The sequence below is a fragment of the Microtus pennsylvanicus genome, chromosome 6 (genome assembly GCF_037038515.1).
Source record: "Microtus pennsylvanicus isolate mMicPen1 chromosome 6, mMicPen1.hap1, whole genome shotgun sequence".
Lineage (NCBI taxonomy): Eukaryota > Metazoa > Chordata > Mammalia > Rodentia > Cricetidae > Microtus > Microtus pennsylvanicus.
Window position 1 is genome coordinate 120,126,561 of NC_134584.1, and position 141,577 is coordinate 120,268,137.

At 51.5% G+C, this 141,577-nt stretch overlaps 4 protein-coding genes and 1 long non-coding RNA gene across 6 annotated transcripts; 3 read left to right on the forward strand and 2 right to left on the reverse strand.

Annotated features, from left to right (window-relative positions):
* Positions 1 to 18,813: 18,813 nt before the first annotated feature.
* On the reverse strand, positions 18,814 to 49,898 carry LOC142852993 (uncharacterized). The gene is made up of 3 exons (XR_012911046.1): positions 49,587 to 49,898; positions 28,523 to 28,705; positions 18,814 to 19,688 (listed from the first exon to the last, which is right to left on the reverse strand). It is a non-coding gene; the product is annotated as an uncharacterized LOC142852993 (long non-coding RNA).
* Positions 49,899 to 50,792: 894 nt separating this feature from the next.
* Positions 50,793 to 54,708, forward strand: Foxf1 (forkhead box F1). The gene is made up of 2 exons (XM_075977477.1): positions 50,793 to 51,991; positions 53,282 to 54,708. Exons 1-2 carry the CDS (start codon positions 51,016 to 51,018, stop codon positions 53,440 to 53,442), a joined length of 1,137 nt encoding a protein of 378 aa, XP_075833592.1. The 5' UTR covers positions 50,793 to 51,015; the 3' UTR covers positions 53,443 to 54,708.
* An 8,675-nt stretch (positions 54,709 to 63,383) lies between these two features.
* Mthfsd (methenyltetrahydrofolate synthetase domain containing) lies at positions 63,384 to 74,354 on the reverse strand. 2 transcript variants are annotated; one of them, XM_075977478.1, is made up of 8 exons: positions 74,286 to 74,354; positions 73,025 to 73,128; positions 71,788 to 71,901; positions 70,617 to 70,730; positions 68,803 to 68,893; positions 67,820 to 67,932; positions 66,881 to 67,006; positions 63,384 to 64,466 (listed from the first exon to the last, which is right to left on the reverse strand). In XM_075977478.1, the coding sequence occupies exons 1-8, from the start codon at positions 74,299 to 74,301 to the stop codon at positions 64,020 to 64,022; spliced, it is 1,125 nt and encodes a 374-aa protein (XP_075833593.1). In that variant the 5' UTR covers positions 74,302 to 74,354; the 3' UTR covers positions 63,384 to 64,019. The 2 variants fall into 2 exon arrangements, with proteins under 2 accessions (XP_075833593.1, XP_075833594.1); XM_075977479.1 differs by lacking the exon at positions 71,788 to 71,901 and adding an exon at positions 71,932 to 72,045 and having other exon boundaries at positions 63,886 to 64,466.
* A 10,529-nt stretch (positions 74,355 to 84,883) lies between these two features.
* Positions 84,884 to 87,588, forward strand: Foxc2 (forkhead box C2). The gene has a single exon (XM_075977481.1). It carries the CDS (start codon positions 85,311 to 85,313, stop codon positions 86,793 to 86,795), a length of 1,485 nt encoding a protein of 494 aa, XP_075833596.1. The 5' UTR covers positions 84,884 to 85,310; the 3' UTR covers positions 86,796 to 87,588.
* An 8,603-nt stretch (positions 87,589 to 96,191) lies between these two features.
* Positions 96,192 to 99,086, forward strand: Foxl1 (forkhead box L1). Its single transcript, XM_075977966.1, has one exon. It carries the CDS (start codon positions 96,301 to 96,303, stop codon positions 97,318 to 97,320), a length of 1,020 nt encoding a protein of 339 aa, XP_075834081.1. The 5' UTR covers positions 96,192 to 96,300; the 3' UTR covers positions 97,321 to 99,086.
* Positions 99,087 to 141,577: the final 42,491 nt, after the last annotated feature.

The following is a 141,577-nucleotide window of genomic DNA, read 5'->3' on the forward strand; positions in this document are numbered from 1 at the left end:
ATTGCTCCAAAAATAGTCTGGGGAAGGATGGGGTGGGGGAGTGACCTTGGAAGATCTGGGGGAACTACCTTGTGCATGCCAGAGTTTTGAAGACATTTGAGGCACCTTACTTTTGTTATTCTGAAATCCTTAGCATTAAAAAAATTATTTTGTAATTTGGCAGCAGAAGTGGGCATAGAATGGCTGCTGCGATGGCTCGAGATGGCTCCATGGTAAATGTGTTTGCAGCCAAGCCTAGGACCCAAGTTCAATCCTCAGAACCCGCCTGGTGGAAAGAGAGAACCAACTCATACAAGTTGTCCTCTGACCTCCACTCATGGGCCATGGCACATGTGTGCACACACAAGGCACACAAAACAAATAGAGTGTCATTTGTTATTTATTTGTTTATTTATTAGGTTTTTTTGAGACAGGGCTTCTCTGTGGATCTAGTTCTTGTAGATCAGGCTGGCGTCAAACTCACAGAGATCTGCCTGCTTCTGCCTCCAGAGTGCCGGGATTAAAGGCGTGCATCACCACCGCCCGGCAGAATGTGATTTTTCCAAAAGTGGACATGTAAGACAGGACTTGGAAACAAGAGATGGGGCCAGCCACCAACAGTGTTGAAGACCATTTTAAAAGCAGAGGGTGACGTGATTAGGATCTGCGTTTCCCTGAGACCCATGACTTTGATGAAGGCAGGACAGTTCCCAGCCAGGCCCACACCATCCTTCTCGCTGAGCCATCTCCTTCCTCCCTTCAAGGTTGACTGACCCTCTGGGTCTCGGATTCACTGAGAGATCCCGGTGCTGAGGTGGCACAGTGCCTTCTCTGCTGTTTCCATGGCGTGTGTCTGGTAGCTGAACATCCTCTATGTCCTTGCTCAGCTAGACACAGTCACCAATATTCATCATTTCAGCTGTCCCAATGAGTGTGACTTAATTTCACTGTGGCCTCTTTCCTTTTATTTCTTCAGGGATATGTATGTTTGCATGTGTGGGGAACATGTGTGCACTTGTGTGTGGAGGTCAGAGGTTGATGTCATGAGGCAGGATCTTTTACTTGACCCCAGAGTTCACTAACTCCGTTGCTAGCCAGCTTGCCCTGAGGATCTCCATCTCCCCTTTCCAAGTGCTGGGATTAGGGGCAGGCTACCGCAGCTGCTCAGCCTTTGCATGGGTGCTTTGTTCCAAACTCCATTCCTCGGGTCTGCTTGCCAAGTGTTTACCTGCTGGCCTTCGCTAGGGTTTCAGTGAGCTCCTCTCCGCATGAGGTGAGGTTTGCTGTCCCCACCTTTGACTCAGGATGCCTTTGGTGGGGGAACCCATCAAAGCCAGCTGTTGCACACCGCTGAGATACCTTACAGCTCTTCTTCCCCAGGGTTTGGTGCTCCACCGCGGAGACTTGGCTCTGGTGGCTGGGAAGAGGCTGGAGAACAAACATACAGATTCAAGGGATGGCTCATCAGAGGTAAATGGAAATGCCTGCCAGGGTGTGAGCCTGTGTTTATCTGATGCCCAAAACCACACTGAAATCCGAGTGCCCCCACCGACCCTCCTATGCTGCAGGCACCAGATGTTTGGTGTGGGGTAGCTGCATCTGCTTGCTGAGCTGAGTATTCCAGTTGTCGGTCTCTTCCGGTCTTAAGAGACCCCTTACACCTCACACGCCCACCAGGAAAGACCAACCTCATGGGAGCCAGATCAGTCTAGAAAAGACTACAGATAGCAACAGGCTTGCTGGGCAATGGAGTCCAAGGTCACATCATCATCTACTCTTCCTCCACTGAGTGGGAACTTTGAATGACACCATTAAAGGGACTCCCCCTAGGAGTATGGACTTTGAATGACAGTATTAAAGGGTCAGTGTGACACGTGATCAAAGCAGGCCAGGCGCAGGGGGAGCAGTGCAGAGCTGGCCCGGGCTACGCATGGTTTCTCAACGTGGCCTGTGCAGGGAGGACGGGATTTCACCGACCTGCTTTACGGCTCCCCTAAGTAACATTATCTTGTTAAAGACATTAACCTCAGGCCTTGGCTGTTACATATTTAGTTTTATTGTTTTTTCATCCTGGGGAGAGACCTGTAGGAGACACTCCTTGGCGAGAAAAGGGTCGCGGGTCAAGAAAACATTGAATGTCAAGGTGGCCAAACGGCTGCTTGGGGAACTCGGGCCAAGTGCAAAGAACAGGCAGTGCTGCTCCTCATGGTCTGTTTTATGATCTAAAAGAAATCTATGAAATACCAAACGTTAATAACCCTTTCATAGCCCTGCCCAACGCGACACAGCTGTGAGAGAAGGCTCCTGAGCTCCATCGCGGGCGAGGCAGGGAAAGGCTGTCATCCTGTCCCGTGGGGTTGACGCCACCCTAGCTGGAGCAGGTCTTCAGAATGGGGAAACCCATCTGCCTTGGCACCCCACAATCCCCACAAAACAGCGCAGGACCTGCCACTCCAACCACCCGGGAAATGACTTTCATTCTGACTGGGTCTGCGGGGCGGGGTTGCGGGAAGCTCACCTCTGTTGACAGAGCCTGGGCTATGGTCTCAGCTTGTCTAAGATGTGGGATCTCTCTATCTGGAGAGAAGACTCCAGGTAACGCAGCCACAGTTGGAGTTACGGATGGTTATGGGTCACCTGACATGGGTGCAGGGAACCAAAGCTTGGCTCCTGCGCTCTTAGCTCTTGACCGTCGCATCATTCTAGCCCATGGATCTCCTGTCTAGATCTCACCCATTCCTCGCTTGATAAAAATCACCACCAAGCAGGACTTAGGAAGACCCCATGCTTCTTGTTCCCAGTTCTCTCTCATCTTCAGGGCCCAATTGCATGGGTGTCAGGATCTACAAGAGGAAACTGGACTGGCCAGGAACCTTGGACATCAGTACCATACCAGACCCACGTTCTTTCCACGTACCACATTGTTTTGGCTTGTTCACCCTCGAGATTGGCCCACAGACTCTGAGACCAGAAATGAGTGACAGAAAGGAGGTGTGGCTCATGGTGGGGCCAGGACTCCTCTCTGAGGTTCCTGAGTGGTTGATCCCAGACCTGCCCTTGGATGTCCGAACATCATTAGCCTGGGAACGGATGAGATCTAGAAAGAATGAGATTTCTTACTACTCCCTGCACTAATAATTCAGAAGTGCAAACATGTAGCAAGCTGATCCTGGGGAAGTTTTCCTGAGAGGTCTGCACAGAATCCAGCTTCTCCATCTTTCCCCTCCTCCTCCTTCCTTCCTTTGTAGGCACAGTGGACCATGGGCTCAGCTTCCTAAAATAACCAGAATATTCCAACTTGGGATATCATCTGTGTTTTAGTGGCTAAAAAGCCTCTGAAACACCAGAGTCTTAATTCAGAAGGTCTTTTCAAAACCCTGTCTACCCTGAACCCTGCTCTTCAAAGTATAGATTTGTTCCACGAGCATTTCTGGAAGTCTATGTAGTAATATCTACTAAGTTTGAATAAACAGCAACTTGGCTTCCCTGAGGTTAGGGATTACGGAGAGGAAATAATTAAGGATGTGTGTGGACTTGACGATGAGATGTTCACTGCAGTGATGTTTATCTAGATGTCGGTCAGTAAGCCATGCCAGCAGCTCTGAGGCAGGGCCCTAAACTGCAGGGGGATTCCATTCAGAGAGTGGAAATGCAGCCAGTTCATGAGCATCTGGGAAAGGGTGGGGGTTTGGGGTGGAGCTCAGCAGCAAGGTTTTGGTTCAGTTCAATCCCAGTGCCACAATAGGGGAGGGAGAGAAGGAGGGAGGGAAGGAAGTAAGGAGGGAAAGAGGGAGGGAGGGAGGGAGGGAGGGAGGGAGAGAAAGGAAGGGAGAGGGGGAGAGAAAGGAGGGAGAGAGGGAAGAGGGAGGGAGAGAAAGAAGGGAGGTAGGGAGAGGGAGGAAGAGAAAGAGGGAGGAAAGAGGGAGGGAGAGGAAGGAGAGAAAGGATTGTTCCCCAATTCCTTCCTGGACAAGCTGCCTTTGTTCATTTGTTTTTGTTTGTTGTTGGCTTTGCTTTTTATCTTTCTGCTCTGCCTCTCAGTGTAATGTTAACTAAGAGCAGTGGACAGTAACCATGCCACACCCTGGATGCCCCTGCTACCCCACCCATCTTGACATTTCCTGCACCAAAGAAATGAGCTATCACTTTAGAAATTCAGGATTGATCAAATGTTGAGGACACAGGTAGAATGTAGCCAGGTTCTTTACAGGAAGGGGACCTGCATGACCTCTAACTCAGTTCCCTTGTTCCACTCGGAAACCTCACCAGCCAGGTCTCTACTGCCCACAGTATAGTTTTCCAGGATCCCACCAGCATGTCCCACGAGGTTCTGCTGGGTTCCTTTAACCCATAGCTCCAGACACTGCACACTCCTCCAGCCTGCTCTCTTCAGAGGTCCAAGGACCCAGACACAGATTTATAGTGGCAACAGTCCACTCCTTGGTGCCAATTGATTTTCTAGTTGTGACTCATCCTGCAGAAGTACTGCACAGCAGGGGCAGGTGCACCTACGCAGCTAGCCACACGGTGTCTGCAGTCATGCAGCAGAGAGGTGACTGCCAGGGCTCAGCTGGCTTTCTTCTTATCCTTGAACGAAGTGTGGGCACTGGTCCATAAGACTGTGCCACTCACACTCAGGGAGGGTCCTTCCTCCCCAGTGAAGCTTCCATGGCAACATCCTCACCTGTACCTAGAGGTGTGTCTCTCAGGTGAATTTAAAGATTGGCAAGTTAACAGTGAAGACAAATCAACACATTATATTTTCTTACAAGGACTTAAAGTATTCTAGATAGTGTCGAGGCCTAGCAGTGGTCACCAATGGGACAGCGCACAGGGGTGGGGCAAGGGACATGACGTGAGTGGACAGATGGAGGGTTTTTGTGTTTTTCTTTTTTTAATCATTTTATTTTGCTAAGAGCAGCAAAACTCCTATGAGGGATTCAAGACAGGTTGTGTCTCTGGCCATGTCTTCATGTGGATTAAGTGTGTGTTTCCCTGCAGTCAATTTGGCTTGCAAACCTTCTTTCCCCATCTATCAGAAAGCACCAGGCTTTCTGTCCTATGTTACTTTCAGCACCACCGTCCTCTGTGGGTCCTGTTCCTCACCCGGACAGGTTTCCGCCTAGACAAGAGCTGCATCCCCTCCCTCCAGGACAGCTTAAGCCATCTTTCTTTGGGGAAGTTAGGAGCTGAGAAGTCCCAGCCTCAGCAGAGCATGAACTGTAGCAGGGCAAGATAGGGAGGGTGCTGACCCCAGATGCTACAGAGGAACCCACAGCGGGCAAATCCCACCCCCCCACCACCACCACCTCCACTCCCCCCCCCACTATTACCTCCCCCCCACCATCACCTCCTCCACCACCATCACCACCACCACCATCACCATCACAACCATCACCTCCGTCATCACCACCATCACCACCACCCACTACCACCACCCACTACCACCACCCCATTTCACCCCCTGCCTTGGACTCTAGGCTCAGGACCCAGAACACACGGGGACTCCAGTGGGCTACTGCAGCCCATGTGACAAGATGGGGTTGTAACTCCAAGTGGCCTTCTGAACAGGCAGGTAGAGAGAGACACAGGGTCCCTTGTCCTGGGCTTCAGCTGGATGGTTCTGAGCTAACTCAGGCACCAGAACTTGTAGAGATGGCAGAGGAGACAGGGCCAGTGACAGGAGCACCCAGTGACAAGGGGCACAATGGTCAGCCTTCTGTCCCCTGCAGGGTAGATGTGCACTCACAGCTGAGGGGTTCCCGAGAGCAGGACTTGACTCTAGAAAGTTCCACAGATGTGTTTCTCTTTTTCCAGTTGACTCGGAAAGCTGCCTCAGCAACTTGACCAGCTCCTGGACTCCTGCACAGGAACCCTCCTCCACCACAGGCCGCTGATGCCACGGTTGATTTTCCTGTATGTAGCTGTAAGAGAAGATGCTCTCCCACACAGGTGAGCTCAATGACCACCTGGGGACCAGGCTCCCTGAGTGTGACCCATGATGGAGCCAGAGGTCAGCCAGGTACCTCAGAGGGACATGAAAACTCACAATATCAGGCAAATAAGAGTGACTGCAAACACTTAACCCATCGGGTTAACACTGACTTTGGTTTGGCTGGGCAAGTTGTTCCAGCCTCTTACCCATCCCATGCTGCCAAAGTTCCCCGGTGCTAGCTCCTGGCAGTGACGTATGGCCACCACTACCAGCTCCAGGGCAGGGGGAGGAGGAAGTTCCCCAAACCAACAGAAACACTGTAAGCCAGGCCAGGAAGGTGGGGGTAAGAACTAGAGTGGGGTGAGGGGTAGTAGTAACGTCAAAGCCACCAAGACGGAGCGACTCAGGTCAGGCTGAGCAGTGTTGGGCAAGGCACTGAGGTCCTAAGCCTCTGAGGGCCCTCTTTAAAATGAGTTCTGGACTAGGTACAAAGAGGTGATGTAACTTAGCGCAACACTATGAGTAAGGAGCAGTGTGGGTGACAGAAAGTCCCCAAGAAACAGTGGCTTCAATGATCTAGACCCTTCTCCCTGTGTCGTAACTGAAGATGGACATCTGAGGCCAGTTGTGCAGCTCCACAAAGCCCCCAGAGACCTGGGCTCCTTCCTGCCTTGCCCTCCGTGCTCTGCTTTCTCACCACCGTGACAACCTAGCCACCGCTCCCATATGTGATTGGATCGGGACAAAGGTAGGGACTATGACAGAGAGTTGTGTGTGGGATCTGGCATTAGGGCCCGCTCATGGGTGTTGAGGAGATGGTCTAGACAGAGGGAGGAGAGCCAGGTATGACTGCAGCAGGGACCTGAGTGTACCTCTGTTCCCCAGGTATCTGTAGAGTGGGGCCGTCTCCAGAGTCATCTTGAATTGAGGCAGGAAGGAGCCCATGTCACATGGATACTGCCTAGACTCAGAGCAGGCAGGCCTCCAGTTTAGGGCACGTTCCTAATAGGATCCTGGGCTACCAATCCATCACCTATCAGCCGTCCTGGAACTCAGTCACCGATCCTGGATGAAGGTCCTGAAAGAGTTCCCAGGACCCTCACAAAGCCTTACCTCACTGCCAGAGAAGCTGGACTATCATCAACTTTGTTCCCCTAAGTGTTGTAGAAACTAGAGAGTAGAAACACGGTCCCACTGCAAAGAAAGGCAGAGAGAACAGCCAGCAGTCTGTCCACGGCAATCCATGTGAGCTGGCACTGCCAACACTGAGACACAGGCACACGGCTCGATTCTGCTGTCAACAGAAGAAATAAAGAACTCTCAGGGCCCAGGGCCCCAAAGAGACACCGGCCAGGCAGAGAGGAGACCAAGTGACACCTGGTGAGACCTTGGGCAATTAAAATCAGAGTGGTCCACACACAAGACACCATCTGGAGTCTTTTCCCATCCTGTAGCGCTATGAGAAGACACCCACCCTCAGCATCAAGAGGTGCGTCAAAAACCTGTTGGGCTGTGGTCTGCAAAATGGCCTTGTTGGGTCAGTGTTTTCTGTGAAGCCTGAGGATACTGTAGAACTGGGAGGTTGGTGTCAGGCTGAGCAGTCCCAGGGGTTATCTCAGGGTAGACTTCATTGGATATAGAATCTTCTGGGAGACACATCATGTCCTCAAGGTTGCTTCCGGGGAGGTTTAACTGGTGAAGCAAGGAGCCATCCCCAATGTGGGTGGCTCCATCCCCGACTGAATACAAAGCAACTTAAGAAGGACTTTGCTTTGGTTTATAGTTTGAGGTTTCTGTCCAGCATGGTGGGGAAAGTGAGGTGGGAGGAGTGGGAGGCGGCCAGCTATGTGGCAGCCACAGTCAGGAAGCTCAGCTCCTCTTCCCCTTTTTAATTCAGTCAAGGACCCCGTCCGGGGAATGGTGCCACCCCCTCTCATCTCATTAACTTCATCGCCATAATCCCTCCCAGGCCTGGCCAGAGGCTAAACTAATCTAAATAATCCCTCACAGCTATGCCTGGAGGCCTGCCTCCTGGGTGACTCCAGATCTGGTCTGCTAACGACCTGTGTTGGTTGACCATCACCATAACCCTGAGGTCACCAGTTCTGTGGTTGGTTACAGACCCAGCTTCTCCACTCCCTGGCTACAGGCCTTGAGGAAAAATGGAGTAGGGTTTTGGAGCCCTGGTTTCCACCCATGTAAGACAGAGGACAGCAGTGCTTGCTCTGGCCGGGGGTGGGGTGGGGGGGTATGAGGTGTTGAGGAGACCAGGTAGGCCAAGATCCTGTCAATCCTGTCACCATGATGGGTCAGACAGGGCTCCCTCCCTGATCGACATCTTTCACTTTAAGTGGATATATGGTGTGTAACAAGCCTCCCCCGGTTCAGTGGGTACAGCATCAACCATTTAAATCCATATAAAAACACAGTAGCAATGCCGGAGAGAGACTCTAGATTGGGGTCAGTGCTTGACGAAGGTGTCCTTCCTTCTTTCTGATCTGATGCTGTTAAGCCAGGGTTCACAATCACCATCACCATCACTTGTCTTCCTGAGGGTGAATGGTAGACACAGAAGCACATACCCACCCTCTGCCAAGTGGGGCTAAGTCACACAGCAACTCATTTGTGGGATCAGCTTGCCAACCCCACAGACCATCCGGACACCTAGTGCTGTGATTTAATACATCCCCCAAATTCACAGGTGGGAACCATGGGACAGTATGAAGAGGTGGGGTCCCAAGGAGGAGACTAGGTCATAAAAGAGGTGTCCTTGTGGGTGGGATTAGGGCTTGAGGGGGAGTCCAGTCTATTCCTGTCCTTCCTTCTGCCGCCCAAGGACATAGCACGTAAGGTGCCATTTTGGAAGCAAAAGACCAAGCCCCCACTAGACATAGAACCAGCCAGGCACTTCCCAGAATCCGGAACTACGAGAGAAAGAGAAGCAATTGTTTATTTATTGTTTATAGATTATTCAGTTGTAGCAAGACAGAAGAGTCACATGGGATGCTCACCTTGGGATACCACACTTGCTTATGAGGCAATCACAGCCAACCCTGAGATGGAAGTCCAGTCTTCAAGGAAACACCCTTGGAGGCCAAAACGTCCACCAAAGCCACCAAGCCTTGTGCAAAGTAGCACAGAAGCTCACAAGAGCTGGCCGTCTCCACTCTGTGTTCTGATTGAACCTCTTTCTTTCCTGGCCACTGTGTTCAGAAACACCGATGTCCCGTTTGCTCCATGCAAGGCAAACATAAACTTACAGAGTCATCTCGGGAAAATCTGAAATATAAGCTAGCTACAGGAGGTTGGGAGAGGGCTCCGTCTGTGCAGACATGAGGACCTGAAATTTGTATCCATCGTCCATATTAATAGCCCAGCATGGTGGCACACATCTATAATCCCAACAGTGGGGAGGCAGAAACAGGAAGATCTGTCTGGGACTCACTGGACTGTCAGTCTAGCTGAATGGATCAGCTCTGGAATTAGTGAAAGACCCTGTCTCAAGAGGAGAGTGACCAAAAAAAGAGTGGACATGGACCTCTGGCCTCCATGCAGAGGCATACACACACACACTCACGCACGCATGCACGCACACACACACACATACTACTGACAGCCGTTCGTCTGAGGCATCCAAGGCTGAGTTCTGATTTTGACCCGTGCCCAGGAGAGGGTGAAATGGGTCCTGGCCCCCTCACAGCAGCCCCGTCTAAGCTCCATGAAGAGTCACTGCCCTTCCCAGCCACTTCCTGGCTGAAGAGCAGCCTCACCATCGGGAACTTCATCATAAGTCAACCAGGGGGCACCGTCTCTCCTGGGCCCCCTCCGTTGGGCCCCTTGGAGCAGGTGTTCCCCGGGCGAGGTCTCAATGCTTACATAACCCTGGTTCCATTTGGAAGGATGAAAAATCACCCCGCGGTTCACTGTAAACAGGCTTAGGATCACCCAAACACACTGAGGAAAGGTCAGCAGATTATTCATGAGCCTCTCCTGCCCCTATGTCCCTCCACCCCACCCCAGCTGCAGACATCCTGGTACCCACCCTCTCAACCTGGCCATCCAGGGCCTGGTGATCGGGGTCTCAGGTCTCCTCAGCAGCACTGAAGGGCCCTGTCTTGGCAACCATTCCCATAAGAAGAGGCCGGGGGAGGGGTACAGGAAGTTACTAGAGAGACTGCAGTGAGTAGAAGCTTGCTCACGGAAAGGCCATCTTTCACCGTGACAGAAACGGAGCTAGGAACTCAGAGGGAGGGGCCAGAGAGTTTTGTTCAGGGGAACAAGGTCTCAGCTGTACACCAGCTAACGGCGCCCCATAAAACCTTCACACCATGCTTGGAGCGTCCGCAGGTATCTCCCTCAGGCTTGAGACACTGGTGCAGGCCTATCTTGCAGCTGAGAAACCGAGCTAGGCCTCTACCTTGTGGGTTCTGTGTGGGTGCAGTGGGTGCAGCTGGATCCCCTTCCAAGATGGTATGGGCAGAGGGCTGCAGTTATAACCAACCAGGTGAAACCTGAGACGTCTGAGTGTCCCATTCGGAAATGGAGATGTGGGGTCTGTTGTAATGACTGTAGGCCCACAGTGAGGCACACGTTCTGCTAATGCACAGAAATGCTCTGTGGATAGGATCCCATACAGACAGCAGAGTCATCTGGGAACTTGTTGGAATTAGTCTGGGTGCCACCCAGCCCTCCTGAAATGCCAGGGAAGGTGGGTGGGGAAGGCTCTGCCCATGCGCTTTCGTTTGCTCGTTTTTGTTTTGCTCCGTGTGGTGTGTGTGACAGGAGGGTGCACATCTGTTGCGAGCGCACATGCACAGGTGTGTAGGCTAGGCTTCCTGGCCAGCAAACCCAGGGATGCCCCATCTCTTGTCTCATAAAGCAGGGCTACAGGTGCGAGCAATCGTGTTGAGATTCTTGGGAATGGAACCCAGGTCCCATGCTTCCATGAGAAGCACTATCCTGACCGAGTCACCCGTGTTCTTTAAAGCTACCTGGTGCTGTTGATATTCCACCCCCTCTGCAAGCTAAGGCTTTCCACGGGGTCTCTTTGGCCTGACTCAGAGGGTTAAGATGGACAGAATCTGTGTAAGGAGGTTGGGCCAGTTTTTCATGCACCATTGTATCAACTCCAGTAACAAGCAGAGGGCTAGACAGAGGATTCCCCACCTCTTCCCCTGCCCATTGGGCACCTTGCCCAGAGAGTCATCAGGCCATATTCCGAGACCTCCCATGGACTCTGGCTGAAGTGGGAGACAGGTGGGTGGGATTCAGGATGCCCTGTGAGTGCCCAGAGAGCACAGTGTTGGCCCAGCGCTTATGCTTGGACAGCAGGTTGTGGCAGGAATGATGTACCGTGAGGGGAAGCGAACGTGAAGGACGGTCTGGGGGTTCTGACTAGAGATCCAGATTATGAGGAGAAATCAGAGAACACAAACAGGGCAGAGGTAGCTTGGGGTGAGTACAGCATCCTGGGCCACTGTCCCCCACCACAAAACAGGTTACGTAGCCTATGGGTCCAATAGTGTGATGGATTCTGCAGACCCAGAGTATCTATAGTCGTATCTGTTCTTATTTCTTCACCTATGGTGGTGAGACACTCTGACCTTCTGCTGGCTTTAGAAAACAACAACAAAAAGTGCAGCCCACCTGGAATGAGTCAGCAGTGGTCCAGGTTGTTACCATGAAGATGGAGCCAGGGAAAGCCTGGCACAATGGAGGCTGCGATGAAGGTAGGAACAGGAGCATAGCCGGGTCAGGGCACCTTCTGTGTGTGCTCCTTACTCTCATCTCATTGTTCCTACTACAGAACTGATGGCCACGCATCTCAGTCTGGCCCAGGTGAGGCTGGACACAAGCCTTACTGGGGGACTTGTTTAGGGACCCAAAGTTCATTGGCACCAGCTTTGGCTTGCACAGTCCCTCTAAGGCAGAAGAAAAGGGGTGCTCATGGGTGGGTACCTGCTAAAGAAAGCACACAAAGCACAAGGAGGTGGCTTAGGGCACTGTCTTAGCTCTTCCTCTCCGGGAAGAAAGAAAGGAAAGCAAGAAGCCATCCACATGGATGAGCAAGCCTCTGCCACCTACTCCAACATGGTTGTACAGACCACACCCACTCTCAGCCTTAGTTAGCAAGCCCTGCATACAGACACAGCTGACATGTTTAAATTCGGGCATGTAGGATTTGTTTACATCCAGTTTTACACCCTAGTTTACATCCAGACTTGGCTCTTCAACATCTGTGTGACTTAGGAAAAGTTATTCATTTCTTTAAGTCTGCCTTCCTGTCCACACAGCGGGATTGGTAGGACATGGTTTCTGGGAGACTGGAATCATGGCCTCCGAAAGTTACTCTAACGGCATCTGATGGTGATCCGAATAGCGGCGATGGTGATGAATGGTGAAGGTGGTAGTCATGGTGATGATAGCAATGTTAGTAACGATGATGACGGTGGTGATGGCTTTGAGGTTATGATAATGGTGAATGCTAGCCTTAGGCTTAATCCTACCGCAGGATCACCTCCTTGGAAGAAGAGGAGGAGAGAAAAGAGAAGAAAGAGAAGGAGTAGGAGGGGCATCATGGTTCTCTCCATACTTCCCCTCATCTTAGTTAGGCACAATGGATCCAAGAATGTCTCCTACCTGGTTCCCACACCAGCTTCACTAGATGCCTTTCAATGCCAGCTCTGATTTACTTTCTGAGCAGCTGGTCCCTTGCAATGTACCGTGGGGCATAGACGACCTGGGTCTTTTCTCATCCTACACAATGTTACTGTAAATACAGGACATGTGGATTTGTTCCCAGTTATGACTGTACAAAACACCGATGGATAGTGTATACTCGTTTTTGGGAGGGTTGTTTTGTTTTTCAAGACAGGGTTTCTCCATGTAGAATCCTGACTGTCCTGGAACTAGCTCTGTAGACCAGGCTGGCCTTGAACTCACAGAGATCAGCCTGCCTCTGCCTCCTGAGTGCTGGAATTAAAGGTGTGTGCTACCACTGCCTGTCTGCACACACTCCTTTTTTAACCACTCCAATCCAGTCTCAAAGCTGACCTTCCTACATTTCACATACAGATGGATTCCCTAGACTATTCCAAATCCAAACTTCAGCTCTTTGAGAAAAAAAAAAATTCCAGGCTGACTGGGTAGTTCTGTAAAACACCTTGAAAACATGGTGGCATCACCCACCTCACCCCTAAGCAATGGTTGCTCTAAGAGGAGAGCCCCAGGCTCTGGAATAGGGAGGCCTGCAAGCCTGAGATCAAGTCCTAGCACTGACCACTTGAGTCATGTGGCTTTGAATAAGTCACTCTGCCTCAGTTTCCCAACATGTCCAAAGAAGTAGTCATGATAATACTTGCCTGGGAGAACTGAAGCAATTAAATGAATAATAAATCTCTGTATGTTTATTTGAGAGATAATTAGAGGCCCAAAGAAATGCCAGCTGCAGACCCCTTAGCCAGGGTTGGTTGGAGTGGAAATAGATGCAGTCACTATGGAAGCCAGTTTGCAGGTTCCTAAAAAGCTAAGAATAGCCGGGCGATGGTGGCACACACCTTTAATCCCAGCACTAGGGAGACAAAAGCAGGCGATCTCTGCAAGTTCAAGAACAGCCTGGTCTACAAGAAAAAGTTCCAGAACAGGCTCCAAAGCTACAGAGAAACCCTGCCTCAAAAAACCAAAAAAAAAAACAGAAAAACTAAGAATGTGACCCAGCTCATCTATCACGGAGATATGACCACAACCATGTTCATCACGGCTCAACTGACACCAATAGCTAGAAATGCAAATGTCCAAGATGCCCATCAACTAATGAGAACGTGGGACATACACAGGACAGAATTTTATTCAGCTCTAAAGACAAATAAAATTGTGATGTTCTCAGTATGGAGCTGTGTGCTGGCTAGTTTTTTGTCAACTTGACACAGCTAGAGTCATCTGAAGGGAAGGAACCTCAATTGAGAAAACGCCTTCATGAGCTCCACCTGTAGACAGTTTCTTAGGGATTGACGTGGGAGTGCCCAGGCCATTGGGGGTGGGGATACCCTTGGGCTGGTAGTCCTTGATTCTCTAAGAAAGCAGGCTGAACTAGCCATGGAGAGCAAGTCTGTGGTAAGCAGCTCTCCTCCGTGGCCTCTGCATCAGCTCGTGTCTCCAGGTTCCTAATCTGTTTGAGTTCCTGTCCTGACTTTCTTCAGTGATGGATTACAACATGGAAGTGTCCACCAAATGAGCCCTTCCCTTCCCAGCTTGATTTTGGTCACAGTGTTTCATCAGAGCCATAGAAACCCTGACGGAAACACACCGGAACACATCAGGCTGTGAGATGATCCAGGCCCAGTGACACAAACACCACGTATCCTCACTTTTGTGGATCTTAACTTTGAGTTTTTAGATTTGTGTATCTAACCAAGAGTGTCTGGAGAGGTCAGAAAGAGCTCGTGAGTGTGGGTGGGGATAGTAAAATGTGATAATAAGCTAAGGGGGTGGGGTAGCAGAAGTTAAAGTGTTCCACCTGGGTGAGTGCTGGGAGATGGGAGAGAGGCAGAAGTGGATATGTTAACCAAAGTCTAAGGGTGCATGGGAGGCCTATGGCAAGCCATCATCACCATTTCGTCATTTATGCCCCGGCAATGCTGAAGTATGCATGGGCAGCCCGTTTATGGTGGCTCTTCAGTTGTTCCTATCCTGGGCAGTCCTGGATGCTTGTGTTATTGTCACACCCAAGCTTCCAGTCTTCCTTTATGCTGTCTCTCCAGCATCTTTTGGGCCTTCCTCTTCGCCTTATCCGGTGCACTCCTCCAAGCAGAGCTAACTTTGGGTATCTACTAGCATTCATTCTCATAACATAGCCGAAGCATCACTGTATCTTGTAGTTTACTTGCTTCTGTAGATGGAGATGTTTCTTAATGTCATTGTTATGCAGCCTATCTCTTCATGTGACACCTAGAATCCTCCTGAGACATGGCATCTCAGTCACATTCAGCCACTGTTCTGAGGAGCGTTTCATTGTCCAGGTTCCGGAGTTGTAAAGAAGGCGGCTCAAGACAAGTGTCTCATATACTCATAATTTTGTTGTTGTCGTTATGTCTCTTGCTGACCAAACCTTTCCTAGTGCCTGGAATGCAGCCCTTGCTATCCCTATCCTCCTCTTGACAAATGAAATAGTTCCCTCTTTTGAACTGAGATTTTCTCCCAAATAAACAAAATTGGTTGTTTGCTTGAGATTCTGATTCTTTATTAAATGATCAGCTTAAGACAATCGTAGGAGTGTTGCAGGGATGCGTCTTCTCATCGCTACTCTTTAACATATTCCTGAATTAATAATAGCAGCAGCCCTGGAGGATGAGGAGATAGGCGTGCAGATGGGTGGTGTGTGAATGAATAACTTGCATTTCCCCGACGATACAGCACTACTTGCTGAAAGTCGAAATGAGCTGCAGGCCGCGGTAAATAGAGTGGTGGAAGTCAGTGAAAACCTTGGTATGGGGCTGGAGAGATGGCTCAGAGGTTAAGAGCATTCATTGCCTGCTCTTCCAAAGGTCCCGAGTTCAATTCCCAGCAACCACATGGTGGCTCACAACCATTTGTAATGAGGTCTGGTGCCCTCTTCTGGCCTGCAAGCATACATGTAGACAAACTATTGTATACATAATAAATAGATAAATATTTTTAAAAAAAGAAAAGAAAACCTTGGTATGAAAGTAAACACATAATGACCTGGATTTCCCAGTGTATGAAGTGACTCGGTTTCCCCTCCTTCTCCACCCACCACAGAGCCAAGTAAATACTCTGAATCAAATCCTATGCAGGTTCAGCAGTCCTCTTCAATGCACATTCGCCACCAACTTGGGGCCAAGACTCTGAGTGACAATGATGGGAAGGCCCCCACCATGCCTGAGGAGAGCTCCGGCCACTCCAGGAGGTTCTGCAGTAACTCAGCTGTCAGTCCGTCCAAGGCTTCATTCAACCACGTCAACGGGAAGCTCCGGGAGGAGGGGCCGTGACGTGAGTCACCACAGCTCCTCCCCACCACAGTAGTAATGCCAGCCTCCACCATGCCAAACCAGGGGCGGGCGGGAGCTGCGAGTTCAGTTTATGGGTCTCTTGGGCCGCTTTCGGGTCTGTATCGTCAGCAGGCCGCGGGTCAAATCTATTATGACTGGGCCTTTTCCAGCCCTCAGTGGTTGGAGGCAAAACCAGCCTTACAGAGCCACTCGTCCCACGTCCCTGGCTACAACTTTCCTCGATGACACTCCTACCTCAGCACTTCCTGATGGTCATCTGCCCAGCGCAGGTGTGCCATGACCCCCAAACCTTCCCCTTCCTCTTTTCCTAACGGGATGGGTATGAACGGCTGCCAAGAGAGATGATGGGTCTTCCTGAACCCCATCCGCATACTGAGGGACAGCAAGAGTCAGTAATGACCAAGTACACCCCAGGAGCTCAGGCCTCAGGCGGACCCTCAGCTTCTACTTAAGAACCAATGCCTCCCAGACATTAGTGAGAGATTCCGGCGAGAGAGCTGTTTCCATGGCTGCTCACGGTTGTCAGAGGAGCCACATGAGAGGGATCAAAAATGAACTCTCCACGATCACCACGCTTCCTGTTCAGTAAATATGGGATGTGGCCAGGAATTGATGTTGTTCATAGTTATTTTTAATTAGCATGCAAGGTAACAGGTTCTGAGGGATGAAGTTCCATGCTAGATAGCTTTCTTAGTGCGTGTAGAGGTCAGAGTTTGATACCCAGTGCTGGAAAAAGAGCAGTGGGCTTTACTGTGGCATTTCTATACTAACTCTGTCTTGGTGGGCCTCCTCCCGACTCAGGGAGCCTCTACTAGGGAGGCTAAAGGGGGAGGGCACAGAGTTCAAGGCCAGCCTGAGCAACCGAGGCAGCCTGCGCCTGGATTGGGACATGGCTGCTACCCATCAGGTCAGGGACACCCTCCTCACCCTGCCTGTCAGCCTAAGTCATTCCCAAGGCCACTTCAGGTTTCCTAGGACCCCCCCATGTCAGGTGGAGATGTTTGGGGTCCCCCAAAGCCAGCTGCTGAGGGGCAGCACACAGGGTTCACTGCCTATGCCTGGGAGGAAGCCAAGAGCTGCCTTCGGCCCTTTTCACTCTAAAATACTGCCAGCTGCCAGCAATCTTCATAGCTGTCCACAGCCATGAATGTGGTTCAGGCCCAGATGCTTGAGCAGATGTCCGAGTGCAGGTGCTCTCTGGGATGGCATCTGAGGTCTCTACTCTAGCGGTGCATGATGGGACTTCCTGCCCCCTTCTTTCCTGACACCTGGAGACCCTGGCCGGGAGGTGCCAACTCCACATCCCACTCATGGACCTGCACCTTCTACCACCAACGGGAGAGGGGCTTCCAAGGCCAGCCGTGCCATTAGACTTACCATAAGCCCTGGGTGGCCTCCAAGTACCAGGCAGGGTTCTCACAGTGACAGTGAGAGAGCTGGAGACCCAGGAGAAACAAGACGACGTCAAACCTTTCCTGGCTGGGGCAGGGACTGCAGTAACCTAGCGGAAAGCATCTGATTTAAAGAATGAAACTTAGATGAAAAAAACCACAACTCTCGCCTCCCATGAGCCTATCATTAAAAAAAATGCAGTTGTTTATTAAAATCAAAATGTTAAGGATGGAGATGTGGCTCGGAGAGTGTAAGGCTTGCCCAGCATGCATGCAACACTTGGGTTCTATTCCCAGCACCACGAACAATACTGGATATGGTTGCAAGCGCCTGTGACTCCAGTACTTGGGAGGAGGAAGTAGAAGGATCAGAAATTCAAGGTCATCCTGTGTGCTCCTGGCCAGCCTGGGCTACATGAGATGCTGGCTCATGGCTAGCCTGGGCTACATGAGATCGTGCCTCAAAAGATAAGTCAAAACTGTAAAACTCTGTAAAAAGCAAATATCAAATTTTTTTCAAAGGACAAAATATGACCTAGACTTTATAAAACCCTTACTGGCTGGTCCATCCCTGATTCTAGTCCAGGGCCTTAGTAAAACTTTATTTATTAAAAAAGAAAGAAAAGAAAAGAAAAGAAAAGAAAAGAAAAGAAAGGAAAGGAAAGGAAAGGAAATCAGGCTGGTCAATCACAGCAGATAAGGGTTTAGCACCGTAATTTTTGCTCCTATGCTAAAATACCATTTCTCTCGATGGCCCAGATTTCAGGTATACTTCTGTTCGTTTTACTTAAGCTGCTGGAGACAGGCCTCAGGGACTTGGTGCTCAGTAACACTCTGCCACCAGGCTGCACCCTCGGCTCTCTATTGCATTCTGCAGGTGGCCCTGCCCTGTGCCCCACTTCCTGAATCGGCCTGGGTCGATACATACCACATTTGGGGCTCATGAGCAGCAGGGCTTGGATTTGGGGGTACAGCCATTGTATTCTGGGTTCTGCCCTGCTTGATGAGCCTGCATATTTGCAGAGAACCTTCTGGGGTCCATTCTGCTGACGGGGCACAGCCTTTGCCAGGGTTACTGGCATCAAAGCCTTTCAACTTTAACGATGTATGACATTTTGGAGACAAAATACGTTTGGGCTAATCATATTTTAATAGCCCTACCTTTTTGCACAGCCCTCCTGACCAGTGCACAGTGACGTTCTAATTTCCCAGCTCTGATGAGCCTCATTCCAACTAGGCATTCAGTTTCCCCCACTTATAAATTTCTCTCCCAGATGTCGGATGCCAGGGAACTCTCCAGAACAACTCCACAAATATAGTATTTAATATAGGATGTCAGTTTGGGTGTTCCACTCAATTTCCTGGAAAGAGCTTGAACCGCCTCTCCTTTTGGGTGGGACATCCAATCAGCTCCGTACTCCCAGGCTAGGGGAGTGCCGTGTGATACCAGGCAACTGAGCGCTCTCGTTTCTGAAACACAAATTTGGAGCAGATGTGAGGACAGAGTGTCATTTATTTCCAAATGCAGCCATTATCAGGCAAACAAGGAAAAAGGACAGTCATCAGGGGCCAAGCTTGTGAGCCCCTTCCCTCCACCGCACAGCAGGCTTTCTGGGAAGCCCGCCCACCCACCTCCCTCAAAGGAAAGGCAGGCAAAGATTACTGGCATGGTATCCCACTCTCTGCTCCTGAGGAACAATGAAGGTAAGATGCAGAGGCTTGGAGCAGGTCTTCCACACGACTTGGGATTTCATTTTATTAAGGAAAAGGTCTCATATAGCCCAGGCTGACCCCAAGTTCACTATGTAGCCCGGGATAACCTTGAATTTATGCTTCAGCCTCTACCTCCCCAATGTTGGGATTACTGGCATGCTCCATCACACCGTTTATGCCATCTTAAGAATGGAACCCAGGGCTCCTTGCATGCCCCACAGGAACTCTGTCAAACGAGCCACATTCCCAGACTCCGACTTGGAGTTGGAGAGCTACATTATTGGGGTGCAGACACACGGAAGACGTCAGTAGTCTCCCGTCAGCCACCCCAGCTGGAACCCAGGCTCATGAATGTCCTCTGTTCAGCTGTCTCTTCATTTCTTGAGGTCACCCAGTTTTTTGAGCCTCGAAGTTTCTGTTCTTGGCAGAGGTTCCCTAGTAACTTGCTGCTGCAGTAAGCTGGACTTACCAGAGAGAGCCCCGGGGCGCTGACGCGGGTGGGTCAGAGAAGTCTGGGACCAGAGTGGACGGTTGTGCCACAGGCGGAAGCAAGATGCCAACAGGCAGTCAGTTGTACCATCCCATGAGAAAATAATGGGTCCTGAGTGGGGTCCTGAGTGGGGTCCTGAGTGGGGTCCTTCTCTGTAACAAACAAGAGAGACAGAATTAACAGAGCTTGGAACTAGAATTTCACAACAGGACAGTGAACTCCTGAGCCCTGCATGCTCATTCTGGGCCCAAGCATAATTGAGGCAAGAAGGCAACAGAGCCTTCCCAGGAATCTGATATGGAAGTAAGTGTCATGACATCAGAAGGTTGGGGTCTAGTCCTAACTCTTTCGGGCCTCTGAAAAACGCACTTGACCATCGAGGCCTCGGTTTCCCAGCGTCAAAACTAGAAGTGGGCCAGAGGAATTCCAAGTCCCTCCTAGAGCTCAGATTTCTCCCCTCTACGTTTGCCAAGGACAGAGGGTGAAGACAAGGCTCTTTGTCACCTTCTTGCCATGACAGAAGGCAACCTGAGTCCTTTGCATGTGGAGACCCCACGTGGGACTTTAGGAGCCGCAGCCGCAGTTCCGTCTGGTGGAAGTGTGTGGGCAATTCCTGACTGCCTCCTTGCCTCTTGGTCTGGCTGAGTGTTCAGGAGTAAGTCTGCCCCTCACAAGACTATGGAGCCATCCTCTGCACCCCCATAACAAGTGACTGGACCTCCCATCTGCTGAAGTTTTTTTGGGGGGCGTCTATTGCTAATTCAATCGTAGATGATCCCACCTCACAGCTGTCTGCCGTCACTGGAGTCACCTGGGACATTCTCTGCAAGGCCCAGCCTGGTGTTGGACAGGATGGTGGGATCTTGAAATGGCCCAGGCAAACTGGGGCAGAGTCAGAGAGCCCTTGGCTGCTGGGAAGGTCAAGTCCTCTGTGTAGATCACATGTCCTCACCCTTACCATGGTGAAATGAGTATTACCGAGCCATCCCGTTATACCCTGACCCATCACACACCATGGGACTGAGCAGTGAGTCCCAATTAGCCCTGTGTCCGACCTTCTGGTACACCATACACACATTTGTCCACTTATGGAAGCCCTTTCACAGCCCTGGCTGGGACACACGGGAACACAGAAATAGTCCCTGTAACCAGAAATATGGACAGCCCAAAATGAAACCACATTTCCCAGCTCCCTTGCTGGTAGCTGATGTTATCTGACCACAGTATAGCTAATAAGACCAAGGTAAGAATGTGGTCGCCTTATCCCTAAAACATCAAACAAACCCCTACAGCTGACTGGAGTCCCTACTCTTCCTTCTAGGCAGTGCTATTTCCTGCTGACTGGAATAGAGGATACACAGCACTAAAGTAGCCTTCTTGTGTGCTGAGGCGTAAGGTCCACACTGAAGAACAACCAAATAGAACTGTCTTGAAGGTGCCATGGAGGAGAAGTATCAGAGCCCTGTGGCCTTGGTGTGAGAGACAGGGGAGTCTTCGTTCTTGCTTCTGTTGGTTCTTTTGCTGTTTTCACCTGGAGACCACTGACATCCACCAGAGGCCACAGTGGGTGTAAGAGGCTCTGGCTACAGACAGAGTGCTGCTGCTGTAACTGCCCTGTGGGGACGCTCTGGACCCCTAGGGACCTGAGAGGTTCTGCTCTGCCTTATGAAACAGACCTGAGACACCTGTCCCGTGTCAGAGGGAAAGGTTGTGAGCCTCTGATAAGATGCATGTCATCCTGTACAGGATAGAGGAACCACCTGAGTGTGAGGGCAAGTCCTGACCACAGCTCCAAACCAGGGTGGGGGGGCACAGTGTCTGTGGTGCGGTGCTCATGGCACGGTGCCCAGTGTGGTGCTCACCGCACGGTGCCCACAGCATGGTGCTCAATGCACAATGCCCACAGCTTTGTGGTCACTGCACGGTGCCCAGCGTGAAGCTCACTGCACGGTGCTCACCGATCTCACCCTCATTCATAGGTCCTCAGCCCAGACCAGACCAGGGGCTAGTCCCAGAATATTGGACCCTGGGTCTCGCCTCCTCTCTCCTCAGTCCCCACTGTTCTCCAGATAACCTAGTGAAACCACAGAAACTATCTCAAAATTAATAATAATGATAATAATAATAATAATAAATAACAGGGTTTGCAGGGCGGTGGTGGCGCACACCTTTAATCCCAGCACTTGGGAGGCAGAGGCAGGCAGATCTCTGTGAGTTCGAGACCAGCCTGCTCTACAAGAGCTAATTCCAGGACAGGAACCAAAACCACAGAGAAACCCTGTCTCGAAAAAGCAAAAAAAATAAAAATAAAAAAATAACAGGGTTGGGCAGGGCTACTCAGTGGTGAGAGCCAACTCTTGCAAGTTGCCCTCTGACCTGGACACACATCACACACTCACAGTAATAAAATTTAAACTTCTACTTATCCATCTTATGTGCACGGGTGTTATGCCTGTCTGCATGCATGGGCACCATGTGCCTGCCTAGTGCCTATGGAGGCCAGAAGAGGGCATTATATATGCCCTAAGAATGGAGTTACAGATGGCTGTGAGCTGCCCTGTGGATGTTGGGAATCCAACCCGGGCCTCTACAAGCGCAGCCAGCATGCTTAACCTCTGAGCCATCTCCACCCCACCCCCATTTTTAGGGGTTTAAAACAAACAAACAAACAAACAAAGGCACGTACATTCTGGCACTCTACCCTGGAAGCTCCAGGGGGCACTGACTTGGGTTCTGGCTGTTTTTTAGTTAGCCATCAGGACCGTGTGTCTGATCTCGGCGAGCACGAGTCCAGCAGGCACTGGAGGTTGACAAGGGCTGCAGCTACTTCAGCATCCACAAAGGCTGGTACGGGAGACCCTCCACTGCAGACTTTGCAAAAGACCGCTTGGCGCAGCATTCCCACACTGTGAAGAACAAACTGTTTTCTCATTTGGGGGCAAAAGTGTCCTTTTATGGGAAACAGGCTCAGCCCTGGGTATGCTCCGCACATGAAAGCCACGCCGCTCTCATTTGTGGCCTCCTGACCACAAGACAAGATCTTTAATTAAAATCGGTTTGGTTGTATGTGTGTCTTTCAAAGAAAACCATGGAAATAGTGTTTGTGAGTCAAGACCTAGCAGATGCTACCCCAGTCACCCTCCTCTTCTAGCCAGTCCTCCATGAGACGCTGGAGGGCTGGGAGGTGGCACCACTGTGGCCCTGTGGCGAACCCCTCTGAGCACGCACACACGGCCTGGTCTTCACCAAGGGCAAGAGGACAGGGCAGAGGAGGGTGCCTAATGTATCCTAAGGGCACGCATAGCCCAGGGCTGGGGAATGCCTGGCTCTGGATGGCTAGAAGGCCAGGGCCAGCCCAAGCAGATTTGCTCATTATCTGCACATGGCCAGGGGGAATGTGGAATCACATGGCTTTGGGGAACTGTTTCCAGTCCAGGAATGAGCCTGCGGAGACCAGCGTGCCATCTAACATGTTAGCGAAATGAATGCTTAGCCATGTTTTTGGGAATCCTGTGGTTGGGCGTTCCATGTTTTTTCCTCTGCCAACAGCGCTCTGCGCTCTTGACCCCCCTCCTCTTGCTGCAAAGAAGAGCCAGGGCTGCACACGACAGCGCCCTGCTCAAGCAAGATCTAGAAGCTTCAGGCTTTGCTCACAGGCTTGCCTACCCTCTCAGGGCTTCCCTCCCACTCCCAGAGGTGGCTCCTCCTTGCCACAGACCTTTTTAAAGTCTGCAGCATGGACCTGGAGTCCGGCACCAGACGTGTGTGGCATTTTCCAGCTCTCACTCCCCCTCGGCTGTGCTGGACTAGCTATGCAAGCCCAGGTGACTGGGGAAGCTGCTTCCCAAAGGCAGTGAAGGAGCTCTGCGGCCTAGGGGTAAGGGCAGTGTCTGATCATGTGACAGGATACACAACACACTAATTTGGGAAGGGAGGTAACTGTACACAGACAGTCAATGACAGAATTTGCATTTTATCTTACGAACTCTAAAATAATCAAAGTGAGTTTCTAGAAAGGTGGCTAAGAATGAGACAGGCGAAGCCGGGAGGTGGTGGCGCATGCCTTTAATCCCAGCACTTGGGAGGCAGAGGCAGGCGGATCTCTGTGAGTTCAAAACTAGCCTGGTTTACAAGAGCTAGTTCCAGGACAGGCTCCAAAACCACAGAGAAACCCTGTCTCAAAAAAACCAAAAAAAAAAAAAGAGTGAGACAGGCGGGACGCGGGTGGGAGTGTGCACACCCCAAACACTACGCACAGGTATGCGACTCTACAGTGTATCTGTCAACGTCTCTTTGCTAGGACAAAAATACCTGACACACGCAACTTAAAGAAGGGTTTATTTCAGCTCACACTTTGAGGGTACACGGTCCATCCTGGTAGGAAGGGCATGGTGACATGAGCGCAAGGCTGCTGGTCACATGACATCCCCAGTCAGAGAGCAGGAAGAGATGAGCGCTGGTGTTCAACTCACTTCCTCCTTTATTCAGCCCACGATCCAAGACCATGAGATGGTGCTGCTGACATTCAGCGTGGACCTTCCCACTTCAGTGAACACAACCTAGAAACTTCTTGATAGGCAGACCCAGGGGCTTGTTTTCATGGTAATTGTGAATCCCATCATGCTGATCCTCAATTCAGATCATCCCAGTGACACAAACCTGTTACACTACTAGAGCGATTTAAATCCCATCCTCAGCTGATGGAATACATGAACAAGAGAAACGAGTACAATTAAAAGGCTGATCCAATTCTACCCATCATCTTGATCTCAGGGAATCCACACAGTAATCATCCAGGAGTCGTAGGTGCCTCATTTTTTTCTGAGTGCATAAGAAGCATATACCAGACTTAGTGCCTGCTGGATGGGTGGTAGGACATTGTTACATGTCACAGGGAGCTCAATGTACAGCTGGTTTTCTGGCTGCAAGGGGTGCTGTCTAGAGCATTTCAGGATAGCTGGACGGTAAGGAACAAAGCCGAAGACCTGCTGCCCGTGCCGACAGAGTATGACAGTTGTGGGGTAAACCAACTGCTTTCTGAGAGATATGGGGTCAGCTTCAGAGGAAGAAATTCAAGTCTAGGACACCTGGTCAAAAGCTGGAGGTCAGGCCACAGGCCCTAGGGGAGAAACCTCTACTGCTGCTTGGTTAAATAGGCATGTTAATCAAATTGCCTCCTAAATATTTCTGTTTACATCCTGCTCACCCTACACCAGCACCGCTCTCAACCTTGGTCAGAGGAGCTTCCCTTTGCAATGTAGTGGTTAGTGCTACAATAAGTGACTATGGACACTGAACCCTAAATGGGATATCTCTATCCATCCTTTCCCTGCAGAACTCAGGGAGCATTGTGGAAGGGGAATCAGGAAGAATGTAAAAGCTGGATGCTGGGGGAGGGCTATGACATGCTGTCTTCTGGACATGGCATCACCGCTGCCCTTACGAACTCACAGCAACCATGGTGACCTACAATCCAGTCAGCATTCTAGTGTGGATAAGAGAGGGGCTCATAAAATTCCATCCCTGGCTGAGAACCTACTGACAACTGATGGCTGCTAGAAATGGAGGAGCAATCTTTCTGAAAGGTGTGGCAGCTGGTAGGCTGCCCGTGCTCCTCGGATGGCCAATACCCGCATGCATCTGGGCAGCACTAACTGGACTCTGTTATCGTAAAGAAGGGGAGGAGAAGAAGGAAGAGGAGGAGGAGGAAAAGGTGGGAGAGGAAGAAGAGGAAGTATTGAGAAAACCCAGGGCAGTGAGAGGGCTGTTGACGTGGATGTGAGCAACATACATTGTGTACATGTATAGACCTGTCGAAGAAAAAAAAGCTCTTTAAAAAAGAAGGCAAAAATATTCACAGCTCACAGAAGCAAGCACAGGAGAGATATGATCCCCCAAGACCAGTGGCAGCAGAGAAGAGTGAATGCTAACTTACTGTGTGTGACTAACCGGATCCTTGGAGAGAGAGACATGGTTGACACCATGTCAGCTATGGACGACTTTCAAGCGGGTGGTGTGAGCATCTGTGTTAGGAAAGAGAAGAGAGAAGCAAGCCAGACGCGAGGTCAAAGGAAGGGAGGGCAAAGATGAGAAAACAGTAAAGGGCCAGCAAGATGGCGCAGCAGGGTAAAGGAGCTTGGTGCCAAGGCTGATGACCTGGGTTCAGTCCCTGGGACCTATGTGGTGAGAGAACTGACTCCACAAAGCTGACCTCTGACCCCCACATACATGTGCTGGCATGTGAACAGACAAACAAATATAATAAAGAGAACATTAAAAAAAAAAAGAAAATCAAGGAAATAGGGGAAAGAAGAAAAAGAAGGGAAGCCCAAAGCAGCACCTTTGAAGGAGCTAATACAGTTGACATAGATCTATACCTACCTCTAATCTACATATATGTCTGTATCTATATCAAATGACCAAAAAAGAAGCAAAAAGACACAAGTCACAGATCATGAGGACAAAGGATGACATATCACGTCAGATCTTACGGGGTTTGGTTTTTTCTTTTTTATGACCTGCAAATCATGGGGGCAGGTTGGCATGAATAAATTCAATGAGAGATAAAATCCATAAACTCTTCACACACACACACACACACACACACACACACACACACACACACACTTGTGTAAAACCACAAGAGACAGCGGTCTCCTCTGCTCAAGCTATACTCAGTGAGACAGTTCACTTCCTGTTGCCTACAGGTCAAGATGTTGGACTCTCAGCTCCTTCTCCATGTCTTTCTTTATAAGAGTTGCCATAGTCCTGCTGTCTCTTCAGAGCAATAGAAACCCTAAGTAAGGCAGCTTCTGCATGGCATCCGGGGTAGAACCACGAATCAGCTTCACTCTGGGCCAGTCCACAGGCGGCCAGTGCTCCAGAGGGAATATTCCACCTCTGCACTACTGCTTGAGAAGTTTGGATATTTGGAGTAATTTCTGTTCATCTTGCAGAGGCCAAAGTGGGCCAGACTGCAGGAATTATGTGCTACATCATGTTGCCCCTGGCCAGAGCATTTTTCCCAGGTGGTGAAGCCCACGATCTTAGTCACTGCACTTTGAAGACATCCCCTTCTCTCCCACCCTCCATATTTCCTTCCCAGAAGCCACCAGTCCTAGCAAGCATCTCACCAAGGCAGCAAGGAAGGCTGCCCTTCCCCTGGTCTTGGAGCCATTTTGTAGGGAAATGGAAGCAACATTTTAGTTCAAGGGAAGGGACGGAGTATTCGCCAAGAATGCCCCAAATCATTTCTGTGCTGGGAGCCATCAGCACTCAGCAGGCCACGCCCTGCAGAATGCAATCACACTGCAGAGCTACCCCAGAGCATGCGCGGGGACACACAGCATCCAAACTTGGGAGTCTCGAAGCCTATCTCATCCCAGATGCCTACCCCCCCTCCCTCAGGAGCATGTGTCTGGCTCTTTCCAGGGTGGAGAAGTATTCTGCTGGGCAACTTGTGTCGCAGCTGACCAATCCAGAGTCCTCAGGCCAGGGAGTCACATTTCTTAGCCCTACCTTGTCCTATCCACAACTGAGCTGGGAACTCGGAGGCTAACAGCCTCGCTTGTACCTTTCAGGAATCCAGTCACACCGTCTACCCCTTCTGCCATGTCTGGTCCAACAAGGAAATAACTTTCTACCACAGAAATCTTTTGGTATTCTGTTATATCTATTGTATTTACAGCAAATACACAAACCCACAGCTCCCTGTCCCCAGCATACATATGTGCACACACACACATATACACATGTGCAAACACACCCATTTACATGCATATGCACATACATGACTGCGCATGCAGACACACATGTACTCAATCATACACACATGTACACACAGACACATGCATGCATACATTTAGGTTTATGCATACACTTAGGCTTATGTACACACATGCGCACACATGCAGCTCCCAGTGCGCATGGAAGACAGGGCATGTCCCAAGGAGCCCAGGCCGCTGGGGTCCCGCCCCATCAGCGTCTCTGAAAGGCCCCTTTGTGACAGGAGGGCTTTGACCCTACACAATGCTCTCTTGTCCACTGGCCTCCAGAGAAGGAAGGGAGTAATTTCGCAGCGGTTTCCCCAGCGCTGAGTTCTGCTGGAGACTCACGTTTCCCAGACTGATCTGCAACGCAGACTCTGTCCCCAAGGAAATTCAGCCTGGGCCTGGAGAAGGCCAGCAGGGTGGAACACAGGAACTCAGGCCATCCTACCTGGGATGTTGCAAAGGCCGGCAGGGCTCTGGCCAAACCCTAGCGGGCCACTAGATAAAAGGTACTCAGAAGGAAAGCCCAGTCAGCAAGCCAGGCAGTGTACCTTTCTTCCTGTGATCTGAAAGAAAAGCTTTGCGTGCTGGAGAGGGCTGATTAAACACAGTGCTCGTGGTGGAGGTGGATTTTCTTATCACCTCAGCATCAGTCACAGAACCGTTGTCCAGGTTACCACCTGCAGGTGCACCTGGGGACAAACTGCACTCTCACTGTGGGGCTGCATACGGTTCATATCTCTAGAACTCCTACCTCTGCCCAGCATTCCCCCCAGAGGCTACTGGCCTGTGGTACCCAAAGCATGAGCCCCCCCCAACCCAACTGAGAGATGATTTGTGTTGGATCCGGCAGGAAGAAAGTTTGGGGTATTATGCCGTCTTTGGGTGAGCCCGAAGCCAACCTACAGCTGATTGAAATAAACAAAACTGGCATTTAGAAAATTCTTTCCATGCTTCTCCAGAGTAAGGAGCAGGGGTGACTTCTCAGAATGTTCCAGAAAGGGGAGCTTGGGATCCAACTCTCCACTTTAAGGAGATCTGCCCTCTTGATTGTACTCGAAGGTTTGGGAACCTTTCTGGCTGTCAGCACAGTGTGACATGGAGAAGTGGCATCCCAAGATGAAATAGAGAATCACCTGCCTGACTGTGACTTCTCCACCTAATGGCCCTGTAACTCTGAGCAATGTGTGTAACAACAGCCCCGAGTTAGTACTTACAGTGCTTGAAGGCTGTGGATGCATAATATGTCCTTGATGCTCAGCATGTTACTGTGGCTGTCTTCATTCTCCGCACACATGTGATGGCCCCATTATCATCCCACATGCGGGGTTCAGCTCTACCAGAAGGGCACAAAGGCCAGTGGTGAAGGCTGGGACTCTGTCACTATGCCAAGCTTGGTCCTAGAGAATGTCAAAATAAACTCTAATAAACAACACGTATAAGTACACTGACTGAGGAGCCAGGGGCCCGGCCTGATAGCTGACACAGGCCTCCCCAGTGGCTTAAGACTGGGCCTACAGGGAAGATGGATAGCAACCATGGCAGATGCGGTGCTGACACCTGATCAGAGTCACCCAGCAAGTACCAACTCTGGTAGAACAGTTCATCGTGCTCCCTCCAGCGCCTCCCGAACCCCCACCTCAATCCCTCTCCACCATCTGCAGAGACAGGTACTAAGCCTTTGCCAGGACACAAGCAAGTCTGCATTTTGCTCTTGGACTTTGGTGCCTGGACAGGTGAGAAGTCTTTCTGCGTGAAGGGATGGGATCCAAGGCATCCGCCTGTTACGAACCACCACCCCTTACATGTAGACATTGGCTCCATGCTTCTGCAGATCCAGGAAGGTCTAGCCAGAAAGTATCAATCACCATCATCTTCCAGCACCGTTTCCCCAACACTGCCCCTCATGTGTTATCTGGTCTGCTTCTGGTCACTCTGCATCCTGTCCGCCTGTTGGTCTATCTTGCTGTGTTCTTCCGTGTGTGATGTCTGGTACGCCAGACAGAAAGCTGCTGTGCATGGGCATGAATATTAGCGATGTACCCTGTGAATAGGTCTCAAGACTCCCAGAAGCCTGCGCTTGGATCGGTGTGTGCCTTATGCTTCCTGATTCTGCTTCTGCCCCTGAGCTCTGCCCTTAGGTGGACAGGAAGGTAGAGGTCCTGAAGTTGACACTGCCCTTCCTGCAGGCTCATGTGCTGGAGGCTGGGTCCTCTGTGTGGCAGAGCTGGGTCCTTTAAGAGACGGCTCCTAGGGAAAGGTGACTGTGTCAGGGGGAACACAGCGTGCAGAGGAGCCGTAGGAAAGCACACTGCCACCAAGTGAGGCTGCTCCTCTCAGTATCCCTGCTGCTATCTAACCTTGCCACCTCCCCGCCTCCCACCCACTGCCACCATCATGCCATTAGTCACAGCACGGCACAGCCAGGGCTTTAACCTCACCACATCCCGTGCTGGTTAGTGTTCATCTGTCAACTGACGATAGGCTGGCATCATCTGAGGAGAGGGAGCCTCAGCTGAGGACTTACCTCTCCCACACCGACTACAGACAAATCTGGGCAGCATTTTCTGGGTTGGTGATTGATGAGGAGGGCCCATCTCACTGTGGATGAGGCCCCCGCGTGGCTGCACGCCAAGGAGAGCAAGTCAGTAAGCAACACTCCTCCAGGTCCGCTTCAGGTCCTGCCTCCAGGTTTCTGCCTTGAGTTCCTGCCCTGATTTCCCTCCATGACTGACTCTGACCTGGGGTGCCTAGGCCAAATAATGCCTTTTTCTTCCCACACTGTTTCTGGTCATCGTGTTTATCAGAGAAACAGGAAGCAAACTAGAACACACGCACATACACACACACACATGCACACACACACTGCCATCAACCTCGCCTCCTGATAAAGCACCAAGCCTCGGGTGTTTCATCCTCCCAACAGAAGCACTAAAGCATATTGAAGGAGGGAAATCTGTCCCCAGACCCACAAGGAGACTCATGGGGGGCAAACTTTGCATGAACTCTCCTAGGCTAGCAATATCAGCCAGGGCAGGAACAACATGGTGGCTACGGCACACTACCGTAGGGCTCGTTTCTCGGAAAAGCTCCACACCCACGCCTCAAAGGAACGAAACCCCAAACCCCACAGACCCACCCCGTGAAGTTCTGCCTCATGCTGTCTCCACAGTGCCTGGAAGCTCATCACTGAAGTGGGTTGACTCCTTTCTGTTGGTTTGAAGAAAAATAACTTCTCTTGTTTGTTATAGCCACATTTGTTATTTAAAGGGATAAAATAATTAAAACAAGTGGCCCCACGCCGTGCCGGGTTTTATCTTTACCATCACATTTGACGTAATAATTGGACAATAACCGGGGTCTATGAACTTCATCTGTCACCCATGACTTACAATACTCATCTTTTATTTAACAATACATGGAAATTGGGTTCTTCGCTGTAGCCAGCTTCCTGGGACCAGCTTCTCCCTTTCTCTCTAAGGGTCTCAGACAGCCCAGCCTATTTTCTCTCTGCCCTGGAGGCCAGGAGATGGAAGGTGAGGGCACACACACCTAGTCCTTTTGGCGACTCTGGAACTGTTCTGCCTCACTCCAGCATCCCGTGTCCCCAGTTATCCTCGGCATTCCTCACTGAGATGACCTCACCCATGTCACCATGAGCCCTTTCTAGAAAAAGGAGGGGTGGGGGGCTCAGAAGTTAAATGTGCTTGATATCAAGCCTGAGTTTGATCCCTGGAACCCACATGGCACAAAGAGAGAACCAGCTGGGCATAGTAGCACACACCTCTAACCCCAGCACTCAGCAGGCAGGCAGATCTCTGTGGGCTTAAGGCCAGCCTGGTCTACATAGTGAGTTCTAGGATAGCTAGAGCTACACACTGAGACCCTGAAGAGAGAGAGGGAGATAGAGATAGAGAGAGAGAAAGAGAGACCAACTCCTGCAAGCTGGTCTCTGACCTCTACATATAAATAATTTGATTAATAAGCTTTTTGTGTCACCTTTTTACTAAACTGGCTAAAAAGCCAGGACCATAACCCTATCTGCGCTGGGACATGGTGACTCCAGCTGTGTGGATCCTGAAGGATGTGTCATAGATCTCCAGCCCGGCATACTCGGGGTCTGTCCTCCAGGCTCTTTGGGGACCACACAAGAAGATGCAGTCACATACCTGCCTCAATGTCTCTTTTTCAGTCATCTCAAACATCAAGTTTAAATGTTCACTTTATTTTAAAGAACACCACATGAGATCTTTATTTTCTTGCTTTCTTTTTTTTTTTTAAGTCAGAGTCTCATTCTGTAGCCCAGGCTGGCCTCAAACTTACAATGATCCTCCTGCCTCGGCCTCTTTCCTTCTTCCCCATAAACAGGCACCCCCCTCCTGTTTTTATGCCTCGTACATTCTAGAATGCAGAGAGCATGAAAAACTGCCCAAGATCCCAGGCAGCAGACTCTTGGCGCCGTATCTCTGAGGTGACTCCTCTGCCCTGGCTCCATGTTGGGGCATCTCTACACCTCACCCACTCCTGTTTGCGGCACTATGCCCTCCTCTGCTGGTATCTCACACACACAAGGTCCCTCTGCTTCCATTCCCTTAGCTGGGGACACCTGTGACCCTGGGTACCTGGCCAGGTGTGCCAACCTATGCTGGTGGCAGGACATTCACAGGAAAGCAGTTCACTGAGGCGACATTGCATGGAACAAAGGAACGCCCAGCTCAATCAGTCCAGAGAATCCTGACTTACAGAGGCGGTCTGTGCAACCCAACTCCATCCGCACAGAAATGTGCACAGATGGTCATCCAAGGCTCTGCTGCCCAATGGGGTACCACACGACAATGAAAATGAAGGAACTGTGTAGGGGCCTGGGGGATTCTTACTCCCGGTACAGGGGTCTGGCGTCAGCACACTGTCAGCTTTGACTTACACATGACAGCAGGCCTTTCTCTGGGTCTTCAAATCTGGAGAGGTCACCAGTGGGTGGCAGGACTTAGAAGGGTCTTTGGCCCTTAGAATTCGTTGACCTTGAGAAAATTGTCCAGCTCGGCTATGGACGCCTCTGTAGTATTTCAGTTTCAATACAACAACTAATGCTTTCTCTCAAGTCTGTGTTGGTACTGGCTAGACAAGGTGATAGCTGGCCTAAGAAGTGGGACAGCCAAAGCCACCCCTCCAGCAGACACAGGCTTCTGGGAGTGTGTTTGGGGGGGTCCTCTCTAGTCCCACTAGGCCTGTATCTGCTGTGACTGGAGGCCCCTTTGCAGATATAGCCTTGGTCTAGAATCTAAATAGAATTTAGATTTCCCAGAATCCTTTGCGATGTGCGCAAGCTGGAGAGGGTTAAATTCAGTGGTTGCCCCTTAGTGTTTTCTACACAGAATTCCAACCTCCAGGCTCCAGCTGGGTGGTGTACTGGTGTGCTTTGTAATTCAATCGTCCCGTGGTCACGTCCTGGTTCTCTTCAGAACTCTTTCTGGAGCCAGCAATGGGGTTTAGGCCTCTGGTCCTTCGGGTGACCCTGTATCAAATCCCATCTGGGCAAATGACCTGGGGTGCATCAGTCACAGAACCTCTCAGGACCCAAGTGTCAGGAAAGATAAAGAGGGAGCTGTGTGTGCATGAACTGGAGGCATTAAATGACCCAAGTACCTGGTTTGACATCCCAGGCTCTGGTCCCAGCTTGCAAATATCCAGACACTTTCATGTGAGGTGCAATTGGTACACAATTCTATTCAGGGTATTGCGAGTGGTGTATCCCTTGGGATGGTCACATGAGCCAGATGTCCCTGTTCCTCAACCCAAGTATCCACAAGGAAACCCTCAACCCCCAAAGATGGCCTGAGGTGGTAGGGCTTCTAGGAGGAGCCCTGCAGAGGCCTTAGAGTCTCCATGAAAAAGACAGGAAGCATCTTTGTCCCCTTCATGCCACGTGGGAAGGTGACAGAGCAACAGGACCCTGGAAGGGGGCCCTACCATGTAGTACCCGGGCCTGAACCTCCCACCCTTCCAGAACTACAGGGAATACGTCTGTTTTCAAGTCACCACCACTGATAATGGCACTGTGCTAAGGCAGTGCTGACTGATGCAGAAAGAGTAAGTAGGGTTAACACTGTCCTCTTCTGAGAGGCAGGATAATAATAATAATAATAATAATAATAATAATAATAATAATAATAATAATAATAATAGAAAACTGGGCATCTGCCTCAGCTGGTCAGCTGCAGGATCAGACAGAGCTCCAGGCCTTTCTGGTCTCTCCTTCTGGTCCCCTTACCCCTCATAACACACACACACATGCAAACGGACAAGTATTTGTTCACTTTTGTTCTGATGCATGTGGAGGGAAGAGGTTGACACTGGTGTCTTCCTCCATCCCTCGTCACCTTCTTCTGGTGACAGGGTCTCCCACTGAACCTGGGGGGAGTTCAGCTAGGCTGACTGGCCAGCAACTCAGACCCTCTGGTCTCCACCTCCCTCCTCAGTGCCAGGGCTGGAGGCAGATACCACATCTGGCTTTTTATGTGGGTGCTGGGGACCAGCCCGCAGGTCTTTAGGCTGGCACGTAACTCTGGAGCCATCTGTCTCCCCCCGCCCTTCTGGAAACTTTATGTGCCTGGGATTTCTTCACATGAAGGGTAGCTTTTTATTTTGTTTGTTTTGTTTTTTTCAAGGCAGGATTTCTCTGTGTAGCTTTGGAGCCCTTCCTGGAGCTCACTCTATAGATCAGGCTGGCCTCAGACTCACAGAGATCCACCTGCCTCTGCCTCCTGATTGCTGGAATTAAAGGTGTGCACCACCAACACCCAGCAGCTTTTTTGGTCAATAAACTCTGTAGTTCCCTGTTTTCTTCTGTGATGATTTGAATGAGAATGGCCCCTGCAGCCTCACAAATTTGAGTGTCTGGTATCCAGCTAGGGGGACTATTAAGAATTAGAAGGTGTGGTCTTGTTGGAGAAGGTGTGTCATTGTGGGGAGGGTAGAGATTTAAGGTTTTAAAAGAGTGCTTGCTGCTATGCCTTTGACTGGGTATCAGGGCTGAAACCACAAGCTCAATTAAATGCTTTCTTTTGTAAATTGCCTTGGTGTGTTGTCACAACAATAGAAAAGAAACTGAAGTCACACGTGGTGACTCAGGCCTTTAATTCCTGCATTCTGAAGGTGGAGGCAGGCAGATCTCTGAGTTCAAGGCCAGCCTTGTCTAAGGGGCGAGTTCCAGGATGGCCTGGGATTCTCAGAGAAACCCTGTCTCTGAAAACAAAAGCAAAGAAACTAAGACACCTCCCAGTTCACCCTGTGGGACCAGCTCAAGAAGACAACAATTTCTGGCTGTGCACAATGGTGCACACTTTTAATCCCAGGGCTCAGGAGACAGAGGCAGACAGATCTGTGTGAGGCCAGCCTGTAGCAAGTCCAGATGAGCTGGAACACTATATAATGAGACTGTTTCAAAAAGAGAGAAAGGAAGGAAGGAAAGGGAAAAGTCAAATGTATTCATTTCTAATCACCGAAAAATAAAATGTAACAATGTGGATACTATATTCAACCTCCATGCACTGAGCCCAGCATCAGACATACCAACTCAGGCCTGTCTTGCTCCTTTTTGCCTTGCCCACATTCCCAACCCTCCGATTAGGCTGGGATTCACCCTGAGTCTGTGGATGGGACTGGCTTCCCCCCATGTGGGTCACATTCTGACATATCCTGTTTGGAAGTGTCCTTATGAGGGACAGAGGCCCTACTTTCTCAGGGGAAAAAAAGCATGGGTAGGAACACACGCATTCACATGTGTATATACATGCATGCACACAGGCATGCAGAAAAGTCATGCCTGGGCATGCCACACACACTCATGCTGTGCACACACAGGCATTCACACATGCAAACAGGTGTGCAGAATTGGCGCACATGCACACTGTGACTCTAGGTGCTTGGAAGCCCTCAGTCACCATGAGCATAGATTAAGTACTCACCTTGGCACCCACACATCCTGAGCCCAACTCTTTCAGCTGTGGAAAGTGAACTCTGAGACTCAAGCTCAACCCCTGAAGGTCACGTGATAAAAAACACCAGACACACTAAGGACTTAGCCTCCAGTTCAGCCTCTGGTCTGGATTCTGGTTCCATCACTCCCCAGTGTGTGACCCTGGAGGAGGATTCTACCTCCCCCATGTTCTCATCTGGTGCCTCCCTCACCAACTAGCCTCTATGATGTTCAGGGATGACCCCTAGACATGCAGTTGCAGCAGCCAGATGCTCTCCTCCTCAGCCCCCTGTGTATCAGTTGTGATGATCCTGGAAAGCCAGGAGAATGGGCCAAATCCAATTCCAGTAGAGTACAGCCTGCGGGGGAAGCCTAATCCTGAGTGTTCTGAGTGTCCCTGGACCAGTCTCCCAGAAAAGTCTCACTACCAATCCCACTCTCAGAGGGAAGGATACACGGAAAACAAGAGCTCCTTTGGAACAGAAAACCCAGGCTCCTTCCTGAGGTCCTGGTACCCTTTCCATGGCACTGCCGTCCTGATGGAGGTAAAACAGTTCTGTAAACAGTCCAGGAAACAAAGTTGCCATCTCTGCCGTCCTGATGGAGGTAAAACAGTTCTGTAAACAGTCCAGGAAACAAAGTTGCCATCTCAGACCAAGAGAGCCCTTCCCAGCCACCAAACAGCCCAATATGTGGAGACACCAGCTTCTGGTACAAGGAGCAGGTGGCCCAAGTCCAGTGACGGGACTCAGAGCCTAGCACTAAGCTATGGAACTTGTCGGCGGAGCCGCCATCCATGCCTCACCCCTTGGAGGTCCTGAGCAATTCAGGACCAATTTGGTAATCCGGACCACTTCCTGCTCATGACTTCACAACAATAATTCCCATGACTACACCAACCACCAAAAAATGTGTCTGTAACTGACCTAGCACAAACTCTGGTGCCGATGAGCATGTGGAAGGACTCTGCACCCGCTTCTCCCAGGAAGCTGTTCTGCTGTTCTGATTCCTAACACCAACCAAGAGGAGCAACCTAGGCTGCCCAGCTGACAGAACAGACCTTCTCTCCGGGTGAGCCCTTCAGCTCTACCTCTCAAATCTGTACTCCTCACTTGTACCACCCAAAAAACAGAGAGAAAGGACGCGCACCTAGAAGGGCTGTGGGAACTGACCACCTGTGAGGAACCCAGCACTTACTTCCCAGGGTCACACAGTGTTGCCACGTCAGAGGTGCCAGTGACCCACCCTGGAAACGTGGGGTGTGTGTGTGTCTGTGTGTATGTCTGTGTGTGTGTGTGCACGCGCACGAGGTCAAGCACGTGCACTTGTCTACAAAGGTGGCAAAGCTGCCTCCACTCACCGAGGCTGAGGTTCGGGCCCAGCCCCATCTCTGGTTTAGAATGGGTGCTAAGGAGAGACTGCATGAGTATTCTGGAGGGCAAGAGGCTGTGTGCATGTGTACATGTGTGTACGCTATGTGTGTATGTGGTACGCATGTGTGGACTCCAGCAGGCAGGACCTAGAAGACCAACACAGTCCACACCACTGAGGCATTCAGGACCCCTGGGCAGGATGATGGTGTAATGGTAGAAGACCTGGGATCTTGTCTGACCCGGAAGTTGAAAGCTGAACCATGCATGGCTAGCTGGCTGGAGACCTAGCCTCAGATCGCAGCTGCTGTGTTGGGAGAGGGGGCTCAGCCTATGACTAATCTGACCTCCAGAGACCTCAGGCAAACATTTAGACTGGGGACTCCCTCCTTTCTTCTGATATGTCCAAATATTTGTACTTTGTGGGTCACCCAAGCCTCTTCCTGAGAGTCAGGATTTAGGATGCTCCTGCCCACACAATCCCAGTCCCTCAGAGTGAGGCTGAGAACCTTCAGTGTGTCACTTGGGCCACCTGTGCCCAGGATGGTGAGGAAGGAGGTGGTAGGCTGGCCGGAAGTGACTTAGAGCATCTTTTGCTGAGCCCAGTCTTAAACTGACAGAAACCTGGGGCCTGGACTGGGAGCCAAAGTCTAGCCCTCTACCCTAGACCCCAGTTCTCCTCCGCCTCTCAGGAGATTCTGCTCATTCATTCATTCCTCCCAGCAGTCCAAAGTTACCCTCTACTCCCTCCTCTTTCCTCCTTCCCCTTCTCCCTAGGGCTTCAGGCCTGCTCTCCCACTGAGCTGCACCCCCAAAATGACTTGCCTGTCTGCTTCTGGAGCTCCCTCCCTTACCTTCAGGGTTCACTGAGTTCTCTGACTTTCATTCCCCTCAGGGGACCTGGGAAGAGACTTGACTTCTCCCCCAAATCACAGATGAGACTGTTGCAGTAAAGAGAGGCTGGGTAAGCCACCCAAGGCAGCCCAGCATCAGGAGCCTGCAGACCTGGCTAACTCTCACACTGTTGCTGGAATCCCTGTGTACAGTCTTTTCAGGGCTCCCCACTGCAGGCCTAGGGGGCATCTGTCAGGATACCAGCTCCTGCTCCACAGTGGTACAGCAACTCACAGGCAGATGCCAGGCCTGTGGTGGGTACAGGCAATGCCAGAAAGGGCCTGGAAGCTGGCTGCTCCTGCCTGGGTCTCCTTGAAAGCCCAGCCTGTACTTAGCTCTCATGGTAAATAACAGTCCTGGTTTCTGCTAAAAGGATTCATTCCCAGAATGCAGTCATTTCCATCCCCTGCCCACTACAACCCCTATTTTATGGCTAAATATACGCCATAATGAGGCTCTGGCCTGATAGCGTCGTTAAGGAGATATTTGACCTTGGGTTTAATTGCAGGATGGAAGAAATGGCTGGGGCGCACACAAGGGACCCTGCCAGCGCATTCAGGACTCAGCATCTGGTGTCTCTGGCCCAGGAGAAAGTGGAGTCACAAGAAAGCTGTGCCTGAGGCCAGTGATGCTCAGCCAGGACCCATCCTGGAGTTTCCAGACTCGCCACATGAGGGCCACCCTAATCCTGAGGGACTTCAGTCTCTTAGCTCTTCCTTATGCCGGACTCTGGCCTCTCCAAAGTTCCGGTGGACACAGGAGCCACTGCACTCCAAGAGCAAAGGGAAAGGTTAGCCACCTCTTGGGACAGACCAAAATTATTTGAAGCAGAGTGCACCTGCCACGGGTCAGGCCGAGATGGACGCAGGACCTGCCCATTGAGTTAAGATCACAGCCTGGCTGGAAAGTGGGGGCGGAGCTGTAACCTAGCTAACCGAAAGGGAACTCAAGGCCTGCAGCCACACAGGGACTCCCCCCTTCCCGACCCCTTGCTCTGCACCTCTGCAGATTCTTCTCTAGGCTGCTCAGTGTCAGCGTTCCAGAGCCTGTCAAGCGGGTGTCAGTGAGTGCACGGGTTTGAAGAATGTCTTTGAAAGATGGCCGGCTGCCGATAGCTGTGACTTAACGCCCACTTTGTTCTGTTTTGGGGGATTAGGGACCATAAGTATCTGGGGAAGGTCAGGACGCTGCTGTTCCGCCAGTACAACCACACACCTACCTTGCCACCCAAGATCTTTTGATGACCAATTAAGAAAAAGCCAAGCGGAGCAGGGTATCAAAGACCTGTGAGTTCAAGGCCACCCTCATCTACAGAGCAAGTTCCAGTCTAGCTAGGGCCATACTGAGAACCCACCTCAGAAAGCAAAACAACAAGAAAAGGAAAGAAAGGGGAAGAAAGGAGAAAAAGAAAGAAAAGTCCAACGGTGTCACTGGCTCCATGACAGAGGTGGGAACACTGACGGGTCAGCCAGTCCCCTGGAGCTCAGCCCTCAGCCCTGAGGAGGCTGAGCAGAGGAGTGGGGCCAGGTCCGCAAGGGCTCCCCACGAGCGTGTGAACCTACTGGATGCCTAACCTTAGAGTGAGGGTTCCTTCCTTCAGAAACTGAGGCAGGGGAATATCAGTGAGTGTAAGGTCAGCGCTCAGTTCGACTCTAGAGGAAGAACCTGCCTCAAAAGTGAATACATTATTCCCCCTACACACACACACACACACACACACACACACACACACACACACACACCCTGACAGGGTTTGTCTGTGTAACAGCTCTGGCTGCCCTGGAACTTGCTTTGTAGGTCAGCCAAACTAGCCTTGAACTCACAGAGAGCTGCCTGCCTCTGCCTCCCAAGTGCTGGGATTAAAGGCATATATATTTTTAAACCTGACCCTCTCCTTCTGAACCCTCCATTCAAGCAGACGTCATTTGAGTCCCCTCTCTCCTTTGGAAGGTTATCTCCTGAACTCGTTGGGCTCCTTGGTGCTAAACTGGCTGAGCACCCAAGGCCTGCTGAAGTTATGTAGGTGTGTTTTACACATAGGAAGAAGCAAAGGCCCCAAAGGAGAAGATTGTAAAACCCCAAAATTGTCCTGAGGTCCAGCTCTCTAGGTGGGAAGCCAACTGGGCTCCCCCTTCCTGCAGGCATCAGCAGCAGAGATGAAATGAGGCCCTGCCTGTCTTGACTGCACAACACAGCCTCAAAAAGAGCAGAGGAAGTGTCAGATAACCAAAACTGCCCTCCGCTGTCTCGGATAACCAGAACGGCCCGGCCCGGTCCGCTGATCTGGAAAGGGGCTGGGGACACTTTTCCAAAAGCCGGTCAGTCCTCTGTCCTGGTTCTGGTAGACACCCCTTACCTACCTAGCTAAATAAACCACCACCACCCACTGCCCAGAGAAACCCTGAGGCTCCTGTTTTGATTTTTATTTTTTTTTATCCTGAGTTCTCCTTTGATAGAAGAAAATAAGGGGTGGGTAGCCTGCTCCACTGCCACTGGGCTTTTCCATAGGCAGCGCAGAGGTGGGCAGGGGTACAGCTGTCCGTAGGAAAAGTGGGGAAAGATTGTCTCAGGAAGGCGGACCCGGGTAAGCGTTTGGAAAGACCAACTGCTCTGGGGGAGGGAGGCGCCTGGGTGCGGAACAGGAGTCAAATCCCTGGTAAATTCTATTACAAAAGGAAAGGGAAAGTCGGGCAGGGAAGGATTAGCGCCCCTCCCAGGGCCGTTTTAAAGAGCCCTTTCTCCTCTGAAAATCCAGTTGTAGTGCAGCCTTGGACAGCACGGTTTTCCAGTCGGGAGGATTGGAGGGTGCCCGAGTTGGAGTGGGGGTTCCTACAGCAGCATCCCAGGCTGGGGTGGAGTTCCTGCTAAGTCTCCCAACACCAAGCGAGGGCCCTTTCAGCATAGAGTCCCCAGCGGCCCCTGACTCGGATCGTGTGCTGTTTGTAACCCCATCCTTTTTCCATTAACGTAAACACCACTTGAACAAAAATATACAGGGCCACCTACTTCGCCGGGAAGATGGTCCAGCGCCCACCGACCGGCTTCTGTCCGGGAGGCGCTCAGGGACGCCAGGTCCTCCTCGCCCTCCCCCCACCAAGTCACGCACCTCAGGTGGCTTTGAAGCCTAGGATTCCAGCCTCTCCAGTCTCACCCCCACATCAAACACCGGCTGGTCTGGGGGAGTCCGGAGTTGTCAGCTCAAATTCCTGATTAAGCCACTTGCTGATAAAGCTGGACAAGCCGGCTTCTCTCTACCTGCCCGCCGCCATGATGCTCCCTGCCCTGCTGCACAGGCCCTGTTGCCCACCACCACCTTGCAAGGAGCTGTTTGAGTTGGAGCCGCTGGGTCTTCCTTCAGCTGGAGGCCGCAGGGGGAAGGGGTGGGGATAAGGCCAGGCCTTGACCTCAGATAGGCATGGCCCCCTGGACCTTTTGGTGGCATCAGATCAGATGTGTGAAGGGATGAAGATGGTATCTGTAATCCTCAGTAACTGAGCACTGTGGCCATTCGGGGGCTCCCTGGCTTCACTTGGGCCCTGTGATCACGGAACCTGAAAACTGGGTACTGGAAAATAAGTCAGACCCCCACCAGCTTCCAAGGCAGGTCTCCAGAGGCCCAAGCAGGTGGAGTTTGAAGCTGACCTTGCCACCACCGTATGGAGTTAACTAAACCTCTATGTGACAACACCCCTTATTAGCCTGACTGCCCTGGAACCACTGTCCCCCAGTTTAAGGGCACCTCTTAGTTTTTCATAGGCAAAAATCAGATGGAAACACCCCCAATTCACAGTCACCTCGGAGGCAACCTGGGCTGCAGAGTCCAGCACGGAAGTCTTCATCCTGGCTCATTTCTCACCTCCTGGCCTGTACTCAGGGTTGGGCACTCAGACCACAGCCAAAGGGGCAGAAGATGCTGAACTGGGACCGCCCCCTTCCTCAGAAGGTAGCTGGTGTGTGTCCCTGTGCCCTGACTCCCTGGTACCCCTGTTGCCAGAACAGGAGGAAAGAACTGAAACCTATCCCAAGTCAGACGGGCAATGCCCTGCTGGTACGTGTAGAGACGGATGCATTAGGAGAGTGCCTAAGCCAGTTTCCCAGCAGAACGGTCAGATTTGGGGCCCGAGGGTCCTTCCCCAGCTTGCACTCCTCCCTCCCCCGACTGGTGGAGGGAAAATAAACACCGAGTTCACAAAATCAGGACCCGTCATTAGCCCAACCGCAGAAAAAGAGCTCTTCACAGAGCAACAGAAACCAGCCCGGACTGCCAGGGACCCTCCTGCTGCCTTGCCCCAGGGGACTCGGATCCCGCTGCAGCTGGGGCCACCAGGCCAGAAAGGAGCGGACTCAGTCAGCTACTAAGGGTACTTTCTCTGCCTCTTCCAGCATCCAGATCAACGAAGTACCGCCTCGGCCGAAGGCCAGTCAGAGATGGTTTTTTCTTCTCTCCCCCCCCCATTTCCCCAGGGACTACGATGGGGGGGAAAGGTTCCAGACAGACTCACAGAATCGAGGGAGTCTCCGCTGCTTAAAAAGGAGAGAGAAAACTTAGGAGCAGGTAGGAGGCAGCCAAGGGCAGCTCTGCTCTCACCTCCTAGGAAGAGACTTCAATAGCCGAAAACCCGCTAAGCTGGGAGGGAGGGAGGAGAGAGTGCTCGTTCAAGCCCACGATAGAGCCAATTCGATTCCTAATTAGGGTTGGTTTTCATGGTGAATTAAATAGGTCTCGGCCCAATTTGCAGGAAAAATAATGACCCCCTCGTCGGAGGGCAGCGGTGGAAGACTGTCTTCAGTTCTTCACAGAGAGAAGGGAGGCAAGAGGGAAGATGAAAAATGAAGCTGACCTAGGGATATAACGAAGTATTCGAAATATGTTTGGGTTTATATTTTCCCAAAACAGCTAATTGTGAACATCCTCCCATGCCAGGGACAGATTTTTTTTTTACAGGCAATTAATCGAGAGCGCGGGTGTGGGAGCTCCCTGGTGCTGGGGTAGAGACTGAAGTACGAGTGAAGCGGGATGCTCCTTTCCAAAAGAACAGGCACTCGGCTCCGTCAGGAACCAACTGGGAAGGGCTGGGGTACTTCTGAGCTTTGGGAAATTACATTTAAACATGAGAGGATGAGAAGGCTTGGGCGCTCTGTCCTCCTTTTGACTCCTTTTGTTTGGTTTGTCAATTTGCAGGGTAGAAAGTGGCTGGCTAGGCTGGGGATGTGGTGGTGGTTAAATATTGCTGGCTGGGAACAGGGTGAAAGTTGAATGGGTAGCAAAAAATAAAAAATAATAGCCCTAAACGAAGAGAAAGAGAGGAGGTGCAGGAGGAGAAGGAGGGGAGAGACAGAGACCAACAGAAGGGAGGGAGAGAATCATAAATTGCAAGGGTCTAAGGGGTTCTCTGGGCACTGGTGGGTTCCTGCAAAGGCCCTAGAAGAAGAATCTGGTTCATGAGCAACCCCTCCCGGGTCTGTTTATGAAGGGAGTGGGAGCTCTGGCCTCTAAGAAGCAAGCCCGGGTTTTGGCTCAAAAATCCTTGTCTTCCAAGCTCAAACCTCCAGAGCGGCCTCATAAGGACTCTCTTAACTCTTCAGAAACGAAGGTCAGAGGATGAGTCCCCCTACTCAGCAAGACCACTTTAGAACAATTCTGGGGACGCGGCACTGCTCCAGAGGTGGCCAGCCAGTCCCACTCCGCCCCCTCCCTGGCACTTCTCAGAAACGGGGCAGGAGAGCGTGGTGCCGGGAAAAGTTTGCTCCCCGGCTTGCTGGTTCTGCTCTCTTGCCAAATGAGGGAGGAGGAGGGGAAACCAGTGGATGGAGCTGGGGCGGGGAGGGGGGTGCTGGAGGTGCACTTTTGTTAAGAAAGTGGTGGAAAGCTAGAACACTCGCAGCAAGCTTGCCCTACACTCTGGTAGAGTTGGAGACCTTGTGTCTGGCAGCGATGAAGATATCTGTGCAGTTGCGGGTTCCATTCAGAAGGCAAGCTCCTTCAAACAGCTCTCAGAGTACTGGGGCCCTCCTGTTTACCCCTGGGTGAGCTGTGATATCCTGCCAGGGAACGGGGCTCAGAGCTGGCAGGTGCTCAGAGCTTCTCCAGGGTCCAGGCTGTCCTTCAGGAAAGCCCTAAGGGGAAGCCAAGCTAGTTGCTATCAATTACCTAGAAATCACAGCCTCTGAATGGGGAAGGAGCCTGCCCCAAGAGAACACCCCTGACCAGGTGGGAAGCTCCTTCAGCGATTCTGAGGACAACAGACTGAGACCAGGACTAGTTCTGTAGAAGAGGGCTCCCGTGTGGCCTAACTCCCCCTCCCCCCTTCCCATACCTCGCTCCCTTCCCTCAGAAACCAGGCAGGGATCCTTGCCCCTGAGAATCCCTCACCTGTCTCCCCACCTCCAATTCTCTTTCCTACTAGCCCTGTGCCCAGGCTAAGACTCCACAGACTCTGAAGAGTTGCTTCAAGGAGGTGTGTGTGTGGGGGGGGGGGGGGGTTAGCTCTCACCCTTGCCCTGTGAACAGCAAGGCTCCAGGGCTCTCTGCACCTTGGGAAGAACCACCCCACCCAGCAATGACCAGCCGACCTGCTCTCCTTGACCAGACAGAAGAGAGGTGGTAGCCTTATTCTTGCTTGCACAGAGAGGCAAGGCCACTGGCTCTGGGCCACAGAGCAGTGGAACCGAATCGTAACCATAAATCGTTACTACGGGGCCCAAGTGGTTATGTTTATTTGTTCGTCTAACAATCTGACATGGTTTGAGTTTACGCTGTCTTTCCTCCCTGACCCACCAGACTCCCTGAACACCACAGTTCTGATGTTTCTCTTCTTATCCATGGGTCAGCTCAGGGATGTGCACTGACATTATTCTGACGGCAAGATGAGGAAACTGAAGCCACAGGAGGCAGAAGGAAGCGCCTTGACAGGCCTGGAACAGAACGTCTGCCTCTGTGCACAACCGTGGATGCTCACAGCACAGCATTTTCACCAACACACACATGCGCGCGCACACACAGAGAGACGTGTACACCCACGCACAGGAATGTACACACATGCACAGGAGTCTTCGCACACACACATATGCATGGGCGTGTACACCCGCGCGCGAGCACACACAGGCACATTTCTTCTTCCTCCTAGGATCCTATCCGATCTTCCTGAGGTTCTCAGTCAGGCTGGGCTTCAAGCATCTCTATGGACATTTTACTCTTTGCTACTGCTCGAGGTGAGTCCTCCTGAAAGCCTCACCCCCCATCCCTGTCTAGAGCAAGCACCCCCATTCTTTCCAGGTGACTCCACTGACTTCACACTCCTAATTTATTTTGTTCATCACATTCATGGAGATCCTTCTGCCTCAGCCTTCTGGGGTTGCAGGTTCCAGGCATCACCCCCCACACACACACACACCCGCTTAAAACCTCATTTCTTCTCTGATTTCCTTGAAACTGCCACCTCCCCCAGGCCACTAGTTCACTCTTTTACCTGAGTGCCCAAAGCAGGCATGACCACAAGGCCAAATAGAAACAATTCTAACCCGGCTGGGACAAAAAAGGAAAGGAAGGAAAATAAAAAGAAAACAAAATTCATACTGTAGCTGGCAGGGGATATGAGAAAAGGGTGTCACCCCCACTTTCTCAGTCAAGCCTGGGGCTCTGCTGGGTGCTGGCAGGTGAGAGGCAGCTTCTCTCTGCAAAGGCAGTCCCCACCCTTTTCAGTGTCCTCCAATGGGACAGGCTGGTAAGTGTGCACAAATGTGCGGAGGCCACTGGCTGAAGGCAGCTTGGGAGTGAGACCTGCACACCAGCAGGTTCCTGGCAGCAAACAGTTTAAGAAACAAATCTGAGCCTGTTTCCCCGTCCCGACTATTTCAGCAAGAGTACAGCCTTGCTGCTGAACACTCTCTGCTTGGGGTGTTCACGCGGACTGTGTGTGTACTCGGGTGTGCTTGGTCTTTTAGCCTCCCTCTCAAACCTGAACAACATAAAAATAAAGATATCTGGTCCTTGACATTCAATGTGTGTTTTATTGTTGACTTGTTTTGGAAGCTCATTCTCATTTTCCTCCCCCTTTGCCCTCCACCTCAGTTGCCCTAGGGAACCTCAATCCCCACTCCACCCTCACTTCTGTGAGCCCTGATTCTCTGCTCAGACCTGTCCTGAGAAACCCCCGCTCTGGTGTGGTGGTCCATACACACACACACACACACAGACACAGACACACACACACACACACACACACAGAGAGAGAGAGAGAGAGAGAGAGAGAGAGAGAGAGAGAGAGAGAGAGAGCGCAACATTCTATCTTTCTAAGTCCAGATGCTCAAGCAGCTGGGATAAAAACGTTGGAGACACTTGGGGTGCCTCTGTGGAAGCAAAACGCTGCCTAGGAACCAGGCATCATCAGAAGTCAGCCTGCAAGAGGCTGAGTATCTCTGGAACCTTCTCTTTCTTGGAATGATACCATCTGATCATTCAGGAAAGCTCCTGACCATTACCCAGGGAAAAGCTGTGAATTCCGGAGCTGCGATGCCATCAAATATTTCACCGAAGGATGTCATGGAAAATGACGCTTTGGGGTAAAGTGCCAGTGGAGGAAGAAAGCTCAGACCTTAGAACTAACCTTATTTACTTGTTTAGACAGAGTTTTTGTAGCCCAGGCATTAACTCATTGTGTAGCTCAGGATGACCTTGAACTTACAATCCTCGCCTCTACTTCCCAAGTGATGGCACGTACCAAAGCCTGGTTTATCTGGTTCTGGGTATTGAATCCTGGGCAAGGCAAGTGTTTTTTTTTTTATACTACCAATTGAACTATATCCACAGCCTTATTTTTAAAAAAAAACCAAATTATTAACCCGTTTTCAAGGTAGAATGCACAGGGAAGCTATAGGTTCTAGAAGCCGCCGTGGTGGCACTTGGCAGGCCTCAGACACGAAGAGCCTTGAGCTCCTTTTCCTCACCTCCTTCCACCAAGAGCAAGTTCCTTCATGCTTGGCTACCAGAACACCCAACAGAATAGTAAGTATGAGGCGTACCCCAATACCAGCAGCAGCAGCAAGCCTTGTTTCAAAAGCAACACATGGTACCATCTGACAGAAACCACACACAGTACTCTGTACATCCCAGAGCCCCACTTCTGTGGTCTGCAGAGTTACAATACTCTGTCTCCTGGCACACGTTTAGAACACACTCCAGAACATTCCACCTGTAACATCTCACCACTGTGCTCGATGCAGTTATGTCTTGCAAGTTCTTTACAGCCCCTCATCTCACACTCCAGCATTCTCCACACACATCTGGGTGTGATGTCCACATAGTTATTTATTTGGGGCAGCGTCTCGGCTATCCCAGACTGATCCCCAACTTGCTAAATTCAAGGATGACCTTAAACTTCTCCTGCCTGCACAACCTGAGTGTTGGAATTACAGACACTGCTGTCCTGGTTTACCAGTGCCGGGGATGGAATTGAGTGTTTCTGTACACACTTTCGCTGGTCACTCTACCAAGTAAGCCGGTGGATAGATTAAAACGGAGCCCTGCCCAGTTAGAATCTTCAAATACTCTATTACATGTAAAACCATCACACCAGATCGAAGTCCTCCTCCAGTCGTGCGCAGGGCAGAATGGATGGAATTTGTTTGTTTGCCTTTTGCCCCTCTACATTCACCTCCCACTCTCAAGTTTTCAGGGCCGTCCTAGGTGCCTGCTCCACGCGCGCACTTTGCCCACGGGTCAGCCTCTGTAGGCAGGCAGCACTTTGGATCCTGGTGCCCACTGGCGATTTTCCACCCACGTTCCCTCCCGTCGCCACCCCTGCACTTCAGCCAGCGTCCCTCGTGCTCCCTCCTGATGCCCCGGGATGCGCAATCTCTCGTGGGGTCCTGGCCACGCTAATGCGCAGCAGGGCGGCCGGCCGCGCTGTGGGTGGTCGGCGGCGCCCGCGGCCCCACGGCCGAAGCAGGATCTGGTTCCGCGCTCGGGTTTCGCCGGGCGCGCTGTCGGCCGGCGTCTTCACTTAAGCAATTAGCCAATGCAGATACCTGGGGCCCCGAGAGTGGGGGGCGTCCTCCCCGAAACGGGGGCATTTGGGGGGCCAGCGCCAAGCGCGTAGGGTTTTGATTTGAGAAGGGGAGGACGTCTTGTGGATATTCAGCCAAGCGCAAGTATCTTCCTACAAACTCTCGGACCCTGCCTCCCTGGGGACTTTGACGTCGTCCTTTCCCGTAGTCCCAATTCATTGCTGCCGCAACCCTAAGAAATGGGTGCTGCAGTTGGGGCAGCGTAAGGAGGAAACTTGGTACAGTATAAAATGGCCAAGTTAGGAGCATTCAAAGTTGGGAATTCAAGTCCTACACTGGGAATATGGGGAGGAGGCTCCCACAGTCTCTCAGGAAGCATCGCAAGTCTGCTCCTGCAGTCAGACTCAATCCCAGTTACACAAAATGACCAAGGGCTTGGCATGGCCTCCCCCAAGGTCTGTCCAAAAAGGAACCGCTTGTGCGGTTGACACTTTATTTAAAAAAAAAAAAGGAACCACCGGTGTGGTTGACACACTTTGGCGGTAGCTTACTGGGACCCTGAGTACTCCAGCAAGGGGGGGGGGGGCATTGACAGACCCTACCGCTGAACCTCCGACTTCTCTCTTCAAACGAGTGAGATTTAGGAAGAGCAAGGAGTGTCTGAGAACTAACTTTTCTTGGAACTCATAGGCAAGCCCCCCATTGCTATAAATGTTGGTTAACTGTATAAGGGGTCCTTTACATTACAGGACCAGGCTCTCAGCCTGAAAGTAAGTATTGGCATGAGCCTCAGGATGCTGGGACCCCTTTCTTTCCTGCCACGGGGCTGGCGACTGCTATCAGCCCCCACCCTCACAGGCAGCTTGAGGGTTTAGGCCTGAGGACTGAAGGGCAAGTGGGGCAAGACTTCAGTTTCTTCCCTGAAAAAGGAAACTACCTCACCACAAAACCTAAGGTGCCCCCAAAGAGGGGCTCATCTGGGGTAGTTAATGAAGGGAAGGGACAGAGTTGGAGGTCACCTATAGAGTCTGTGCCTGTTTTTGGAGGCTCCCTTGGCCTGTCGACTGAGGCAAGGCTGCTACCATTTTCCTGGAGCACCCTCTGCCCCCCACTCCCAGTGCAAAATGCAGCCTGTGCTGGCTTGGAAGTTGGCCACCTCCCTCAGCTCACCTCTAGCTAAAGGCCAGATATGTAGCACCCTTCCAAACAGTTCAGAGACCGCGCGACTGGTGTTACCAGTGGAGAGCAAAATAGGAAGAAAAGGAAAAGAGGGAAAAGAAAAGGGGGGAGGGGAAAAAAGAAAAAAACTGGGAGTGTGGGAGAGAGTGGTTTGGGTTGGGGTGTGCCCTGGCGTATAGGGCCCATTCTTGTGATAGTGTGGTTATGTGTGGGCGAAGGCACAGTCCAGTAGCATGCAGGCTACACGCGGTGGTGTGCCCTCCCCAGGGTGGGGCCCCTGAACTGTACAGAAGTTCCCTGGGAAAGTTCAGGCCACTCGGTGGATGGTGCTGAGGGACGCTGGCTAGACCGTCTGAGTGAAGCAGAAGCCTTTCTCACAGGGCATCTATGAGGGCGAACATATAACCATATATAAGCGCTCACGTTCCCCTCCGTTCTTTTTCCCTGGTTTGGCCACAGAGTTCCCAAGCCCGTCCTGGAGAAAGTTCCGGGAAGGCGACTTTAGTCTCCTGCGAACCCGGCTCAACCAAAGGAGGCTCCGACAGAGCGGCAACCTAAATCAGCAAGCCCCCAGCCCCTCGCACAGACGCGCCAGGCGCCTAGAAGGCGACAAGGCGCCTTCCACCAAAGTTGAAGGCGTGGGGGTGGGGAGAAGATGGGGAACTAGGAATCCAAAGAAACTTGAGGCCAGCGGGCTTTAAAGGAGACCCGCACACACCTCTCCTTGCAGCTCGCGCCAGGACGCAGCCGCCTGGCTCCTCCGTGCCTCGCACTGACTCGCGAAAACGTCCTTCATCACCCTCCCTGCCAGCGGGACCCGCGTGCGCGTCTGTGCTGCGGGAGACCCGCACTCACCTGGTTTCGGGCGCGCAGAGTCCAGCCGGGTCTCGCGCGCGCCGTGCTGCATCCCGCACCAACTTCCCACGGCCGCGACCCCGCAGTCAGGGCCGCTCCCTGCCGTGCTCCCCGCCAGCGCCGCCCGCTTTCCGAAACCCGGCCTGGCGCGTAGTGTTGGAGGCCCCGCGGCGGCGGCAGGCCGAGCCCATAGGGGCATCAGGCCAACTCCCCCCGCGCCCGCAGGCTTCTCTACTCTTATTATTAAAGGATCCCCCGGAACGTGTTTACGTTGAGCCTTGTAAACTTCCTGCCCCGGACTTTGCCATCTCTCAGGAAATCAGAACCTGCGCTTGTAAAAGGGGACTCGGGGCCGCGGGGCCAACTGAGCGGATTTCAGAGTTGAGCGTGGGGGAGGGGGTCCGAGGAGACTTTGCTGTGTGCCGTTCTGATCTGAGAGTGGCATGTGTGTGTGAATGAAGGCAATGGCAATAGCAGCTCCCGTGGGACCCTGGGGTACGTGAGAGAGGCGCGCACTGGGTACAAGTTTGTACGTCTGAGTTGGTGATTTGAGGATTCGCTTGGGGCATCACTGCGTGTGCGCTCCGGGCGCGCGTTAATGCACGCGTGTGTGCGCTTTATGAATGAGTGAACCGGCCGTCCCGCTAGGGAACCTGTGCGGTTCGTGGCGCTGCAGGAACTAAAGCCACTCGCCGGGTCCTGCTTGCAGCGCCGGAGACAAAGCGCCCGCGAAGCGGCCTGCGGTTTCGTTTTCCGCCCGCGCTCGGCCGGGGCAGTGGCTGCAGCCCGGCTGGGCGAGTCCGAGGACCGCCGGGCGCCGGCGCAGCGCTTCCCGGGGCGGGGAGTGAGGGGAGGCGGTCCCTCTCGGGAACTTACGCCGTCCTGCCTCGAGGGCCGGGAACCCAGTCGCTTGCTCTGCCCGCGCAGGTCACGACCCAGGCCTCCGCCACCGCCGCAGCCCAGTGTGCTGGAAAGACCGGGGCCCCGGGATCGTGTCCAGCCCAGTCGTCCGGGCCTAGGAGGCGGGGGCCGGCGCACCGGGTCCAGGTCGGCAGAGGCGGGGCGGGCTGCTGAGCCCGGGTAGGGCGGGGGCCGAGGGGGTGCGCGGGGAGGGACCTTGGGGACTCGCGCCCGCTGAGTAGCAGCGGGGGATCGGACGCTGCAGGCTGCGGGGGCGCAAAGGCGTGCAACCGGGGGGGGGGCGGTGCCGGGCCCCCTAACGCGCGTGGCCTCCCGCAGGGAGGAGGAGGAGAATCGCGCGCCTGGGGAGGGCGGGCGCGCGGGGGAGGCGCGCTCGGGAGCCGCAGTGACGGCAGAGGTGCAGCCGCCCCGCGCAGCCCCCTCCCCTCCCTCCCCTCCTGCTCCTCCTCCTCCTCCCGGCTCGGCTGCGCAGAGCAGCGGCGGCAGCGGCGGCGGCAGCAGCCACCCGATGTCCGCGCCCGACAAGCAGCAGCCGCCGCACGGCGGTGGCACAGGAGGAGGCGGCGGTGCGGGCAGCCAGGCCATGGACCCCGCGGCGGCGGGCCCCACCAAGGCCAAGAAGACTAACGCCGGCGTGCGGCGGCCGGAGAAGCCGCCCTACTCGTACATCGCACTCATCGTCATGGCCATCCAGAGCTCGCCCAGCAAGCGCCTGACGCTCAGCGAGATCTATCAGTTCCTGCAGGCGCGCTTCCCCTTCTTCCGCGGCGCCTACCAGGGCTGGAAGAACTCCGTGCGCCACAACCTGTCGCTCAACGAGTGCTTCATCAAGCTGCCCAAGGGCCTCGGGCGGCCCGGCAAGGGCCACTACTGGACCATCGACCCGGCCAGCGAGTTCATGTTCGAGGAGGGTTCGTTCCGCCGGCGGCCGCGCGGCTTCCGAAGGAAATGCCAGGCGCTCAAGCCAGTATACAGTATGGTGAACGGGCTGGGCTTCAACCACCTCCCCGATACCTACGGCTTCCAGGGCTCCGGAGGCCTCTCATGCGCGCCCAACAGCCTGGCGTTGGAGGGCGGCTTGGGCATGATGAATGGCCACTTGGCGGGCAACGTGGACGGCATGGCTTTGCCCAGCCACTCGGTGCCACACCTGCCTTCAAACGGCGGCCACTCGTACATGGGCGGCTGCGGTGGTTCTGCGGCCGGAGAATACCCGCACCACGACAGCTCGGTGCCTGCTTCCCCGCTGCTGCCGGCCGGTGCTGGCGGGGTCATGGAGCCGCACGCCGTCTACTCTAGCTCCGCAGCAGCCTGGCCGCCCTCGGCCTCGGCAGCTCTCAACAGCGGGGCCTCCTACATCAAGCAACAGCCTCTGTCCCCTTGTAACCCAGCGGCCAACCCCCTGTCTGGCAGCCTCTCCACACACTCCCTGGACCAGCCGTACCTGCACCAAAACAGTCACAACGGGCCAGCGGAACTGCAAGGTGAGTGCAGGGGTCCCAGACCCCTGACAGCCTGTTAACCAGTCCTGCTTGCAGAGGCGTTACCCCCAACCCTGAGGGGAAGCAGCAACCCACCGGGGGTGTCTTTGAGTACCATTCCTCTTTGAGGAATGTGTGCGGTTTGATGCCCTCCCGGTTTAGGCTGGTTCAGTTTCTGTTCTGACTTCTCTTTGCTGGCTGCCCCATGCCAGATCAGGTAGGCCCCTGTCTTATCCAAAAGATTCAGAACCGAGCATTCTGAGTCCATTGGGGCATGCGGGTTTCTTCATATCTAGCAAAGGCTCTGTATCTAATCAGCGGCCTAACTTGGCCAGTAGGCCCACCTTTCTGATAGTCCCCAAGCAAGGAGTCTGTTTTAGGCAAGAGCTGAGTTAGGCCCAAAGCAAGAGTTAGGCCCAAAGCCGCCTGGGCCCAACACTGAGAGAGGCTCAGCCCAGGCTCTTCAGGAAACCTGGCCTGCTGCTCCAGGGGCATTTTGTACTGACAGAAGCTAGCCCGTGTGGTGATGGGGCCTGGAGTTGGGGGTCTGAGTTATAGACCCCAAAGCTTTTTGTCTTTCGGGATCCAGATTTCAAGGTCCTTCAGTGCCCACCCCAAACTCACCCCACTGAGAAAGAAAAGAGGCAACAGCTCACTTTACTCTTAGCCCTTCCTGGGTAGCTTTCTTCTTACCGCACCTTGTTCTGGAAGGGGAAATGGGTAGAGAGGTATTCACAAATTAGCGGTCAGAACCCCTGGGAAGCAGAACACTAGGCTAGACCTAGTGGGTCACCTCTGACCCCCGATTTATGCCAAGTTAAAATCCTCTACCCATCCTGGGCACCCTGCCTGTCCTTCAGGGGGACCATTCTGGATTGAAGCTCTGAAGTTTGTTGACCCCACGTTGGGCCTCTGACTTCACCAGAGTGGGAGTTGACAGCTGCAGAAATCTCAGTCTCCCAGGTTCTGGGGCATGAGGAGCTATAGCTACTTTCTCTGTCTTCCTTTGCGCCTTCCTCTTCTGCTTAAAGAAGCCCTCTGGCAGGCCCTGTGTCCAGGCTGGAGAGGCCCCAGGCATTGGAGCTACCCAAGCAGGACTTCTAGCCAGTGTTCTGGTAGGGGATGCACTAGGAGGGGCCAGTCCCCTTCCCCAGTTCCTTCCACACTTGAGTGGGGGGTGAGGTTGTGCCAGAAAATGCTAGGGCCAGGTTGGAGGGGTGCCTAGTCATCAGGGCTTCTTGGCTCAGAAACTGATGTTTTGCTCCCCACTCTTGCTGTGCCCTCACCCGACAGGCATCCCTCGGTATCACTCACAGTCACCCAGCATGTGTGACCGAAAGGAGTTTGTCTTCTCTTTCAACGCCATGGCGTCTTCCTCTATGCACTCTACTGGTGGAGGATCCTATTACCATCAGCAGGTCACCTACCAAGATATCAAACCGTGTGTGATGTGAAGCCGAGGCCGAGGCCACGGGCCCTCCAGCCCAGTCTGGCCGGCCCAGGGACCAGGAGCCCACCCCTACAAACTGCTTTACTCTGGAGGTATAACCGTCAGCAAGAAAAAGGGACCTGTCCCCTTCCCTAACGGATTATTTGGAAAGAAACCCCAACACAAACCTGGCACTGTGGTCGGAGATGCCACCCCCGCTGCTCCCTCATTAATTTCTAAAAAAAAAAAAACCGTGGCCGTGGGACGCCAGATCGACTGCAACTGACAGTAAAATAGATACTTGTTTTCAACCCCATTGAAAGCAGCCACGAAGGTGCTGTGTGTGTGTGGGGGGGAAGCAGCTAGCTACAAGGAAAGAATTCTGCCGAGGTCTCTCCACCCCTCCCACACCAAGGGACAGTTTTTAGAAGCACGAACACGTGAGACCAGTCATTATCAAATACTTTTATTTTTGATTGAGTATTTATCTTTTAATTTTTAACTTTTTGAAAGAATGTCTTGAAATGCACAGTTTCTCCCCCCTTCAGCCATCTTTTTTCCCCCTTCTGGGGAGGAGGAAAGGATCAGGCGGGCATCTCCCTCTCCTGACCTGGGGTCTCCTCCAGCAATCACAGGTGGATCTTCGTGGATACGACTCGGATACCTGGAGCCTCTGTCTGTCTTTTAAAAAAGAAAAGCGGCTGAGGAGCTGCCCCAGCCTCTGGCCCTTTCCGTTTTCTTCTTCCTCCAGCGTGTGTCTTTCACTTTGATTTGGAGTTGCATTGTGACTTCTTCAGTAGGTGTTTTTCTGTCTTCCAGTCTCTACTGTAACTCGAAAAGGAAACGAACACGGAAAGCTGCAGGGACACGGAGGCTCGATCAGGTGGTGTAGTTCAGGCTCCCTGACACCGGAGACAGGCTCAGCCTGTTATTTATTCTGCTTTCTTTTCCTAATCAAAACACCACGTAGCTCTGCCCTCCCAGTATTAATGGTGTGACTTGGTTGGCAATATTTGCCGTGTAGAGTTGTTGTTTTTTTTTATTTGATACCCATTGTAAATTTGAAACAAAGACCAATCTGTGTAAAAACAAATCCCCATATGTTTTATATAAATATATATAAAATGAAGGACTGTCCCCCTTTTTAGTATTTCGGCCGCAGAGGTGCGCCGTCTACAACACATATTTTAAACCTCCTTCTGCACTGTATAAAAGGATAATCCGAGGGTATGCTTTTGTGTATTTTTTTTTCCTACAAAAAGAACAAAAATAAAAATGTATAACATTTGTACATGGCCTCTAAAACTCTTGTCGCTAGAAAAACTCTAATGGCTACTTTGTTGGGGGTAATAGACATTGCCTATCCCTGGAGCTGGACGAAACAAAACTTTAAGTCTAGGTGAATCTCACCCCCACCCCCATCTTCCTCTCTTTTTCACTCTTCATTTCAGTAAAATCTGGGTAGGGGTAACTTTTTTTTCCTCCCTCTAATTTTTGAAGGTGAGCTTTCTGTCCCCCTAAATGTCATTTCTTGGTTTTAAGAAATAGTCAAACATTTAAAGAAAAACTGTAGTATTTTCATCCCTGAGGGAAAGTCGGTGGGTGCAGAAGCACACGGTTTTTATATGTATTTCTGTATATTTTTTTCCTTCTACCCTGAACCCAGTGTGCCGTTTTCTCCGGGCATGAGCCTTGCTTGGCCTGTCTTGCATTCTGTTGTAGATAATGAAGTAACTTCAAAGTTTTGTTTGTTTATTTTGTCTGTTTTTCAATTGCCTGATGTCTTCCCCGGTGGACTCTGTAAAACCCAGCCAGGAAGGTTCCGCCGTGGGTGCCCCGACCGCATCCATGTTCCCGCCACTAACATATTTCCCTTCTAAATCGTATTTTAACCCCCTCTTCTGGAGACAAGGAACAGCTAAACCCTGGGCTCCCCTGACCACCATCTCCATCACCAACCGCCCACCTAGGAAAACAAACACAATAAGCTGCATTGTTGGTACCATGGTCCTGACCCACCGCAGTGTCTGTGCACCGTGGGGTCGCGATTCAGAACCTGCTTCTTCTCAGATTTGACATTCTGGACGGGAGGGTAATTTCTCCGGTGCTCTGTTACATCAAAATTATCAATAAACTCGTCCGGGCAATTAATGTCCCAAACTAACAGCTGTCTATAAAACCCAGATAAAGAGGACAGGAAAAGGCCAGAGCAGCGGCGTCTGCAGCATCAGGCGGGGGCTGCGGCCTCCCTGCTCTCAGGGCCCTGCGGCCTGGAGCAGGTTCGAAGCCAGGGGGGAGGATCTGACCTTCTCTCGGGCGGTAAAGCAGGTCCAGGGAAAGCCCTCGGGGGCCCTAGAGCCGGGGCACCTTCCCAGCTCTGATTGAGTCCTTGAGGAAACTGAGGACAAGGGAAGCACGGAGGCGGCCCCCTGGTGCAGTGACTTCTGCGCCCAGGATCCCTGTGCCGGCGGCGGCGGTGAACCCCAGCTTCCGGCTCATCACCAGACTCCTGTGTGGTGGGTTTCGTGGGATTTCCCAGCTCCCACATATCAGGCCAAGCTGGGAAGGCACCCAGAGTCGCTCCTGCAGAACTGGTCAGGGCCGGGGGAATTGGAGCCCTGCTTTTGCCTGATCTGCCGCCCGAGGGTGAGAGGGAAAGTCCGGCTTTCCCCAGAGGAGGGCGGCTCCAGGCAAGCTGAGCTGGGCCGGATTCGGTCGGCAAGAACGCCTAGCCTCGGCCCGCCCGAGGTTTCCCGCCGCCGCTTTGATGGCGCCAGGCTTTTTCCCGGGCTCATTGGCTTAAGTTCGCACAGGGTGGGAAGGGCCCACCACCGCGTCCACGAAAGCACTCGGACACGTGCAAGTCACGGTCTTAAATTAGCACAGGGCCTCTGAGTGGCACGGAATACTGCGTGCGTGCTCACTTGCCTATCGTCAACGCAGTCTGTGCCCTGCTGTTCGTTATCTCCAAGCACCATAGCAGAGTGGTCCAGAGGCCCTGAGTGTGTGTAAGGCCTAAGGCTGAAGGCCCCGGCCCGGCCCTGGCCCCGGAGAGGGACAAACAGCGGGGAGGCACAAAGCTCGGCCCTGTAGGTGAATCACAGGGTCCCCTCCATAACCTCCTCCTCTTGCAGACCTAGGTGCACGGCCTCCTAGGCCTTGACTCTAGGTCCCACAGACCTTAGTCAGGAGGAACTTCCCTGGGTCACTGACCCTGAACCCAGACCCAAGGTGACCTCAGCACTCAGAGGCTAGAGAACAACAGGGTGTGAGCCGTGATGTGCAGGTGCTGTCTCTTGTCCTTTCTCTTTGGGAGTGAAGGGTCCAGGACAGGGAAGGGTTGGTGCTGCACCAAAACCTTACTCCGTGCCTGACAGACACCATCAGTGACTGTATTCCTAGGAGGGAGTAGAAATACCGACCAACCGGAGTACTTGTCCTGGGGCCATCTGGAAGTGTGCAGACCAAGCCACCTCTCTTTTGCTTTCCTCCTCTCTGACAATGTCCCAGTAAGATGGGGCAGTGACGTGCTGGGTGGAAAGGGACATAATGCCCTCACACCCAGAAGGAAGAGTGGTGGCCTTCAGACCCCTGGTGTTTCTCACCATAAGGATGGTGTGTGTGTGTGTGTGTGTGTGTGTGTGTGTGTGTGTGTGTGTAGAACCCGCCCACACTTTCCAGGAGCCGCCTCTTGCGTGCTTATAGCTCCGCCGTAGGTTTGGGCCTGAGACTCCCCCACACACTACCAGAATAGTCTGAAGGTCTCAGGTGGGGAGATGAAAGGGTCGCGTCACTTCTTCTGGTGGCTCTGAGCGACCCACCACATCGGGCTTTTCTGGAAGAGGGAGGACAGGGTTCCTGGTAAGGGCTGAAGTGTGTGCTCCTCCTCAGAGCCCTCAGCCCCAGCCAGCCCTGGTGAGGTGGTTTGGTCTGGCCTCTGCTGCCCTCTCCTGCCCGCCCTGGCTCCAGTGGCAGTTTGGGAAAACTAGGTGTCCTGGGAAAACAGGCGACATTCAGGAGACTCTGACATCCTGACAGCCCTCCCCTCAGTCCATCCTCACAACACCCTTTAAGTGACTTTCACGCCCCTGCCCCTCTTCCCCCCCCCCTAGGTATGGAAGCCCAACTCAAGAAAGGCCACACAAGTGCTGGTGTAAAATAGGAGGATGTGGGGTTGAGGCTCAGACCCTGGACTTTCTGCCGCCCAAAGCTGATGACCTGTTTTCTTGGATAACCCATCGTCAGTGGAGAGGGGGATGTTGAAGGGGGGTTCCTGACCCAACCCAGGCTGGCCTTCATGCTATACACAAGGGCTACCAGACCCTGCCCAGCGTTTCCACTGAGCCCAGGAAGGCCACAGACTCTCAGTGTCCTGTCAGACTGGAGACTCTCACGTCCCTCCTGGAGTTGCAGACCCGGCCTTTCCAGCTTTCACGATGGCTCCCTGCCTGCCCCCCTTTCTTCCTTCAACCTCTTGGTACAGTGGAAATAAACATCAAGCAAAAGTTGACACAAGACCAGAGACTGTGGGCGGCAGTCGGGTGCGGCTGCCTGATTCTGTTTCTCTGGGTAAGGAGAGGAAGGGCCTTTTTTCCTGCAAGCCCAGGTGGGGCCCTGCCAGTCACTGGATGGAGTTTGGGCTATTGTAAAGATGGACACATGGATCATGGACCTTTAATCGTGAGCTTCCCCCTCCCCCGCGCCTGCATTTCTTCACTTCGTCGTCCTTCTCCCCTGCTCCGAGTACCCCACTCAGTGTTTCCGCTAGGATGCTATCTACCCTAGATCTCTACTTCCACCCTCATAACATTTTCTGATGAGCTTTGAGGGCCCAGAGAGGAATACAGTCCGCGAGAAACAGCAGGCTGGGTAAAGAGTGAGCCCAGCTGTTCAACCACCCAGAGTGCCCTCAAGGGCCACACTGAGCTGCCATGAAAACTTGCCCTTAGACTTGTTCCCAGTAGACAGGTCAGCACAGCACAGCCATTACCATAGTCCACAGTCACCCGGCTGACCGTAAGAAAGAAGGCCACTTTGCAGAGAGCATGATGGGAAGATGAGGTTACCAAGGTGGGACTGCACACCTGTTCTATTCAGAACAGGTGTGCTGGGTCCTGCAGCGCTTTCTACTATAAGGAAGGCTCATTTGACTCCCCTGAAGGGATGTCACTGGGCCTGGCCCACCCAAGGGACAATTGGGTGGGGTAGTCTGAACAGAGCTGAAAGCTAGCCCCACTGAGCCCAACCATAGCGCCTGACCAATCCTTTTGGTGGGCCCTCCCTGACCCAGCCCATATTACTCCGGCACAGTTCTAGTGTTCAGTGCCCTCATGGTGACACAGCAGTGGTCTGGGGAAGGATCACGTGCTAAGCCTCTCTGAGCATCTTATTAAAACTAGTGACATCACGCCAGGGAGGTAGGGACCCCATGTTCCCCGACTCTCCCGGTCATGGCCACGTGGAAGAATGCCAGGTTCTTAGCTGTCCCTGAAAAAAAGGACCAGCTATCTGTCTTTGGGAATTTGTCCCGAAAGCAAGTTCTAGATAGGCACACGATGTCTCTGGGTTTCTGTGTGACAGGGGCCTGGCAGGAATGAGCTCTCACCGGACCCTCAGCATCAGCCCCCGTCGTCAGGCTGGGTCGGAGAGCTAGGCCTGTGTGAAGAAGGAAGAGGACCATAGGGGTAAACCCCAGAGGGCAGGGCAGCAAGGGGGGGCAGCAGGCTGTACTTCACCTTGACGCCAGTACAGGGAGACAGCTCAGGGTTAGGGACCCTTTGAAAAGAAGAGGGAATCCCTGAAGGCACCAGAAGCACCCGCCCTGGGATTTTGCCCCTGCTTATTTCTCACGAGGAGATGGCGCCACCTGCTGTTCATTTCTCACAGTTCATGTTAGAACTACAGAAAAACAGATTTCACCAGGCAACAAGCATCCAGGTCCGGATGAGTGGACCCTAGTCCAGACCCTTAGACCTCAGTTTAGGGGAGATGGGTTGTTCTCGTTGAGAGCTGAACTAATTATCCTTTCCTAGTTACACAAACAATAGGGCTTTAGGAAATGGACTTCAGAAAAGCGGAAGGTAAAGTCACTTCTAGCCCCATCCCAGGCAGCTTTGGGGCCTCTGAACACATTCCCTGTACACCAAGACCGTGTGGCCCCCAGAAAGCAGATAATGGACGTGCTGGTTTGGAGCTCCCAGCCCCCAGGGTGTGGTTCCAGTCCTGCCTCTGCCTCGTCCTAACTTTGCTTGCTTCCCTCCTGTGATGTGTGGGGAAATCCGCCGCAAGTCTCAAGAGTTAACTCTGGCCGGGCGGTGGTGGCGCACGTCTTTAATCCCAGCACTCGGGAGGTAGAAGCAGGTGGATCTTTGTGAGTTCGAGGCCAGCCTGGCCTACGAGAGCTAGTTCCAGGACAGGCTCCAAAGCTACAGAGAAACCCTGTCTCAAAAAACAAAAAAAGTTAACTCTGAAGAACCCAGGCACAGAGAGGGTGAGCCCTGCCTGAGGTAACATAGCTAGGACAACACACTGCACACACAATCCCCCACCACACACACACACAAGGTGGTGTGAGACTCTGACTCAGAATTCTTCAGCCACTCAATGTTCTCTGTGTTCTGACAAGTTGCCGTGGCTTCCAGTTGGCCTGCAGGCCCAGCTTGTGGTCAGGAGATGAGCAGGTCAGGGTTCCCCTGGGAACAGCCTTTTTCCATTCCACAGGGCCAGGATCCAGGGCTCCAGCCAGTTCTGGCCTGAGACCCTGATCCGGAAAGCTGCTCCTACCGGTGGGATTGTCCGACCTGCAGGTGGGAGCAATGTTGGAGTTACCCACAGCTCAGCGCCTCAAGACCGGTGCTTAGCGCTTCCAACCACCAATGTACGGTGCATCCACACCACACAGGCGCTTGTCAGCTCCTATTGCAACTGCCGTGATTTATGGCCCTGGAAAATAAAGGGCTCCATTCACAGGAGGCGGCCCTGCCTCTGTGAGGAAAAGAGCGCAGCTCCTCACTTAAGTCTGCTTGTCTGCACATCTCTGCGGTTCCCAGTAAAAGCCTTGGGTGACCCAGAAGATGGATGGAAGGATCCAGGATCCTTGGGACCTGCAGTGTTGCCCATAGGAGCACCAGAGCACCAGAGAGGCAGGGGCCACAATCTAGAGGTGAGAAGACTGAAGGATGCAGGATGGACCCAGCACGGTGGGTGACCCTGACACCCATGCCACAGACCCCAAGTCCATTTATCCTCTGCTGTGGAAAGAGCGAGGTCACCTCACAGGGGAGGGCTGATTTTCTCTCCTGACAAATGGCCCCGACTTGAGCCAACTCACTGGGGGTAAAGAGCAACTTGCCTGCGCTCCTGGAACCTCAGCTGGCTGAGGAACCCGTATCTGCAATGATGATCATGATGGTTATGGTAAACCCTCTATCTACTCTTAATTGCTGCTCTTCAGAGGAAGTATTGGTCTATACTTTAACATATGTGTCTATCATTATCTGTGACAATAAGTGAAACTGCGTGATTGGTTACTGAGGAAGCAAACACCTGCCCCAAGTTTAGTGGTTCAGAACATTAAAGTCACCTCACTCATGAAGTTACAGGGATGCTTCAGTGGGACCCCCTCCCCCAGCCTGGGATCCCTTCCAAAATGGCACACCATCCAAACAGTGCTGGGGTGTGTGGTCCTCTCCACAGGGCAGCCCAGCATCACCACTGCGTGGAGCTGGTCCTCAGGTGACTAGTCAAACGTGGTGTGACTTTAGCCGGTTTTTGGGGAAGGCTTCTGGTGGGGAGAGCTGAGGCACTTCCTGGGAAGATGCACCAAGCTCCCTGGGCACTTCCAGTCCTTGGGAGAATAGAAGAGAACTCTCCTCTATCCCCCAACTGCAGGAAAAGGGAGTTCAGAGTTTAAGAAAGGCCAAGGGGATAGACTAAAGAGTGCTGAGGACCACGGACTGGGTGTCACCTGCATGTCAGCCCTTATACATGGGTCCTATCAAAGATCTGCTTTTCAGAAAGGCTCTGATATTTTGAAATTTGAAGCTGAGTGTGGTGGGAGACAGAGGCAGGTAGATCTCTGAGTTTGAGGTTAGCCTGGTCTATATAGCAGTTCTAGGCCAGTCAGTGCTATGCAGAGAACCTGTCTCAAAACAAAACAAAACCAGAGCCAGGGGCAGTGACACGCCTTTAATCCCAGCATCCTGGAAGCAGAGGAAGATGGATCTCATGAGTTTGAGGCCTAAACTTAGGGAATGTACCCACCAGACTGGCCTGTGGGCAAGTTTCTGGTGCATTTTGATTGATGACTGATGAGGGGGGGGGTACTGTAGGCAGTGCCAGCCTAGATTGCTCGTTCTGGGTTCTACAAGCAGGTTTAGCAACCATGAGGGTAAGCCAGTGAGCAATCCTCCCCCATGGTTTCTGCACCAGCTCCTGAATTCCTTTGATGACAGACTATGACATGGAAGTGAGGTGAAATGCCCGAGCTGCTTTTGGCTATGGTGCCTTATTACAGCACAGAACCCCGAACTAAGATGACCCCTAGGCTCAGCTACCTCTTCTCTGGCATTCTATCCTTCAAGCCACCATCTCACTCCTCAAGATGATGACCATGACTGCTCTGGCCTCTCCTCTTGGGGCATCCTGGCTTCTGTATTAAGTGTGGCTTCACTATGCCTACAGGACAGCAGGGGATGCCACCAGCATCACCTGGAAATTTGGACCTCGTAACCTCAAACCTCATCTCCAAGGCAGGGCCTAGAATCACCTAGAAACCAGCACTGAGAGGTCTGTCACTGCCTTTTGGCTCCTCTGCCAGCCTCCATCCCGTTCCCACGTGTGTGCATGTGGAGCAGTTCAGAGGTCAACCTCTGCTGTTCTCTGCTCTTGCTGCTGACAGTTCCCAAGTATTTGCTGCTGCTCAGTTCCCTGAGGAGTTTCTGCTAGGATCTGGTTGGACATGCTGGAACTGAGGAATCTCTCTGGGATCTGCAACCGCTTTCTGTAAAACTCATTTCACCTACAGGGGTCTGAGCTGCCCATCAGTCATGGCCCCAACTACTTCTGAGTTTTGCTGCTGTGGTTGTGTGCTCAGTACCCAGAGGTCTGACAAGGTCTCAGATCCCCACAGCTGAAGCTACAGGTGCTTGTGAGCTTTGTGACATGGCAGCTGAACTCAGGTCTTTTGGAAGGCTCTTAACAACTGAGCATCTCTCTAGTCCCTTCTGTTACATTTCCAAAAGCCTAATTATAACAGGTGCTGGGAAAGGCACTTTCCTGCATTAGCTAGTTTCTCGGCACTGTGAAGATGCCCAGAAGGGTTTGGTTCAGCTTCAGGTATCAGTCCGAGCCATGGCAGGAGGCTGAGACTCTGTTCTCATCAGAACAGCCAGGTGCAGGGCAAGCACACATAGGAAGAGGCCAGTGTGCTGGCTAGTTTTATGTCAACTTGACACAGGCTAGCGTTATCTGAGCGGGAACCTCAACTGAGAAAACGGCTCCAGAATAGTGGGCTGCAGGCAAGTTTGTAGAGCATTTTCTTAGGGATTCATGTGGTAGGGCCCAGACCATTGCAGGTGGGGTCATCCCTGGGCTGGAGGTCCTGGATGCTATAAAGAAAGTAGGCTGAGCAAGCTGTGAGGAGCAAGCAAGCAGCACCCCTCATGACCTCTGCACCAGCTCCTGCCTCCAGGTTCCTGCCCTACTTGAGTTCCTACCCTCACTACTTTTGATGATCAAAAGGTCAGAGCAGCTCAAGGCCCGCTTCCCACAGCCACTCTTCATAGCACCTGGGACAACTTGGAAGGGGTGGTTACTGAACTAGCACTGAGTGACTACAGCTAGGTCCCTGCAAGGAGTTGTGTGTCACAGGATTGTTTTTCTAGGCCTGCCCTTCTGGGGCAAAGGACAATGTCAATGGACACTGTGGAAGACCCACTGGTAAAAAAGAGAAACTTCTCAAGCATGCACATTTGATAAATGCTTATTTTGACTTTTTGCCTAGGATCAATGGCACAAGTACTGCATCTTGGCAAGCATAGGCAGCTGCCACCCCCCTCTCATTCTCACTGACGGACAGTGAGGCCCTGAGCCTGTGGAGTTAAAGCTGTGCCGCCTGGGTAGACACTATCACACACGTGCACAAGTGGGGTTCCCATTCTCTGGGTGCAGAGCCCCTTACCCACTCCTGTTCTGCTGGACTGCGGCTCTGCTGCCTGCCCTGGATCCCTGCCCCGGCCTCTTCTCTGTGGGTCTGTGTTCACTTTTACATCTATCCTAAATCGGGTCTCCATTCTCCACCTTTTGTCCCTAGACCTTCTGCACCCAGAGGGCATATCACACAGACCTCACAACCAGGACCTCACAACCAGAACTGGAATGGGTCAGTTCTCCGACTTATTGTCGGAGTTTGTGGTATCCCGAGAGTTGTGATGTGCTGCTCACCACACATCCCTACGCATTAGGAAAGTGTGGCCTCTTCCCAGGAGGAGCGGAGCCTAGGCCTCACACAGCAGCAGGCTCCCATCAATAGCAAACTACCACACGTCAGAGGCATTCCAACAAGAGACGGCATAGCTCTTCCATTGGGGGCTGCTCACCAGGTCACATATCCCTCTGCTGCCCCAGTGCCACCCTCAAGGAGTTGGCACCTAGATGCAGGCCCTGAAGGCGGGAGGCAGCCTGCTGGGCAGCAGCTGAGTCAGCATAGTGTAGAATGGCCCTGTGCTGTGGCCCCTGCCAGGTAAGCCTCAGGGGCACTGCCCCCAGCTCCTGGAGGGCTCTCTTCAGTTCACGCACGCGAGCATTAGAGGGCAGGTTTCCCACGTACACAGTGGCAGCTGGTTGGGTGTCCACCCCGTGCAAGGGGCTATGAGACCCTCCTAGGGAAGCTGCTTGTGACTGCGGTATATCCCGGGGTCTCCTCATGGTGCTTGGAGCTGGGTGCTGGCTGCCAGGCTCAACTTGAAGAGCGACGTCTTTTCCGGCCCGCTTCTCTCGCTCACGGAGGATCCTGAGCACTGGGATTTTCGTAAGCATCTCACAACTGACCTGGAAAAGACAGTGACCTCAGTCGGAGTCTTGGGGTGACCAGGGGGTAGTCACACCAAGGCCACACCCACACACTCAGGAGGGACTCCGGTAACATACACACCATATGACTGAAAGGGTGCTGAAGGCCCCAGCTTTGGGGAGATAAGTAAGACTCCACTGCATGTTTAATTTTATTTATTTCTCTGATGCTAGGGGTGAAGCACAGGGCCTCACATGGGCTAGACAAGTCTTCTACCACTGCGCTACAGCCCAGCCATTTCTTTTTATTTGGAGAAAAGGCCTCATCATATTGCCCAAGTTTGCCTGGACATCAAACTTGCCATCCTCCTGCCTCAGCATCCAGAGTGCCCAGATGATAAGCCTGCAACATGAAGCCAGGCCTGGATTCCATTTCTTAATAGAAAGTCACCAGCCTGCAGCTGAGCTCCAACCCCACGGCAGCCTAAATGAAATCCTGACACTCTGACGTCCTTCAGACTGTCCCTTCGTGTGCCACAGCAAGGGTGGAATGGGCCTCTATCTTTCCAGAGGAAGCAGCTGGGGTTCCTTTGTGGGCCATTCACCCAGAAGAGCGCCTGCAGCCAGTGGTGTTAACATGGCCACAGAGGGCAAGTCCTTGCCTACCTCCAGGAAAGTGCCTGTGGCCGGGACGGGGTCCTTTACAAGCCCAGGAGCATCTCTCGGATCACACCGAGGCCTGGCCCTGCACACTGCCAGGCAGGTCTGACACTAAGCATGACTTGTGCAGCATTCCCTAGCAGTGGGCCACCAGGTTGTTAAATGACAGTTTGCGGAGCTCAGCATCAGCCTGTGGGGCTTTCGCACAGGCCACCTGTGGTCCTACCAAGTTGGTAAAGTTGCCTGCAAACATCCCAACAACCTGCAGAGGCAGTGGAAGGCAGATCACCATGTGAGCAGTGTGCCTTGGAGGAGGAGCCAGGTGCCTGATCCGTGTGCACAAACACGGCTGGAAGCGTGTGGACCATCAGCAGCCAGTTTGCCAGTGGGATGCCTGGACTGAGCTGGCAGATCAGCCTGAACAGCAGAGCCTGCAGTGGGCCAGGAAGCAGACTTGTTCAGTCCTTTCTGACACTTCTCATCCATCAGAGGCAAGCTTTTCTTTAACTTTGGAGGCAGAAAACTGGCAAACAAGCAGTTACTGAGAGAACAGCCACGGCTCCAAGACAGGGTTTCCTGTGTGTATGTGGGGGGGGGGAGGTGTTTTTTGTTTTTGTTTGTTTTTATAGTTGATGCTGCTGTTGGGTTTTTTTTTTTTTTTTTTTTAGAGTCTCACTATATAGCACTGGCTATCCTGGAACTCACTATGTAGTCCAGGCTGGCCTCGAACTCACAGAGATCCACCTGCTTCTTCTTCCCGAGTGCTGGGATTTAAGGCGTGCACCACTATGCCCAGCTCAAGGCAGGGTTTCTATAGTGCACACATCAGATCAGCACTCAGGCTCTGGGTTCCTTTCCTATGAAGTCCAGCAGCACAGGAGCTGAGCTGTTAGGATGGCATCTCCTGGTGTTCAGGCTACTATGGAGCCAGGCACTACTCCTCTTGGGAACAGCCTGTTTTGAGTAGGGAGTCATGCCACCCAGCATGGCTTGGCTCACTTCTCCACAAGTCCCAACCACATTGGCTCTGCCATTTCCCCACGGATTACATTTGGGCTAGCAGAATGGGTTGATGTCGCTGTCCATGCTTAGGGGATTCTGTTTTTACTAGCTGGCAATTAGGAATGGTCATTACGTTTTATCAACGTGCCACATGAAATGAGAGCTCTACTTGTTAATCAAACAGAAAACAACATCTTCATGCTCCATCCTCCAAAAATTCCAACTCAGATTTGGTATTCATGTGTCAATTACCTAGAAGTTTGCAATCTTTTGTGGAGGGTGGCAGTGTAGCTTGTAATCCTGGCTACTTGAGAGGCCTAGGCAGTGAACCCTGCCTCCAAAATAAAAATTAGCAAAGGACTGGGAGGCAGCTCATTAGCAGTGCTTGCCCGAGTCATAAGGCTGTAAGTCCAACCCCACAGAACTGCAAAACCAACAAACTATAAAAATGTTCAGGGTGTGTGCCACACCCTGAGGAATGATACCCAAGGCTCACCTCTGGTCTCCACACATGCACATATATGAACACAAATGCACGCAGGCGTGCACACACACACACACACACACGCGCACAAAAACACTAGCAAAGGCGCCAAAGTGAAGTGACCCTACCATGACTGCTTCCTAGGTAATTCTAGGCCTCAGCCTGAAGACATTACTTGGAGCTACACCACTCAAAGTTCCAGGTAGTGCTGATGTCCAGCCACACAGGACAGCAGACAATAGCCAGGCCATACAAGGAACTCTGATGGCCACTACAGTAGGCCATGTCAGCCACAGTAATAACTCACCTTGGACCAGATGATCCCTGTTGGCTTTGGGCGTGCACAGTCTGTAGCAATGACCCTGGTCGGAGTGATGATGTAGTCAACCGTGAGATCGTGGTCCTCTAGAAGAGCCTCAGGAATGTCAACGACCTGAACAAGGTAAGGCGCTGACTAGTCAGGTGACAGCAGGGCCCGGAAGGAACTGAGCAACTGGACGGATGATCTCCAGTGCGTGAGACCCAGGGTCTCGTCCGTCCGTCAACACTGCTCATCGCATGACCCAAGAACAGGTGCTGTGGAATACTGCTTTAACTACGGAAATATGTGTTACATTTGTTTATGTTGTGGAATATTACTTTAACTGGGCAAAGATGTGTTACATTTGTTTAAGCTACGTTTGTTTAATGATGTAAAGATGTGTTACATTTGTTTAAGCTACATTTGTTTAATTATGTAAAGATGTGTTACATTTATTTATGCTACATTTATTTAATCACGCAAAGATGTGTTACTGCTTTACCTTGTCTGCCTAAGGCACCTGATTAGTCTAATAAAAAGCTGAACGGCCAACAGCCAGGCAGTACAGGAATAGGCAGTGCTGGTGGGTGGAGAGAATAAGTAGGAGGAGGAATCTAGGCTCAAGAGGACAGAGGAAAGAGAGAATAAGGGAGAAAAAGAGAGAGATGCTGGGGCCAACCAACCAGGTAGCCACTAGGCAGACATGGAAGAAGCAGGAAAAATAGGACATAAAGAATGAAAGAAAGATAAAAAGTCCCGAGGCAAAACATAGATGAAGAGAAACATGTTAAATTAAATTATAAAAGCTAGTGGGACAAGCGTAAGATAAGGCTGAGCATTCGTAACTAATAAGTCTTCATGTGCCTGCTATGAATAGGTGTCTCTCTCACCCCTCCCTCTCCCGGAGCTGCTGAGGGGTACCAATGATAGATCTGCAGGACGTACCTGGCAGTCATGGACAATGGTAACGACCGGAGTCCCCTTGTGGACAGCTCCCATCGACACCATCATGGCATACTCAAGATCGGCATAGCCTTCTCCCTTCCCAATTCTCCAGCCTAAGAGACAAGGCAGGGGCACAGCAGAAGTGGGTTCCTATCAGGCCTCAGTGGAAAGGATGGGGTCTCAGTGTTCCTGTTGTCCCCAGCAATCCACGAGTGGCTCCGAACACTGAACGTGCACAGTGAGTGCATGGGGTGACCAAGTTTGCTCCTGTGAGCTGGCCATGTCAGCAAGACACAGTGAAAAGCAGTGACAGTGGCCAGGTGCGGTGGCGCAGCTGCATCAGCATGCAGAGGCTGAGGTGGGAGGGTGGAGAGCTAACGTCAAGTTCTGCAATCAAAACCCGAAAGCCATGAAAGGTCGGCAGGTGAGGACAGAGAACAACAGAGTTCTGCTTTGAAGGGCAGGTGTCTGATCTCCTGCCTTAGGAAGAGAAGCCAGAAGCAAAGGGGAGGTCAGGCTCAGCGGGGCTGCACGGTCACGGGCCTGAGAGAGGAAGACTAATCTGAGGTCAGCGTGGGATACACAACACTGACTTTAAAGGCGCGGGAGAAATTACGGCTCATTACCGCCTGCTCAAAGTTCAAGCTGGATAGTCCCAACATGGCAGAGGACAGGAAGAGGGGTGCTGGGGCTCCCGTGAGCCCCTGTGACTGTGTCACCTGTCAACTTGACAGAAGCTAGGGTCACCAGGGAGACAGGCCTCCGTGAAGGCCTGTGCAGACTATCCAGACTGCATTAGTTGAGGCGCAGGCCTCGTGCACTCTTCTGTGGTACCCGGGAGACTCTGGTCTGACTAAAACAGAACAAAGCCTATACAAGTGGCCAGTGAGTGGCTGGGGTCAGGCATGCAGGGCAGAACGACTGGCAGGGGAGAGTGGACAGGGAAGCCTTCACAACACCTGGACAGCCTGTCTCTAGCTTACCTTTCTCAGACACAGCAACAGATCCCACCACAACTAAATCCACGAGGACACTGGAGTCCAAGCCCACGGGGACGCTGAAGTTCCGCACGCCCTATAAAGGGAAACGGGGGCTGAGCTGTGGTCTTAGTGCATCAGAGTGGACGTGACTCCCACACTACCCTAGAGGAGGCAGTATCCCAGGACAGCCAGTCCAGAAACAATTTGAGAGCGTGTCTTCTACAGTTCTTACCCCAGGAAGAGGGACAGAGGGAACGAACCACACAAAGTCACAGAACACTAATGCCAAAACAACACCATAGGTAATCAGGTGGGAGCCACACACAACCGGGCCAGGCCCTGTTGAGTCTCAGAAGCTTCAGGTTCCTCATGGCACAGGACACCAAGACGAACATTAGAAATGGGGGCACAGGACATGGTCAGTACCCGCATGGCCATCGCTTCAGGCAGGGCACTCTCGCTTCTGGAAATGTCCCCCCAGTGGACCCACCCATCCTGACGATCAGAGGCCTGGATAGAAGGTGTGAGGGGACTGCCCCTGCAGAGCAGGTCAGAGACCTGGCAAGTCTCTTCTGGGATCAGTGTACGGCCTGGGTCTCCCTGGAGCATGCCACAGTGCATGCCCGAAGCACCCACTGTGCTGGAGCCTTATGCTGTCCCTCTCGGTGGCCATGAAAATAGGCTCCTCACTGCCTGAGTTGGGGCCCAGGACTGACCACTGCCCTGTCGCTGAGAATCCTGAGCTGCGGGCTTAGGATTGGCCAGAACTACGATTTTATCTTACTTTTCATCCTTTTTATTCTTTTCCATTTTCTTCAGTGCTAGGTAGAATCTGGGGTTTTGTACACGCTGGGGAGAGCTCTAATGAGCTACGTTCCACCCCCACCACAATTCCTTCTAATATTTCTTCTGAAGTGCAGTCTTGCTATAATGCAAGGCAGGCTCGGATCAGCAATCTCCTCTCCCCACCTTCCCCAGCAGCTGGTTTCAGATGTGTCCTCCCAACTTGCTCCTCTACACACACGTATTTTATCTTTATAGCATACTGTACACGTTTTTGTAAGCCATAGCCAATTTTTTCAATAAGTTATCAGAAAATAAAAAGTCATTCAACATTTACATATTAGACTCAAGGTAAAATCCCTTTAAAAGGGATAAGTAAAATCACATGGTGTTTATGGTTCTTTTTTTAAAAAAAATTATTTATTTATTATGTACAGTGTTCTGCCTACCTACACCCCAGAAGAGGGCACCAGATCTCATTATAAATGGTTGTGAGCCACTATGTGGTTGCTGGGAATTGAACTCAGGACCTCTGGAAGAACAGTCAGTATTTTAACTGCTGAGCCATCTCTCCAGCCCCGCGTTTATGGTTCTTTAAAAAGCTATCAAATGTGATTTAACGTAAGATGCAAATCCTGGCTCTCTAACACATCAATGAATTTACAGACTCTAGTCTAGCTGCGAAGTGTTTGATGACATGCAACCACGCTCCTGTCAGGAGTTTACAGCCTGCTCAGCAAAGAGGGTGCATCCTGCCCTCCACTGCTTCATCTAAACAGGCGGGAGCAAGCACAGGCGCAGACCAAATCTACCACAAGAGGGCACCAGAGTGCCCCGTGCTGTGTCTCCCCTGCTCTTGAACAAGCATTTCTAACCAACCAAACTATCTATCTGTTCAGGTATCTATGGCACAGGCAGAACTGGTGAATACTTTAACAGCGCTCTCGTGGCTCTGTGTAAACTCCATGGATTCTATTCCACGGTGCGATGACTCAGGAGGACAGTCCCCCAGGGTGGTCGCTTGTAGCACTCACCTGGGAGGTGGCACATTTCCTCAGTATGTCTTTAGTGGCTCCAGGAGGTGGTGTGATCTTATTAAACAGTCCTGTCCTCAGCCGTGGAGTTGGGACCAGCAATGTCTTTTTGCTCTTTGCGGGAAAAGACAATCAATTACACAGAGAGTGCATGTTTTTCCCCATGAACAAAGGGAATCTCTACAAAGGGACACCTGAGCATAGCTGGGCCGCTTCCCCTCTCATGCCTGTTTCCCGAGGGCCAGAGTGACCACCCCTAGTATCCTCCCCCACATCAGCAACAGCTCCCTCCGGCTGCTCCCTGCTGTGCTCCCTGCAGTGTGGGGTGTCAGTCTAGTTCAAATACCATCTCACTGCCTGGGAGGGGAGGTCAACACTCCTGCACTTCCACGAAGCCTCCTTGAGTCTCATGGGCCCAGAGTAGGAGCTGCATGTCACTGCTCTCCTCAGCACAGAGGCCTTGGGCCTCCCTTACCGCACAATGTCCTGCGCAGCTGAGGCTTCTGCCATGAAACGGGACAGCAATGGGGGACCAGCAAGTCACTCCATGGTCTTTGGCCATCCCAGGTTGATTTCCAAAGCTCTGTGCCTGACATTCAGTGCCAAAGCAGCAGCAGCCTTGGTTTGGCAGAGCTAGGTCAGTCGTCATCACATTGCCTATGCCACTCAGTGCATGCTGTGGCTCGGCCTGTTCACTTTGTCCGCACTGGTTATTATAACTGCTTAGAGCTATGTGCATTAAAATGCACACCAAGCTCTGGCCTCATACTACATGAGATGATAAAGTAGTTTGAATGAATGATGAGGGTGCTCTCTTTTCTTTGAGAAGTGGTCTACACATTTGTTTGTTTATGTCTTTTGAGACAGGATTTCTCTGAGTTGCTCTGGCTGGCCTGGAACTCACTCTGCTCTGTAGACCGGCTGGCCTTGGACTCACAGAGATCTGCCTGCCCCGGCCTCCCTTGTGCTGGGATTAAAGGTGTGCGCCACCATCACCTAACACAGACTCAGATTTCTAACTGAGGAGTTTTTGTTTCAAAGAATTCGAACATTAAAAACGAAGTGACAGACGGCTGCTGTGAGCTGCAGGTCACCTAGAGATGCATGCGCTCAGCAGTCACCTGGAGGGGGAGCGCTCCTGACGGAGGGAACCTTGGAAACATGGAGTTACCTGCAGTGCCAACAACCGGACACCTTCTAGGGGCTTATCAGGGTCCACTTTCACTTCCTGTGTCCCAGCAAAGACGTCCAGGTCTTTGATGCTTTGGCAAGCCAGGTAAGACCCCTAGGTAGGCAAAAACAGTGCTGCACTCACCTCCAGCACGAGGAAGCGGGCGTTTCTCTGAGGAGCATCGGGGTTGACTTTAATGGTTCTCGCCACCCTGAAAGCATGCAGGTGTGGGAAATGCTCCGCAGCACGAGAGGCACCCTGTGTAAACGTGGCTGCATGTCACCTTGGGGACGTGGGCCAAGTACGGCCTAGGCATCACAGCCCTGCATCCACCCAGATACAGGAGCCCACATTCCCCCAAGGAGACACTTCAGAAAGAACACAGGACAGAAAGGAACTAAGCCAGAATTCAAGTTTTTTTGGTTTGTTTTTTGTTTTTTAAAGAGATTTACTTTATGCTCTACTGACTTTATGCCAGAAGAGGGCACCAGATCTCATTACAGAGGGCTGTGAGTCACCATGCGGTTGCTGGGAATTGAACTCAGGACCTCCGGAAGAGCAGCCAGTGCTCTTAACCACTGAGCCTCTCTCCAACCCCAGAACTCAGTTTTTAAGGAAAGAAAACTCTAAAAAGAGTACAGAAGCTGAAGGGTTTCCACAGAAGAGCGGAGCTCACGTAAGCAGCATCATTTAAGGAGCGGGATGCCTGGAGAGGCCTCTCCTTCGCCTGCTCCCTTCACTCCAGACCTCATGAGCTCATCCTGTACCCTCTTCCTGTGCCCTCCTGCCTCTGCCTTTCCACTGCTGGGATGGCCAGCTTGAACCAGCTCCTGGCTCACACTGCCTCTTTCAGGCAAACTAATTTCCATGCAAACTATCAGCAATAGTCACCTTGGGTTAGGAAACAGGGCCAGGGCTTCTCTGGGCACTAAAGGCTGGGCTTCCCTCTGGGGGTTCCATAAGCTCCTCCATAAGTGGCTGAGGGAGGCCAGCTCTGTGAAAAGCCCTGGTAACAGCTACAGTGCAACCCTCCACCCCCACAGAAGCTGGGCCCCACTGGGTAACAGAAAGGAATGTGTCCAAACACAAAGAGCCCTCCAGGCCCTCCTGGATTCTGCCTCTGCTCACTGCGCCTCGAGGACCAATCCTACCAGAAAGCAGAGGAGCTGTGTTGCTGATGTGATTCTCCCAGGGATAACTTCATCCCCTTCTAACAAGCCCAGGAACACCTCCGTACCTTAAAGTTCGGAATCCTGTGATGCACAGGTCGGGGGAAGTCAGCTAAATCACGTGATTCCATATAGTCCCAAATGCGTTCACGGATGCCTTGCTTGGAGACACCTACGACGACAAAGGACTGTGACTTACTGATAAAAACCAATCCCACAGTGCATGTGGCCACTGTGCTCTTGTGACAATATCTGCACAGGAGTTTGGGTCCACGCCAGACCAGCTTAAGGTGCCAAGTCTTTCTTCGGGGCAATGGAAATATTAGTTTCCCCTCAAGCTCCCTCACCAGTTGGGAGAAGAGCTCCAAACTTGTGCTAGTGAAGTCATTTGCATTTTCTCTGCTGTGCCAGGGACGCCAGCAGACTTAGCCATCCTCTACTGATAAGCTACACAGGCCTTTTTTGAGGCAAGGTGACATTGTGTTGCACAGATGGGCCTTGAACCTCAAGCGCTCTTGCTTCACCCTCCCAAGCAGCAAGAGTTGCGAGTGTGGGCCACCAGGTTTGGCTAGAATGCAGTCTTGATTATTTAGGGGTGCAGAGGGTCAAACTCAGGGTTCTGTGTGTGTTAAGGAAGCACTCCATCACCGAGTCACACCCCCAACCTGCCTGGTGTATAGTATTTTTGTCTTTCTTTTTTAAAAGATTTATTACATACGTGTGTCCGCATTTGTTTACGTGTTTATGTGCACCACCAGCAACTGCGGGGGTGGGGTGGGGGAGCACGCAGGTGCCACCGGAGGCCAGGGATCAGAGGGCATTGGTCCTTTCTCTTGGAACTGAGTGTTGTGAGCTATCTCATATGCTTGCTGGGACTGATCTCCCGTTCTCTGTAAGAGCAACAAGCGCCCTTGACCACAGAGATCTCTCCAGCCCCAGCTTTGGTCCTTTGTAAATTTTGTGGCATTACAGAGTTTGCGAGGGCAGATCCCACCGACGGGCAAGTGGAAGCTTTCCAAACTTTCGCTGCTGGATGCGTACGTTTCCTCGTTTACAATGCTTTGTAGCGCAGGCTGTGAAGGCGCTGCGCGGTGTTCGAGGCTGAACGATCCCTTTGCACTCCCCCTACCCACCCACCCCGGCTCAGGCTATTTTAAATGCGTCGAGCCCGGCTGCGTGAGGGCCGGACTGACTCTTCCCTCGCGCTGTCAGCCTGGGCATCATAGCCGTAACAAGCCGGGTCGCATCCTCCACACGCCACGTTCGGACCATCAGGACTTTTGGGCAGGCCAAGCCTTGGTTTCCCCCATTGCCCACCGCGCTCCTCACCCGCCAGGGCCTCCATGGCCAACTCACGTCAGAGCGCGACGCCTTTCACGGTGACGTCAAACGCCTGCGCGTCACACTGCGCCTGCGCACTGAGGCTAGACTGCTGGCTACGCATGGGCGGGGTTCCTGCTTTGGGTCCCAGTTCTCCATCTTTTCGGCTTGCTGAACGCTGCAGATGCACCCAACACCTTTATTTGTTTATTTTACTATTTATTTGTATAAGTGCTATGTCTTCATGCAGGCTAGAAGAAGGAATCTGATTCCGTTACAGATAGATGGTTGTGAGCCACCATGTGGGTGCTTGGAATTGAACTTAGGGCCTTTGGAAGAGCAGTCATGTGCTCTTAACCGCTGAGCCATCTCTCCAGCCCGCCTCAGTGATTTTGAGTCAGCCGCTGGAGCCGCCTTAGAACGAAGGTGCCTGGGACACATACACACACACACACACACAACATGTATGCTTTTGTATTACGTGGAACATATATAACGCATATAGGGCTGACAAAATGACCTAGCCGGGAAAGGTGCTTGCTGCCAAGCCTAACAACTTACATTTCATTCCCAGGACCCACTGTAAGAGATGGGTTTGGGTTCAGGATCCCCAAGACCAAGTTCTCAGCACAAAGGAGGTTTATTTGCCACAGGCGGAAAGAATGCTGAGGGGTGGGGGGCACGGGGATTAAGAGGCAAAGACTGGAGATGAAGGGAGAAGGGGAAGGAAACAAGGGAGAGGGTAGGGATATTTGTGGAGGGGCAGGAGAAAAAAGGATTGCCACTGGATAGAAAGGAGACAGCTGGGGCACATAGGAAAATGGTGATTTGTAAGGTACAAGGGGGACTCCATGTTAGGATGAGGTGTTTAATTTTAATTGGGCATGTTAATTAGGTGAACTGAAGGCTAGACCTCTGTGGTCAGCCTTAGGAGGAGGAAGTATCCAAGTGAGGAAATAGACCTTGGCGGCTAGCTTTAGGAATGTATGCTCACACGTTTTTTTAGCAAGGCAGAGGGAACTGGGAAGATGGGCAAGCCTGCCAGAGCCATGTTTGCCTCACTTGAGCTAGCTAGAGTCCCTTCACACACATAGTTGAAGGAGAAAACCGACTCCCTAGAGTTGTCCTCTGACCTCCACAGACTGTGCTGTATCATGAGTCCATACACATATATCATTAGCGCACATACTAAATACGTGGGACATACATATACATGTATATGCAAGTATGTAGTATGTTTAGACCATCTTGTGTGTACATCTGTAGAGACATCGCTTGAAAGTCGAAGGAAACCTATGTACAGGAGTGGATCTGAGACTGAGGACACCCGTTGGGATTTCCAGCTCCCTGTGTCTCAGGACAAAGAACTGTCCTAGGGACATGTGGTTAGGCATAGAAATAAAGGCTGTTTATTAAAGAAAGGAAAGAAAACTCCTGAAATGGAGAGGGTGGTAAGGTGGAGACAGCCAGAAGCTCAAAAGTGTTGGGCCTGAAGGCTCCTGACTCTTCATGAGTCACTTACATAGACCCACTCCTGACTTTGTCCAGGAATCTTTTTTTGAGTGTGTGTGTGTGTGGGGGGGGTTCTCTGTGTAACAGCCCTGGCTGTCCGGGAACTCCCTCTGTATACCAGGTTGGCCTGGAACTCACAGAGTGATGGGATTAGAGGCAAATCAGGTGGCCTCTTTCATAGGATGTGTCTGTGTGTCCTTGGGCACACCTGTGTTTGTGGAAGTCAGGGGCAGCCTCAGGCTCTTTTCTGTTTTTTGTTTTTTTGTTTGTTTGTTTGTTTTTGAGATAGGATTTCTAGGCTTAACAGTCCTGACCTGGAGCTCACTCCGTAGACCAGGCTGCCTTCAAACTCACTGAGATCTGCCTACCTCTGCCTCCCTGAGTGCTGGGATTAAAGGCGTGTGTCACTACTACCTGGCACTTTTTCTTCTTTAGTTACTATAGCTATACCTGCTGGCTTCTTGCTGCGTGTTTAAAGGTGGCAAAAAAAAAATCCCCCAAATTGGCTGGTTCCCAATGCAGGGAGGAGTGGAGGGGCCTTAAGAGGTGACCAAAGCTGCCCTGGGTTTGTCTGTCCTCATGTACCCTGTGTTGGAGCATCTGAGTGGCTAGGGATGTCAGGTCAGGTTTGTGGTAGCTGCCCAACTTCCACCCCAGCCTCTGATGGAGGGTTCTGTTGTGGTTTTTTGTTCGTTTGTAGCTGAACTTCATTTGCACCTTGAAGAAATTAGACCCCTGTGAACCCTCTTTATGACATGTGACCTCAAGGCCGTCGTCTCCACTGATTCCCCAGCTAGTTAGAGTTTGTTAGCACTCTGCCCTTGCTGCCTACAGATCACCAGAACACAGAACAGTGCACTGTTTTTTGTTTGTTTGTTTGTTTTTAATTTTGGAGACAGGTACGTACTGTGCAGCCCAGGAAGCTGGCCTTTTTTAAAAAATTATTTATTTATCATTACACAGTGTTCGGTCTGCATGCCAGAAGAGGGAACCAGATCAAATTACAGATGGTTGTGAGCCACCATATAGTTGCTGGGAATTGAACTGAGGACCTCTGGAAGAGCAGCCAGTGCTCTTAACCTCTGAGCCATCTCTCCAGCCCTGGAAGCTGGCCTTGAAATCACAGATCCACTGTCTCTGTCTCCCGAGTGTGAGTGCCAGGATCAAAGGTGTGCACTGCTTCACCTGGCAGGATTCAATTTTTACTGGTTATTGTTTCTGAAGTTTTAGGTTCACAGAAGAAGTCACAGAGAGTCCCATACTCTCCTTCTCTCCTGGTAGCAGAGCCTTCCCCAAGGTCACAACTCTGCCCGAGTGGGAAAGCTGTCACGAGATTAGCACAGTCAACTCGCGGTCAGTTGTCACCCTGGTACACAGCATTCCTGGTGGGGTAATACAGTTTCCCGTGAAAGATGGGAGTGGGGGAGGGGACAGTATTTCAGGGATGGGAAATGGGAACAAATTTGGCTCCAGCAGAGAAGTGTTGTGGCTGAGAGCTGAGGGTGTGTCTGGACATTGGGATGAATCAGGGTCACCTTTGCTCAGGGAAGATCACCAATAGGGAAGCTGCTAAGTCACAGCTAGAAGGTGTACAGCAGTGTTCAGGCAGGTGGGGGGCAGGGAAGCAGAAAGTCAGGAGAAAGGAGGAGGAGAGTGGTGGAGTTAGAGGGCTATAGACTAAGGGGTGTCACTATGCAGCTTGGCTGATGGCAGCGAGAATGTCCAGGAATCTCCGAGGTGTCTCCGGATTCCTGGTCTTGCCAAAATGTACAGTCTCCCATGATGGCTGCTGAAGAGTCCAGAAGAAGAAAACCATGAAGAGCAGAACAGGGGGATGGAGAGCCCAAGAAAACATCCTAGTGTCTCACTCAGGAGCTTGGCTTGCTGTTAGAATTCCCCAAGACTTAGTGCTTTCTCTCCTCCTCCTCCTTCCTCCTCTTCTTCCTTTTCTTCCTTTATTGAGACAAGACCTCTCTACATAGTCCTTGCTATTCTGGAACTCACTAAGTAGACTAGGCTGGACTTAAACTCAGATCCATTGTACCAGGTTTTCTTTTGGGCCACCAATCAGCTCCCAAATCCTGATATGGAGACATATTAGTTATGAATGCCTGACTTTAGCTTAGACTTACTTCTTGCTGACTCTTATAACTTAACCTGTTTCTCTTCATCTACGTCTTGCCTTGGGGACTTTTACCTTCCTTTACTTCTGCATCTTACTTTCACTGCTTCTCCAGTCTGGCTAATAATGGCTGTCTGGCTACCCCCAGGAGTCTCCCTCTCCTCTCTGGAACCTAGATTCCTATCTATTCCTTCTGCCTGCCAGCCCGGCCTATTCCTCTCCTACCTAGCTGTTGGCTGGTCAGCTTTTTATTAGGCCATTAGGTGCCTTAGGCAGGGAAGGTGAAACAAATGCAGCACATCTTTACATAATTAAACAAAAGCAGCAGGAACAAATGTAACACACCTTACATTGTTAATGGAATGCAGCAGAAAGAAAAGTAACAAACCTTTATACAGTTAAGGTAATATTCCACAGCATAAACAAATGTAACACATCTTTTAAGTATTCCGTAACAATTCATCTGATTCTGCCTCCCAAGTACTGGAATTCAAGGTGTGTGCCATCATGCCTGGCTACTGTTTCCTTTTCTGCCCCTCCTCCTCTCAGTCTTCCTCTTTTTCCTCCTTCTTCTCCCTCTTTTTCTCCTTTCCTTCTGCCTCTTCCTGCTCCTTTAGATGTTTTAAGACAGGGTCTTACTGTCTGTTTCTGGCTTTGAATTCACAATGTTCCTGCCTCAGCCTCCCATGCTCCCAAGTGCTAGGATTGTTACAGGCCTGTGTTACCACACCTCAGCTGGTGTTTTCTTTTCCCGTGTGTGTGTGTGTGTGTGTGTGTGTTGGGATGGTGTTTACTATGTAAGCACACATGAGGACACTGTTGTCACCCTCATAAGTCATCCACCTTGTTTTTTGATCATCCAGAGGAATCTGCCTGTATTTCAAAATCTGCTGGATTTCCAAGGGCCCACTACCACACCCAGATATTTATTTTTATTCTTTAACATGGGTGCTGCTTACAAGGCTAACACTTTACTGACTGAGCCATTTCTTACTCCAAATGCCTTCTAACTTGGACATGTGGCATGAAGGAGGAAATGGTGCTGTCCTGTTTAGTGACCTCTGGTTTCTAGGATTGTCATTACTATGGGAGACAACACGGTCAGACTGAGCTCTGAGAAAGGACTGGGACCTGGACTGGGACCTGGACTGGAGACCAGCACCTCTCTGTGCAGACACTTGGTTACCGGCCTTCCAGGACCTGGCTCACTCTCCTGAAGCCCTCTTAGATAAAACATATTTCCCTGGAAGTGGGGGAGGATGCCTCTCCAGTAGATTTTAACAGTCATTCATTTATTTATTTTGGATTGGGAGGCAGGACCTCAGAGCCCAGGACCTACTTGGTGGAAGCACAGAATGGACTTCTGATGCCTGAAAGTTGCTCTTTGACCTCCACAGTCACCTTGGCCCACATTCCCTTGCCCCACATAAATAAATGCAAAACATTTTTAATTTAAAAAGGAAGAGATCTTAGCAGCAGGGTTCTAGTCTGCCCTGCCCCTACTTCCTTCTGCTGTGTGTGTGGCCTGGCAAGAAATGGAAGCAGATCGCGTCAGACTGACTGGTGTGGCTGAGAAATAGAACAGGGTCAGGAGTGTGTGTGTGTGTGCGTGTGTGTGTGTGTGTGTGTGTGTGTGTGTGTGTGTGTGTGTGTAGGGGGACATAGGTGAGGCATCAGAGGAGGAGGCTGGGGAGCAGGTACCTGAACTTGAGGGACAGCCGAAGGCTCAGCAGGTACAATGGGCCTGAAGAGGGCAACCCTAGTTTTGTCACCCCTAAAGGGGATCCCGTGGTATAGGACAGGGGTCCTGTTGTTCCTGTGAGGTCCCAGTGTCAGTCTTAATGGCCTCTTTGAGCCACCAGTCCAGATTGGGGGATCTGAGTCAGCTCGTGCTCAGAGCTGGGAATGTCAACCCTGCAGGCTGCAAATCCCACAAAGGCCAAGTGTCTACCTTCTTACCTCTTTCTCCCCTCGTTCCTTTCTGACCTCCTAGTGCAGGTTCTCAAAGGGAGGAGGGTGAGTCACAGTGTTCACAGCATCAATTCGGGGCTGGAGTTTGAGAAAATCCCGGAACAGTGGTAAAGGGGACACTTGGTGATTCTTGGCGAACGTCTCCATCCATTACTGTGGAAAGACCTTGGCTTTCTGTCATTTTTTTCTGTTTCCAGAGTTATGATGATATTTTGAGTTTTGAAAATTTCCAAATTTAACAGAAAACTTGCAAGAATGGTGCAGCGGAGGCCCTAATTTAAAAGCCATTTGTAGGACCCTCTTCCTGTTCCTGTCACCTGTGTTAGTGCTGATCGTCAACTTGGGAGAGGGGACTCGGGCATGACTGTGGGGATTACCTTGATGGCCTTAATGGAGGTGGGAGGATCCAACGCTGCAGACACGTCCACTCCCTGACTGGAGTCCTGCACTGTCTGAAAGAGAACGGAGTGGAACACTAGCATGGCGGCTGTCATGTGAGCAGCTGCCTCAAGCTCCTGCCCTGTGACAAGATTCCCCCCACCCCAAAGATGAGGAGCTGTGAGCTGAAATCACCTTTGTCAGAGTGGTTTATCATGGGCAGTGGTGCAGAAAGCCGGCTAAGGTGCCATCATTGATGAGTATTTACTCCCCCTCCCTCTGCTCCTTCCTCCTTTCTCTTCCCTTCCCTCCCTCTCCCCGCCTTCCTGTTCTTCCTCCCTGATTCCTCTATCCCTCCCTTCTTTTCCAGTGCTGGGATGGAACTCAGGGCCTTGTGTGCCAGGCAATCACTCTGCTCTGCAGCACATCTCCTTTCAAATCTTTTCGGATTTGCACAGACTGTGACATTAGCCCTAAATATTATGACACATGTCTGCTCCAGCAGAGCGTGTTCTTACCTGAGCACAGTCCCATCTCACTCAGGGATCTTGACCTGGGAGAGATGGCTATACTACACACACTCTGCATTCTGATTGCCTCAGACCTGCCTGCCCTTTATTTGTTCTGAACTTTATACCACCTAGCATCAAACACTGCATGTAGCCGCTGGGTCTCCTTAATGCCCTTTGACCCTCCCACCCTCACCCCTATCTTCACCATCTCAACTCCAGAAAAAGAAAAGTCATTCTCGGTAAAAATGAGTTTGGATCCATCAAGGGCTGAAACTTCTGTCCTGTAAAAGGTAATCTCTAGAAGCTGACTTGTGAGGGTTGTTTAAAAAGTAGTCCTGAGGCTGGACAGTGGTGTTCATACCTTTAATCCCAGCACTTTGGAGGCAGGGGCAAGCAGATCTCGGAGTTCATGGCTAGACTGGTCTACAGAGTGAGTTCCAGGATGACTAAGGCTACACAGAGAAACCCTGCCTGGAAAAACCCAAATAGATAGATAGATAGATAGATAGATAGATAGATAGATAGATAGATAGATAGATAGATGATAGATAGATAGATTGCGGTTCTGATGGGGTATGGTATCCACATAGCAAGACCCTGTCTCAAAAAGGGGGGATGCCTCTCTGTCCATGTCTAACTCACAGGTCAGTTGTTGTTTTGTTGTTTTTTTTTTTTGTTTTTTGAGACAGGGTTTCTTTGTAGCTTTGGTGCCTGTCCTGGAACTAGCTCTTGTAGGCCAGACTGGCCTCGAACTCACAGAGACCCGCCTGCCTCAGCCTCCCGAGTGCTGGGATTAGAGGCGTGTGCCATCACAACCCAGCACAGGTCAGTTCTTAAGTAGCCTGGGAACCTGAGACTCTTCTGCTATCTCATTCCTAAAACTGAAGGCATCTCCTGAGCCCAAAGGATGCTAATCAAAGAGCTGAGAACAAAATCGGCTTCCAGCTTTCTTGCATTGGTCCATGCATGGGCCTGAAAGACAGAAGTCTCGGGACCCTCCAGAAACGGTCTGTCATTTCACATCCTAATAGCTCTCTGCTTAACTTCCCAACCCTCCCACAACACACCTCCGCAGGTGTCAGGCAATTCTAGCCAGCGAGGATGTGCAGAACCTCCTTGCTGCTCTGGAAACTTCCAATAGTCTCAAAAGATGTTTCTGTCACTCAGCAGCCTTGACACATGGCAAAGCTATGGAAAACGACTTTTTGTAAGCTAACTGCCAGGCCCAGTTGACTTGACCTTCTTTCTAAGTTTTTGCACGTTTTATTCTTGCAGTGCAAAGCACGCTGGCGTCCACGAGGTGTCAGCACCTTCATTAGAACCAAACCTGTCTGGCATTCTTTGCTGTTCCCCCCCCCCTTTTTTCGATGTAGTTCCCCAGTTGGCCTCACGATGGCACCATCACCCACGGAGTGGTGTCTCCAGGTGCTGGAGTCGTGGCGTCTGCGGAGGAAGAAGGGTCGGGGAGGCAACTCTCTGCCCTTTTCATCGCTTATTATTTGACTAACACACAGAGCCCTCCGGGGTCTGATTTGCTTTCGTCTAGCTGACAATAAGACAAGGAAGAGAAGGAACAGGCAATAAGCAAGAATGTAGCAACTCTTAGACCGCTGAGGCCTCTGCAGGCTGCCGGAGCCGCGTGATGTGGTGCCTGCCAAGTTCAGGTGTGTGCGGTGTTGTTTTAGAAACCGGAACACACAGATCTCTCTTTGCTCTATAGAAGTTGGAGGAGCCCAGGTTCAGAGAGGGGGAACGTCCCTACCACCTCTCTGAGACCGGGTAGTAACTGTATGTGACGGCTAAACCAATGTTCTTCCTAGCAGACACTGGTCATTCCTGGGCATACGCAGGCAGAAAGTGGCCTTTGGGAATTTAGATTTCTTAGTCGGAGTTGTTTGGTTTCTGCCCTGTGCTTTGATAAAGCTATTTAAGCGGACACACAGACAGACAGACAAACAGACAGACACACATGGACACAGGCATATATGAACGCACAGAGACACATATGGGCACACACGGACGTGGACACATATGGACACGCACGCACACACACACACCCCTCATAAGAACAAAGTAAACAGTGTCCCTGCAGGAAGCCCACAGATGGGGGGAGTGTTTCTTGATCAGTGAGTGGAATTTCCAGTAAAATCGTGAGAAAAATTCAACACTGCCTGCCACGAGCTTCAGGGGTGAAAAGGCACTTTCTGTCATAGTCATAAAAGAAAAACCTCCCAAAAAACACATGAACGCAAATACACTAGGGACATTGGAACAATAAGGTCTTAGTGGGAGCTTGAGAGTAGGGGGAAAAGCTTAAACCAGAACTCGGACCCGGGAAGCATTATCTTCCTGCTTAAAGAGGAGAAGGTGAAACGTGTCAAAGAAGAATCCAGAACAGCCACAAAAAAAAAAAAATGTGTTTTCCAAGATACTTCAGGTCAGGGGGCCTTGTACCTCCCTTCCCTTTAAATCCTGAGTCAAAGATAGCACACACAAATATTTATTTGATTGTTTTGATGGTAATTCACACGATGCCACTATTGTCAGCTACTCAAGCATCAACGCTGAAAAAAGAAGTCTCTAATGTCTCACCGCCTTTTGCTGAAAATCTAATGCGGGGGGTGGGGGGGGCACGGAAAACTGAAACAAATGTTTTATCTGTCGCCTTCTTCCCTACCCAACCGGACCAACAACTTCCAGAAGGTTCGGCGGGGCATAGAGCCTTTCCGAAGGGATGATGACCCAGTGCTTCTGGGGAAGTGGGCGAGCAGGGATCCGATGACGACCTGAGGTGTTGAAGGAATAAATAAGCACTCCACAAATAAACAAACCGTCCCTGGGATTCCTAGATGGAAGGCGAAAGCCTGAATGTTGGAGACCTCGGTGTGGCTACACAGCAAGGCTGGCAGCGATAAAAAAATCCTTCAGTTGCCAGGCCCTCTGAGGAGCCCTTGGTCTCCAGCTCACCTTATCAAAACTCAGCAAAACAAACACACTGAAATATAGTCAATTTACAAATCCCAAAGATGCTGGCCGCAGAGTGTGATCCGGCGCGGGCCAGGAACTCCGGCCGGAGGCTACGCAGTGCGAGCACTCCAGTAAGTCTCCAGCGGCGAGGCCCCGGGTGGAAAGCAGGCCTGGAACTCCCCACGCGGGGTGGGGTACCATGGCCTGGACTGCACTGGGGACACCTTCGGGGCAGCACAGAAATTAAAAAATCGCCAAAGCAATTTTATAGTTGGAGAAGGGAAAGCGACCAGATGGATGACACTGGAAGCTAGCCCGCGTCTATGCGGGAGAGGAGAGGGAGAAAACAAGTGGCCGACTCACGCGCTCCCTGAGCCTCACAAAATGGGCTGGAGGACGCAGATCTGTCACAGCTAAGACTTAGGATCAATTGCTCCAGAGGTGTTCCCTCCCGGCTTGGCTTTCCCACCGAGCTTTCCTCCCCAGCCCGACCCCCAGGCGTGGGAGCGAGAGGAACCCAATTCTACCACCCGGCCTCCTTTGTGGGTTCTTCTTCAACACTCCGACCTCGAAGCGCCCAGTGGATTTATTCACCATTGTGTTCAGGAGGCCCGGCCGGCTCAATCGGTTTGCTCTGAACCCATTACAACTAGGCCCCGATAATTAAGAAATCTAATTATTCGCCTCTTCACTCATTAATAAGAAAAATCTTTAGAATCTTTGCTACTTACAAGGTCTTGGTCGGGGCAGACCTTTGCCCAACTTCATCAATTCGATTTTAAATTCCAAACTAAACCTCTTTTTTTCAATTTTGTAAAGGAACGGGTTTTTATTTTTTGCTGTGGACACGTGGTCTCGTTAAACAGAATGTGATAATAAAATAAAATTTAATAAGATGTAACTTATTTTTAAAAGTCCTCAAGTTAACTTGAGCTACAGGGGGTGGAGGGGAGAAAATTCTGGCTAAGAGCGGCTGGGTCTTAGAGCCGACGGGTTCCAGCGCTTCTCGCCCTGATTGGGTCCATCCTCCTCACAGCTGCCAGATGATTGGTTCAAACTTCCTGGAGGGGGCGCGGCCTGAGGAAAGTAAAAACTCCTTTGAGCCTGAAGACTTTTGAAACTTTTCCCAATCCCTAAAAGGGATTTTGCTTCTTTTTCCGGGCTCGGCCAGGCAGCTTCTCCTCCGGACCCTAGCTCGCTGAGGCTGCGGGCTGCCGTTCTACTGGCGGGGCCCCGAGAGCCGCGATCTCCTTTCCTAGCGTTCAGAAGGGTCGGTCTCGCTCCGTGGCGTCCCTGCCGCCAGTTCAGGGCAGCCACCCGCTGGGCCGAGAGCGCGCGGCCAGCGGGGCCGCCCCGGGCGCGCCCTCCAGGATGCTGACCCGCCCGGTCGGCTGAACCCGAGCGCTCCCGGTCGGCCCGAGCGCCGGCGCCTTCCGCGCGTGGCTCGCGAGGCTGCCCCGAGCAGGGGCTGCCCGCGCCGCCCGGTCCCCTCCTGCTCTCCTGCTCCGGGCCTCGCTCGCCGCGGGCCGCAGTCGGTGCGCACAGGCGGCAGCCAAGCGCCTGGGACGCAGCATGCAGGCGCGCTACTCGGTGTCGGACCCCAACGCTTTGGGAGTGGTGCCCTACTTGAGCGAGCAGAACTACTACCGGGCAGCGGGCAGCTACGGCGGCATGGCCAGCCCCATGGGCGTCTACTCGGGTCACCCGGAGCAGTACGGCGCCGGCATGGGCCGCTCCTACGCGCCCTACCACCACCAGCCCGCGGCGCCCAAGGACCTGGTGAAGCCGCCCTACAGCTACATCGCACTCATCACCATGGCGATCCAGAACGCCCCGGAGAAGAAGATCACCCTGAACGGTATCTACCAGTTCATCATGGACCGCTTCCCCTTCTACCGCGAGAACAAGCAGGGCTGGCAGAACAGCATCCGCCACAACCTGTCGCTCAACGAGTGCTTCGTGAAGGTGCCGCGCGACGACAAGAAGCCTGGCAAGGGCAGCTACTGGACGCTCGACCCAGACTCCTACAACATGTTTGAGAATGGCAGCTTTCTACGGCGGCGCCGGCGATTCAAGAAGAAGGACGTGCCCAAGGACAAGGAGGAGCGGGCCCACCTCAAGGAGCCACCCCCGGCTGCAGCCAAGGGCGCCCCGACGGGGACCCCGGTAGCGGACGCGCCCAAGGAGGCCGAGAAGAAAGTGGTGGTCAAGAGCGAGGCAGCGTCACCTGCACTGCCTGTCATCACTAAGGTGGAGACACTGAGTCCCGAGGGCGCGTTGCAGGCTAGTCCCCGCAGCGCAGCCTCCACTCCCGCTGGCTCCCCAGACGGCTCACTGCCTGAGCACCACACCGCGGCGCCCAACGGGCTGCCAGGCTTCAGCGTGGAGACCATCATGACGCTGCGCACGTCGCCTCCGGGCGGCGATCTGAGCCCGGCGGCCGCGCGCGCCGGCCTGGTGGTGCCGCCGCTGGCTCTGCCTTACGCCGCCGCGCCACCCGCCGCTTACGCGCAGCCTTGCGCGCAGGGCCTGGAGGCTGCGAGCTCGGCGGGCTACCAGTGCAGCATGCGGGCCATGAGTCTGTACACCGGGGCCGAGCGACCCGCGCACGTGTGCGTCCCGCCCGCTCTGGACGAGGCTCTGTCGGACCACCCGAGCGGCCCCGGCTCCCCACTCGGAGCCCTCAACCTCGCTGCGGGCCAGGAGGGCGCGCTGGGGGCCACGGGTCACCACCACCAGCATCATGGCCACCTCCATCCACAGGCGCCGCCGCCCGCCCCGCAGCCCCCTCCCGCTCCGCAGCCTGCCACCCAGGCCACCTCCTGGTATCTGAACCACAGCGGGGACCTGAGCCACCTCCCCGGCCACACGTTCGCCACCCAACAGCAAACTTTCCCCAATGTCCGGGAGATGTTCAACTCGCACCGGCTGGGACTGGAAAACTCAACCCTTGGGGAGTCCCAGGTGAGCAATGCGAGCTGTCAGCTGCCCTACCGAGCCGCTCCGTCCCTCTACCGCCACGCGGCCCCCTACTCCTACGACTGCACCAAATACTGACGCTCCCAGCCCGTCCTTGCCTCAGGCCCACACCGGCTTCGCCTCCCCGATGGACCCTCTTCGACGGAGCCGCAGAAAGCGACGGAACGCGCCCCTCTCTCAGACCCGGGAGCAGAGAGCTCCGCGCAACTCGCAGGTAACTTATCCGCAACTCGGTTTCCGAGATCCCAGCGAGTCCCTCTAACGGGGACACAGCCCACCGAAACGAAATACCGATTTTTTAAAAATTTCCTTCCCCTACCCGGATACTGCGCCTGCTCCCCTTGGGGCTTCACAGATTAGTTTGTGGACCAAATCCCACAGGGACCCCTAATGACTTTCTGTGGAGACTCCCCAGGGGCGCATGAGGTCTCTTTGGATAGGGTGCCTTCTGTAAACGAGTGCGGATTTGTAACCAGGCTATCTTGTTGTTGCCCAGAGCCTTTAATATAATATTTAAAGTTGTGTCCACTGGATAAGGCTTCATCTTGCCCAACCGTTTCTGCCAAATTGAATTAAGAAACCAATGTGGGTTTTTCTCCCCACAGTACCATGATAAAATAGAATTCTCCTCTCAACTGTAGGTCTTTTACAAAACAAGAAAATAATTTATTTATTTTTTTGTTGGTGGTGGATAACGAAGTCAAGTATCTGATACTTTTAATTAAGGAAATGTGGTGGCTTTGTACCCTAGACGCCATCTGGAGTATTCCTAACAGACACCAAAAGACTTAAAAATTTAACTTCATCTGTGTTTGTCTTATGTGGTCTCAATGTTGTATTTACCTTAAAATAAACCCATGTTGTTTTTCTGCCCAAAGTTCGGACAGTGTCTTTGTGTTCTTGAATTAAAAAGAAATAAGTTGTAGTAAACCCACTTGTGACTATTTTATGGTGCAGGTGGCCTGGTACGTAGGTGCACATACGCGCCATGGGACAATGGAGCTCTCCTTTAGTAAAGAGAGGGCTCTTGATTTGTTGACGTATCCCACCCTGGGATTTTTCTCTCAAGACAGTCTGAGAAACTGTCCTACCCGCAACACACGGACAGGGTTGCCTGAGCGCAGCTAGCTGGTCTCCGAACAAAATGCTTTTCGGGATGCAGAAAACGCTTGCCAATTGTCAAAACAAGATGGTGTCGCTCCTTCTCGGTGTCCAGCTGTCCCCTGTTTAAGGGGAGAAACAGAGAATAGACAAAGGGTCACAGCTCACCACTCTTAGCTGAGCCAGAGCCTGGGTGAGTCCTGTGTCCCCTGCGTTTCCTTAAATGCGGACTTGTTGCCCTGTTAGTGTTTGAACCCTGCCCACAAGAGCGAAAGAGGATTGATGTATTTAACGGCTGGGGATCAGATTAGAAGTGACTTTCGATCTGATTTATTTATCAATTTGGGCTTCAAATATTTACCTCCTGAGGTGAAAAGGGAAGCCATGGTGCCCCTTAAAAACTCCATATTTTAGCGCTGACTGAAATCGATCTGGTTTTCAGCTCACCAAAGAACAGGGAGATTATTTTTCTTTCTAAAAATTTTTTTTTTGATAGGGACGAACCTCGGATTACCCTGTGGGGTGGATGTCTTTCTTACCTTTCTGCTGGCTGACTTCATTGCAGGCCTGTGTGTTGGTCTTTAGGCGCTCAGCATCATGGAGTCCCGTCCCAGTTGGTAACCTGTATTGTGCCCAGGGATTTTCCTCCTGCATAGAACACGTGGACCAAGGAGGACTTTGCAGGAGGTCATCTGCTTGGTTCAGTGGTAGCCACTGAAGCACGTGTATTATCTTATTGTTAAAACTGCTGTTTATGCTATTTTGAGCTGGAATTAGGGAATGTTTGAATCCTGATGATTCCTCCCATATGCGTAAGACAGTCTTTCAACCTACAGCACCAGAAGATGGCCCATGCTTCACAACCTTCCATAAAGTGGGGACGCAGAGGGCTTGCCTGGGCTGGGGCAGGTAGCTTAGGAGGAATTCTGGAGACGCTGGTCCCTCCCGATGCTGGTTTCATTTTGCAGCGCATTCTTCAAACCACTTGCCCCAGGAGAAGCGAACTGCTGCCCAGCCGGCTGGCTCTCTCCTTTCCCAGATGTTTCAGGGGCCTCTCAGAAAGCGTGCCCTCCTTTTAAGATCTGGAACTTTCTGGAGCCTGGTGACTGACCCAGAGGGAAAGAAAGGAGGTGGTTGGGAGTGGGGGAGCTCTTAAAGAGAACCCTTCTGGGGTAGGTAGCCAGGGAAAAGCCCCCGAGCAGGCCCTATACCAAGTCTTTCCTTGGAACACAGGTAGCTGGCTTGTGTTGCCGGCTTTTTCCAGGCGGCCTGGAGCAGCAAGAGTGAAAAATAGGGCCCTGGGAAATGTTGGTCTGGGGTGTCACTTCCTCTGGGCAGTGGAGAAGGATAGGCTAGGCAGAGGAGAGGAGGATAGGCAGAGGATAATGATAGGCTAGGAAGGTTGGGTTTCTAACTCTTAGGCTCACGGCTGTTTGGCTTCGCTGCAGTCTCCTTACTACCAGGGACTTATCAGTCCAGATCGATCAGGACGCTCCCCAATGTTGCTAGCAACAAGGAGGCAAGGTCAGGCCCCAATATTGGGGTCATACCAGCCACTCTGAGAGCTGGATACTCCTTGCACTAGAACATCTATGGGAACGCAGATTGTCTTTAGCTCACTACCCCTAACTCTGGTCTTCCTTAGGCCTCCGCTCTGTCCCTGGCAAGTCCAGGACATTCCAGGAAAAGGGGGCAAAGAGTTCCAAGGTGGAAGGCCTGGAGTGCCTACCCCAGGTAGTCCAGCTCTCTGCCAGGGTGATTCTGCTGTCCATCCAAACACAACCTTGTCTGCTAACCATGCCTCAAGAAGACGGTGCGGCTTGGCAGATCACACAGATAGGGTGGATAAAGACGAAAGCAGGCCCCTGCAACACTGGCTGAGACATTCCTGTGGGTTTGCTCCCAAGAACCAGCCGGCCTTAACCAGGTGCACTGATCAACAGTGCTCAATTTTGACAGATCGGGGTCTGCAGAGAGCCCTCCATGCCTCACACTCCCAGCTCAGACCCCGTGGCCAGGAGGGAGCACTGTACAGCCACTGCCTTCGAGTCTGAAGTTACACCGCCACTGGCACACCTGCTGTTTTTCGGGAAGTGCCCACCAGCTTGGTCCCTGTTCACACCTCTCCCCAAACCAGCTTGGATCTGCAGCTAGAGGCCTGTCACATGTCACAGCAGATGAAAAACTGACAGTGACTTTGGTCCAGAGTGTGTCCCCCATCTCCACGCACTGTCGCCTGGGAGGTTGACTGGTCTTACTTCCTTCGTACTGAACTAAATGAAGATCAAAAGTTAGAAGGAGCTGATGAACGAAGGATCCAAGGAACACCAGCGCTTGCCTCATACCCTTCAGGGTCCTCTGCCCTCCAGCCCCGCTGTCTGGGCTCTGGGGAAGGCAGGTGAACTTCATTCACATTACAGAAGAAAGTTCTCAGCACTATGCAAATGAGGTCTGGTGACCAGTGACTAGTGTCTTCTTCATACTTGTCTCCACTCCCAAATCCAAAGGTGGAGGCAGGAATCTCCGACTTTGTTGTAAACCAAAACAGGTAGGTATGAATAAAAATGTCGGAAATTGCCTCACCCAGCCTTCAAGCTCCCCCAAAACTGCCTCGTCCTTCAGGGTCATCTGTCATTCTACATTCCTGATCCCCAGTTGTAGCCTGAAGATGGGTCTGCGGGTGGCTCAGCTAGGGAAGGAGACACCACACGTCCAATTCAGGTGGAGACGTGTTCTGGGTCAGAGCCTCAGAGTGCCCCTCCCCACCCCCCAGCCATCCAGCTCAGAATATTTGGAATGCTTTCCCAAACTTCGAGAAGCATTCCTTGCCCGCCTTTCTTGCTTGCCCTCCACTGCCAAGGCGTTTGAAATGTTTGCTTTCGGACACAACGCGAGGAAGGGGTAGCATGCTTCCAGGGTATCTAGGGGGCTGGCACCCACCAGCCTCATTGGGGACAGTGTCTGGGAAGGTGTCATGCACCTTTAACTTGCGTCAGCCTTCTTACTCGCCAACATCCCCGCTCTGCAGGGAGGACAGCAGACAGATGTGCACAGATGTGCCATGGGTACTGTTGGACGGTGAAGCCTGTCCCTTTGGGTGCTGTTGGCTTTCTAAGCATCCAAATGTGGGAATTCATCCTGGGGCCCTAAGTACGCAGAGCTGGGGTGGAGGGAGGGAGGGGCAGTGACATCCTAGGTGACTCAGAGCTGGGTAATGGGAGACTTCAACCTGCTCTGTTCTGCCATGGAGTATGGCCTTGTGTTTTTGGATCTCAGTGTCTGCCATTGGGGTGATAAGCCTGGATGGCCATTAGACAGCTGTGGCCTTCCAACCCTGACTCTGCTATTCCCTAGACACCCTGCCTCCCAGGGAGTCTGTCTACAGTCAAAGCCCCCCCCCCCCCCAGCATCATTCTGGCCCCATAATCGGTCTAACTTCATCCCATTCCTGTAAGCTTTGAGGCCAGTTTCTTAGGTGGTATTTCTTAGGACTGTGAAGTTTTATTTGTGTATGTTTGGGGCAGTTCCAGCTCTACCATCATGGTTAGGGAGAACTTTCTCAGAAGGCATTTCTGTGTCTATCTTGCCTATCTGGATGGCTGTGAGTGGGGTAGTGGACGTGCCCCCAGGGCCTCCTTGGGAGCCTTCCCATCCTTTCTGGGAACAAGGTGCTCTATAAATAAGTATGTCATTTGGAAAACCCTGCTCTGCTCTTTGGGCCCCACTTAGCATCAGCTGACCAGGCCCAGCCTCCCTTCTCTTCAGACACTACCCCCATCTGCCCCCCCTAGGGGAAACAGGGCTAGACTCTGCTAGGCTCTTTTCAAAGAGGGAGGGGAGAAGAAATAAAGCCTTCTGAGTTTGTGAGGATTCAGGGTACCCTGAGACTCCCAACCCTGGGGCTGCACACTTTCCAATCTTTCCTCTTTCTCCTGAGGACACCTGAGCATTCGGGCCCCCACTGAATCCACTTTTGAGGACAACCTGTGACTTGGGATTCCCGCTCTGCTGGTTACCCAAGTGGCAGTAACTGGGGAGTACTCTGTGACTTGGCCTCAGTTTCAGGCTCTGTAGAATGGGCGAATCCTTCAGGCTTGCCTTTCACTGGAGCAGCAAGGGCTTAAGAAGGAAGTTCTTCCTGCAGGGGTCTTGGGTGCCTCATACAGGGCGGTGGCTGTAATACAATTGTGTCCCTATCTTTGGACAGGTCTCTAAATGAGAACTGAGACTGTTAACTTCCTGAGCCTCAGCTTCTTGTGAGAATAACACAAAGATTTCTTCTTCCTTTAACGCGCGCGCGTGCGTGTGTGTGTGTGTGTGCGCGTGTGCGCGTGTGTGATTACTGGGAACTGAATCCTGCATTTCACACATGCTGGGCAAGTGTCACATCACTGTCCCTACAAAACCCTTTACTTAAAAACTATTTTATCATTTGATTATTCTGCCCCTGGAGCTGGAATTACAAGGTGGTTGTTAGTTAACCTGTGGGTGCTGAGAACCAAAGATGGTTCACGAGAACCATACATTCTTCTCCCAGAAGAAAAGTGCCCTTTTATTCATTTATTTATTATGTTTATTTGTTTGTTTTTAGTTTTTTCAAGACAGAGTTTCTTTGTGTAACAGCCCTAGCTGTCCTGGTCTAGCTCTTGTAGACCAGGCTGATCTCGAACTCTCAGAGATCCACCTGCCTCTGCCTCTCAAGTGCCGGGATTAAAGGCGCGTGCCTGTACCACCTGGCAATAGTGTTCTTAACTACCAGTAGTTAACCAGCTCTCAGCTTCTCCTTTTTTCCAGACAGGATTTCATGTAGCCCAGGCTGACCTCAAACTCACCAAGTAGCTGAAGATGACTTTGAACTTCTGAGTCTCCTGCTTCTACCCCTCGGTGCGGGGATTACTGGCACAGGCCACCATGCCTGATTTATGTGGGCTTCCTCATTGCCAGGCAAGCTTTCTACCAACTGAAGAATGCAACCATCCCTTTTTACTTTTTTTTGTATTTCATATTTTATGTTTTGAGACAGGGTCTCACTAAATTGCCCGACGGTGCTTTGAACCTGCTGTGCAGCCCAGATTGACCTTGAACTTGGGTTCCTCCTGCCTCAGCCTCCCCCTGCGGCTCTGATAAGATGCCCGAGGCTACTTTAAGCTTAGAGTTGCTGCAGACGTGAACTGACTTGTTGCTCACGTGAGCACTTGCGGTGCACGTCTTGCTCAATTCACTTTAGTAAAGAGGATTTGTCCACAGTGGTGTTTTGAGAGAGGTTTTCTTTGTATAGGCCTGGCTGTCCTGCAACTTGCTGTGTATACCAGGCTGACCTCGAACTTGCAGAGATCCGCCTGCTTTTGCCTCCAGAGTGCTGGGATTAAAAGTGGGCCCTAGCACCACTCTGTATCCACAGCGGTTTTAAGATGTCTTTATGGCGACCAGCCCGAGTCCCCACCCAAACATATTATTAGGTGAGATCAGAGGCCCAGTGCTACTTATGATACTGTCGCCTGAATAGGAAAAGAATTGCAGATACTGGGAGAACAACACAGATAGCCCTTCATTTGGAGGCCTACTTTGTTCTGGGTGTGCCTGGGAGAGAATCCTGGCTCTCATTCTTCGCGGTGCGGGCTTTTTGGGAGGCCTGTCTCCTCCCCACAACCTCCCGGAGGAGCTCACATCCGCTTTGTCCCAGTACTGGGAATGTGGCTGTCAGTCCTCATCCCACGCAGAAACCACTGCCCATTCTGCTCCCAGGCGTCTGGAGGAGCATGGGGCTCTCCTGGGAGGAAGGTATGTCTCCAACTGCCTGCGCGGTACTTACAAGGTTGTTTTCGTTATTGTTGTTGTTTTTGTTTTTCTGGATTTGAACACTCAAGGAACCTGGTTAGAACCCCTCTTTCTCTGGGGCACCCACTTCTCCCAGGCTCCCCCACCAGGCCAGGTCGGTCTTCAGAGGACTGAGCTTCCGCACGAGGGCGCATCCGCTCCTAGGCTTGTAGACTCCAGGACTTTGCGCCGCAGTCCCCGGAAAGGCGGGAATGTGCCCCTGAGCGAGGATCCTCCCACAGCTGGCCCTCCCGTGCTAAGGCTGCGAGTGTCACCTGGGAGCCCAGGATGCAGACCGCACCCGTACCGGACCGGGTGCTCCGGCTCCAGCCTCCTGCATACGCTGCCAATCGCAGGCCCTGAGCCTCCAAACTGCTGGTGCAATTCTGCGGGAAGTTTCTAAACTTTTCCCCCTTTCCTAGCCGTGCCCCGCCCACCTACCGGGCGTGTCTCCTCCAGCGACCAGCCCACGCCTAAAGTGGGCGGTGTTTATTATTGTTGGAATTCAAGCTCAGATTTGCCTTAGGGTTCAGAAGACTCGCCCGGACAGCACAGCGGGGCGCGCCTATCGGGAGGGTCGAGGGTGCTTGCTGGACTCGGGGTCCTGGAGAGCTCTGGGATTGGCGCGGGCTGTGGAGGTGAGGGCACGGTGACACTGACTTAGTTCTGGGTCTGAGTCTATTAAGGGAATTCAGAATCGAGAGAGGGGGTGGCACAGTTGAGGCTGCTCACTCACCTTTCACCCCAGAATTTAAAAGGGTATTCTGACGAAAGCCAGGGTTCCGAGAGAAACACACTCCGACCCTCCACCCCCCACCCTCTCACTAAGGCGGGTAGCCAGGGCTGCTTTCGGGACTCAGGTTAGAAGTGCTACTGTCACAGAGGGAGACTGAGTGGGCAAAGGCTAGCTGGACACTCCCTCAGACCCATTTTCATCAAAATCAGTTTTGTTTGTTTGTTGTTGTTGTTGTTTCCAACCTGTGGCAAAACTTCCATTTTCAATTTCCTTCCTCGCTTGTCTGTGGTGGCAGGACGCTAGGACATCTTAAACCCGAAGGCTATATTCTGAATTCCTCCCTTCCGAGTGGACCGATCATCACCCAGCTTCTCCACGTTCAGAGAGCATCTGAGTACCAGCCACTGCTCTAAACCCGGCACCCTCCCTGGCGCTCAGTGTGTCTCGTCCTCCATGGGTGGCAGAAGGCTATTTCTTTACCAAGTTGCACCTCCAAACATTTCCCCAGTAATTCTTCAGAAAATTACCCAGGGGGCAGCTACCAGCCCAGTTCTTCACACCGTTTCCACTTCCTTTCAAAAAACACTGGCAGGCAAAACATGGTGAATAGAGAGGGCCACACCAGGCTAACCTGCATCCCTACCCCACTGGAGGGGAGCCAATTGGGGAGATGCCCCCTTTGGAATGAGCATCATTCAGGAGTTTGGATTCAAAGTTTGACGTGGCTAAATGTAAAATGAGACGGGGGCGGGGGCGTGCTTACACCCCTGGGTGGGGTGGGGGGGGGACCAGCACGCAGGCTTCACAAATGCTTAATGTAATCACCAGCCAGCTGTGCACACTTGTAAAGCTGTTGTAACCCCCCTCCTTGTTATAAACAGGAAGGCACAGAGTATGGAGCTAAAGACCCACATTCACGAACACCAGCTCCCCACCAGCTGCCACCACCCCCCTTTATGGTGTGCCTTGCTAGCAAACTTAACCAGACCAGAAAGACCTTTTTTCCCTTACCCCCACTTTCCAGGGTGGGGGTTGTTTTGCAGTCTTTAATGGAGCTAGGGACCAGGTACTCTGTCCACCTACAGCTTCCCAGAGCTGTTCCTCTGCAAAAAAGGCTGGCTCCTGGGGCCCACTCCTTTTTCCCTAAGTCTCCCCACCCTGTTAGTTGGGACAGTAGTTCCCTAAAGAGTGCTTACCTCCAAAAGGTGTGTCTAGTGTCTTCCCATCTCCCCTAAATGCAGGGGAGAGCTCTATCTTTAAATTGCCTATTGAGCTTAGGGGAAGGAAATAAAAGTTCTTTTTGTGGGAGGGTCCCCCAGCCCAGCTTTAAAATGTACCCGTTTGCTCCCCCACCCCCATCCCCATCCCTCCTTCCTGGCCTAGCAGACCCAGCTCCGGGAGAGCCACCCGTCCCTCCACATCCTGCCTCGCTGACTGTGTGCTTACAGCGTCAAGGGGTGGACGTGGTATTTCAAACATCAGATCAGTGCGTTTATATATTGGGTGCCCGGAAATTTTTCCAAATAAACACAGCTTGATTCAACTTGGGTGGGCGGACTTATCAACAGACTAATTCTATAAACAAATGAGGAATAGCCCCGAAACCGATTGGCTGGTATCAAAAAGACACGTGGAGGGAAGAGCTGGGAGATTTTCAGCAATGAAATTTTAATTAATGTGGGTGGGCTGAGAACACAAGGACTGTTTATCATAGACAATTTATTTTCCAGCGCTAAGTCAACACATAATAGCAAACTTACAACAATTATTTAACATTTTTAAAGCCATGAAGAAGGGACAGAGCGCGCAGAGAGCTGGAGAGAGCGGCAGATCGCAAGGCAGACGCACGGAGGGCTCCCCAGGAGGGCCCTGGCGCGGGGCGAAGTCCCTAGGCTGCCCCGGTGGCGGAGCGCAGAGGCTGCTGTCACCATGAGCCACCTCTTCAGTCCCCCGCTGGCCGCTCTTACAGCCTCGCCGTTGCTGTATGTGTACAGCCCCGAGAGGCCCGGGCTGCCCCTGGCCTTCACCCCTGCCGCTGCGCTGGCCGGCCCTGGCCGCGCCGAGCCCCCGCAGAAGCCGCCCTACAGCTACATCGCGCTCATCGCCATGGCGATCCAGGACGCGCCCGAGCAGAGGGTTACACTGAATGGCATCTACCAGTTCATCATGGACCGTTTCCCCTTCTACCACGACAACCGCCAGGGTTGGCAGAACAGCATCCGCCACAACCTGTCGCTCAACGAGTGCTTCGTGAAGGTGCCGCGTGAGAAGGGGCGGCCCGGCAAGGGTAGCTACTGGACACTGGACCCTCGCTGTCTGGACATGTTCGAGAACGGCAACTACCGGCGCAGGAAAAGGAAGCCCAAACCCGCCGCGGGTTCCCCGGAGGCCAAGCGCACCCGAGCGGAGCAGCCGGAGCAGCCGGGGGCCGAAGTGGGCTGCAACTCAGGGTGTCCGGGCCTGGTTACTGCACGCCCTCCGCGTGCACCGGATCGTGCTCAGTCCCCGACGGGAGGCACCGCGCGGCCCGCGCTCCTTCCCTGGTCCCGCCCCGAGCCCTGGGACCCCGACGCGGACCGCACAGCCCAGGGCGCGGGGGCAGCGGCGGGTGGCCAGCGTGAGCGCACTGTGCACCGCCCGGGATCCCCTCTGCGCCCCGCCCCCAGCGGCTCCCCCAAGGGTTCCAAGTCTAAGAGCTTCAGCATCGACAGCATCTTGGCCGGGAGACCAAAGCCGGCCTCAGGGGCAGAGGCCTCGGGGGTCCCAAAGTCCGTGCCGGGCTTGCTGGGCGCCTCGCTGCTGGCCTCCTCCTCCAGCCTACCACCTCCCTTCAACGCTTCGCTAGTGTTCGACCCTCACGTCCAGGGCGGCTTTTCCCAGCTGGGAATCCCCTTCCTTTCCTATTTCCCTCTGCAGGTCCCCGAGGCCGCCGTGCTTCGCTTCCAATAAGGCGGATCAGCAGCTGCTTCCCCGCCCCGCGAACCCCCACCTCCAGCCAGCAAAGGCCCGGCTATCGGGCTACCGCTTGCCTGCGGGTGAACGGGTGTAGAAGTAACCTAGGTCTCTGCCCTGGCGACTGTGTGTTTAGAACAGCGTACCCACTCCGGCCACTGCGGGGTCGTGTTTGTCTGCCTTCTCCGAAGATGACTTAACCAGCGGTGGGAAGCTTTGCAGACTTAAAAGAGGACGTGATCACAGCCCACTCAACACTAACAATCACCAGCGGAAGCCCGTTGGCCCGTTGGGTCGCTGGTGTTTTTAAAATAGCCTGACCCTCTTTGCCCACCACAGGTCCTCATTAGGACCCGAGTCTCCTGCTGAACCCGAGGGCAGGACTTATAGGCATAGCATACATTTCTACACGGAAATTCCACTGGACCGTGGACAGCTCAGTGGATTCCTTGTGACCCAGGCCTTGGCTATGACCTCTTTGGATGATGGGAGCTTGCATCCAGAATGCAGGGATCCGTGGTTCCCAGGGTGTGGGAGAGATGTAGGCCTGGTTACCATTCACAACTAAGGCTAAGAGAAGCAGGCAGAGCAGCAACACTCAATACGAAGAGACAAACCTTCCTCTACACTAAAAGGATGTTTGTTCTTGGCTTATGAACCAGGCTCCTCTCACTTGGCTATTGGCTTCTTTCAAAGCACCCATATTTGGCCGGCACTCGTGGCTTAGAGTGGCACACCAGTACCTTCCGCAGCAGCATAGCCCTCTGTTAGCTTGTGCTTTTTCTTTTTAAGGAACCAAACGATTTCAGGGGACACAGGAGGGCGTGTGTGGAGTTAATACGCCTCAAGGTCAGAATTTTTATTTCTGTAGTTTTTCAAGATCTAACTTCCTTTTTTTTCTCTCTCTCTCTCCGTTTTCCAGACTCACATAGTAAAGGACACCATGTAATCAGAAAGGCTGGGGGAGCAAGCACACTCCTGTCTGATCTGGGACAGAAGTGCCTCTACATGGCACAGCCTCCAGGCGACTCAGCCTGAGGCACCCCAAGTCAGTGTTCCCTCCAGGAGACTCTAGATCCTGACATTAAATAAACACATAGGGGTGACCAGATGTTGGGAGGGTACCAACAATGATCTGACTAAGACAATTGAGCTGGTTACAGTTCAGTTCAGCTTCCAGCTTGGGGGGAAACTGGTAGACCTTCATGGTGCCTGTGTTTTAGCTCTCTGACGGGTTCTTGAAGTTTGACTTCCTGAGGAACTAAAGAACTATCTTTTATCTGGGGGTAAGAAAGGTACAAAAATGAAGGATTCTTGGGCATAGGCCCAGAGCGAAGTCTCACAACCACCACGGTGTGCCACGTCACATCTGTAATCTCAGTACTCGGGAGCCTGAGGCAAGAGGATTGCTGTGAGTTTCAGGCTAGCCTGTGCTACAGAGTTAGACCTGTTACTAACAGAAACCAAACAGACAACCACAGACAAGTCTCAGGACTTGTGCAAAAATGCCTAAGAACTCTCAAGTCCCCTGCTGGTCAGTGGTGGGAAAAGCATTTTGGGCAGAAGGGATACTGTCTGGTTGTCAAGAAAGTCGGATCTCTTACAACAATTCAGTCCTACAGTCCAATTTGGGTCCCACCAAGTCTGTGCGGAGATGGGGAGGGGTGTTCAGTGGCTCTAGCTGAAGGCCTTTGCTGGGACCTCACCGTGGATCCAGGTGGCTGGGACTGAACAGAACGCAGCAGGCAGGCTGCCATTGGATGTTTCCCATGTGCTCAGCCTCTGAATAAAGGTTGTTTTTTCATTAACCTCTCACTGGCTGGTTCAGTGGATTATGGGGACATAAACAAACAGTGGAGTAGGAACGAGAGAGCGGGATTATATCCGGGAACCCGGTCAGCCTCTTTGGCAGCCTTGACTTCAGAGGGTGAAGACAAGCTGCAGGAGAGGGACCAGAAACTCCTCTGAGCCCTGGAGGGGATTGAATAGCAGAAAGAGTGGGCAGTTCTGCTGTGCTGGGTGCTTTTAGTTTTTCTTTTCGTTCTTGTGTTTGACATGCTGTCTCATGTGTGTTTGTTGATTTGTGACAACCAACTTTTGGAGAAACAATTGATTTAATACTGCTGTTCATAGAAGGTGGTATTTTAGGGTTATAATTCAAAAGGCATTTGTAAGGACATCGTTGTTCAGGGACAGACAGATGCAAGGGCATGTATCTACTTTGTGTGTTTACACAGAAAGATTCCATCCAGTTTCAGCTTTCACCAGGCACAAAATCGCTGGAGAATTGGGCTGCGAAGATGTTGTCTATCCAGTCTGTGTTAGTCTCTGTGGGTTTCTTTTTCTGAGGAAAAGGAAGGGCGCTGGATCCTCACTAGCCAAACCTCTGCTCTAATGTCCCATGTGTATAACTGGCTATACGGTTGGATGATAATTATTACTATTACTACATTATTGTTGTTGTTGTTGCTGCTGCTGTTGTTATAGATCAGCTAGACCAAGAAATGGTTTCAGGCCAGGCATGGTGGAGCACACCAGTAATCCCAGCACTCAGGAAGCAGAGACAGTCAGAGTGATCTCTGAGTTCAAGGCCAGCCTGGTCTACTGATCTACAAAGGAGTTCCAGGCCGCCTAGGGTTACACAGTGAGATCCTGCCCAAAAAACAAAACAAAACAAAGGAAAAGTAGATCTCTGTTAGTAATTAAGACAGCACTCCGGTTATGTTTAGTGGGAAGCAGGGGCGAGACTATGGCTCCACTCTCACGCAATCAGAAGGTTGTCTCTTTTCACAGAACAAAGGGATGGAGGCAGCCTGCGTCTCTTCTGATAGCCGTGCGCTTCCTCTCTCTTTGTGCGTCTGTCTCTGTTTCTTACTGGATCTCTGTCTCTCTCTGTCCCTGCCTGCCAGCCTGCCTCTCTTTCACACATACAGGCGAGTCCACTGAATGTGATGACAGCTACGTTAATGATGAACGTGTGTACTTATGCCAACACGCATGCCTGTGTGTGCGTGCACATGTAAATATCTACATATCTGTGCAGTGTGCATGGGCACTCAGAGACTTTTGCATGTAGGTGGTATTTGGATCAAGTACTGAATTCTGAGGTTTTCCATAGGACTTCCTTTTTTAAACTGGCGCGCGTGTGTGATGTTCATCTATGGGAGTGTGGTTGTATGTGTGCTATGGCATGCATGTGGAGGTCAAAGGACATGCTCCAGTGTCAGTCTCCATCTTCCATCTTGTTTGAAGTAGCGTGTCTGTTGTTTGCTTTTGTATGTGTAGGGCTAGCTGACCCACCAGCTTCTGGAGTCCCCTGACCCCACCTCAAATCTTTCTGCAGAAGCCAGGAGATCAGAGTTTCCTACTCTATAGCACCTGGCTTTTTATGGGTTCTGAGGATCCGAACTCAGGTCCTCAAACTTTTACAACAAGCATTTACCCATTGAGCTGCCTCCCTAGGCCTGTATGCAGCTTTCCACAGTTCCATTTTCTGTATAGTTCTGACTAGGACAGATTATCCATGTTTCTGCATTACCACGATGAGGCTAACCCAGACTTTGTGTCTTAGAAGACACCCTAACGCTGAGGCCTTTGCTACTTTTATCAGTAGAGTGTTTTGTAGACCAGATGTTTTGGATACCAGGGAGCTGACACATTTTCAAGGACATGAACTAGACCTGACCAGGGCATTCAGGGGGTGGCTACTAACTCCAGCCCTTCTCAGAAGGACCCTGGGTCCGTGTGTTCTCCTCACCATTCCAAGGAGTGTTTAGTTACTGTTGATATGTGAGTTAAAGAAGGGGCCACAGATGGTGACTATTATAGCTAGAGCCAGGGCTGGCCTGCCCCAGTGCCAGCAGCCTCAAGTTCCCACCACGGAAACCTACGCGTGGGAATCAATGGAGAGCTGAAACCTTGTGCATGGCCCGGCCTCGTGGTGTTGGAAATAATGATTGCTTCACGGAGTATAAAAGATCAATGATAAAATCACCTGTTATTAAAGAGAAAGAACATGAACTTGTGGGGAAAGTAGAACTCATTTGCTATGCACTCAAAGTAGCTTAAAAATAGCGCAACAGAAAGTGGTCTGCCATGCCGCTCCTGCCTCAAGGTCCCAGGGCTAGGTTCTTCAGGACGAGGGAGATGCCAGGGTGCTTACAGTGACTTGGGAAGGGCCGCAGAAAGGGCTGAGACCTGAAGGGGGAAAATCCTGTCCCTTCAAATGGCATCCAAGTGCCAGTGACCCTGGGCAAGACGGATATGTGGCTCATAGGCCAGATTGGGGGTGAGCTGGCTATGTGCATCATGGGGACTGGGATCTTTGATCGTTGGGTGTCCTTGTTAATACTGGGTGAGAAGGAGGAAGGGGAGGCTGTGGGGGTAAACATTGACCTCAAGCCTCTTTTTCTAGCAAGTTTGAGAATCAGGGTCCTATAGGAAGTTAATGTCAACTCAGATCAATGTCTCGGATCATTTTTGTGGGGACTGAGGGTTCGGTGAGGACACTAGAGGCATCAGTAGGGTGAGGGCATGGTCTACCTTCCCCTCCCCTCCAGCCTCCAGCACCACCCCAGCAACTCCACCCCTCTCCCATTCCCCTTGACCTGCCTGCCTTATGCCACCAATACCTCTGATTGGCTATAACCTGCCCCAGTTCCAGCTGCAAGGAAGACCAGGTAACACGGCTTATAGAAGATAAGCTATATACTTGCTGCACACTTGGGCAGAGCGGGGCGAGGGCAAGGGTGTGGGGAGGCAAATGAAACATGAATGATGAACTGGAAGGTCCTTCTTGGACCAGTTAGTGGCCGCTGTCCTGACCACAGCTATGGCACTCAAGATAGATGATGCTCAGTTTTGACATCCTGGAGACCAGGTCCCATCTGGGCAAGCCTCCTAGAGGACACAGCATCTTTAAGCTCTAATCCAGAGCTCCTTAGGTGTACAAGATCTGGAACTGGACACAGTTCCCAGGGTCACACCTTGGGTCCTTTGGTCTCCACCCTTACACCTCAGAGCCCAAGAGGGGGCTGCTGAGTTGGGAAGGTTGTGTCCGACTGTGCTCGCCTTGTCTTAGTTTGTCACGAAGCACAAGATCACCCTTTTCCAGTGGCTCTCTGGATGTGACAGACTCCACACTGTCCTTCCAGAATGTGTGTCCAGGCTGGGCGGTGGTGGCGCACGCCTTTAATCCCAGCACTCGGGAGGCAGAGGCAGGCGGATCTCTGTGAGTTCGAGACCAGCCTGGTCTACAAGAGCTAGTTCCAGGACAGGCTCCAAAACCACAGAGAAACCCTGTCCCAAAAAACCAAAAAACAAACAAACAAAAAAAACCCCAAAAAACCAAAAACCAAAAAAAAAAAAAACAAACCAGAATGTGTGTCCACAGATTGCGGTGTCATCTACCAGTGTAGGGGAGGGAGGCCATGATGGTGTCTTTGCTGCAGGGCAGTGTCTCCCACAAGTCCTCTTGGAGGGGACAAGGCCACACCCTGTTGCTCATGGGTCAGGTGGACTGGGCTGGCTTTCAGTGGTGACTCATATCCTCATGATGTCCAGTGGTGCCTGATCCCCATATCCTTGCTCTGCAGCTGCCCACCGTCCACCACCCACCACCACATTCTTCGGGCATGTTCCCATCTCTGCACCCTCCCGCCACCAGCTTCCCACTAGCTTCTCACCCGTTGGGACTTGATGTTTGGGCAGGATGGGAAGGAGGCATTGACTGTGTCTAGAGAGGTCAGAGACCCAGCTCCACCTTGACTTTGGCAAGGCCACCAAACTCTCTAGCTCTTGCCTTTTGTCACACACCCAATGCAGGAAACATTTGCCACTGCTTCTGCCCCACAGAGCTGTCACAAGGAGTGACCCACCAGATAGGCATAAGTCCACTGTGCCTGGGTTGCTCACAGTTAAGTTGGCTGGTATGTGTGAGGGTCTCTAGTTCACCCTCTCTTGGAACACTCTCTGGGACAACTGTGCAAGGAGCTGCAATTCTGCAGGCTGCCCATCCTCTCCCCAGCCTGAGCAGACCCAGGCTAGCCCCTTGGCATCTTTTGCTGCATTTAGTTTATCTCTTGGGGATGGCCTGAGCATGTGAACTCAAGATACAAAGCAAAAGAAATTGCTGGCTCAGTGGGGAAGGACAGCAGGGGACATCAGGAAGAGCTTGGGGGCAGAGGGAATGGTTCCCAGGGACAGCAGAAAGAAAGCCCTGTGCACTTCCTTGCTGTGCCTAGGCAGCGCGAGGACTCCAAGGCCTCTTCCTGGGACCTGAGGTCCAGGCACATGAGTTCTCTGGCTAACAAAAGACCTCTGTTTCTGCTCTAGCACCGAGGCTCTCCGTGGGGCAAGGGAGAGCCCAGACCCCTCTCCTGTGATGACGGGGACCTGAAGAGGACTTTTGCTAAACCCTTCCATCTTGTGGCCCGCCTTAAAAAGAACGTGGCTTTTCAGTGCTGCGGCTAAATATAGCAAGGGCTTGATCAGCGAGAACGCTTTTAGAAAGCACATTACAAATCAGGAATGTTTGGGAGAAATAAACTTTCCCACATTTTTGGACTTGGCGTTGGCACTGTGCACAGGATGGAGGCAGTGATGATTACGCATGTGGGCACTGCCCAGGGTCTGCGCTGGTGCCTCAGGACACAGACGCTTCACAAGGACCCAGGTGGTGGGACGGGGGCTGGTGAGACATTCTCGGGGGAGGGCAGCATCACGTCTCTGTAAGGGTCACTTAACCAGCAAGGAAGTCAGATGCAAGAAACAAACCTAATCCTGGAGTTCTGTTTCTTGTCTCTGCTAGTTTTCTCTGAGGCGTTCATAGAGATGAGATCACAGCTACGAGCCATGGGCCGTCCGCTCTGACTAGAGATGGCTTCCTGGTGCCTGTGTCCTGTCCCCAGAGGCCAGAGTCAGCTGGTGGTGAGACCAGTTGACTGAATTTTTGTTTTTAATTTTTTTTAAAGATGTATTTTTATTTAAAGTGTGTGTTTTGACTGCATGCATGGTCTGTGCATCGTGTCTGTGGATTGCCCATAGAAGCCAGAAGAGGTCATTGGAGTCTCCAGAACTGGATTGACAGATGATTGTGAGGTGTTGGGAACTGAACCCAGGACCTCAGGAGAGCAGCCAGAGCCTTTTAATGCTGAGCCTTAAGCCCTGATGGGTGACCCTGCAGCTTCTGCAGCCAGCTCTGAGAGCCATTGCAGAGGCAGACAGATGGCAAGGCTGGGTTTTAGGGACAAGGAGTGAGAGAGTTGCCAACTACAGATCGCTTCTTGTTTTTCTATGCTATCACTTGTCTGTCCCTTATGGCTGATCTACCATTTGTATATAATTTACATTTGGCTCCAGTAGGCTCTGAGGATCTGTGAACTTGACTGTCCTTTTTTTTTTGCCTTTGCTGTCTCTGGTGATTATGTGACCTTCAAAAGGCACTGAAGAAAGAAACCTCTACTCTGTCACCTGGATGGTCCAGGAATGTGCTTAGTGCTCCCAATGTACCTTGCTGTTCTTTTCTATATATAGCTGCGTGTGTATCGTGGTTTGTTTTCTCTTTCTTTCTTTCTTTCTTTCTTTCTTTCTTTCTTTCTTTCTTTTATAATTTATTTAACTTTATTTTATGTGCATTGGTATAAAGGTATCATATCCCCTGGAACTGGAGTTACAGACAGTGGTGAGCTGCCATGTGGGTGCTGGGAATTGAACCCAGGTCCTCTGGAAGAACTGCCAGTGCTCTTAACCCACTGAGTCATCTCTCCAGCCCCCTCTTCCTTCCTTCCTTCCTTCCTTCCTTCCTTCCTTCCTTCCTTCCTCCTTCCCTCCCTCCCCCTCCCTCCCTCCCTCCCTCCTTCCCTCCCTCCCTCCCTCCCTCCCTCCCTCCTTCCTTCCTTCCTTCCTTCCTTCCTTCCTTCCTTCCTTTTTTTTTGTGGTACAAGGACTGGGTCCCAGGACCTTGCACATTGTAGGTGAGTATTCTACCATGGAGTTACACTCCCAGAATGTATATAAACATTCATATCATCACGGTACACTCATCATTGTCACCGTCTTTGTTATCAGCCTCACTGTCACCGCCATCATTATAACCCTTGCCATCATCAGCATCATCACCGCCATTGTCATTACCACCAGCAGTGGTACCATCACCATCCGCATTGCCACCATAAGCAAAATGCATTTGCTACTTCCTGTGAAGTGCACAGCATTTCTGGGTTTAACAGCCCTTTACGTATGCTGGCAGTCTAGTGGTAGAGAGACATGAAAGAGATGCATTTACTCAGTAACTTTTTTCCCTTTGATGTGGGATGTTATGAGGAAATATTCAGGGAGATGAGAGAATTACTTTGCTCGAGATTTTTTTTTTTTTGAGACAAGGTATCTCTATGTAACAACTTTGGCTGTCCCACTCACTTTGTAGACCAGGCTGGCTTCAAGATCCACCTTCTTCTGCCTCCCGAGTGCTGTGTGTGCCACCACTGCCTGATTTTTTATTTTATTTTAAGAATTTCTTCTTTAAAAAACTAGATCACAGGATTGTAGAGATGGCGCAGCAGTTAAGAGGAATTGCTGCTCATGCAGAGGACCTAGGTTCAGTTCCCAGCACTGACATGGGTGGCTCATAGCCATCTGTGACTCTAGTTCCAGAGGATCTGGAACCTTTTTCTGGCCTTTGCTGGCCCTAAGCATTCACATGGTGCACAAATATACCGATAAGTAAATGCTCGAATACATACAGCTTTTTAAAAATCTTCAAAAATTAAATTACAGGACACGATTCATATGTTTTCTTTCTCTGGTGTGTGTGTGTGTGTGTGTGTGTGTGTGTGTGTGTGTGTGTGTGTGTATGTGTGATATGTGGATGTATATGTGCTATGGGGCACGTGGAAGCCAGAGACACTTTTGTGGAGTTGTTCCTGTCCTTCCACCTTTACGTGGGTCCCAGGTATAGAACTCGGGTTGTCAGACTTGCACAGCAAGCATCTTAGCCCTCTGAGCCATCTGGTTGGCCCCTTGTTCAAGAACTCTCATATCCATTTTTCATTCATTTTAAACCATTCTTGCCTGAGGTTTCATATACACACACCCATGCACTCTGGTGGTCAGGTGGCATGTTTAACACACGTAGTCACTTAAAAAAAATCTTCCATAAAGGGTCAGGGAGATGGTTCAGTGGGTAAAGTGCTTGCCAGTCAAGACTGCTAACTAGAATTTAGATCCCTGAAACTCACATTCAAAGCCAGATGTGGTGATACACATCTGTAATCCAAACACTCCTGTGGCAAGATAGAAGGCAGGGATGGAGAACTGTCCAGTGGCTTAAGCTCCAGCTAGCCTGGAGTACAGCCCAGGAGCTTGAGACCTAGCTAGCCCAGCTGGGATACATAGACCTGTAGCAGAAACAAGAGAGACCCTGCTGCAGCAAGGCAGAAGGCAAGATCCAGCTCTTGAAAGTTGTCCTCTGACACACACACACACACACACACACACACACACACACACACCCTCCATAAAATGCCCTTTTGACTGTACAAGTTGTGTGTGGAATATGATTAGATTATGATTAATTTAATGTTCACACTTGAGACTCATTCTCAAGATAGCTCGCATGCAAACATGTAAGATCTTGTCAAAATCCCAAGTGAGAACCCTTCCTTCAGTTCTCAGCTCTTTGGATAAGGGTCCTCTTCCCATGATACTGGGGGCTGGCCAGCCATCTGAAATCCTCTTTATGAACTCTCAGCATCGAAGGGAACAAAGCCCATGGGTCAAGCTGCTCCTCTATCATCTTGTCTCCCCATTACAGGTCTGCAAAGCTGTGGAATTCTCTTTCTCTCTCCCTTTTCTTCTTGTGGTGCAGGGTATAGGAGGCAGGGGCTCGAAAGGCACAAGTAGTGTGCGTGGGGGTGTCATCTCACCTAGTCACTCTGCCCTCTCACTGCAGTTCCCAAGCTTGGGGTGAGCGGTCCCTCGGACTTGGCATTTGTTTTCCTTCTAGACCAGTGACCCAAGTGAGAGCAATTCAACAATGGGCAGTGGCCATATTTAAAGAGTAAAGCTAAGCAGGCAAAATTAATCCTCGTAATGTATTTGATTTAACCTCAAATATTCGACCTCATATATCAAAATATTATCATTTTGTTGGATAATTTAGTGTGAAGAATTACTGAGATTTTTGCATTGTGTGTGTGCGCGCGCTAAGTCTTTGAAATCCTGTCTGTACTGGTATTCACAGGAACTCTTAGCTTAGACAAATTGTGTTTTCCACATGTACATTTGGTGGCTGCTGGGGTGGATGGCATCAGTCTCGTGTTATCCCATCCAGGTGCTTTTGTAGAATTCAGAAGTTCTTTGTAGTCCTTATCCGTTATGGCAGTTTGGATGAGAAATAGCCCCCATAGGCTCAGATATTAGAATGATTGGTCTCCAGTTGGTGGTGCTGTTTTGCCAAACAAGTTATGGGGAAGTACAGCCTTGCTGAAGAAAGCACATCACTACGGGTGGGTTTTGAGAGCTTAAAGCCTCACACCACTTCTAGCTCACTGTCTCTGTTTGTACTTGTGGTAAACAATGCAATCACCCACATTCCTGCTTCTGCTGCCAAGCCAACTGTCTACTGCTTTCTGCCATGCTTCCCTGAAGACAATGGAGTCTTATCCCTCAGAATCATAAGCCTGAATAAGATATTTCTTTCTAAGCTGTTTGGCTGTGGTACTTTATCTCAGCAAGAGAAAAGCAGCTAAGACGCACATTACCACCACCACCATCATCACCTTTATCATTAGCATCACCATAATCACCACCATCAACATCATCATCACCACCACCATTACCATCATCACTAGCACCAACAGCATCACCTTCATCACAACAATCTTTATCATCAACATCATCACCACCAACACCATCATCATTATCATTAGCATCACCGCCATCACCACCACCAATATCACCACGAAAACCACCACCATCGGGCTGGAGAGATGGCTCAGAGGTTAAGAGCACTGACTTCTCTTCTAGACGTCCTGAGTTCAATTCCCAGCAACCACATGGTGGCTCACAACTATCTATAATGAGATCTGGTGCCCTCTTCTGGCATCCAGGCAGACATGGAAGGAATAGTAAATAAATAAATCTTTAAAAAAAACCTACCACCATCATCACCATTACCATCATCATCAACACCATCAACATCACCTTCATCACAACAATCCCCATTAACACCATCATCACCATCACCACCCTCATCAAATTAAGAAATGGCTCAGGGAACTTGATGGTAGTGTAAGCTTGCCTAGCATGTGTGAGATTCCAGGTTAAATCTCCTCTACCAAAAATAATAAAAAAAGAAATGGCTTGGCCTTAAGTTTACACCTTTCTCCTCAGCTGTTCCATAAATATCCCACTAGGATGGCTTCATCATTTTTACTGCTGCCCTGTTTGCCATTGTGGTGCCAGATGAGTTTGTCACAAGATGAAACTCTCCACCAGGATGCCTGTCCCCCCCCCCCCCCACCTGAGGGGAAGCTCATGTCTAGGATGTTTTCAGGATTAATGCTTCCCTTCATGGTCACCCCACACAATGACTCAGTGGGGGAGTGTATCTTCACTCTCAGAGAAGCCACAGTCTCCAGATGAAGCTTTTGTAGTCAGTGTTTGGTACCCTTGTGTTTTCTTGGGTCCCTGGTGATGACCTCAGAGCCTCTGAGGATGTGGAGTCACAGCGCTAAGACTGGAGGGATCTGAGCTCCAGTATGTGGACAGGATAGTGCCAACCCAGTGAAAACCAGACAGCACTTATCTACCCCGGGCATGGCTGGGGTGAGACCCTCCCTGAAGAATCAAAGAAGTAACCTTGCTGGCGACACCCCTTCCTGGAGGGACAGGGAATCTGGATGTTACCGCCTCTGGCTTTCTAGGCTTTCCAGTGGGTTTTATTGCCTGTGCTTGGCCAGAAGGACACTCCCTGAAGGCTGCTGTTGTAGCACTGGGGGACGAAGGTGTCAGCTGGGGAGTGTGAGAAATGACACATGTCCTTTGCATTCCAACAGGAGTGACTGGTCATTCCAGCAACTGGAATTCTCCGAGGGCCCCACAAGTCACCCCACTGAGCACAGCTTGGCTAGCCCAGAGAGGAGTTGCTGTCTGAATGCTCACGGGATGGTGATTTGATGTGTGTGTGTGTAGTGTATATGTATGTAAAAGTGGAGAGGCAAAAAATGACTTTGGCTGCAGTTGGGGGTGGGGGCTGGGGACATTAGCTATGAAGCCTCTCCTTGTTCTTCCTTGCTCTTCTGGTTGGTGGGGACAGTCCCTCCTGCTTGTAACCATCCCCTGAGCTCTGTCATTGTCCCAGTGCTTCCCAAGCCTTTGTTTTTGTTAGCAGAGCAATATGTGATCATAGTTGTTAAAATAATTGCATTTCTGTTTTAACATCTGTAAAGATTAAGTTAAACAGTGTGAAGCCCATTAAACCATTTCATGGCAAGATGCCATAAATCGCCCTCATTCCGGGCTTCTCCGTGGACGGCAGAGTCCACTTTGGAGATGGGTGCCTGCCACTGAGGGTTATTTATCGTAGCTCATTCATCAATGAAAAACTTCAAAAGGAATCTGTTTTTCTTCTATTGGGAAGAAGAAGAAAAAAAAGAAAAGAAAAGAAAACCCTCCCAGAAACGACCCCATTAAGAAACAAAGTGGAGACCACCAGACTCAGATTTCTAACGAATACCCATCCAGGGAGAGATGGCCCGCACACTCAAGTCCATCTGAGCAGGTCGCCTCCCAATTGGATGCTAAAATAAGCCGTTAAGCAGTTATATTTACCTTGGCTTCAAAGGGCTCAGGCCCCTCGCTGGGCTTTAAAAATGTAATATATTTGTGATTTTGACGTGGGGAAACAGTTCTTTCATCTTGTGTGTGTGCGTCCGTGTGTGTGTCCATGTGTGTCTGTGTTTGTGTGTCTGTGTGTGTCCATGTCCGTGTGTGTGTGTCCAGTTTGCTCACTGCTTGAAGCTCAAGCCTGCAGCGCTCCTGAATCATCCTAGATTCTTGGTGATCAGAAGAGGCTGGTGATGGGAGCCTCTTTATCTGTCACTCACTAGAATATTACAATAGCCTGAAGAAACAAGTGTGAATGGTCCCACTTAAAAGATGGAAAAACTGATGCCTATGTCAATCAGACTGGGCAGCAGCCTTGCTTTTGGTGGCACTGAGAATTATAGTGATTCTATGTCTTCCAGCAAGCAGAACCAGCTAATCTACACGGATATTTACAGACCTTATTAACGCGACCAACACCTGGTCATCCGTGAGACACATTGGGAAGATGCACAGAGAGGCACAGGGGGCAGGTTGTCCTGGCATGCAGGTTCTGGCATAGAAAGCTGGCTCTCTGGAAATGCTATGGTACTCTCTTGCATTTTGTTTTGCCCAGTCCTGTGGTACAAGGGCCACTGGGCTCATGCTACCATGAAGGTTTGAGATTAGCCACCCAGGAGGTTGGCAGTGCTGGGATTAGAGATTTCTCAGAGCAGGGCTCAGAAGAGAGATACCTCTCCCATCCCCGCTCACAGGGGTGGGGAGCTCAGCATCCGGAAAGTGTCCCGGCATGATGCTTCCTTGGTGTGCCAGGGTACCTTTAGAGAGACAGCTGACAGGTAACCAGTCTGGCTCCTGCTTGCCAACCTTGCAGCACCAGGCAGAGGCGCCTCCCAGGCTCGAGATGGTCCTGGAGCTGGGCCTATCAGACTGGGGATCTGGCTTTGCTGGTGGTTAGCCAGTCACTCCAGCAGCCTCCGGGAGCCTCCGATGTCTCATCCCACAAATGGGGCTCATAACGCCAAGGCCGTGGGGAGGATTAGTGGGATGAGGTCATTTATGTGTGGCGATTGGCACATCCTAAAGAGCAGTGGACACTGCCTGGGCACCACAGCCTCAGCATGTGTGGACTCATGCAAGCCAGCTGCCCACCCTCCGAGGCTGGATGCTCGATGGTGGGGAGGCTGGAGTGTTGCCAATGTCACACAGCTCTCCAGGGTGGGGCTGGGAGGCAGACCGAGGCATCTGGGTGTCAGAACTATTCTCCTGCCACTGCTGACATCTGTGTCTTCAGTGGGCTCTGGGTGCCTACCGATAGAATGGAGGCCGAGCTTTTAGAACATGGACAGGGCAGGAGCAACCTTGGTGTGTATTCCGGAAACTTCTGGGAGCTTTTTGTGCCGGTCCCGGGGAAGCATAGCTACACGAATTTTCAACCATGTTCTAGATTCTAGACATCTAGAATGTGGTCTTGGGCTGTGCTCAAGGATCTCGGGCTACAGCCTGCGTGCGTCCTGGGAACCGGGAAGCCCAGGTTCTATCTGTAGGCTGGAGCTGCTCGTTTCCATGTGTGGTACTTGCAGGACTGGCCATCTTCTGCTCCGTAAGTCGAGAGTTTCAAAGTTTTGCATATGCCAGGACTAGAAGCATCTCTTGCTGTCTTGCCTGGAGTGGACACCCAGAACTCTGCACTCACCCTGAGCGTGGGATGGGGCCCAGTCATCAGAGCATGACCATGTGACTCTCTGGGGGGAGCCATGTTGGTTTTTTGTTGATGGTTGAGGAGAGGACTTGGGCGTGTTTCTCGTGGGTGGCAACCAGAACAACCTGCAGTCTTTGCCAATTGCCATCCTCTTGAACTTCCTTCCTGTCCTTCCATCCTTCAAGAGGACAGGGGTAGCCACAAAGACCGGGAACTCAACGGCTCTGAGAGCTGCAGTTTGCAATGCCTGGCTTTTTGGGCCTGTTGGACAGAGACTGAGAAGCCAGTGGGTCCAAGGTGGTGTGCTCTCCTTGTGCTTGGAGGCACTTTCCCCTGAGCCCAGCACTTTGGACTTTCTGACCATCTCACACTGGGGTTTGATAATTCCGAGAAGCTGTTTGCCAGCGCATTTCCCTTTCGAGTCTCAGATCCTTGTGGATTTGGAGGGGAATTTGCTCCATATGTGTGGGGCTCGATTGCTCTCAACTCATCAAAACCTTGTTTCAGAAAAAGCTATTTGATGTCCGAGGAGCTTTTGTAGTTGGGTTTTAAATCTTTTAAAGTCTTCATTTCCCAGCTCTGAAAGGAGACGTCGCGTTTTGCCAAGCGTGAATGCGCTCCCACACGAGTAAAGGTTCACATTTGGTTCACAGTCAGAGAACTGGGAACTCCCAGCCGGCCACACAGCCCACAAAACCTGGAGGCCTTTGAAGACCTGTCAGAGCATGTTCCCCCAAGTCCAGAACCAGGGCCTCCGGCCTTTCAGAGAGAAGGCCTTCCCCCAGGCTGAGGCTGACAGAAAACAGGAGATCCCTGCACACAGAACAAAACCCATTCTTCCTGGAAAAGGGCCACTGTGGGACATTTTGAAAAGCACTTGACCCACATTTTAGGAGAACATTACTAAGGAGACTTCTAATGTTTTCATAGATTTTGAGTTATGGTAAACTTTTTTTTTTTTGAGACAGGGTTTCTCTGTGTAACAATCTAGGCTGTCCTGGAACTTGCTTTGTAGACCAGGCTGCCCTCGAACTCACAGAGATCCACTTGCCTCTGGCTCCCAAGTGTTGGAGTTTAAGGCGTGCACCACCACGGCCGTGCTATGTTACTTTTCTGATTGCAGACTAGGTAGGGGACGAGGGGTGAGCTGCTCTTGCAGAGAACTCAAATTCAATTCCTAGAATTCAAGTCAGACAGCTTGCAACTGCCTGCAACTCCAGCTCCAGAGGATTAGACATCATCTTCTGACCTCTAAGGGCACTTGCATGTGCACACAGCAGCAGCAGCAACAACAGCAGCAGCAGCCACAGCAGCAATAGCAACACCAGCAGCAGCAGCAGCAGCAGCAACAGCAATAGCAGCAACCTAAAACTTAAAAGTTTGGAACACAAGAGCTGAGGAGCTGAGAGCGCTTCTCAGCAGAGGCCAGCACAGGTGCCTCCTGCCCACTACATCTGCACTTGCAGAAGATGGAGCGGGTATGGGGCTCCACCTGTGGCCCAGGGCCTTAACCCTGGTTCTTGATTCAGAATGTTTGGTTCAGTATCAGGTTGGATGACTGTCAAGTGAATTCTGGACCTCCAACCATTTCATCATGAAATGTTTCAGCATCCCCTTTTAAAGGGAGGAGGAAAAGGAGACAAACACACACATGCACACACACCACTCACACACGCACACACACCATTAACACACACACCACTCACAAACACAAATATACACAGAGACACACAAATACACACATACTCACATACACATACAAATGCACACACGTGTGCACACGCACCCCCCCCTCACCCCGCCCCCAATTGGCCTCTTTGAATCAGAATCTAAACAATGGCTGTATGTTGCTTTCATTGTTTTAAACATATGGATCTCTCTTTTCCTGTTTCTCCTTCACCCTCTTCCCATCTCTTTTCTTCTCCTTCTACTTTTCTTCTTTATGTTTTACTATTTTTTATTTTCATAAAATAATATTTTAGTAAAAATCACACTTACATCTTGATATACAAAAATAAATTTAAAATACTTATTGTTTTTAACATAATTTTTATTGAATCCTTGGAAGTTTCATATAACACACCCTAACCCCAGTCCTTCTAAGTCTTCTGCCCTCCACCCGTATAGCCTCTCCTCCCCAAAAATAGAAATTAGAAAAGCAGATAAGAGAATAGAAAAAGAAAGAAAGGAAGGAAGGAAGGAAGGAAGGAAGGAAGAAAGAAAGAAAGAAAGAAAGAAAGAAAGAAAGAAAGAAAGAAAGAAAGAAAGAAAGAAAGAAAGAAAACTGTCTCACTGAGCCTCTGGGCAATACGACCTGCTCCTCTATCAACCACAGCGTTCTGTGCGTGTATCATTCAGCTCCTCTATCCTTCCCGCATCCCCATCACGTGTTTCTCTGTCATCGTGACATTGGAGTTTCTGTGTTACAAACAGCTTTACTTGTGAATGTTCAGTGGAATGAGGTGTTCATTTAGTTCAAGGCCCCTGGCTTCTGCCACACTGTCAACACTGGACCCTCATAGAGATTCTCCAGCATCCTGCTGTTGCCCTGAGTTGTGGAGGTCCTGTGGCCATGGGTCCCCCAGGAGTGGTCCCTTCATGTGCTCCAGCATTTCACAGATGGGGAAGATGCTGGAGTGAGCCAACTCAAAGTCCTGGTTCTGAGCCTGGGCGGTAGTTGAGTTGGTCAGTCTGCCAGCTCTCCTGCACCCAGGTGAGGGGTGGGACCAGCTCTCCTGCACTCATAACATGGGGCCAATTCTTCCATGTCCTCACCACCAGGCCCAGTGCTCCTGCGCCATCCAGACCAAGGGCAGGGCCAGTTCTCCTGTGTGCCCACATAACCGCTGGAGCCACCATACAGTGCCCGGTGGGTGCACAGCAGCTCCCTGGGACTCTCAAACATCAACTTGGCTTCAGACAGAAGTACAGACCTTCGGCAGTAAAATGGTCATCAACACAGACCCTGGCTGCAGTGGGACCCGGGACCCAGGCACGGCCCTCAGTGCCAGCATGGACTCAGGTGGCAGTGCAGGCACCTCACATCAGGTTGTTCCTTGCAGCCATCTCCAGCTCTGCCTCTCTTCAGAGTGCACAAACCACTCCGCTTCTCTTTCCCTCCCATCTCTCCACCACAATCTCGTGCACTTTTGGGTTCACCTGTCTGGCAAAGGCCGAGCGTGACTCAGTGTCTGGACCCTTCCGCTACTTACTTAATCTTTACAATTTCATGTATGTGCATGTGTTACAGGTGCCCGAAGAGACTAGAAGAGGGGTGTCAGATCCGCTTTTGAGCTCCCTGAGAACTGAACTTGGGTTCTCTGCAAGACCAGTCTTTCCAGCCTCCTAAAAAAATAAAAGATTTTTTTTTCAAGACATGGTTTCTCTGTATATCTCTTGCTGTTCTGGAACTCACTCTGTAGACCAGACTGGCCTCAAACTTATGGAGATCTGCCTGCCTCTGTCCCTTGAGTGCTGGGATTAAAGTTGAGTGCCACCACCTGGCCAAAAAAAAAAATCAATAAAAAAACCCCCAAAAGTCAAGATACCCACTAAGTCCAGGAAAACAGAAGTTAATCAAGAAGGGAAACAAAATAACACCTCACAGAGTGTCTCAGAATAGATCTCATTTGTGGTCTTAAGAGGAAACACTGCCAATTGTAGTAGACGATAGGCCGAGTCCTGTTTATTTGACTAGACTGGGAAATGGCTAGATTAGTGAAGTCCCCTTCTGGGCATGTCTGCAAGGGTGTTTCTAGAGATGATGGCATGTGCGAAGGCAACCAAGGGGGAAGTCCCAGTCCTGAATGTGGGTATCGCTGCCCAATAGCTGTAACAGAAGCCCAACGGTCTCTCCCTACCTTCCCTCCATCCATATGAGGTGAGCACCTTGCTCTTCCACACTCCTGTTGCCGTGAGGTTCATCCTGACTCAGACCCAAAATGATGGAGCCGTTCACGGACCCAAATCCCCCAAACCCTGAGCCCAAACCAACCTTCCTTTAAATGACATCTGTCTGGTATTTGCCACAAAAACGAATCTTTCCCAGCACCTGGGAGGCAGAGGCAGGCAGATCTTGGTGAGTTTGAAGCCAGCATGGTATAAACAGCACATTCTAAGACAGCCTGGACTATGTAGAGAGACCCTATCTCAAAGTAACACACACACACACACACACACACACACACACAAAACCCTAAAAGCAAAACCCGAATACAGGCTTCAGGGACCCTCTCTAAGTTTCTCTCCCATTTCCTTCTCTGTGCTGTTCACTCTCGGGCCTCCATGACTTCCTGGGAGAGTTTCCTCGACTTGATGTTTCAGCACCTACATAGAGCTCTCTTTATGAAGCCGTGATCCATGCCCTCAATGCTGGGTGGATTTTAGATGCAGCATGTGGTGTCTGACGCTCTTGCCTGATGTGCTGGGCGCTTCTTTAAGTGCTGACTTCCCTGTTTATGAGCTGGCCTGTACCTTTAAGGGCCTGCCTTACCTTATCATTGTGATGTGATTGTAGGTAAGTCTACGGCTGTATCTCTTCTCCAGACTTCATCACCAGGAAGTAGATAGTCATGATTTTTATGTGACAAAATGACCCTAAAATATCCCCAGCCCCCTGCCCTACAACCATCTAAAAACGCAGGAACAGGGAAAGCAGAGCTGGCTCAGGTGTCAAAGCTGAGTCTGATTTCCGGGACTCAAAGTAGGATGTGGTGAAGTATCATTATAATCCCAGAACTGGGGGGGGGGGGGGGGGGAAGAGCCAGGATGTCCCTGGGGCCTGCTGGCAGCCAGCCGACTTAGTGAGCCCTAGGACCAGTGAGAGACAATCTCAGAAAACAAGGTGGATGGCAGCTGACCTCTGACCTGCACACACAGGCTCTTAGCTCACAGGCCAGGCTGGTTTAAGATCAGGGCTGTGGTGTGGTGTGTGTGTGTGTGTGTGTGTGTGTGTGTGTGTGTATGTGTGTGTGTGTGTGTGTGTGTGTGAGAGAGAGAGAGAGAGAGAGAGAGAGAGAGAGAGAGAGAGAGAGAATTGGGGGTTTGGGTGGGGAGACACCATTTATCTGACACTCCCTCTAAGGTTAGTATTGGATTCCTCTCTTACCACCACCACCAAACTCTATCATGGCTCATGTTGAGGTGTGTGTGTGTGTGTGTGGTGTGTATGTGTGACGGTACCACGATGCATGTGCGGAGATCACAACTTGCAGGAGTCGGGGCTCTCTGCCATGTGGATCCTGGGGACTGCACTTCTGTCGTCAGGCTTGACAGCAAGTGCCTCTACCTGCGGAACCATCCTGTGGGTCCCTGGGATCTTTGTGTACTTTATCAGGAGGGGACCTCAAACTCCTGGGACCCTGGAGAAGGGGCATGTTGATGAGTCCAGCGTGCTTTGCGTGTTTGGTTTTAGGTGGTGCTCAGGTACCAGGGACAGGTACATGTGTTTACTTCACCTTGAGGTGGGAAAAACTCTTCCTTTTCCATACACTTCCACGTGGCCTGATTGCATCAGGGAGACTCGGCTCTGTGGCCAACTGCCTCTAACACCTGCCAATCTTGGCATTTAACAGCTCAAGCCACAGGCGAGGCAGCCCCAGCAGGGAACAATGTCTACCTAGACATTAATCATACCGCGTTGTTTTCTCTGTGTCCACTCAGTTACGTCCCACCTATCAGGACAATCGACGGCCACCGCACAGCGCCTCAGCCTTTTCCTGTCAAGATGAAGTAAAATAAAGACTGAGTCAACCTGAGGGAAATGTTTATCAGGTGGAGGTCAGTAGCCGGCTGCGAGGCCCTCCTCATGGCCTGAGGTCTAAGGAGGAGGTCACAGGCTGTGGGTCATCTTCTCTCAGGATCTGACAAGTGTATGCTCTTGGACAGCCACCCCACCCCATCTCCCAGATCTCCTTGTGTCATCCATAGAGAGGGCTGAGTGCTCTGCCTGGGCCCCACCACCCCCAGGGCTGCAGTTGGGAGCAGCCTTGATGAACGTGAAAGTGCCTTGTAAACCCTAATTACCGTGCAGCCCTAATGGGCTCCCCTGACCTGGCTAGCTGCCTTTTGCCTCAGCCATCTCCTCCCCTTCCTCCTCCTCCTGCTGATCCTCCTCCCGTTCTTCCTGTTCCTCCCCTCCCTCTCCATTCATTCTGCACTCCCTCCCCTTGAGCGCCCCCAGCCCCTTCAGTATTGTGCTGAAACCATAGCAGAATGAAGAGCTGGCCACTGGGAAGAGCCTATGGGGAAAACAAACTTTTTCTAGAAGGTACTGTTTCTGGTCAGACTCTGCCCTGGCTATGGTGATTGGCCCAACTTATACCTGTGACTAGCATTGGGCCAGTCAGGGTTGAGTCAGGACTTTTGCTATTGAGTTGGGAGGCCGCACCCCCTTCTCTGGGATGGCTGTGGCCCCCTGGGTGAGTAGAGAGGCCTAGAGCCCTTGTCTGCTCTGATTCCGTGGACTGCACCACAGGGTCTCATTGTGGGGCTCAGAAGGAAAAACTGGGGGAGAGAGGAGATGGAGGAGAGAAGGGTAAGTGCACGAGAAAGAACACATCTGACTCCCTGTGGCCCACTCTGCCCCTGGAATTTGATTTAAGGGGCTGGCAAATTCTGAAGCCAGCCTGGGTTCCTGTTGCCTTCGCTTATCCAGAGCACACATTTGGCTGCGTGTGGCATCTTGGACACAGACATCTGTCATAGACTTTGGATGTGTCTGTGACTCTGCCAGGTCCTCCTCGTAGTCCATCACCTTGCTGGCTTGCTATGGCAGCTCTTCCAGAGCCTTCTGTCCCCCCCTCCCCCGAACTCTTGAGCCTGCCATATGGCTTTTTGGGTAGCATTTATTTGATAGGTTCAGAATGATTTTCAAGAACCTGCCAGGATGGGGCCAGCCCTGTGGTGCGGCAGAGGTACCAGAGTTTCTGTGCCAGTGTGGCTGACACCGAAGAACCAGACAGAGGCTAAGAATTCACCCAGGCGTTCCGTGAAACCAGGAAGTGCTGTACCTTGGGCCCCTCTCCTCCCTCCTCAGTTTCTAGAAGATGGATACTCTCTCCTTCTGCCTCTTTTTGCAGAGCTGTGCTCAGGTGGTCGGGCCCCTCAGAGGCTCCCAGTACCTGTGCTGCCCCTGAGAGATTCTCACGCATCTAGAAGCAAGGCTGAAAATGCCTTCTCAGAGGGCAGAATCAGCTTCCTTTGCTCTTTACTTATTTGAAGCCTAGACTGCCCCGGAACTCATTGTGTGGCCAAGGCCGACCTCAAAATGCAGCGGTCCTCTTGCCTCAGCATCTTGAGTGCTGGAATACAGATGTGAACCACCATGCCCAACTTTCTTCCTTTTTCTCCTTTTCTTTGTTATAAGCAGGGTCTCATTCTGAAGCCCAGGCTGGCCCACACCCACTCTGAGTCCCAGGCTGTCTTCAGACAGCAGCTGTCCCTAGTGCTGGGATACAAATTCCTCTTCCCAGCCCAAATCACTGTGAGTCCCACCAGGAACTTTTATATCATCATAGGTGACAGGGGTGGACAGTGTCTCCTCGGGCTCTGTCATAGTTCCACAAGGCATGCCTGGTTCACAGATAGGAAGCCAAGGCCATCACAGACATCCCCCTGGTCACACATTGTTGGTGATGGAGTTGGGATCCAGGTTACCCACTGTGGTCCCATCTACTCCCAAGCCCCTGAAGTGCTCCATGGTGCCCATGGTAATCCCTAATGCCCATTACCCAGACATCCCCTGCAGTTTGTCTGTCCCACAGCATATAAGCATTTCTTCTAGACATCCCTGCTTCCCCGAACTCTCCAGGGGCTCTGTCTGTTTATAAAAGGCCCTGGGCCTTCTCCCTTCACTGGCCTCTATTGACAAATAAGTGGCTGACTCACTTGGGTAAAAATACACTTCTGGATCTGCGCCGGGCAGAGTTATTAAAAGTTTGTTGTGTCTACTCAGACGGGACAGCCCTGCCTGGGTTGAGGCAGTGACGCCACCATAGGCTGAATCCAGCCCTGCACCTCCTCTCCTGACTCAGTAGCTTCCATGTGTTCCAGCCACTGTGACAGGCTCACGGCGTTCCTGGTGACTGCTCCCCTCCAGGCAGATTGTAGCGTTACATCTGGAGCTGGGGGACACTGGGTGTCTCGGGGTGACTACTCCTCAGCAGTGAGTCACCTGCTCGCCGGGAGCTCTTCTCCCTCACCTGTAAAAAGAGAATCATGACTCTACCTCCCACGGTTTGGGATGCAGCAGCAGCAAAAGGTGGATGAATGCCTTCAGGTTAGAAGGCTGCTGGGGATCATGATCACGGGATGGGAAGAGGGATTCCTGTCCCAGCACAGAGGAGGCTGAGGCAGGAGGATTGAGGTCATTTTGCAAGTAGAGTTGTCTTGAAATGACACTGGAGGGCTGGGGGCCCGATGGGGTGGAGATGTTAAATTCCTAGCCAAGATCTACTACTTACCCCTCCTGTGTCCCTGCAGACAATTAGTGGATCACCGAGTTTCTCCTGCTGGGTCTGTAAATGCAATCAACTTCTCAGGATATGATCCTCAGTAATCGTATCCCTTAGTCATAACTGGTGATATTGAAACCTATTTTCAGCTCTTGCTGAAGCTCAGTATTCCCTAAGTTTTGAATCCATCCCATCAAGCAATTCCAAGATGATTGAGGCAGGGCCATCCCGCCTGAGGCTGAGGGCATTTGAGTTAGAAATTCAGGAATTAATTTCTTTTTGATTCCATGATGCAGAACTTCTCAGCGACCACTGAGTGTATTCATATAGAATAAGGATCCCACAAACACTGTCTATTAGATGCTCATACGTGTGAGTGTGTGTGTGGGGGGGGGGCTACATTCAGGCTTCACTCGTTCCTCAGCTGTTCTCACAGCTCCTCGCTGCCTCCCAAGGACTCCACTGTACCAGGCACACAGAGATGTCTTGTAAACAGAGTTAACAAGTGAGCCAAAGTGTTGGTGTCTGAGTGTGCGGCTGGAGCGGTGACCTGGGAAGTCTGGGGCAGTGTGCCAGGTCCTAGCCACACTGGTATTTTAAAGGCTGTGAGTGAGGTGGGGATGCTCAGAATGCTGGGTGGTGCTGTGGGTGGAAAGGGAGGGGGGGCTTGGGTGGGTGGCTTTGGGGGTGAAGACAGGAAGAGTGTGTGTGCCTTCAAGCCAGAAGAGGGCACCAGACCCCATTACAGACGGTTGTGAGCCACCATGTGGTTGCTGGGAATTGAACTCAGGACCCTTGGAAGAGCAGGCAATGCTCTTAACCTCTGAGCCATCTCTCCAGAGCAGGGAGCTTTTCCAGGGGATCTGAGATAGCCTTGTGACCCGACTCTTACCCCAAGACCACTCACTGGTTGCTTAGCCCGTTCAGTGGCCTCTTCCAGGAGACCCAAAGTTAAGGCTGCCCCATAGGCTGGGGGTGAGGATTCTGTGACTGTAGTGTGGTGGTATCTAACATTTAAGGTATAGAAATAGCCCCGAAAAGGCTAAAATCATGTGTTTAGCCTCTGGAGCCACACCCTGCTTCTGACAGTCATGTGCAGAGGGACTCTGATGTTGAAGGAACTTACACTGCTGTGTTTTCATGTTTGATTTGACGGACTTGCACTTGACACCCAGGGACCACAAGCATCCTGTCAACCATGGTCCATTGCTTCCTCCAAGACAGAGGAGGGAAGTGCAGGGGGAGGCACACGGAGGGTACATGGCTTCTCCAGGAGGCAATCACTCCTGCCTCAGAGAAAACACCTTCCAAAGAGATGCATGGTTCCTGACGGAAAGGACCTATCACCAAGAAAGGACCTTGTCCTCCAGATACCAGCTCACAGATGACAGGTGTGTCTTCTCATCTCAGAGTGCCCCTTCCCTGAACTTAAAGGACAACAGGGACACATCACAGCAGAAACCTGAGGCTCTTTACAATCTTGAATCTCAAGCAGGCGGGGGTGTGACTCAGAGTAAAGTATTTGCCTAGTGTGCCAGAGGCCTTGGGTTCTAACCCCAGAGCAGAGAGTAAAAGATAAAACATAGGTCTGTGTTATCATCCAGAGGTCAGAAAGTTAAAGGAGGCCATGGATCACAGCCATCTTGCAAGAGTGCCAAAGTGTGTGCCTGGCAACAGATTCCAGATGCCATCTAAGCATGCACCGTGGCTGATGCTCATGCCTGCACCATGTTTGCCAGGACATGGGAGACTTTTGTCCTCTAAACCTTCCTTAGACTGTCTCTTACAGCCTCTCCCAAGATTTCTACCTCCTGAAACCACTCACTTGTACCCAGTAGGCAGAGGAGGCCAGTGACATCAATTTCTCCTGTTGCTTAGGGAATGTTGCTCAGGTCTAGGAGGATGCCTGTCTTCCAGCTCTGGGATCTGAAGAGGAAGGTGGGTTCTGAGTATCCCAAACACATCTAGCAACTGTCCAAACACACAGCACAGTGGTGCCATCTCCATGGTCTCTGAGACAAGAGGATGAACACGGCCAAAATTACCCTTGTGGGAGACAGAATGAAGCTTGGCTTCAAGGGGACACGCCTAGTACAGACCCAGAACCCCTTTGGTGACATACATATGCTAAGTCAGAGGCTTGTGAGCTGGGGGCACTTCAGGCTAGAGGGACATTCCCTTCGCCTACGTGAATAAGTACAGTGGATTTGATATGCTGATCATCTGCTCCCTCCGCTGGGCACTGGGTGAGGACAGAGCTTTCTGCAGTCAGGGGAGAAGTCTCCCAGAAAACAAAACAAAACACCGGGAGGAGCCTTAGCTTGCCTTCCCTCCACACAGCCTAGCGAGACAGTCCTCGGCCATCGTCCACTCCCATCCTGCTGCCTGGTACCTGTAAGCTGTTGTTCCATGATCGCCAACTGCTTCTGTTCTCAGACTCCAACTCCCCAGAATGGCCATACCTTCCTGTGATGGCGGAAGGTTCTAGAACTGAACTTTCACAGTGTGCCATCTCCACAAGGCACACACAGCTGTTAACAGTGACTTGGAAGTGACTTTTTCTCCTGTCTGATTTTGACTCTCTGGGCCCAGAGATGGAGAGCAGGAGCTGAGATGGAGGCCCAGCGGGAGGCAGCTTTGCGCTAGGATGAGAGCCGGGCAGGTGATACACCCTCATGAAGGTGGCCTCATCATATTCTCTCTTTTATGCTGACTTTATGGGGTTGTAGAGGTGTGGAAGCTATGGTCTGGCTGGTGGCTGCACTGCAAGCTCCTGCATGGACTCTGTCTGGCCTGGCCATGCTGTTCTGCACACTCCCATACTGCTTAGAAGGACAGTTTCTCAAAATACACCAGATCCAGTCACTGTGCCGCACTGACTAGCATGTCTGCATCTTGCTCATTATCTCTTCCTATAGCTACCTACCTGTTTCTATGTAGTCTGTCTTCTAGCCATCCAACATTCATTCTCTGTCTCTCATTCAGCATCTGCCTCTCCATCCATTCATTCACACACCCATCATCTATCTACCCACCCACCAGGCCATCCACTCATGTATTCATACACCCACCCACCCACTTACTTATTGTCCTCCCACACACCTACCCACTTATGTGTACATTTATCCATCTATCTGCTTACCTACTTATCTATACACCACACAGCCATATACTAATCCATATGCCCAGCCATCCAGTCACTCACCCATCCATCAATCTACCTACATACCAATTCATCTATTCATTTATTCATTCTCTGATCTCTCCATCCATCCATCCACATCCACCCACCCACCTACCCATCCATCCATCCACCCATTCATCCATCTGTCCGTCCATCCATCCGTCCATCCACCCACCCACTCACTATCTCCCCATCCATGCATCCACCCTTCCATCTTTCCACCCTCCTATCCTCCACCCTCCATCTGTATCAGACAGGTGCAAACAGGACTGACATTGCACATGATGTCATTTAATGATGGCTCCACTCTTCACTGCTTGGCGTTGTTATCTCTCCTCCTCTGGCCAACAGCATGAACAGATTGAGTTCTTCTCCTGAGGCCCAGCTCTGCTCCCATCGCCCACACAGGCTCAGTCAGGGAGGGATGGCTCCCCAGTCCAGGGTGTGGCCAGTCAGCCCCGGGCTGTCTGCCTTATATCTCTTCATCCATAGTTGAGCATGTGCCTTCCACATTGGGAACCGTGAGCTGGCAGCCACACCATCTGATACTATGCCCAGCTAGGAAGACTTCCCCATGCTGTCATCCCTGCAGCCCTGGCGCCAATCACTCAGCCTGGGCTGCAGGGGAATGGGGCTGTCAGGCTCTGCAAGCCACCTTCTGCGTGCTTGGACATGGCTGGCTGGTCTAGACGTTCAGGGTACCCAAGAAAACACAACAGATCTGGCTGCACTGGAGCCCAGGGTCCCAGATCAAGAGTCTGTCTCACACCAACCGCTGGAGACTGTATTCTGGACTTCTGGCTGGAGAGTGGAGAGCAGATGGTGGTCAGGAGAAAGTGGGCCCTCGTGACTGGAAGGCAATCTCCTCCCAGGCATGTAAAATCAAAACTTTAAAATTTTGTAGATTAAAGAAGTCAGCATGGCTTTTCCTTCTAATTTCTCCATTGCCAGTCCCTGCTCCCCAGTTCAAACCATTTCACTGGAGTGAAAATAATTGATACCAGTGTTTACCACATCCACATATTATCTCCCATCCTCACAAAATCTTTAGGTGGTCCTTTGCACGGATGAAGAAGGAGTCCAGAAAGGTTAAAGCCCTGGAATGAGGCAAAACTGGGCTGGCCACCAATCAATAATTCATCCATTCTTTTATCCACCCAACCACCCATCCATCTATCCATCCATCCATCCATGGCACTCCCAGGAAGTCACTCAGAGGTAAGGATGTGAGAACATGGTTTCCTATAAAAAAAGGGCTCATTATTCTGAATTAATTAATAATTGAACCACTTATTTTTAAACTTTTTGAAACAAAGTCTCTGCATGTGTTCCAGGCTAGCTTCAAACCCACAGTCCTCCTGTCTCAGCCTTCCACGTGCCACAAAAGTTTAGACTTTGTCCCTTATTTCCTCTTTTATATGAATTTAGGGAGCTGTATCCTGTCAAGTTTTGTGAGAAACCCTCAGCTCACCTATCTTCCCTCCCTCCTTCCCTTTCTCCCTTTCTCCTTTCTTTCCTACCATATAGTCCAGACTGACCTAGAACTTACCATGTAGCCAAGGGTGACCCTGAACTTCTGATTCTCCTACCTCCACCTCTCAAGTGCAGGGATGACAGGCATGCACTGCTGGACCTGGTTTACATGGTGGTGGGGATTGAACCCAGTGCCTCATGGATGCTTGCCTCTTCAAGTACACATGTCAAGTGAGTGCCCTAGCTTGCTCTCTGTTACAGTAAACACCGTGCCCAAAAGCAACTTGCAGAGAAAAGGGTTTTTCAGCTTAGGAGTTGCAGTCCATCCCTGAGGGAGGCTGTGGCAGGAACTCAACCTGGGACCTGGAAGCAGGAGCTGAAGGAGAGACCACAGAGGATGGCTACTTATTGGCTCGCTGCCAGACTCACAGTCAGCTACTTTTTTACACAGCTCAGTTGGTGCTGCCCACAGTGGGCTGGACCCTCTCTTACTAATTAGCAATCATGGAAATGCCCACAGGTTAATCTGATGGAGGCAATCCCTCATTTGAGGTCTCCTCTTCCCAGGCTTGTCAAGTGGACAGCCAAGATAAGCTACCGCAGGAAGCAACTGTCCACACTCCGATCTTGCTAAACCCGAATGGTTCAGCACATGGGTATTTGGTTTATTATTTTCTCATGTGAGTGTACAAAAATTTTCACAAGATTTCTCCCAAAAACACGTGGTAGAAACTCAAAGGCAACTTTGAGGAGATTTAGGAGCAGCAGCAGCACCTAAGGTCCCCAGGGATCTCCAAGTCTATGCAAATTCAAGGACCAGTTAGTATGGTGACAGAATAGCAGTGACCTTGGTGGTCTGAGAGGGGATTCTGGGGTAATGGGACTGTCCCACTGTGTTTGCACAGTGCCCTTGTAGGCAAGATGCTGCTGAGCCATGAATTTCTGGTCACGTGTTTCCTTCTACATCAAGTACATTCTCCCAGTAAACCAAAAGGCTCTGTCATCGAAGCACAGCTTGGGCAATGGACCAGGTTCAATCGCTTAGGACCCTTCCAAAACTTCAGGCTGTGCAGGTGTGTGTGCAGGCTAAAGACTGACCTGGGGTGTTATTCCTCAGGGGCTGTCTATCTTGTTTTTTGTTTTTTTTTCTATCTTGTTTTTTGATGCAGGAAGCTTATGGATTCAACTACTCTGGCTGGCCAACCAGCCCCAGGAGCCAACTTGTCTCTCCCCATCCCCCACAAGGATTAAAAGCATGTGCCACCATACCCAGCTTTCTAATGTGAGCTCTCGGGAGTGAACACAGGTCCTCGCATTTCTGTGGCCAGCATTTTATCTGTTTAGCCATCTCCCCATCCCCTCAAAGATCTTTAGAGGGCCGAGGGATGGCTCCTTAGTTAGGAGCACTGGCTGCTCCTGCAGAGGACCAGGGTTTGATTACCAGCAACCAGAGTGGCTCACCACCATCTGTTAGCATTCCCAGGAGATCCTATGCCCTCTTCTGGCCTCTGTGGGCACTTCATGCATGTGGCACACAGTTATACATGCATGGGAAATATTCATCCACATAAAAGATACATATTTTAAAATAGAGTCTTTAGATAAAACAGCATCAGAGTAAGGTTTTCTATCGCTGTGATAAAACGACACAATTGAAAGTAACTCAGGGAGGAAAGATTTCATGCTGTCTTACAGCCTGTAGCTTGGCCAGGGAAGTCAGGGCAGAAACTCAAGAAGGGAATCTGGAGTCAGGAACTGAAGCAGAGGCCATGAAGGAGTGCTGCCCAACAGGCTTGCTTGTTCAGCTTGCTTTCCTATAGCGCCCAGGACGACCAGCCCAGGGACGGCATTACCCATAATCCACAGGGCTCACCCACATCCTTCACTAATTAAGTAAATGCTCACAGGCTTGCTTACAGGCCAGTATCAGAGAGGCATTTCCTCAGTTGTGAGTCCCCCCTTTTCTCTGATATCTCTAACGTGTGTCAGGCTGACGATAAACTAGCCAGGACAGGCAGGTGACACCAGGAAGCTAGAAAAACTACGTGATGGCAAGGAGCCAAAGTCTAAATGTCGACAGTTGCTTAGGAAGCAGCAGCCCGTGACTGACAGATAGATCTATCTGGAGAGCAGAGGCAGACATCCAGGGCAGACGCGATGGTGTGCATGCAGATGGAGGAGGTCTTAGGAGGCCCCCGCCGGAGAGAGGAGGCTTTGCTTTTTAGGCAGAGTTCTAGACGCATGCACAGCGCACAGGTGTTGGCTGAGTAGTTTAAACGAACACGACTAACCCATGCTCGCTGCCTGAGCTTCATTCAACCCCTGCACCCACTCCCAGGGGACTCAGGCTTTCCGGCTCATTCATGGGCAAGGTGTCATCTATCCCTGAGCCATAGCTATGAAACCCAAAGGCACAGGACCCAGCGCTTTAATTCAGAAACAGCAGCTGTTCATTGGTCTGTCGGCCACCTCTGAAAAATAGCCGTTAATGTTACAGGTTACAACCCTTCATGGTTCCGGTGTGCGTGCGTGCGTGCATGCGTGCATGCGTAAGCTGTCAGTTTAGTTTCGCCGGCAGCTTCATAGTTTGCTAACCTCAGAATCTTTGGAAAATTGCTCAGATTCTCAGAGCCTCCACTGAAAGAGGGGACCAGGCTTACAAAGAACAAACAGCTGATCGGTCGTGCTGGACTGGAATTCTTTCTCTCCTGTCTGGATAGCTTAGCGTCTTCGGTGAAGGCTGCAGGCAACCATGATAGCTTCATTGGAACCCCATCCTTGCTCATGTGAGCTGGAGACCAGTTCACTCCATGGCCGTTGTTCCATTTGACTTCATCTCACAGCGTACCCTGACACGGGGGCACTTTCTGTGATAGACTGAGTTGGCTCTTTGGTGGTGGCACAGAGGGTGAGGGCACCAGGGCCTTTGTGTGCCTGCCGAGTACATATTCACAAGCACAAACAAACCGGACCCAGAAGGTGACAATTCTGGGTTTGTTCAAAGGGGGAGCGAGTGGCAGGCAGCGTCATTAGCTAGGACTTCATCATTCAATGCCGAGCTCTGTGCCCATCTGATAAGACGTCCAGAGGTCCAACAGCAACAGCAGGCACTGCTGCCAGGCCCCCAGTGGAGTTGGCTGAGCCTGGGACGGGCGGAGACGTTGCAGACAGGAGGGAGGGCGACTAGTACCGGGATAAACTTTCAGTAACACAGAGTCCATTCACAGGCTGGGCTGCAGCAGGGTGCCCCATGGGTGCACTTTGTCCTCTGTGAACCATGCTGAAGGTGACAGAGACGCTGCTCTTGTGAATGGTCTTGGCTTTCTGTCTCTGAGTTGCACAGAGAGAGACAGAGGAGCTTGTAGCTGATGGGACATAGGAGCTGGAGGAAGGCAAGGTGGCTTCTGGGAGCCGGTGGCTCCTCTGCTGCCTTTATTAATGTCTTTAGGCTTCCCCACCAAGAGAGAAGACTTGAAAACATATATATATATATATATATATATATATATATATGTGTGTGTGTGTGTGTGTGTGTGTGTGTGTGAGAGAGAGAGAGAGAGAGAGAGAGAGAGAGAGAGAGAGAGAGAGAGAGTTTTCTGAGTCTGTGGATTGTAACATGATTATCCACTTTATAGCTATTATCAACTTATAAGTGAGTACACACCATGTTTGTTTTTCTGGGTCTGGGTTACCTCACTCAGAATGATTTTTTTTCCCTAGTTCTATCCATTTTCCTGAGAATTTCACGATGTTATTTCTTTTTCAAAGCTGAGTAATGGTCCATTGTGTAAATGTACAAGGAAGACTCAAGGAGGGATGTGTGGATCTCCCTGGAAAGTGAAAATAGACTAGATTTTGAGGGTGGCCTGGGTTCAGGTGGGGATGGAACGGGAGGGTGGAGTGGGGGTTGAGGGGGATAGTACCGGGAGAAAGAAATGGAATTGGGGGGTATTTGGGAGGCAAGGTAGAAGCCTAGTGCAATGGAAACTCTCAGGAATCTATGAGGCAACCCTAGCAAAGACTCCTAATAATGGGAGACTTGGAGCCTGAACCAGCCATCTTCTGTAACCAGGCAAGGCTTCCAATGGAGGCTTGGGACACCAAAACCTCTGATGTACAATTTGTCCTGCCTGCAAGATGTGTTGGGGTAAAGTTGGCACAGAACTTGTAAGAGTGGCCAACCAATGACTGGTCCAACTTGAGACCCATGCCATGAGAGGGAGTCCATGCCCTGGATAGCCCAGAGACCTAGGAGAGAACCAAACAGGGCTGGCAACAACAACAACAACAACAATGAAATACTTCCTAGTGATGCTCTGCTATACTCATAGACCAGAGTCTAGCTCAAGCATCATCAGAGAGGCTTCATCCAGCAACTGATGGGAACAGATGCAGAGACCCATGGTCAAACATTAGGCGGAGCTTGGGGAATCTCTCAGAAGAGGGGAGGAAGGATTGTAAGAGCCAGAGGGGCTGAGGACATCACAAGAATGTGACCCACAGAATCAACTAACCATGGATCTTAGGGGATCACAGAGGCTGAAGACAGAAAAAATCAGGGAGCCTGCGTGGGTCTGACCTAGGTCCTCTGTATATATGTTATGGTTGTGTAACTTGGTGTTCTTGTGGGACTCAAACAGCGGAAGTGGGGGCTGTCTCTGACTCTTTTGCCTGCTTTGGGTCCCTTTTCCTCCTACTGGGTTGCCCCGTCCAGCCCTCATGTGAGGCGATGTGCTTAGCCTAATTTATCTTGATATGCCATGTTGGGTTGATACCCCTGGGAGGCCTGTCCTTTGCTGAAGAGGAAAGGAGGAACAATGGATCTGGGGGAGAAGGGTGGTAGGGTGGGACTGGGAGGAGAAGAGGGAGGGGAAATTGCAGTCGGGATGTGATATATGAGAGAAAAATAAAGAAAAAAGAGGTATTTTTAAATTCATTTATTTTTATATGTATGAGTGTTTTGCTTGCATTGGATCCCTTGGGGTTGGAGTTACTATGGTTGTGATCCACATGTGGATGCTAGGACTCAAACCCAGGCTGGGCAGCAAGTTCTCTGGAAGAGCAGCAAGTTCTCTTAACCACTGAACCATCTTTCCAGCCTTTGAAATTCAATTCCTATTGCTTTCATATTTATATTTTATTTTAGAGCAACTTTTTTTTGGATTTATAAGAAGTGAGGAGGTGGTCTAGGAAGTCCCTCTATGCCCGCCTCCAGCGTCCTCTGTTAATATTCTGTACCAGGATAAGATGGACCGTGATAGTTTGTCATCATGTCTCCTGCGGGATCTGGGGGCGGGAGCTGTGACAACCTCCCAGCCTCTCCTCGGGGCTGACATCTTTGGTGTATTTCATGAGTAAGCTCCCTGTAGAGGGTCCTTCCACTGGATCTATGTGTGGCTTTTCTCAGGGATAGGCAGGATGGGAACTCTGGGAGGACGACCCCAGGAGAAGCGTCCTGCCCATGGTAGCATGGCAGAGACCACGCCACCACTTCTCTTGCCCCCTCCTCACCCAGCACTGACCCTGACTATGATGCCCTGGCCACTCCTGAGTCTGTCAGGTTTGTTGTGTGGCTTTTTCTGGAGAGTCACAAACAGTCCTCTGTTTACCCAGGTAAGTTAGTGACCACAGACCAAAGGCGTGATTCCACCCGAGTCCAGCTTATTGACCTCACCAGCTTAGGGTATTACTTAAGAGGACTGTGGTGACTCCAGGCAGCTGCACCCTGAGAAGTCACCCCCAGCCCAGGACCTTCCTGAAGTACCCTCCTCAGCTTGTGGCCAGCCCCATTTAGAGCAATCCCTCCCAGGCAATCACAACTGCTTATGGAACTTGGAAGAGGGCTTTTGAGAGTCCTAACTTTCTGGTCCTCCTGTAAGTTTCTTGGGATCCCAGGTTTCCACTCCCGAGTCTGTGAGCCTCTCTCCTACCTCCAGGAGAAAACACTTCACTTCAGAGGGACATCTACAAGATGGGCCTCTCCACTGGGAAGCCACCTTCTCTGTTTTCCAATACTGCTTTGCAGAAGTGAGTCCCCGTACAACAGGGCAGTGGTTCACACTGCTAACTTGACACCATGTCCTCTTCCTTCTGCTCCTGGATCAGGATTCGGTGAGCCATTTCTGCCAAGGACCAATGGTACCGTGGCAAATGAGTCTGTCTTCACGAGCCACACCTGGAAATGGTTCTGGCTGGCGAGCAACTCACAGGTGTAGCTGTGTTTTAACCAAGGATATTAACTGTCTTCAAGGAGAGCTGGGGCCAGGCATGTAGCTTTGTCAAAAAGATGCTTGCCTCATAAGCATGAGAATCAGGCATGGTGAATCACACTTGTTGGGGAGGTGGAGACAGGGGCATCTCTGCTGATCAGTCACATAGCCAATCAGGGAGTCCAGGCCAATGAGAGACCCTGTCTCAAAAGCAGGGTGGAGAGGAGTTAGCCGATGCTGGTACTTGAACTTATACACACACACACACACACACACACACACACACACACACACACACACACCGTACAGACATCTAGAGGCTGAACTTTGCAGGGGTGATGTAACATTGAGTAACTGCTGTGTCCCTCTGTATTTGGGGTTGCACCTATGTAACCCATGCAGCTCATCCCTGAGTCTCTGGCAGCTAACTCTTTCTGAACCACATGGTCACTTGTCCTTTAGGAAAGTTTCTTAGGGGACTGTGCCCCTAGTATCTATACCTGTCGTGGTCTTTTGCTGAGCCAGGAAGTTTGACTCCATGTGGCATCATCACCCAGGATTGGCCTGGAGAAGCTCATGTGGAAGGAGGTATCCGATGAGGAGGTCACAGGTCCCTAAGGCTTCTTCCTGCCCCCACGCTGACATTACAGGGGTCACGTTTGGTTTAGTAGGCTCTGGAAAGCAGTTATCCCATCCACTCTGCCCCAGGTCCCAGGGAAGCATTGGCCTTGGGCATCTGTAAAGTTGGGGGAAAACTTATAAACTGAAAGCTAATAGAGAGGATGGTGTGAGAGATGGGGGGGGCAGATGGCAAGGGGCGCAGGATGCTGATGGGTCTCCAGGATCTTGTGCCCGTTGTTCATTGTGAATCGCAGTCCTGCCACCCAATCACGAGGAGGACCCCACTCGAGAGGGAGGATCCCAAGGAAGGGCTGGAAAAAACCTAATTAGGATATTGGAGCCTATAGAGAGGCGGGGAGCAGTCGAGCAGTCGGTGTTCCTGTGACCCCCAAATATTTACCAACCAACTCTAAACAACACTCTGATTAAGCTTAAAGGGAAAGATACAAGAAATTGAGAGTGAACGAGGCCACGTGTACTGAAGTCTGGCTTCAGGAGGAAAAGACATCATCCCTAAGATCCACGACTGGCGTTGAACCCAGTCAGTGTCTGGTGGCGTCTCCTCTGACTCCTCCCCGCTCTTCCTCTCTTTCCTCCTCTCTGTGTCCCGAATGCCATGCTCAGGATAAACACAGATGTCTTCAGTGTTTTAAGTCAGTCCACAGTGTACATGACGTCATCTAAACCCGTCAGGGTGGTGGAGTGATGGCAGCCTAGGATTTCTGGTTGGAACTAAGTAGCTGGGGCACCAGTGATGGAGTCGGCGGAGGCTGGCATCTTCGTGGTTCTTCAAGTAAAGGAGAGCCAGACAATGGACGTCTGAGCTTTTGGTGGAAACCCACTACCAGCCACACCATATTGGCCAGGATTTCTTTTTGCTTACCCACTTCAGCGCTCTGGGGATGTTAGTACAGACAGCTGGGAGGGGGTGCGCGGAGCGCTCGGCTTGCGCTTCTGAGACACCCACAGCTTGCTTGCTTCGCGCCTCTTTACCTTTTTCATAGGGACACGGGCCCTGTCCTCTGCTTGTATTCACAGTGATGTGTCAGGGGCAAGCAGAGTGACACCTGAGGCACCATCCTGACAGGTGACCAAGTGTCAATCTGGAAACCTTTGAATGTTTGTCTTTGGAAGATGACTACCATGCTGCGAGGAAGCCCAGAGGTCACAAGGAGAGGCCCCATCTTGGTGTCCTGATCCCAGAAATGTCTGAGGTCCTGGCCCTAACCCCTTATCTAGGTAAGCCAGATCTTCTAATTCCAGCCTCCAGTGTCAAGGACTCCTAATTGACCGTGAGTGACAATGACCTTGATCACATGGCAATGTGATGGTGTCACTTATTTTTACAGTGAGGTTCCCTTTCCTCATGAGACGACTCTTTTGGCAGAGGCAGGTATAATCTGGGCTCCACATCTTCAGGAGAGAGCAGTTATGCCATAGGGAGGAACAGGGCTGCACCACCCCCTTGCCAATCTGGGGTCCTGTTGCTGAAGAGCAGGGGTCACAGTCCTCAGCCCCACATCATAAATGGAGAGGCCAACGTTTGTCTTACTCATCAGAGGGCTTTCATGCTCAGTGCTAGGTGACCAGGGTTTAAAATGACGATGGCAATGCTCCGAAGAGGGTGGCAGTTTTTGCTAGGGAGTTCGTTCACCTAAGGACGGGTACCAGACCCTGGAACGGATCCTGGGGCACAGTGTGGAGACAGCAGAACGCAGTGGGGTCCTTCCTGTTCTTCTTTACAGAGTAAACTGGGAGCAGGTCTACACTTGCTAGCCTCCTGAGCAGCGGTGTGGTCATGTGACTACTTCTAGCCAGTGGGGTAAGAAGGGAAGTCATGGAGACAGGGGAGTTGCCCTGAGGGATGGGTAAACTGGAGCAGGGATGGAGCGTGGACTTCTTTAGCACGTGCTAACCCAGCAGTGCGCTTCCGGAGGCCTGAGACAGATGCCGACTGTCCTTCTGTAGTTCTCTCTGCCTCAGGGTCTCTCACTGGTACTCTACTGCCTCTGCTCCCAGATCTAGAGCTAGAGAAGCCAGAAGCTGAGCCTGGCTTTCAGTGTGGGCACAAGGGATTCAAACTCAGGTCCTCTTGCTTGCATGGGAAGCACTTTACCCACCGAGCTAGGTCCCCAGCCCTGGGTGTTGGGCTTTTATTTTCTGCTCAGCTAGACACTCAGGCAAGGTGGTCCCTTGGCTCAAAGCTGTTACCTAGGTTGCTTTAATGATTGTCTCCAGAGGTCCATAAACTCCGTGTCTTCAAAAGGCTCAGATTTTAGTCAGTCTCGCCTAACACGAACTCTCTCCTGAGCCCATTTCCCGAGGCCTTGGGTCCTTTGGGCCATCACTTCTGTGAATTCATTTGCAAACGCCAACACCCACCTTGAATGTTTTGGAAAATCCAGTACTTTGTTCAGGGAAGAGGCAGCTGGGGCTGGTACTTCTAAGATGTTGTCTTTGTCTTGACACTCACCACAATGCAGGACTTTTTCCCTAAGTAGCTAGAGAGAAGTCTCAGCCACTAACTTACAACCAAAAGGAGAGTTTGGTCCCTGGCACCGGCAGCTGTCATGGCTACTGCTACACACAGGCACACACGCACCCCACATTTATAATCAGGCTAAAGTTCATGCTTCCTTCCTTCCTTTTCTTTTCCAATTTTGGGGGAGGGGAGAGTCGTTCTTTAAAAGGAAACTCTACCTCGAAGTCCCAGCCAGTCAGCAAGTCCTGGATGTAGGAAACCATTTTCTAGTTCGGGACACATGAGCCCAGGGAATTAGTGAACATTCCAGGTCAATTAGGGAAACAGCTTGCAGTTTGCCCTAACTACTGCTGTCCGAGACACATCAAATGCAGAGCGTTGCTGTCCTATGTCAATGTCAGCGGCAAGGCCAGGCCCCTTGGTCTTGATTTCAGGGCTGGTTGGCCTGGCTCGCACATGCCCCAGACCATGAGGCCAGGAACAGCAGGCCTGTGTCCAAAGCCCCAGGAACTTTCCTCTGCCTCCCAGGCCTCCCACCCAACCCTAGAGGACTTGGGGATTAAAGGCAGGCTAAGTTTGGGTAGCCAGAGAAACAGGGGTTCCCTTGAATTACCACTTTCCATCTTCCTATTGGGTACAGACGGGTCTCCCCAGAGAAGACAGAGCATTGTTTCAGCCAGAGGATCCCCTAGAACCAGAGTTCCTTGCAGGGCCGCAGGGGAGGTGGAGCACCTGTAGCCCTTACCATCTGTATCAGATGTGTCTCCTTCATGACGTCAAGCCTGTGTCAACGCCCTGCCTCCCCATTCCTGTCACGCTCAGTTCTGCTCAGATATCTGCAAGGCAGTTAGATGTCACTCGCTCGAGTGTCCTTTCCGTTGCTGAGATGAAACACCCTGATCCAAAGCAACTTCAGGGAAGGAAGGGTTTATTTCAGCTTCTGGGTCACAGTTCATCATCAAGAAAAAGCGAAGTGGGAACTTGAAGCAGAAACTATGGAAGAATCCAATGCACCCCAGGTCCATGCTTAGCCAGCTTCTTATACAGCCTAGGAGCACCTTCCCAGGGAATGGTGCCGCCCACAGTGGGATGGGGCCTCCTGTATCAATTGACAATCAAGACAACCACCTGCAGTCACGGCCGAGGCCAGTCTGGTCTGAGCAATCTTTCAGTTGACATGCCAGTCTCAGGTGACCCTAGGCTGTGCCAAACTGACAGGTTATGCTAAACAGAGCAACTGGTGCTGTCAATTGTATTTTAATAAAACCAGGATTGGTCAGTAGCCAGGCAGGAAATATAGGCAGGGCGACCAGGCAGGAAGTAGAGGTGGAGTAATAAGAATTCTGGGAAGAGGGAAGATTCATTCTGCAGTCTCGTGACCCAGCCTTAGAGGAAGCAAGACGTGACTGCCTCACCAATAAAGATACCAAGCCACGTGGCTAACTCAGACAAGAATTATGGGCTAATGTAAGTTATAAGAATGAGTTAATAAAAAGCCTGAGCTAATGGGCCAATCAGTTTATAACTAATATAGACCTCTGTGTGATTCTTTGGGACTTAACAGCTGCAGGATTGGGTGGGACAGATCAATCAATAAACTGGTTATTCATTTTGGTTTAAAGATGTGGGAACTGAGGCCTGCCTAAGTGTACCCTGCCCAGTGGCTGCCCCATGGGCTCTACCTGGCTCCTGCAGGACCTCTGCCCTGAGTTCAGTCCACAGAGCAAGGTGACTCCATCTCTGCATTGGGAAGGAAGTTCTGTGCCTATGATCAGCTCACAGACGGGGAAACCGAGGAATCATGGCGGCCATGTGTCCACTATTGAAGGAAGCTGCCTTCAGCCATCTTGGCCTGGAGTGCAGACTCTCAATGTCTGGGCTCAGCCTAGATCTCAGTTAGGGGTTCCTGGGAAATGGAGTCAGAGAGGAGGGTCAGGTCAGGGGTGCAGCAGAAGGTGAAGCAAGGCAGGGCACCTGCAGGGAAGAACGTGAAGGGCTGAGAGGGTGCACTTTCTTTTTCTTTGTGGGCAGTGGAGGCTGTCCAGGTGGGATGCCGTGTGAGATGGTCAAAGAGGCCTTCAGTCCTCCTGTCTAGTGCCCAGAAGAGGGGTGATGGAACCCCCAGCTGTGTTTGCACACTAGGGCTCTGCAGTGGTGGGTGGCAGTTCACCAATCCCTTTGGCCTCCTGTGTGTGAGCTGAACATGGTCCTGCAGGTAGAGGACCCAGGGAGCTGTTAGCATACTTGGGCCCTTCCTCTATGATGTCTGGGGGTGGGGCACCAGGCAAGGTCTCCACCATCCTTAGCTCCTGTTTGTGCTGCAGCTTCCTGAACTCTGCCAAATTCCCTCAGAATGGGCTCTGGGTTCTGGTAAGGGTCACAGGCACCTCCTACCCACGCAAATCTTGTGCTGATCTTTTGTCTTTCTAGAGGAAGCGAGACCAGCAGACACTCTGGTAGGAGGTCCCAGGGGTCATACTGTCTGCTTGGTTCTCAGACTCAGCCCAGACAGGGGAGGAAAGGTCAGACACACTTGGAGCAGAGTCCCCAGCCATGGGGACAGGCCATCCTGTGATCACAGAGACTTCTAGCGACTGTCCCACTCCAGCTTCCAGGAGCTCCTACACTGCAGACTCTTCTCCTTCGCGGGCCTCACTGTCTGACGACAGGAGTGATGAATGGCAAGTCCGATAGTCAAAGCAGAGCCCAGGCCCAAGGGAAGAGCTACAAGCCTTGGGGACATGGCCCTGTCATCAGTCAGCATGGCTTGGGCTAGGTGCTGGTGACAGCCCCTAGCCTCAGAAGGGTTCTAAAGGAACAGCAAGGGAAGGGCAAGCTTCGGAGGCATCCCAATAGTCTCTGGTGACCACTGAGGAGCAGAGGATGCCACCTGTGAGCAAGTGTGTGCATGTATGTACAGGTGCGTGTGTGAGCCATATGCACGTGAGTGTGCGTGTGTTCGTGTATGTAGAGGTGCATGTGTGAGCCATATGCACGTGAGTGTGCGTGTGTTCATGTATGTACAGGTGCATGTGTGAGCCATATGCACGTGAGTGTGCGTGTGTTCGTGTATGTACAGGTGCATATGTGAGCCATATGCACGTGAGTGTGCATGTGTTCATGTATGTAGAGGTGCATGTGTGAGCCATATGCACGTGAGTGTGCATGTGTTCGTGTATGTACAGGTGCATGTGTGAGCCATATGCACGTGAGTGTGCATGTGTTCATGTATGTAGAGGTGCGTGTGTGAGCCATATGCACGTGAGTGTGCATGTGTTCATGTATGTACAGGTGCATATGTGAGCCATATGCACGTGAGTGTGCGTGTGTTCGTGTATGTACAGGTGCATGTGTGAGCCATATGCACATGAGTGTGCATGTGTTCGTGTATGTAGAGGTGCATGTGTATGTACGTATGTGTGTGTGCACTGCACATGCATTTTTGTGAGTGGGTGGTTGTGGCAGAAGTCAGCCTTGGGTTGTGTTCTTCAGGAGCTATACAGACTGGGGTGCTGGCCAGGACACCCCAGAGATTCTCCTGTCTCTGACTTCTCATTGCTGATGCCCAGCTTTTTGTTGTTGTTGTTCTTTTTTTTTTAACCCCCGTAGGTTCTGAGGATGGAACACAAGTCTTCATGTTCACACAGCACACGTACTTTACCTCCTGAGCCAGTCCTTCCGAGGGCACCATCCTGAGGGGGCACCTGTGGATTTCCACAACAGCTCCATGACTGCTCTCACGCCCTTGGATGGGCAAAGAAACTGCAGCTCACAGAGCTGGAAGCTCTTGCCAGCAGTCGCTGTGGAAACCCAGACCACCTCGTGGAAGCCACATGTGGCCACTCAGCCTCAGCCTTGCTCTTTCTCTCAGCAAGACACAGGGAAGAAGAGATGGTTTCCTTCCAAATGTTCACCGACAGTGGCAGGGGCTCTCTGTGGATTGCCCTCTCGGTCCCTCTGTGGTGGTTTGAATGTGACTGGCCTCCTTAAGCTCCGAGGGAGTCGCACGGTTAGGAGGTGTGGCTTTGTTGGAGTGGGTGTGGCTTCATTGGAGAAAGCTTGTGGGCCGGGCTTTGAGGTCTCCTTTGCTTAAGCTTCACTCAGCATCACAGTCCACTTCCTGTTGCTGCCACGATGATAATAGACTAACCCTCTGAACTGTAAGCCAGCCCCAGTGAAACATTTTCCTTTGTAAGAGTTGCCATGGTCATGGTGTATCTTCACAGCAATCGAAACCTTAACTAAGACAGCCCTATAGCAACTCTCGAAATTGGTCTTGCTGACTCCCTCGGCAGCAAAGCCGTTAAGTGACCACACAGCTAGGAAGAGGAGGAGCTTGGGTTTGAATCAGGCCACAGGCCAGCTGATCTGCAAGTACGTCTGGAGGATGGCCTCCTGTGACTGGGGTCAGGAGGGGACTGAACAGTGTGGGGTGGAAAGCAGGGACACCGAAGCCAGCTACAAGCTTCTCCATTCTGGGACCTCCACTCTCCCACTGGCCCATCCCAAATTTTTTCTTTGCCTAAGGTCTCTTCTTTCTTATAGCTTTGGCTTTCCACATTGCTGAGTGTTTGGAAATGAAGATTTAATCTAACCATCAGACCTGCACTAGGCAAACATCATCCAGCTTCCAGTCTGAACTAAGTAGCCCAGGAAACACTGCATCACAGTTGCAGGGCCCTTACAGATTCCTCCTTTTGGGTCACGTGCTAGTTGAGAATAGGGAGAAAGGCTTCTGATTGGTCTATAGTTATTGCTTCGTTGAGTGGCATCATTGGCTATTGGCTACTCTCAGTCAGAGTCTGGCCAATCATAGTCCAGGTTGAGGGAACTCAAGCCTGGAGTCCAGCTCACTAAATTCCTAGGAACCGAAGGTTCTGCTTCCTCTTCTGGGGTCTTGCTTTTACTAGCTATTTTATGTCATTTTCCTAAATCATTTGTTGCTTGAAAACCAGGTTTCTGTGATGGTTCCTTGAGGAATTCCGCAGTCGATAGACTTGGCGGATTAGCGACACTCTTAGCTCAGCCGGATAGAAAAGACATTCCCCTCAAGTGTTGACTAATACTTTTACTCATAGCTGAATGTAGACCTCTCTGGCCATTAAATGGAATGCCCATTTTGGGGGGGGGGGGACTGCCTAACATAGTTCCTAGCACATTCTTTTCTTCCCAACCCCCACTCACCTCCTGAACCCCCTGAACCCCTCTTGTTCTGTGTAAAGACACAGCCCAGTATACTCTGATTTTTAATTCACTTGATAGCACTGCCTGGGACTTGCAAATTAGATTCAGTTTGCGGTTATGAAGGGGAGGAGTGTTCCTTAAACTGGTAGACGGAGCTGCTCGGGCCAGGGGGTGGGAAGGTCCTTGAGTGTGTCTGTGCCTCCGCTGTGACTGTTTTGGTCAAAGGGAACGGTTGGCAGGTATTAATATGAGGGAGAAGAAAGGAAAGTTTTAAAGGGGGGGTGGAGGGGGAGGAGGGAGAAGGGAGAAACCGACAGCATGTTTTAATTGTGAGCTGGAAACTTTATAAACACAATTTACACACACAGCACGTGTAATCACGGCGGTAATTATGATAAATCCGTTGTCAGCCCAGTTTGGAAGTCCTTGTGAGGTAGTCGGAAATTAGTGCTCGTGCTAGACAATAGCTCAATAAAAACGCAACCCGACCCCAGCCTGTCCCAGATGGAATTCCACGCGGCCCAACTCAGATGTTCACCGTGTCGCACTTCCCCGCTGCCAAAAGCCTTGTCAGGTCGGCATAAACACGTCTTGAATCCATTAAGTTGCTTTTTTTTTTGTTGTTTTTTTGCCTGCTAATTAGCTAAAAGTTGAACCTTTCAAGTACAGTGTGTCAAGAGATCTGCCTCAGAGTGAGCACCTCACCATGGTTTCGAAGCTAAGCTAGTGCCTTTGGTGGACTGTGCTGGCTTTGAGGGCTCTTGGACTTGCTGGGCAAGCTTGGAGATGGGCAGAGCAGGGATGGGAAGGGATGGACCAGAGGGATGTGCATTCTCAATCCTCCATCCTTCCATACAGCCTCAGGGACTCGGACCAGAAAGGAGCCCCTTGAACTGTCATCCCCAAGTGAGGTGTCTGACAGTTCTTCCCCTCACGGGAGCAAACTCAGTGGCAGGTCTTATGAGGTAATGGTGACAGGCTGAAATGTCACAGATAGGAGTACACGTGGCAGAAACAGTACCCAGGTGTTACTTTGGCTCCTTCCTCTGAACTCAAGTAGGTTAGTAGCCTTAGACCAGAGGCAGGAGGCTCAGAAAATGGAGAGAGTCTAAAATGCCTGGCTTTAAAAGCCAGCTCATCTGACTCATGTCTGCGGTAAAAGGAAGAGCGGAGAGCTTGTGGGGATAGAGGGCACATGAGCAAAGCAGACCCAGGAGAACTGCCGCCCCTTCCTCTGTCTGAGTGAGTGTTTTCCCTCTTTCCGGAAACACGCGCCCGATTTCATTCTGAACTTAGAGGGGGACACAGATCAGGGTACCACGCCCCAATTCTATTGTTGAAGAACCCAAAGCAAGGGAGACCTTGCCTAATCATAGGTCGTGAATGCTAACTAGGGTTCAGCCAGTCCAGGATGCCCACATCCTGCCCTTTTTCTTACGGGTGTGTTCATAATGAAGTCAGACAGGCAGACCTAGAATGACTCCCAAATACTTTTGCCATGACCCCCTAAACAGTCATTTTGCTTGTTTCTGCAGGTGGCAGAGGAGGCAAGCTGGCCTCTAGCCTCCTTTTGTGACTCTGACCAACAGATGTGCTGGTCTCAGCAGAAAACTACGTTTCCCAGCATTCTCTCTGAGCTAGAAGGCGTGATCATGGGAAGGAAGTCTGGCAGATGGGATGCCTAGGGAGTGCTGTGTGGCTAGTCTGGAGTGTGTTTAAAGGGAAAAGAGCTTATTTCCTCTTCCTTTCTGTCTTACCCCAGAGGCTGTGAGCCAGATGAGGTTTCCCCATCCCCTACCTGGGAAGCAGAAAAGATGGGACGACTGGGTGCCTGGATGATCCCATAGAACAGAGCTGACCCTGGCTACCCCGGGCAGTCACTGGAGAGAGAAGTCCTGTTTTCTCGGGGCACTGTATTTCCTATCTCTTGGTTGCAGTATGTGCCCTGCCAGTTATGTCCAGGGTCCCCAGGCAAGCACACACGTGCATGCATGCAGTCCCAGATTTGGACACACAACTGTGTTCATTCATATGTATCCCAACGCGTATCTTATGCACGCATTTTTGTGTGATCACACATACTGTCCATACACAGGTGTTTTAGAAGCAAATCCTCTGAAA

What these genes read in the sequence shown, in the direction of transcription:
- Foxf1 (XM_075977477.1), top strand. Translation starts at nt 51,016, where the DNA reads ATGTCCGCGCCCGACAAGCAGCAGCCGCCGCACGGCGGTGGCACAGGA. An exon ending in CGGGCCAGCGGAACTGCAAG is followed by an intron (nt 51,992 to 53,281) that starts GTGAGTGCAGGG and finishes CTCACCCGACAG; the next exon opens with GCATCCCTCGGTATCACTCA.
- Mthfsd (XM_075977478.1), bottom strand. An exon ending in TCCGGTTGTTGGCACTGCAG is followed by an intron (nt 70,731 to 71,787) that starts GTAACTCCATGT and finishes TTTCCCGCAAAG; the next exon opens with AGCAAAAAGACATTGCTGGT. An exon ending in TGTTGCTGTGTCTGAGAAAG is followed by an intron (nt 67,933 to 68,802) that starts GTAAGCTAGAGA and finishes CTTGTCTCTTAG; the next exon opens with GCTGGAGAATTGGGAAGGGA.
- Foxc2 (XM_075977481.1), top strand. Translation starts at nt 85,311, where the DNA reads ATGCAGGCGCGCTACTCGGTGTCGGACCCCAACGCTTTGGGAGTGGTG.
- Foxl1 (XM_075977966.1), top strand. Translation starts at nt 96,301, where the DNA reads ATGAGCCACCTCTTCAGTCCCCCGCTGGCCGCTCTTACAGCCTCGCCG.